The sequence below is a fragment of the Ursus arctos genome, unplaced genomic scaffold, assembly GCF_023065955.2.
Source record: "Ursus arctos isolate Adak ecotype North America unplaced genomic scaffold, UrsArc2.0 scaffold_36, whole genome shotgun sequence".
Lineage (NCBI taxonomy): Eukaryota > Metazoa > Chordata > Mammalia > Carnivora > Ursidae > Ursus > Ursus arctos.
The window spans coordinates 24,625,854-24,748,301 of record NW_026623050.1 but is presented as its reverse complement, the minus strand read 5'-3'; the positions used below and the strand labels follow the sequence as shown (position 1 = coordinate 24,748,301).

Below are 122,448 nucleotides of genomic sequence, written 5' to 3'. Positions count from 1 at the left end.
GTGTTGGTCATGGCACATGAAGTAGCTTGTGTGTGTGTAATTATGAAGTAGAGGTTCCAAAGACAACTGAAATTTTTAGCCTGAGTGCTGCCACTGACTTAAATGAAAATATTAGAGGAAGAATATAGATGGTGTAAAAAGACAAGTAGTTATGTTTTTAACCAAATGTCAGCAGTACAATTAAGGTGATGATGTCCTATGGAATCTGTAAACTGAAAATGTGGGTCTACAAATTAGAGAGAAATAGAAAGGAAGGTTGGGTCCCACATTTGGGCTGATAAACCAGGCAATTGGGGCTAGCATGTCTGGGACCACACTGGCCTTTTCTTTCCTCTACTTCCTTTACTAGGGCCAAGGGACAGGGAGTTTGGTTACATACCAGATTAACTGAGCAAATAAATACATTGAGAATAATGCAAAAGAGGAAGGCAAGACTAAACCCCGTGGTATTGGATTGGAATTGGAAGTATCAGAGTGAATTTGTGGTACTTTATATAGAGAGACGGAGAAACAGACAGCTGTGTGTATGTGTATATATGCATACATATTTCCTAATTCTGCTGATAGGTCCTAGAAGCAGTAACACTCACATAGCAATGAACACACCTAGCACCCAGATCTTGGTTTCTAAATTCCATTCTTCCCTAAAAGAAATCAGTGTTCCTTGGAGATATTATCCCAAGCGGGCAGGGAAAATACAAGATGAACGTGGAACATTGTCTTGCACCAGAAAGTAAGAAAGTGCTCGAAGAGTGACGGATGCATGTTAAAAGAACAAAGGAACTAGCTTAAAGGAGTTCTTAGATCTGGGAAAATTTGAGCATGAAAGAATGATAGTAACATATAATGCTTTAAGTAAAATAGTAATCCACAAGCACGTGTTGGCATAAATGAATAAATAAATGGGGAAGAAGGAAATACTCTGTTCGACAGTGGATTGCCAGCCAATAAACCCAGAGGGAATGATGGACTTAAATCAACTTGCAAACATTATAGAGCTAATTATTTAGCTAAGAATCCTCAAAAGATGCTAAACATGGTGAAAATTTGATGGCAAATAGGAATATTCACATAGTCTTTTTAAAAAAGATTTTATTGATTTATTTGAGAGAGAGAGAGAACACCAGCAGTTGGGAGGGGTAAAAGGAGAAGCAGACTCTCCGTTGAGCAGGAAGCCAGATGCAGGACTCAATCCTAGGATCATGACCTGTGCCAAAGGCAGACACTTAACCAACTGAGCCACCTGGTCGCCCAGGAATATTCACATTGTCTTATTAAAAAATCTCCCTAGAAGATAGTTACTATTGGGTATAACATACTTATTTGTTTACTCAATCTGGAAGAAATCTGGCAGAAACTATCTTAACTGATTAAAATTAGTATCACCAGTAATGAGACAAATCAACAATGTGTGTTTCTTGCTTCTTATACCAAGAAGAGCACATTATTTAGGTGGTATATTACTGTCTGACTCACTCAGTGTTACTCTATTTCATTTTAGAACAACAAAGGACATACGAATTCAGATTAAACAATTTGAAAGATACCACACTTCAAAACTTCTCAAAAGCATTCCACCTGTCAGCCAAAACTTGTCTGGACAAACCTGTTATTCTTCCTGATGTAGCCAAAAAAAAAAAAAAAGCCTTTTCTTTCACACAACTTCGGAGGTCTCATCATCTGCAGGTAATGTTCTCCAATGCCAAGTAAACGTAAGTCATCCACAGTTTTTCGAGTTGGTCTTTCAACAAACCTCTGCCCAACTTAGGCTCCGGAAATAAACTGTAGGGTTTTTTGGTTTAACCTGTACAACGCCAAATAAATAAAGAGGACATTGTGCCCAGAGACAGTCTTACTGCATTGTTCTCCATGAGATAATATTTAAATTTGCTCTTGAAGTTTTCAACCCGAAGTGAGAAATGAGTCCAGAGTAAATGATCAAGTGATTGCAGTCTGTTGAAAGTTAACATTTCTAGGCGACTAAGATATAGAATGTATTTTATGGAGTCTGTGTTTTAACTGTTTAGTCATGGGTCCTAACAATACACAAACAGCAGTTTTGCTAATGTGAAAAATAAATAACGGAACGCATTTTGCAAGTATAAATTCTGCCTTCTGTCCCACGAAAAGTGATGCAGATTATAGTTTCCCGAGTGCCACAACGGGCAACTGTTAAGAAGTCTCTGTCCAATTCCAAAATGCAATCTCCTAGAATTGCACAGTGAGTTCTTTTGAGTTCAGGAAGAGGGTGAGGGAAACTGAAATCACAGTGCATGAGGCTTGAATGTCTCTGTGTATGTGTGCATGGTGAGAAGCTAATGAAGTGGTGGGTCAGTCCCTAATGCAGTTTGGCTTTTTTTAATGCTACACTCCAGTGCCTGAAAACTTTTACTCTTAAGGAGCAAGGACTGTGTAACTTACTAAGTGCCTAAGGCCAAAATGTCATTTTGCATATAAGGGAGTGCTGAGTTTGCTGTCAGCCAAGCCTTCTGCCTCCCAGGAGCCTGTGCTAGAGTTAATTCACATCCAGCAGTTGGGGAAGGTTTTAGAATGTTAAGACTGTCTGCTACAACTTGGAGAGAAATATGAGAAGTTGAGTCTCAGAAGAGGGCAGCCAGATTTGGAGTTTGGTGGCATGGGGTTGGGAAGGGGGTGGGAAGTGGGGAGTACAGATTTGGTCTCAACTCCATTTGCTAAGGCTGTATCTCTCCCCGCTTTGATCTTGGGTCTTTCAGCTGTGAAATCCAGATATTTATACCCTGCCAGTATATTCTATACGTTCTAGTGGCCTCCCAATAAATAATGGATATAAAAGTTCTTTTTAAGCTGCAAGTCCCTGTGTAAATGTGAAGTATGGTCAGATCAAATCAATGAGCAATGTCATCTGAGCTAAAACTTGAAAGGAGTTTGCCAGACTGGAAGGGAAATTTCAAGCTCAGGGACAAAGTATAGTCAGTGTTCAGAGGTACCAACATGCATAGCATTGGTGTGGCTAAGACATGACCAGGGTGATTGACTGAGAGACTGTGGCGTTGTCTTGAGGTGGGAAATGAGGAGAAACTTCTTAATGGGGGGTGGCAGTAGAGATAGGCAACACAGTTAAACTTCTAACATGGAAACTGTAGGCAATATATAATATGTAGGCTAGATTGGGGGGCAGAATGGAAACTAGGGAAGTCTAAAAGCAGGGAGATCAGAGTCTGAAAGCAGGGAGATCAGGGGAGGTTATTTTTCAATCTAAACCGAAGCTTCTAGTGATCCACCTTACTTGACCACCTGTCAACCTCTGTTCTTGCAGTACCAAATAATGCCTACCACATTTGTGAGAATGTGGTCAAGCCCATGAGATGGAAGGTGCTGATTTTAAATCTGCTGGAGTTGAACAAGTCAGAAATGGAGTGATAAGTACTGCAGACCCTCACGCAAGCTGGGGCAGGTCCCTCTCCTCCCTCCACAGCCCAAAGTTAAATGGAGTAAGGGTTCCTTTGCAAAAATTATTCTTTGGAGAATTAACTCTAATTATATCATTTGGAAGTACACTCTAAATCTGGAAAAAAGGTTGGTATCCTCCCAAGTAAGTCGCTTAAAAAAGAATGGTTAACTCTTTAAATGTCCCTTTTACCTAGTTGGTCTCTTTCCCAACCTTTAAAGAAAACTGGACTCTGGGGTATAAAAGGGAAAAATAAAATGAGCCCAGTAGCTGAGCCCGGAAGCCCAAACTGAAACCTAAGTTGCCCTCCCTATAGAGACTTGAGGGTCAGAGTAAGTCATGCCATGAGCTCCTCCTCAGAATATTTTGATGTTTGTGTGATAATTATGTTAATGTTTAAAAGTTTAACATGGATACTACAGCCTTGAATGAGAAAATTGGCTTACCCAGTTAAAACGAAATACGTAGACCAGGATTGCCAGCCCATGTGGGTCTCAGGCCATGCCTCCTGCCCTTCATTCCTTTTCAGTTTGATATCTGAAAAGGGTATGAAGGCTTCTTGTATTTTTTTTCCCCACAATACAAGGCAGGTAATTTTATTATGTACATAACTTACGAACAGACTAATTCGTTAAAAGACTGACAGAAGCAATGTTAATGGTTCTGAGAAAGGATTTCCGTTTATGAAGGAAGAGTAGCTGCTACTCCAGGAGAGTGGCCAGCCCTTGTGAGGAGTGGCGGCAAGGGTCTCTAGATACACTGAGTCCACTAACTGTGTGCCTTTTCTTTTTTTCCTCTTCAGCTGGGTGGGGTCATGTCTACATTTGTACCTGCTATCCAGAATACTCAACAATGCCACTGGCTCTGAAAAGGGACTGATGGTTTCAATCCATTTTGATAGAGACCTACATGATGCCAGTGTCATTCGTGGGAAACTGTAGCCAGCTTGGTTGGCTATTTTCTTGGCCATGGAGTATTGGTTTTTGAAGCTCTTTCTGATGTATAAGCACCTTATCCATAGGTATGTCATTATCGAAGATTCCATTTCAGCCCACTATATTTTTGGATATTTTTTCTTTTTTTTTTTTAGATTATTTATTTATTTATTTATTTGACAGTGAGAGAGAGAGCACACACGAGCACATGCACGAGCAAGGGGAGCAGCAGGCAGAGGGAGAGGGAGAAGCAGGCTCCCTGCTGAGCAGGGAGCCCGACACGGGACTCGATCCCAAGACCCTGGTATCGTGACCTGAACCGAAGGCAGATGCTTAATGACTGAGCCACCCAGGCACCCCTATTTTGGGATACTTTGACCAAAAAAAGTACCTTTAAATTGTATTACATGATTTTGAATATTTGGTATCTTAGGAACTCCAAAAATTTTATTGGACTGATATCCACTTCAGACATCGTATCAAAATGATCAAACTTCCTTAAAACCAGAAAATCAATACTGTTGATTCCATCACATAATGTAACCAAATGAGGTCCTATTCATGACTTCATGTATTTTTAACCCCACTTGAAACGCCTGCTATCCTCTGCCCACTTAGTCATGAGCCTTGGCTCAGAATGACTTTAACTCTTGCTTAGAACTCCTCTCGGTTGACCAAGATTTGCCTTAGGCTCGAGGGAAATAAGTAGAGGAGTTCCAAAAATATTTTCAAATTTTCACATGAGTGACTCTTCCTCTTTACCTGTTTTTATACCAGTATGGTTTGTTTAAAAACAAAACAAAACAAAAACAGTTACCCCTCTACACGGACGCTGTCCACAGATATAGAATACATTGGTGTATGCTTCATTTCCTCTCCTATGGTTTCCCAATGACTTCACATAACTATGAGTAACTGAATGCATTGGCCAAGACAATGTCTTACTTCCTTTCTCTAATGGTCAACTGCCCTTGACAGAATTAGTCATTCTCTTATTGGGTTCCCCTGCACTTTGATTTCATTTCTGATACATTTGTCAAATTATAATTACTTATTTACCTCTACTAGACCTTGAGGTCAGAGTTACCATGTTTTTGCCTATTAGGCATCTGCTGAGCAGTCCTGCCCAGGTGCCTGGCATATGGTGAATACTCAGTGTTTGTTAAATTGAGTGCATTTGTCTTGAGAGTTCCTTGATTTTTTTTTTTTAAGATTTTATTTATTTATTCGACAGAGATAGAGACAGCCAGCGAGAGAGGGAACACAAGCAGGGGGAGTGGGAGAGGAAGGAGCAGGCTCATAGCGGAGGAGCCTGATGTGGGGCTCGATCCAGTAATGCCGGGATCACGCCCTGAGCCGAAGGCAGACGCTTATCCACTGTGCCACCCAGGCGCCCCCTAGAGTTCCTTGATTTTTATAGTTAGCTACTGGCAGCTTTTCCGGAGACATGGGTGATCAAAACCAACTAGGCATTTATCTGTACTACATTAAGCATTTTATCAATTTCATAGAGAAAGATGTGTAAAACATTTGATGAACGAAAACGTTCATGTAATTGTTATTTAAAGAGGTGAGATCGGGGCACTGGGTGTAGTGATACCTCCTGGGAACAATTTCTGAGTTAGGAGTATTGTGAGTTATAGTTCTTGCATTCTCTGACGATCGTAGTAGTTTTTCTTAGATTCCTTCCTTTTGAGCGACAACATAACCTGAATATTAGAATTGTTTTCTTTACCCCACCCTAGTTGCTATAGCTGATGAATCATAGAAACCAGAGAAGGAAAAGACCAGTGAAATCATCTGGTTCATCTCCAAATTAGGGAGTGGAGCCTTGGGATTTGGGGAAGACTAACCTCTCATTTAAAAAGAGAAAAGAAAAAACTGCAACTAGCACTGCTTAGAGCAGCGCACCCATCTGTTCGCCTTGTGCTTCTAACAGCTTCCTGAGCTCTACCCTATTAGAACGCAATCAGGAATTCTTTTCAAGGGCCCCAGGAGCACCAGATGCCGAAGTGTTAAGGAGTTGAACTAAAACGGTACTGCCTGAGTAATAAAGTTGGATTACTTTATTATTTATACTATTACAAACAATCCAGAGATTGTTTTCACGGAGTCTTAAAGAATTTGAAACTCTGTTTTAGCAAGACCCTCTAAATGTAAGAGCTAGCAAAGACTTTACAGATGATCTGGGCCAACGCGTGTAGTCCCCGGATGCAGAAACTAGGGTGGAGATACTGAGAGATTACAGATATGCCTGGTTCAGGAGGATAGCGCTCTCCATCCGTTTCTCTCTGTGTCACAGTCGCTCAGCCCCTCCCTCGTAGCACTCTCCTCTGTTGTCTTCCTCTCCTCTTCCTGCTCTTTTGCGTTGTTGTTTGAAGAAATGGCACAGATGATTTACCATTGGTGGCTGCTCTTCATGTCCAGCAAGCCTGACCCTCAGGTATCACACGTCATTGGGCCACAGAGGGAGGCAGATGTCACCTCAGCCCCACCCGCAGCCTGTCAACCACACTCCTTGCTTCCCTTCTGCTTGCTTCTGCGTTGTTTCAGCCGGAACCTTGGCTTCATCTCCCGTCCAGAGTCTGCTCTTGTCCTTTGGACTTTTGAACGAGTCCAGGTGTCCTTTGCCCCTCCCTTGGTACCTAGCTTAGATCTCCCCCACTTCTTGATGTCATCCCATAGCATCCTGACACATTTGTACCCTATCAGTAGTGAGAGCATCTGCATACAGGTGTCCCCAGTGTAAATCCCCTTATCTAGTTACCTGAGTATATCACAGGCTCACGGTATTGGAAATCTAAATTCCTTCGCAGCATTAGAAATATTAAACAGTTTTCCTGTTATTTTTATTTTGATAATATTCTACACGGATTCATTTACTTTATTTTTTTCCGTTTTATTTTATTTTTATTTAAATTTTGTTAGTTAACATACAGTGCAATGTTGGTTCCTGGAGTAGAATTCAGTGATCCATCACGTACATACAAGGCCCAGAGCTCATCTCAAGAAGTGTCCTCTTTAACCCCATCACCTGTCTAGCCCCTCCCCCACCCGCCACCCTCCATCAACCCTGAGTTTGTTCTCTGTCATTAAGAGTCACTTATGGCTTGTTTCTCCTCTCTCCTTTTTTTCTTTTCCCCCTTCGCATATGTTCATATTTTTTCTGTCTTATATTCCACATATGAATAAGATCATATGGTATTTGTCTTTCTCTGACTTATTTCATTAGTGTAATACACTCTAGCTCCATCCACGTTGTTGCAGATGGCAAGATTTCATTCTTTTCGATGACTAAATAATATTCCGTTGTATGTATATACCACATCGTCTTTATCCATTCACCAGTCAGTGGACATCTGGGCTCCCTCCATAGTTTTGGCTATTGTGGACATTGATGCTATAAACATCGGGGTGCATGTGACCCTTCAAATCTGTATTTTTGTATCCTTTGGGTAAATACCTACTAGTGCAATTGCTGGGTCATTCAGTAGTTCTATTTTTAACTTTCTGAGTAATCTCCAAACTGTTTTCTGGAGCAGCTGCACCAGTTTGCATTCCCACCATCAGTGTAAGAAGATTCCCCTTTCTCCACATCCTCACCCACACCTGTTTGTTTCTTGTGTTGTTAATTTTAGCCATTCTGATAGGTGTGATGGTATCTCATTGTGGTTTTGATTTGTATTTCCCTTATGATGAGTGATGTTGAGCATCTTTTTATGGGTCTGTTAGCCATCTGGATGTCTTCTTTGGAAAAGTGTCTATTCATGTCTTCTGCCCGTTTCTTAATTGGATTATTTGTTTTTTGGGTGTTGAGTTTGGTAAGTTCTTTATAGATTTTGGATACTAATCCTTTATCAGATATGTCATTTGCAAATATCTTCTCCCATTCCATACGTTGCCTTTAGTTTTGTTGATGATTTCCTTTGCTGTGCAGAAGCTTTTGATCTTGGTGAAGTCTCAGTAGTTCATTTTTACTTTTTTGCTTCCCTTGCCTCCAGCGACATGTCTAATAAGTTGCTAAGGCTGAGGTCAATGACAAGTGTTTTTATAAGAGACAGAAGAGGAGAAGGCACAGAAACAGAGAGGAAGGCCACATGATGATGGGAAAAGATCGGAGTGAAGAAGCCACAAGGAACATTGACAGCCACCAAAAGCTGGAAGGGACAAGGTTTGTTTTAGAGCCTCCAGGGAAGTATGGCCTTGCAGATACGTTGATTTCATACGTTTGGCCTCTAGAATTGAAAGAGAATACACTTCTGTTGTTTTAAGTCATGAGGATTGTGGTAATTTCTTATGGCAGCCTTAGGAAACTAACACAGGGTGTGTGAGCATAAACCGCATTTCTGAAAAATGTTTATTATGTATTTATCCTGGATTTATAGTTTGGGTGGGTATGGAATTCTAGTTGCAAAATAGTGACTTTATATTTCTTTCCTGATACATTTATAATTTGGCATTCCTCTATAAATAGGAGCTTCCCTTATCCCATCTTTTGTGTACTTTTTTAAACTACCAGTTTAGACAATTCAGTGTAATGTAATCAGTTCCCATCATTATTCAATGTGATGTTCAGATTATCCCAAATTTTAATCAGGAGAGGCTCCTTTTTAAAAAAAAAAAAAAAGATTTTATTTATTTATTTGACAGAGAGACAGCCAGCAAGAGAGGGAACACAAGCAGGGGGAGTGGGAGAGGAAGAAGCAGGCTCCCAGCAGAGGAGCCTGATGTGGGGCTTGATCCCAGGACCCTGGGATCACGCCCTGAGCCAAATGCAGACACTCAACGACTGAGCCACCCAGGCGCCCCAGGAGAGGCTCCTTCTAATTGGCTTTGTGTCTTTTTGATGAGTTGTTTAGCACAGAGCTCACCATGTATTGTCTCTGCCCCATTTCTGGAGCCAGCCCTTTCTCCTAGGAGAACTATTTCATTTACTGGAAAATGGTATTTAGAAACTAGGATCTGAGTGTTGAGTATAATGCCATTCTTATTTCTTACCCTTCATACCCATGTATGACCTTTTAAAATCTCTGGAATTTTTTAGGAACTTCTCCCTGTTTGCTTCCAGTGTTCTGAAATTTCATGGTGATGTGCCAAACTCAGTTTGTTTGGTTGGTTGGTTCTATTTATTGTGGCTTTTTTAGTCTAAAAACTCATGGCCATCAGTTGTAGAAAATTGTCTTCAGTTATTTCTTGATTATTTTCTCCCCTTAGTTTTGCCTATTTTTTCTTTCTAGAACTCCTATTATTTGGATGTTGGATTTTACAAATAGTTCTTTTTCCTTTTCTGGCCAAGTCTTCAAATACAAGACATTATTATGTAATGATTTTATATAACAAGGCTCAAAGGTATAACAGCTATATGGCTAGAGAGAGTCTAAACCATATAATGTAGAGGACTTGGGGCCAGCCTGAGTCTCACCAAAGCAATGGTGGTGTGTGAAAAATATGGTGTGATGGAAAAAGCAGTGATTTAAAAGGCAGAAAAATAAATCTAGCCTTAGGTCTGCCACTTACTGGTTTAAGGGTTGTGGTAGATTGCACAAGTGGTTGCTAACAATTCCTTCCACCCATGTCAATACATGTCACTTCCTTTATGAAGAGGTGGAATCTATTTCCCCTTCTCTTGAATCTAGGTTAAATGACTGGCTTTGACCAGTGGAATACAGAGGAAGTGTTCTGGGCCTGGCACTTCCACTTTCATTCCTGAAAACTATCAACCACCTTGCTGCAGGGGGGACCTTTTGGATTTCCCAGACTCGATTTGGGTCTCCCCAGCCAATGCTAAATAGACCAGAGATGAGCTGACCCAGTGAACTCTGCCCTTTGCAGAATCATGAACAAATGGTGGTTGTTGTTTTATGCCTCTAAGATTTGGAGGTAGTTTATTTCCTTATAATAGTAACTGAAACAAATTAGTATCCGGATGTGGAATATTGCTGTAACAAAAACCTAAAATATGTGACATTGACCCTACCGCCAGGCAGTAACCAGAGAGTAAACGGTTAGTGGAGGTTGAAAGGGTGGTGAGGAAATTGCAGTAGGAGGTTGGAGAAATGGCAGCCTAGGTTATGTATTGGCAGAATATTTAACATTACCATTGCCGGTGGTAACATGAATGATAGAAAATATGCCCAGTGAACTCTGAATCTAGCCAAGGAAATTTCTAGGCAGAATCCTGAAAATGCCAATGGTCGTCTTTTAGCTGCTTATGATAAAGTATAATAGGAGAAAAATGCACTAAAGAAAGATGTTTGGTTTTCAAGCAGAATTGTTAGCCAGTAAAAGATTTACAAAGTGAGAAATGGCCTCAGGATAAAGATCAAATCACGTGTGGCTACAAAACCTTTTTTTATTTTTAAGATTCCACAGAGGCGCGCCAGGGTGGCTTGGTCCGTTAGGAGTCAGACCCTTGATTTCGGCTGGAATAGTGATCTTATGGGTCCTGAGACCCAGCCCAGCATGTTGGTCTCCATGCTCAGTGGGAAGTCTGCTAGAGATTCTCTCTTTCCCTTTCCCTCTGCCCCTCTCCCCCACTTGTGAACTCTCTCTCTCTCTCCATAAAATCAATAAATAAATCTTAAAAAAAAAAAAAAAAAAAGGATCCCAGGGAGATTTAATGTGGTACTTTGAAGACCATCTCAGGTCTTCTAGGAATCTTAAGTGCATTGTTCTAGCCTGACAAGCACAAAGTAGAGAGGTCTGTTTTTAGAAAGAATAATACATGTGAATTTTGGAGCATGGAGTTAAACCTCATTAAGATTTACAGAAAACCCATAATGTTTTTGAGAAAATTGTATCGGTTATAAATCTTTGGAGTATAGAATGAACCTCAATAAGATTTATAGACAATCCACATAGTTTTAAAGATTATTGTATTTTTTTTTTAATTGTGTTAATGAAAGAATTGCCAGCTTTTTTGGACACAGAAACAGGACAAAATGAAAAGTTTCTGGACCTTTGGGTTTCTACTGGCATGAGGCAGATTGAGAGAGCTACTCAGCTACAAATATGGGCCATTCTTAAGGAAAAGGCGAAATTTCAGACTATGTAGTGAGGAGGCTAGAGGGCGAAGCCCAAAACTGACCAGACAATAGACTGAAGCAAAGATCAGCAAACTACAACCCATAATGCCAATCCAGCCTGTTGCTGTTTTTGTGTGGCCTACAAGCTAAGAGTCCTGGTAGCTACAACTTTTCTTCTTGGAAAGCCACACGATCACCACCCTAGTATAGAGATGAAGAGCTCGCGGATGGGAGACCAAGGGACAGAGAGACCTAGCCTGCCCTCAGACCTTCTAGCAGCCCAGCAGAGGCACTACACAAATGGGTTAAGTCACATTTGATCCTCCAACCCCATTTGAGCTGCCCCACCCAACATCATGTGGAACAGTCAGGCTGTCCCCACTGAATCCTGTCCAGATTGCAAAATCATGAGCAAATAAACGGTTATGTATGTCTTAACCACTAAGTTTTGGTAGTAACTTGTTACATTGCAACAAGTAACTTGAGTGCATTATTTAATCTCTGGACTGGGCAGAAGACTTTATGTGGGTTCCAGCTTCTTCACCTATAAAAATTAAGGATTAGACAAGTTAGTCTGAAAACCTCTCTCTGCTCTGACATTCTATTACTCTGTGAATGATTCTATTATTCTATAATTTTTGTGAGTGCCTATTATTGCTAGCTAGTTACTATTAGCAGTGTACAGATATGGCAGACAAAGTGTGACTAAAATAGAGGCTTTAGAGGACAGTATGCACAGTAGTAGAAATAATCTGAGATCCATTGTAGTAAACATTCTCCCCAGCTATGGGGGGGGGGGAAGAAAGGAAAAAGAGAATCTTTGCACAAAGAGATTAAAAAGTTCTTTTATACTGGCAGAATTAGCCCCACATTCCTCAGATAGCAAACCATGACTTCTAATAGCTTCATTTTTATAACATCAGTGTAAAATCCTGGAAGGAACTTGAAGCAAACTAGCTATTGCACATATCTGTATGTCTGAATTTGCTAGAGTCCCAAGATAAACAAAAAATGTTCTTTTGGAGACTTGGTGGCTTTTATGTATTCCATATGATTTGAATTAAATCTTACCTTCTGTAGAGGACCCACCACACACAAGTAGGAGTAAGGGGCTGTGCATCCTGCCCTTAAGGGAACAGAAGGGAGGCAGAAGCCTGTCTACCATTATAGTCGGCCTGTGTTCCCCATCTGTTCCAAAATGTTCAGACGAGTAGGCAGACAAGCATGATTTCTGCCTGTAAGGCTTTCAGCCTAAATTGAGCTATAAATGCAAACCAGGGGGCTCCTGGCTGGCTCAGTCAGTGGAGCCAGCACCCCTTGATCTCAGGGTTGTGAGTTTGAGCCCATGTTGGGTGTAGACATTACTTAAAAATAAAATCTTTCTAAAAAAATGTAAATCAGAAATTGTATCGAAAGAGTTGGTTAATTTTCTATGTGTCCTTCTGATAAGGGCCCATTGTGTATCATTACAAGTGAAGGAACTGGGTATGAGCTCAGGGCTGAGTGTCCAAAGACCCCTTTTCGTGGCTAGCTGGCTAGGTGACCATGAGCATGGCTACCGATGTCTTTTGGCTTTCCTTTAATTTTATGGTTCCCTGGAGTGAAATGATGCTTAACTAGGGAGTGAAACAGACCTCCAGATGAGTGTAAGGTTAAAACACGTAAGCATCGGGAGTAGGAGAAGAGCTCCCTGAAGTGTGTGAAAGGAAGGAATTCAAGGTGCAGAGAGGCCTTCAGGATTCGTAGCCAAACATTCCTGCTGGTTTGAAGTTTGAGTACAGTATTTGAGCAGTCACACACAAAAACATGTTAGCTTACGTGTTGCCACCGTAGTTCGTAGAAATAGAGAAGGAGAGAAAAGCGAGAAACTGAGCAAAACCGGGTGAAGGGAGCTGGCAAAGAAGCTGCGAAAGAACGGCAGTTAGGAAAGAAGGAAGGGAGGTAACTTCTTTGTCAGAACTCGAGGCTCAACGCCACCGGCCCCACCCAGCCCGGCCGGCCTGCCACGAGGACGCGCAGCGCTGCCAGGCACCCAGGGTGCTGAGCCCGGTTGCAGGAGGCGTGGAGAGAAGCTGAGAGGACCGCGCTCCGGAAAAACGGGCTCCTCCCGGGGTGGGAGGGGGCTGGGATCTTGGAGCCTGGCTTTGGCCTCCCACCGGTTCCTCTCCTCCCAGCCCTGGCTCCGGGCCTGGCTGCGCGCTGCGGGGCCAGGGCGAGCTAGCCTTTGCAGGACAGGACCCGGCGGATCTCCCGCCCCACTCTGCTCCCGGGAACTGCTGGTCAGAGGTTAAGCTAATATGTTTGCAGACGGTAACTGGGAGCTGGAGCTGGAGCTGGAGCTGGATGCCAACAGCTCCTGCTCAGGAGAATCTCGATTTATGTTTCTTGGAACAATTCTTTCTTCCATTGCATTGATGCCTTTAAAAAAGTGACTTAACCAAGCTCCGCGTCTACTAGAGTCTTGCTAATTTATTAACCTAAGCCAGGGCTGAGAACCCGACTTGGCGCTAAAAAAGTAAAAGGAGGAAGAATGGGAGAAACGAGGCCGCTAATGGGCCTCAAGGAAGCCTGGGCAGTGCTTTAATGGAGGGCAGGGCCGTGGGCGCGGGGGCCGCTCCCGCATGGCGCGGCTCGGGAACGTTCCAGGGCGAGGCCGCCCCAGTAGGCGGGCGGGCCGGGGAGGGTGAGTCACCCTGACTCGGGGTGGGAGCGGGCATGGGGGGGCGGGGCGGGGCGGGCCTCCCTTGCACAGTGAGGATGTGGCGGCTATAAAAGCCCCACCCAGGGCAGCCAGCTCTGCTCTACAACTGGGGACGCTCGCAGCTCTCGGCGCCGGGCCCAGGTAAGCGGGGTGCGCCCCGCCCTCCCGCTATGGCCCCGGGGCCGCCGCGCTAGCGGGGCGGGGAGCAGCGGGAAAAGAGGAAGACGGCCTTGCAGAGAGCCTTGGGTCACAGGAACCCGGGAGGCCGTCCAGGGAAGGGGGCTGGTGGGACGGCCCGCACAAGGGGTTCTGGGGGGGGCGGCGCAGTAGCAAGGTGGTCTGGGTAGGAGTGAGGGGGACTGGTTGCGCCCCGGCGTTGGGCTTGCAAGGCAGAGGGAGGGGGTCAGGCATCCCCCCGAAGTGCTCCCAGGAAGCTCGGCGAGGGGCACCGGGGAGGAGAACGGAGGGAGGCCCCACATTCCAGACGCGCCGGGCGCCGTGGTGGGCAGGGCGTGGCTGCCCTGGTAGCCTTGGGTCCCAGGCGGAGCTGTCTTGGGGACATTTCCCTCCACGTTTAACAAAAGCTTAACGGCCATCTAGAAAGTAACCTCTCTCAGTTTTAAATTACTTTATTTGAAAAAAAAAAAAAAGCCCACGCATTTGTGGAACTTGTATCGACCACCTGGAGGGAAGCAGTGGGGGGAGGATGAGAGGTGGGAATTTGTAGTCGCAACCTCTTTCCCCAATAATACAAAACAAAAAAGGGGGAAAAATAAACAAACCTCAGCTCATTGTCCTTTGTCTAGGTTATCTTGTAGGAGAACAACCTCTGATTTGAGTTACCTGGAGAGTTTCCCACTTGGTTGACCATTTTTGCGTCAGGAAGGAAGTGTCCCCCAAGGTTGGGGGAGGGGAGGAAGAGGGTTGTCTTTGGCTGTTACTCCTGGTGATGCGGCGGTGAGTCAGGGACAAGGGTACAGAAAAGGGCGTGGTGCCCCCCCACCCCCGCGCCCCTCCCCGCCGGCTGCTCCTTGCAGCTGTGTGGCGGGTCTCAGCCTCTCGTGCAGAGGGCTGGATTCCATCAACTGGCTGTTGAGAAGGTAGGAGGAGAACATCAATTTCCTTACCTGCGAAAGTGGCTTAAGGATGCCCATTCTTACCTCCACCTACGCAGTTGTTGTGGAAGACTTCAAAAAACATGTTCATTCAAAAATAAATATGTAAAGCACACTGAAAACACTAGGTGCTGTACCAATGTAGATGGTCGCTTTTATGTTAAGATTTGCCCTTTTGAAGCTGTGAGTATTCTGAATCTGTAAAAGAGCAGTGGCCTCCTGGGTGCACACTGGGTCTTCACCTAGAACCTTAAGATTCTAGAGTCCAGGGGCCTGGGCCCTGAGCTCAGGCTGACTCTACTGATGGATTCTGTCCAGAAATATGTGCTACTGTGCTGGTCTGGAGCTTGGTGGTTTGGAATGCAGAATGTACTTTCTCACTGAAACAGTGTTATAAAGGTGTTTAGGTTCCTAGGTTAGCCAAGAAACCCCTACTTAACATGCACTGTATCTAAGTACTATATTGGTAATACATGCTTAATTTGGGGGTGGGGTAAAGGTGGGGAGAAAAGGTGGGAGGATAAGGGATGAGGGTATGTGGGTAGGAAGAATAAATCACTGAAATTCTATTCTGGAACTTTCCTTGGTGGCCCTGATTATTTTAATTGGAAAATTGTATCTTTGCCCCTCCCTCCCACTTTGTTTTTTCCACCTTCCTCATGTGTCCTCAGCATCCCTCTTCCCTGACATATTATAAAAGCCATTAGGCTTATCCATTTCTGCTGCCATCCCTCCTCCTCCCCATTTCAGTGTACTCACAGCCAGCTAAAGACTAGCAAATTGAATCAATATTCATTAAGTTAGGAATGGTTGGTGGTCCTGAAATCCTCAGCAACATAAAAGAGTTGTATTATTTAAAAACCAAGAAAACCTTGTTAACCTGAACAGATCTGTGCTTTATGAAGTTAGAGGCCATGGAATTAAGGAGCCACCTAATTATAACATTCAGGCATTGTGAAGGAGTATTTCAGATGAGGCTAGATTCAGAGCGGCAAACTCCGGAGAGGAGTCCACTGGCCAGTGGTGGTAAGACATTCCTGTTGAGTACTTCTCTCCCCTTCTTCCAAGTCCATCGATTATCTAAGAACTTCAAGGGTTTTTCTTTTTTTTTTTTTTTTTTTCAAAGATTTTACTTATCTATTCGACAGAGATAGAGACAGCCAGCGAGAGAGGGAACACAAGCAGGGGGAGTGGGAGAGGAAGAAGCAGGCTCATAGCGGAGGAGCCTGATGTGGGGCTCGATCCCAGAACGCTGGGACCACGCCCTGAGCCGAAGGCAGACGCCCAACCGCTGTGCCACCCAGGCGCCCCTCAAGGGTTTTTCTGAAAGTATCGCATCTGTAGTGCAAGGGTGTGACCATCAATGTGCATTTCTTTAGTTAACTAAAGATTGGAATTAACTATGATTTGGAGACCTCCTGGATTTTGTAATTTCTCGCAGTGCCAAATGGACTGCCCGTGGCAAATGACCAGGAAATACTGCTTACTCACTGGCTTTGATTTGGTGCTTGTTCTTGGATTGCGTCTCAGAATTTAACATCTTGTGTCTTTGAGCTATTAAGGTACTGTATTGACTGACATTAGGCTGGCTGTCATGGCCATTAGTTTCCTGACTAATTTCTGAGTTAAGTAGTTTTCCTGGCAAGGTAGGTATCCTTCTATAATTGCTATTGATTTTGGGGACTGTAGGCTTTTCCTACACCGTTGGGCCTAGGCTCTTGCACTGACACACTCATGAGCCTTGTGCAGGGCTGTGGGCCTGCCGAGGCATTTTTTGTTAATGGAGAGCAGTCGTGTCACAAGGAGTCTCAGTCTCTACTGGGCTGCTTTGACCATCTATTCATTCCACAATATTTATTAAGCATCTGTCGTGTTCTGTGTACTGACAGATAGAGGTACTGCGTATGCAAGAGTGAACAAAACAGTCTGAAAAAAAGAAACAGAACAAAAACCTGCTCTTTAGACTTCAAGTCTGGTGGGGAGAGAAAAAATAGACCAAGTAAGTGAGTTGTATAGGCAGTAATTGAATTTTGAACTTTACATTATCCCAAATTAATATTTTCGTTCCCCAACTTGGCAGGGGCTCCTTTCCCCTTTAATCTAGCTGTTCCACAGACCTGAGTGTCATATTGAGCCTGCCTTGTGGTAGTGTTTTTTAAAATAATTATGACTTAACCTGCCTTCCGGATTTTATTGTGTGGATTAAATAGAAATGGAATGCTCCTGGTTTTTTTTGCTCATGGGAATCCACCTCCCTCATTTTCCCTGGTGCCACACCCCATTCTAGTTAGAGGCCACATCAGGAAATTCCAGTTCTTTTAAAAAATTCTTTCCACCCCTTCACTGGTATGCTTTTCCTTCTGTTGCCAGAGGCAGTCTACTTTGCTGGGAAGCAGGTCAGCAGTAGGGGTCAGGAGATGCCTAGGCTTGTTGTGGGTGGTTCCAAACTGAGATTACCTCTGAATCTCCCTTCTGGGGTACACCCTGAAGCTTGAAGACATCTGCCCTCAGTCTTGTCAGAGAGAAGTCAGTATATCCAAGTAGTCTGAGTTCTAATCCCTCGTTCGGTGTGGAAAATTCTGAATCAGGGGAGTGGCTGTGAGCTGGAGTCCTTGCTCTTTGTCTCCCTGCCACACCCAGTGTACACACTCACAGCTCAGAGGAAATGGGAGTCCCAAGGCCACTTGCAAGTTCTTCCTCCTTTCTGCTCCTTCCTTGCACTCCAGGTGCCTTAGGAGATGTAGGTTACATTTGCACGTTGTCCAGGGACTTAGCTAGGACCCGGGAGGCCCTGGCCATACAGAGGTGGGGTGCTGGGATGGGAAGGGGCTGTCTATCATGATGAGGAAGAGGCTGCCCCTGAAGTGACCTGCCAGGCTTTGTGAAGATTTGCAAGGAAGCTGGCCGCTTGAGCGTCCAGCTCAGAATGTATGGAACTGGAACTGCATTTAGGATGTTCAGTCTGAGGGAGAGAAAGAAAATGGAGCAAGAGTGCATTGAAAAAGAAGCCGTAAGGATATGGAAAGGCCCCGTGTGTGTAAAGCGTCCATAAATAACGATTGAGCGCCTACTCTTTTGGTAGGCACTGCGCTTAGACGTATAAGGAAACAGAAGTGAATGCGACAGAAACCCTGTGGGCACATAAAATGGAAGACCACCTTTATATACTCATTTTTGATATTTCACAGACAGACTGAGACAGGAGCACAAAGCAGGGAGAGGTGCGGGAGAAAAAGAACAGTATTTTTTGTATCCTGAAGTCTCACAAGGCTGTCAGATCAAGATTGTGTGTTCCCAGACAACCTGGGCCTAGAGGTGGTAGGACTCTGCCGAGTGTATTTAGAGAGGAATCACCAGCCTGGTGTCACTGCAGTGTGTGTGTGCGTACCCGTGCAGGGGGCTGTGTAGGAGATATTGATGGAGAGGTAGGTCAAGTCCAAAGTGTGGAAGATCTTGAAGGCTGAGTTTAGGCTTTTTCTGTGGGCACTGGGTGCCCATTAGAAACACGGTAAGCAGTTGACATTGCTCTGTAGCTGTGAAGGCTTTGATTTCCCAGCCCTGAAGGTGTTCCATGCCAACTGACTTCATTCTTCCTGCCAGTCTCTTTCCACCCACTCCAAACCCATGACCGGGGACGGAGGGAGAACCTCTGGGAACAAGAGGCTGCCACGTAGGTCTGTAGGTAGCAAACAGATACTGATTCAGATCAGGTAGCAAAACGGACACGCCGAAGCAAGTGCTCTTGTGTCTGGCCTGCTCAGTTCGATCACGGCCACTGGGCACAATGCCAGGATTTCTGCAAGATGACTTGGCCCTGTGACTCAGGCATTGATCAAGACCATAAAACCAAGGAGAGAAGGATGTGTTTTCAGGAATGTTCTGTTCACTGAAAAATGCTTTGGGGGGTGAGGAGTAGATGTAGCACAATATGAATTCCATTCCCAACCCCACTCATGCAATTTTTCCTCCCCTTTTGGTTTAAGATTCCAGTCTGGTCCTGGAGACCTGAGCTCTGCGCAGAGAAGGTTTTGGTGGGGAAACCCAGCCCTCCGCCCTGCCACCCACACACATTTTCACTTTAAAAACCCTCGTTTGTATCATCCAGTTCCCCATTGATTCATCATGGTTGCTAGGGCTGTGTTTTGTGGTAACACATCAACACCATGTTGAAACTGTAAGGTGGGTGTGTCCACGAAACTGCTGGGTTGTCCTCAGATTTCAGATTTGGCTGTGCAGACCAGCCCTGTCGCAACATGTTCCTGTTTGTTTGTTTATGTGAATTAATATTTGGGTTTTCTGGAGCTGGTTCTTAATTCATTTCAGTAAAACTTGTTTTTGCTCTTTGCAGAGTACTGACTTTTGGGTTTGCTTTGTCTGTTTCCACTCTTTTTGCAAATTTTGTTTTACTTTCCTTTTTCGGGGAGAAGTTAAATCTCTTTTACTTGTACTATTTTTATTACCGCGTGTTTGAAGTGAAACAGTAAAAGACAAAAAAAAATAGGTAGGGTTTAAAAAAAAGGACAAACCCTTAAGTATCTTTAAGACAGTCCTTATGTTCAACGTAAATGATTGTTTTCCAACAGCTGCACAGATTTCATAAATGTCTAGCTTTGCACTCCAAGGGCTTTTGCAGTCAGGCAGCTAACAGTCTTCATTCGTTAATATTTTCAAGGCCAGAGGAGAAAACTGTTACCTTCATGACTGGGGGTGGGGGGGGGGGGTGCGCTACAAGGAATGAGTGAGGCTGTTCTCACCCTAGTGGTGAATTATTTCAAACCAGTTTGAAGTGGGTGTGGCTCTTTCACTAAGTCTCTCTGTATCTCTCTAGTTCTTTTTCTTTTTTAAGATTTATTTGTTTTTCGAGAGGCGGGGGGAGAAGCAGTCTTCCCGCTGAGCTGGGAGCCAGACGTGGGGCTCAATCCCAAGACCCCGAGATCATGACCTGAGTGGAAGGCAGACGCTTAACCCACTGAACCACTCAGGTGTCCTTCTAGTTATTTTCTTAGAGAAAAAAACCTACCCCGTAAAGAGCTGTTTTAATGGTCTTGTCAGCCAGCCCTTCCCTGGGAATGGAAGGTACTGGTGTGTGCACACACTACTCATCAACAGATTGAATTTGCTGACTTTTTCCCCTTCTTTTTTACAAGCTGAAACCAGTTGGAGATCTGGGTGAGGTCGAAGTGCTGGAAAGAGTGATGCAGACTGCCGTTTTCATGTTCTGTGAGAAGTCTGCCAGGAAGGAGCGGTTGTTCGGCTTTTAACACACTTGCGAATTTTACACTGTGATGAGGCGGCAGTGAGGGTGGAATTGTCACATGGCTCACAGACTTCATTTTATTCTCAAGCACTAGGTAAACTAAGGCAGGGCGCCTGCTTTCAGTGAGAAATTCAGCCTCCAGAGCAAATGTGGTGAACAGATAGGATGAGTATTGGAGAGCAAATCACTTTGGCTTTCTGGCTCTCCCCTATTTCCACAGCCATACTTAAATTTGCACCATTCAGAAAACAATATTTTAGGCCCCCCACAGGGCACTACAGTAGACAAGGCTTGTTTTAAACTTGTCTTCTTCATTCTCCCACCACCCAGGGACAGACATTCTCCTCCATTCCTTCTCCCCAGCCTTTCCCCCATGTTTGCCTGGCTGGAACCTTCCAGGGTAATTGCCCTTCTCAAACCCGCCGGTACCTCACCGTTAATCTCTTAGTTGATCTCACTCATATTACTTTTATCTTTCTGTCTGAGTCTTCATCTTTTGGAATGGAGAACCATTGTGGTAAAGCTGCCAGGGTGAAGACCCAAGAGTGAGACGACCCAGATTCTGGCGCTGCCATGATTCTCATCAGCTGAGTCATCTGGGCTGAGGCCTCAGGTGTCTCACAGGGGCAAGCCGGGAAGAGAGCTGGAGAGGCGGGAGGGGGGGGGGGCGGCGGTGTGTGGAGTCTGCATTTCACCGTTTTGTGTGAAAGCCACGAGTGTGTGCTTGTCAGGGGTTTGTTGAGTGATTATGTGAAGGTTACCAGTGCCTGTAACCTACCATAGCCCTACTGAGACTTTTTTTCCTGCTTTCAAGGGTTATGAGCGGCAAAGCCAACTATTGGTTCCAGAACCTAATCAGTCCTCCACACGGAAGTAGTGAAGAAACAAGGGTCGTATTTTATTTGTAAGGTGAAAATGTGTTTGCCATTAAGCGTGCATGAAATAGGAAATATTTACTGGATACAACACAACACGCACAGAATTATAGCAAGCTTTATGGAGATTCTTTCGTGGTTATTGTGACATTTTTGCTTTTTCTGCAGAATGGTTATAAATAATACAAATATAGATGTTAATTATGCCAAGTGCCGACTTATTTCTAAAAGTTTATTTAGCCCCTGGAGTGTGCAAAGGCCCTCTTAAATTTGTGGGGCCAGGACACTGTGAGGAAGGCGAGGTAAAATACACTCCCTGCTGCTTTGAGTTGGACTGAGGCATTTGCCATCTGAACACCTGGTACATGCGGGAACTCAGTACATTGTGCTCAGCAAAGAAGTCTGGTGGCATCACTTTTGACATTGGAAGGTGGGAGAGAGCATGTGGCATGGCGGCTACAGCCACCCCATGAGCTGAGACCAGAGTAGCGGTGACTTCAGGAATGGGCACAGCCTCCATAACCAAGGAGAGGTGAGGGTAAGGAGATGGGGGAGGAAGCAGGGATCAGGGCCCTGTGGATGAAAGGAGTACAGCGTTTGGGAAGAAGCAAGTAACCTTGGGGCTCAAGTCCAGTTTTTCCGGCGGAGTAGACAGAGGACGCTGAGGCTGGGTTTCTGCGACCATCTTTGACGGCTGGCCTGAGCTGGAATTAGAGAAGGCTATGGAAGGATGAGTTTTGAATTATTTCGACGAGATGATGTGTAGGAATTTAATTAATAGTAGCATGTAGGATTGATGTGATGAAAGAACAGCACGACTGTGGACGATAAAATGGAAAGGAAGATTTGTGGGGCCTTTAAAATCGCTGTTTTCCATCTCTCCTCCGTGTGTTGTGGCTGTGGGAGAAGAATTAACGGGAGTGGAGAGTGTGTATCAGATTGTCTTTGCCTTGTGCAGTAACGAGGGTCCCGTGTGAGACAGGCTTAGGCAGCTTTCTGCAAAGCCAGCGCTTAGGGCTGAAAAGGCAGCTTGAAAGAACCATACGATAAAAACTTGCTGTGCCTTTGTGGTCGAGGTTCCCTGAACATCATTACCCACGTGAGACACCTGATTTAAGAACTAGGTGGACTTTCAATCCACATTTCTTTGTGAGCAGAAACAATTCTGTTTGCAAGTCTGACTTAACTGATCCTCTTTGGGGTTTTGCTTTTGTTTTGGCATTTTTATTTCTGCGATGTTTACAGTGGGGACTTGAATTCTGTAAGGCCGATGACGACAGTTTACCCCTCACTGCAGACCTACTGCAGTTCTGATGAAGCTCAGGGGTTATGGTCAAGGTCAGGATTCTGTAGTTAGTGTCCTAGGGAATTCGTCTCCGCTCTGGTGGCTCTCAGCCTGATGGATACTGACGAGACCCTCCAGAATGTTTCTTGGCCCAAGTAGAAGTCAGAGATTTCTTGCTCTGTCAAGGCAGACTCAAACTTGTCTGTCCTGGCAAGGAATCGCAAACTTAATTTTCGCATGACCTGGCTCCTGCAAAAGTTTTTGGACTAGGATTAGACCATGGCACCTTGGGATCCTCTAGGCCAGAGCTCCCCAACAGAAATAGAGCGTGAGCTGCATATGCAGCTGTAAATTTTCTAGTAGCCACATTAAAAAAGGGGAAAAGAAACAGGTGAAATTAAATTTAAATAGTTTATTTTGTTTAACCCAATAAACCCAATGTATCATAAATACTTAGTCAATATAAAAAATGGAGAGATTTTATATTCTTTTTCTCATGCTGAATCTTCAGAATCCAGTGTGTAGTTTACACTTACAGCACATCTCAGTTTGGACAGGACACTTTCCCAGGGCTCGATAGCCACGGTGGCTGGTAGCTGCTGTATTGGACAGTCCAGTTACCGAGATGCACGGCCCCTCACACCAGAGTGGTATGTTTGCTACAACCGATGAACCGATATCACACATCACTATCATTCAAAGCCCATAGTTCACATTAGGGTTCACTCTTAGTGCTGTACCATGGGTTTTGACAAATGTATAATGGCATGTATCCTCCATTATAGTATCATGCAGAGTAGTTTCATGGCCCTAAAAATCCTCCGTACTCCACCTCTTCATCCCTTCTTCCTTTCCCTGTAATTCCTGGCAACCACTGATCCTTTTACTGTCTCCATGGTCTTGCCTTAACCAGAATGTCCTATAGTTGGAATCATACTGTGTATGTAGTATGGAGCTCTTTAGACTGGCTTCTTTCACATAGTAATATGCATTTAAGATTTCTCCATGTCTGTTCATGGTGTGATAGCTCATTTCTTTTCAGTTCTGAATAATAGTCCTTTGTCTGGATGCACCAGAGTGTATGTATAGAGCAAGACCTTAAAATCAGTATTACATCCCAACCGTGGGACATATTCAGGGAGTCGGGGGGTGTATGAAAACTGTGGGAGTGGGGGTAATTGCAATAGCTTTGATTTTCTTTTTGCCTTGCTTAAAACTATTCTGTGATCATTAAGAAGAGAAAGGGGTGGTCTAGGAGAGAGCTCAGGGTGAAAATCTTGCAGAAATATATCCATAAGCACAAATAAAGGCGAATCTTCTTACATTCCCCCACCTCCACCTGACACAGAGCCTGGAATCTGCTTAGTCCACAGTGTTCCGATAAGTTAGCAAATGTCTGTGTCAGATACTCCCTCCAAGCCAGTTTTATGAAAATATTTAGACCATGCAAACTGTAGGGAGAATAGGAAAGCTGGATTTGCATGGGCATAATTTCCTTGATCAAAGAATATTAAGCAAAGAGACCAAAGCAGGAGTTATTACAATTCAGATGTTGATCCCACTGTTTCAGGTTACAGCTCTGCTCTATTTTCCTTCTTTTGGGGATGCTGTGGCTGAATGACCTATCTTGTCTCAGTTGAGATAAATTTCCTGCTACTTGGGCACTCTTCATTGGCAGAGGTTGGTGTATCAATTCCGAGAACTCTGTGATCACAAAGCTGGAAAGCCAATTCATCAGGCTATACTGTCACTGCCCGATTAAGTGTATTAACTGGAAGATGACTTCATTTCAGCCCTTTTGAATCTTAAATACAAGGGATCAGTCCTTTCTGGAATGAGTTAATGTCAGAAAATCTGTCCATGGTCTTTTTCTTAAACAGTTGCATATCTTCTAAGCATTGCTGAGCTAAGAAACTCATGGATAGTAATAAAGGTTCTATTTAGGAATGGGCCAGTGTGCAAATGCTATTGATTTCAGTCCTAAATAGGGTAAATTACTGGTGAGAAACACAGAAGCAGTGGCTGGTTGGACAAGCTTATCACTTTTTATGAGAAATGGAAGACTCAGTTTTATCCTGTTAGAACAAGTTGCATGAGCCTCGGGGAGCATTTTGTTTTTGTATTCACAAATCAGTCTCCCAGGGTTCTCTTTACACAGAGCACAAGAAATACTCACTACTACTACTTCTTCTTCTTCTCCTCCTCCTCCTCCTCTTCCTCCTCCTTCCTCCTCCTCCTTCTTCTTCTTCTTCCCCTCCTCCCCCCCCCTTCTCCGTCTTCTTCATTTTATATATATTTGAGAGAGAAGGCCTGAGGGGGGAGGGAGAGGCAGGAGCAGACTCCCTGCTGAGCAGGGAGCTCAGTGTGGGACTCAGTCCCAGAACCCCCAGACCATGACCTGAGCCAAAGGCAGGCGCTTAACCTACTGAGTCACCCAGGTGCCCTCACTGGCTACTTCTGTAGTCCATCCGAAACCTAAGGCAAACCATCTCCCAGCTTTGATTTGCCCAATCATAAGATAGGAATTGCATCTATTTGCAAAAATTACTCTAATATCCTCAGATGAAGTGGTCTAAGAAATAGAGGTTAGTATAATGAATCACGGTGCTTCGGGGGAAAGGAAAGCCTCTACATAAATACTTTTTGTTGTACTTTTTTCCCCCAGCTTCCTTCACAATGTCTACTGTTCACGAAATTCTCTGCAAGCTCAGCTTGGAGGGTGATGTAAGTATATCATTTTCACTTTGTGTAATTTTTGCAATTAGACATCTCTCTGGATAACTGTGCTACTCTCTTTCCTTGTACATCTAAGGACAACGAGGACAAATTTAGACAATCATTCCCCGCTCTTTGTTACCCTTTTCTTCCCCATTACTTTTACTGTTCCCCGTAGTTCAATTTGACAGAAATGTTACGGCACTAGAAACTTTTTTGGCATCACGTTAAAACTGGACAGGCATTAGTGACGCTGGGATGGCTGGAGTTTTATCCTGCTATATACTTAGTGTGCCAGTGGTAGTAATGGTCATGATGATACTTGAGTCTTAATGTCATGCCCTGGCATTTCATTATTGATTGGCATAAGCTACAGCCATATCAAAAATAATCCTTGTGTTTTAGACTTCTTACAGTGTCCAAGAAGTTATTCTAGACTAGGACTTATATGTTGTTGTTTTAATTTAACATCTGGGAATTCTTTTCTCCAGAAGAACAAGGATATTTGTGTGCGTGTGTGTGTGTGTGTGTGTGTGTGTTTTTATTTTTTAAAACTAAATAATAAAGTATTCTAATTCATCATGTTTCCTTTTTTTGCTTTGGCTATCAGGGAGCTCAGAATCATCTAATTGTCTTTCACAGGAAATATGAACCTGGAAATTCTGATGCATCTGTTTTGTTTTACAGCTAATATTTTTTTAAACTATATGTGAAATTACAAGTCATTGCAAATACTTTTAGAATCGAGTAAAATATAAATTATGAATATGTAAAATATATAATGCGTAATACCATAAATCTTTCAGGTCATCTTGGCAGAAATGGCTATCACAAAAACTCAGCAGTAATACTGGTTTGTAGGCGTATCTTGCAGATACTTCAAAATTTGCTCTCACTGAAACTGAAATACATCGAAGCACTCAAAAGTCACTTGACAGCAGTTTGGATTAGGTGGGACAGAACCCTCTGTATTATCTCTGGTGCTTGCCATCAAACGTTCAGATAGATCACGTCTGCGCAAACCCAGGTTGTATGGAGTATGGAGCCTGTATATATATATTTTTTAAATTATTTATTTATTTATTTATTCGACAGAGATGGAGACAGCCAGCGAGAGAGGGAACACAAGCAGGGGGAGTGGGAGAGGAAGAAGCAGGCTCGTAGCGGAGGAGCCTGATGTGGGGCTCGATCCCATAATGCCAGGATCACGCCCTGAGCCGAAGGCAGACGCTTAACCGCTGTGCCACCCAGGCGCCCCAAGGAGCCTGTATATTTTTAATCTTTCCTCGTGGAACTTATGCACACTATTGTTGGCAACACTTAAGAGCTGCATGTTGAGGTCCAGACAGGTCTAAGCTAAATAATTTTTTTTCTTAATGGATCTGATCATTAGATTGTTTTTAGTGTCAGATTTCAGAAAAGGGCTTTTCGTGTAGCCTTTGAAGTTACTTAAGGATAATGCATCTCTCTGTGTGGAGAGATGGGAGTGCAGTAGAAAATGTCATATTTTTCCCATATTTTGGAGGAAGAGAAAAATCACTTTTCCTCAATAATTCGATTTTCAGACAAGTGGATTCTATGGGTAATAGGTTCAATTATCCATTTAGTTTTGTTTCTAGAAGTTTTATAAAAGGTATGCAAAACTTTCCCTACTCACTGTTGTTTTTGGAATAAGACGACATAGCACCTAGGAAATGAAGCCGTATGTGATACGGCTCAATGACCAGACTACCTGCCTTTGTAAATAATTGACGGCATTGTTAATAAATAGGGAAATGTTTTTCTTAGATTTCCATCCACATTTTGTAGCCACCATAACAAATACAGTATTTCAGAATAACCCTTTGTCCTTACCTTTTCCTGAATGTATGTTCCGTTTCCATTGGTTTAATCTTACTGGAAAGTTCAGTAAAATTAGATGGAAAATACTTTAATAATCCACTGTGCTTCAGAGTTATCAATGCTAACTGGATTCACTGTTGGGCCAAGATGGTCACAACTGCGTTTTGAAATACTCTGTCCAGGCCTGAACTTAGATTTCTGGCTTGACCTGCGAAACATTTGAGAGGATGTCATCTTAGTTACTTACCTGTATAACTGCGCTCCTAATAAAACCAAATGAAATGGGTGCTGGGATGCCTCATAATGTGTGGCCCGTGGGTGGATAGAGAAGTCAGGGCACCTCAGGCTCTGACTCTTCCCAGAAACTGAACTAAGGCAAAGTCATCACATTACGATGGGCATCATGTACTGGGCGGAGGTGGTGGGGAAGGACGAGTCTTGATGTGGAAGGAGGATGGTTCCACTGACAACCTAAACCACACTGTCCATCTTCTTTTGCCTGCCCTTTGCTTTGGGACTGGGTAGCAGGGAGGAGGAAAGCTGTAAGAGCTCTCAAGGAAGGAGAGGAGTCAACACTTCAGATAGAAGAACTGATGTAGATACGTCCTCACCTCAGTCTGGTGGGAGGGTGGATGGGATGGAAGTGGGTCCATCAGATCAGGCAGGATACTGGGCTTTGAAAAGCATTGGAAAAGGAAGAGGGTATGGTTCAAAGGCAATAAGAAAAGCCATTTTTTTAAAAAGAAAAAATAGGAAGAGTGGTAGGCATAGGGTTAAAAGCTTAGTGTTAAAGACCGCAGAGGAGAGGGCACAGAGGAGACAGCGGAGCAGGAACTTCGAGAACTCAAAGAGGATGTGGGCTGAGAGGCCTGACCACCTTGGTGCCTGGCTTCCCTCACTTATCTGATAGTCTGAAACAAGCAGGCCAGCATTTACATTTGCATTTTAAAGAAGTGTGAGCTCAGCGGTACAGGCCTGGTGGAAATTCAGATGCCTGTAGCAAAAACTTGGCTAAACACACTTGTCATTCAGGCATTTCCACATTTTCAGCTTGTTTCAAATTGTTGCCGGCCCAGTTTAACGCCTTCTCAGATAAATGGTGGTTTCCAGTGCCCAGCTTTGGGTAGTCTGCTTTTGAGCTTGCACCAGAAGTAGGATAAGTGAAAATACAGACGGCATTTTCTTTCTTTTTTTTTTTTTTTTTTCAACAGATAGAGACAGCCAGCGAGAGAGGGAACACAAGCAGGGGGAGTGGGAGAGGAAGAAGCAGGCTCATAGCGGAGGAGCCTGATGTGGGGCTCGATCCCATAAGGCCGGGATCACGCCCTGAGCTGAAGGCAGACACCCAACCGCTGTGCCACCCAGGCGCCCCAACAGACAGCATTTTCTAAACTAGCTGAGCTTTTGAAGAGGAATTCTCATTCGGAACAATGAAGTTTCTTATTCTCTGTGTGATGGCACATTTATACTTACCTAGTTACCTAGTCTACGAATGATTTGAATTGTTTAAAGAAACCATAGAAAAAATCTATTTCAGGGATATTTCAGCAGGGGGATTTTAGACATGTATGATTTGAGTATGTTTGTCTTTTAACCTCAGCACTCCACGCCCCCAAGTGCGTACGGGTCGGTCAAAGCCTACACCAATTTCGATGCTGAGCGTGACGCTCTGAACATTGAAACGGCCATCAAGACCAAAGGTAGGTGACATTTGTCCTCCTCTTGTCAGGCTGACAATGACTGAGGCATTTTATGTTGTCTCATTCTCCCTCAAATCTCCATTTACTGGTCATTTGAAATTGTCCTTGAGCTTTAATGGAGTGGATCTAAACCTTCCCCATCTCACCCCACCCCTCCTTCCCTCCCTCCCTTCATCCTTTCCTTTCTCCCTTTCGTTGGAGAGAAGACTTAAAACCTGAGAAAGTATTTTAACCAAGGAGCCTAGTAACAGGGAAACAGGCCTCAGCTGAGAGGAGGAGGCCTGATGCCCCCTGGATGAGTGTTTTGGGCTCAGCTCTTCACTTTGAGGCCTCAGTGCCTCTTTTATAAGGAAGAAGTTGGTCATGGTGATCCCAAACTGGCCTTTTTTTGTCCTGAATCCCCCTCAATTTCAATACATTTGTTGGAAAAATGCTGGGGAAAGTTGTACTGCTTTGCTTTTAGATCTAATGAACAAAAAAATTCAGACTTTTTTTTTTAAGCCTACTAGTTACACCACTGCTTAGACCTGGAGCTTGAATTAGAAGAGCTGTCAGAATGAGTGTGTTTCCTCAAGTTCTGGGATGAGTAAGAGAGGGCCAGAAGGCATAAGAGCTTCCCTTCGAAATAAAGCGGATAAAGCATTTAATTGGGTGGGGTTGAGTAAGAACTTGTTCAGGTCCTCATTGTGCTGTGTTCTGTGTCTATAAAAGTCAGTGTGCAGATTCCCTGGCTGATGTTAATGAGGCGTGTGTCTCTGGAATTGCCCCATCCCCCCAATCCCTGGGACATTGTGATTATTGTGGTGATGCTTGTGATTCACCACACTCTTTCCCCTTCTGGACAAAGCACTTCCTTTCACTGTGAGGCTAGATTGAGATGCGGACATGACCCAGCAGACAGAGCAGCTGCTGGTTCATACCTCTGGAAGGGCCATAGACGGTTTTCTCTTGGAACTACAGTGTTTTAATTTATTGACACACTTGTACAGTTCACATACAGGTCACCGACAGACTGGGAACCTCCACCAGGATGACCCGGGAACCCAAAATGAGGAACCCCAAATTTATGTCTGCATTATTTACTGATTGTGTCCCTTTTCACTCTCAGAATTGTTTTGTTTTCCTAAAACCCTTGGAGAAACTGGGGACGTTGTTTCCAGAGATAGGATGGAAAGGAGAAAGATCCTTTAGGTCCTGTGGCTCTGACAGGACACAAGGATTTGCATCATCGGCCTAAAGCAGCCCTGTGTTTCCTGGGGACACTGGATACCTCCCAGAATGATTGCTGGACAGTGGAGGGAGAATAAGGAAGCATCCAAATGAGACCTTTCAAAAGCCTTTTTTTGATGCTTTTAAATGACCATACTCGTCAAAGGCCAGGTTGGGAAGTCAGGAAGTCACTAATCAGAAAAAGAGCCTGAACCGTGCAGGCTTATCTCACCCCAGATCTTTCTCTTCGGTGGAGCTGGGGTGTAGCGGGTGAGAGATTGTGCAGTCACGGCTCTTCCCGTCTTGGCTGTGCCACTCATTTACTAGCTCTCTGACCCTGGAAAAACACTTCCTTAAGCTTCAGTTTCCACCTACAAAGCAGGGCTAATCAAAGTTCCACCTCACACAGTTGGGCAGTATGGAGTGGTGGGTGCCTGCCGTATAGACAGTGCTCAGAATGTGTTATCTCAACACACACACACTTGCGGGCACACGTGCGTGTACAGGCGCATGATCCACTTTCCTAAAACTCACCCCGTCTCACTATTTGGGTGTGCCTACATTCCTGGGGTTTCCCAACACACCCCTGCAGAAACACACTTGACTCGCCTAACAGTTAACTCATCTGACAAAGATGGTGCCTTTTACAAGCTTGAGACAAAGGCTGCTTTTATCCTTGCATGAGAAAGCTTTTGAGCTCCCTGGAATGTAAAGATTGCGCAAATGAGCTCGGTCACAGCTGAAACTCCCGGGGTAATAAAAATACCTTCAGGCCCTTTCTGAGTTAGTCTGAAAATACTGTAGTTTCTAAACAGGAACGTCTGGAGGGCTAAGATTTGGATTCCTGCATTCCTGTTTGGTCAAAAGCAGCTGACATCACCATGATCCTGGTTGCCATGATTTATTGAGTGCTCCTTATGGGAAAAGGCATTGCACCAGGCACTTTGGGAATGTTCTTCTCAGGTGGACTTCAGGTTCACCCCGACGTAGTGTTCTATCCTCTCCGATTTCTGGGTGACTCACTGTAGGATTAACATGCTCCAGGTCTCTTGGCCTTGGTTCAAAGTGGGGTTTGAACAACTTTGTCCAGCCCCAGGCCTGTGTTCTTAAACACCCCAGTGTTGTGCCACCCACCTGTTGAGGACTGGACTTTTTGTTCCTTTGCCGTAAGTTATTTTAGACGTGAAAAACCTTTTGCACTTGTGATTCTGTTGATATCAGATACATGTCATATTTGTGGCCCAGCTTTAGGTCCCCTGTCTTCTCTTCAGATTTAATGCCTAGTGACTTCCACTTAGGAACACTTCCTTATTTTTGGTGCCTAGTAATTGTAGAGAGTAACTGAATTTTTTGCGTTTTAATTCTGTTAGTCTTATAAAATAATTTCTGGATTGTCAGTATGTTTGGGAGCCTTAAATCCTTCTAGGAAGCTATTGAGAAGAAAGAAAATGATATTTGTATAGAGCTCAGTGTACCAAAGACGTTAATATCAGCGTTGGTTTTGGTAGCGAAAAACCCAGCTAGTTGGGGAATGACTTACTAGATTATGATAACTCTCTCTGTGTTACATCGAGTATCTGTAGAATGTGAAATATGAAAAATAAAATTTATGAACAATTTTTATTGAGATGGAGTTAACATACATACTATTCACCTATATAAAATGTGCAATTCAATTTTTTAGTGTGTTCACCGAGTTATGCAACTCTCACAGTTTTAGAATGCTCATTTTAACATGCATTTACCTTAACATTGTCAGTTGCAGAACTGGTTCTTTTCCTTTCTTGTGCTTTCAGTGTGTTCTGTGTTTTCCAAATTTTCTGTGATGACGTGTATCAACTTCACAAATGGAAGGCAATAAACTTAATTACAAACAAAAATGAAGTCAGTCGCTGGGAAAGTAATATCCCTTTGTCCCTTTCCTCTTCCTCTTGAGATTTGTAGATAACTCACACCACTTTTAAAAATGAGCTGATTAATATTTTAGCTTCCCATTTAAAACGCCTTCTACCTTCCGTGTAATTAAGAAGCTTGTGCCCACACCTTCACCCCACTCCGGCCTCAGGCCCTTTACGGAAGAACACAGGGCTCCCTAATTGCTGTTTCCTTGACATCAAGGAAAACAAAGGGTACATCTCGAATGCTGATAGAAACAAAGGCCAAAGACCAGAAAAGATGACTATGTGGGCCTCCCCCTCCTAGATAGAGTCGCCCAGGACACGTGCAAGCACGTGCCCCGTATAGAGCTTTCTGGTCATTACCTGCTTTGTTCCACTGACCACGGACTTCCCTTTGGCCTGAGTGCTCTCAGGAAGGAGAGCTGGGAGCAAGTCTGGAGGGTCCTTCCGTTGCTGTGAAATAAAGGATGGTAAACCGGAGCAGGCCTGGCCGGGGCGGGCAGGGGTGGGGATTAGAAGGAGGGGCAGAACTGGGTGAGATCTGGACCTGTCATGAGGACCGGAAGCAGATATGACTCCTTCTTCCCCTCAGCCGTATCCTCTGTCACCTGGGCTGCATGGCTTCTGTCCTCTTCGTGGGTCTCCTTGCTTCATCCATTGCAGATTCTCTCTCTAGCTTCATCTCTAGGCTATCTGGAGCCTTTACTCTGACAGGAGTGTGCAGCCCCCATCTGGTGGGAGTGTTAGCCCACTGCTAACACCGAGCGGTTCCCCCTCACCTCTCAGAGTGAGCCCCGTACACAGCCTCTTCTCCGCGCTTTCTCTGAGAAGGAGGCAGAATCGATTATTCCTTGGTCTGTGTCTCGGATACTTCACACAAGTCGTTTACAGCTCTTGTCACACTGTGTTGTAGTTTTTTATGTACAGATTTCTTTCTCCCCCCAGAATGTGAGTTCCTTTATTTCATGAAACTTCTTTAATCTTATTTACACAGCCCCTGAGACTGTGTGAAAGAGTAAATATTTAACCTATATTTAAATGGTAGTCACATGTACGCAGATCCCAGACCCCACAAGGTGAGTGCAGAGAAGGGGGACACGGGGCTGGTGAGATGAGGCAGCGGAGGGACAGCTCCAGAATCTGGGCAGAAGCCAGAAAGGAGAACAGTCCCCTGGTGAGCTTTGATCTGTTTTCACAAAATGAATTTAACTCACACTCAGAAGTCGCCTTTGTTTTTGGTTTGAAGGGATCTCAGTATTTCTTGAGTATGTTACCTAACCCGAATGCAGGGCGGTTTTGTGTATGCTCTGGCTTGAGGTAGACTGTGCAATTACTTACCTTAATTTATGTCTAGTTAGAAACTGAATAAAGCCGTGCAAAAGTAGTAATATTGCTTAATTAACAAGAGGTTTCTGAGACTTAAATCTGTAGGAGTCTCTTGGTCTAGATTGGCCTTGGGTTAAATATATACTGTGGAGTGTACAACACAGCTGTGAATGGTTTACCATATGGGTCCAAATAACTAGAAAGGAAAGTCAGCTAAATTAGAAAAGGATGAATCCAGACTACATAAAATAGATTGTAATTAGAAGCAGCACAACCCCAGAGTTAGTGTAAGTGCCAATAGACTGGTACAGCTTTGGTCTCTCTCTCTCTCTAGAAGGGGAGGGAAATGAGTTGCCCTATTATTATTGCCAGTTTTGATTTTAGCAGTATTTGTGTTCTCCGGAAGGGATGCAAAAGCGGGTGATTTTTTTTCCCCCTTCTCATAAGCACGAGTAGAGAGAAGCATAACTGCAGCAAGTTTTTGCACTTATTTTTTTCTTATACTTTTAAAATGGAACCATGTTTTCCAGCACGGCCAAAAATATGAACGTCCCATGCCGATGGAAAGCAGGCCAGGACGTGTATTTTTGGTTTCACCTGCACACCTGGAGGAATATTCATTCAGCTGAGACAGCAGTTAGGAATATATTCTCCTGAAGATGCCAGGAGGCAGACTGGCTCTGAAAGGTGGCTTCTCTCCTAACTGGAGGGGTCGGAGGGGAGGGCCCAGACTCAGGGACAGTGTAATTGTAAGAAAGGTCCCTGTGGCTCACACAGCCCAGGCCTTCCCATCCTCCTGGACGGGAACAGGAGGAGGGGAACCTTCTCTTCACTGAGGCCTTTCCCTTTGTGATCAAGTTTACTTTCGACCGAGTTCTCGTCTTACAGCACTGCTGGGAACAAAGAGGGACCAGTGCTGAGTCACGGCCACCTTTACTCCGAGCACAGATTCTCTGATTTTCTTCAAAATGATCTTTGCCTACATGGGTATATAGATGCCAAACCTGCGCCAAGAAGCCTAGAAGACATGAGTGAGGGAGTCCCTGGTGCCCTTCTAATGGTAGGCATTAGCTTTTATTGCCTGCCTCTCGGCTCCTTCTTCTTCTTTTTTTTGTAGAAACTGTTACCTCTTTCCCCTGAGGAAATCCGACTCTCGCTGCCACCCAGGGACACTGGGTGTAGTAACCAGACTCTTTTCTGGTGTCAGCAGTGCGATGGCAGTGGATATTAACTTCTTCACTATCAGTGGAGTTAAGGGTGGGGGTGCTGGTTCCCTGCATCTGTTCAGATTTTAAAATTTTCTGTCTCATGAGGCTAACGGAGTAGCAGGGCACAATGGGGCTCGCGTTTTGCATGTCAGCCTGCATTTACAATTTGGTTTGGTTTGAATTTTGGATGCTGGCCTACTTTGTGTTTTCCTGCTGGTCCTATGGAATATTTCAGAACTGTAATTATGCATGGAAGGCAGACAGGGTTCTAGATGATTGACGTATACAACCGAGTTGCCAGATAGAGGGCACCGAAATCCCTTCTAAGGGACTCAACAGAGGTGAGATCAGAGCCGAATGGAAGCAGAAGAAATTTGATTTTGGGCCCAAATGTTCTTAGGCACTTAGCTAAACCACACTTCGCATGAGCCAGGACTACACCCGCTCTCTGCCTGTCTTGGGAGTGGTGCTGGGCTCCCCAGCCCCCCACCCCCACCCCATGCAGTGTTTGTTTTCCCTCTCATCTCTCAGGCACCTGCCACAGGTTATCCTGAAACCAGACTAGAATCTAATGTGTGCTAATGGCATAAGTGTACCCCTACCCCCATTGCCCTCTATTTTCATTGACCCAAAACCAAATACAAACAAGAGCGAGGCCTGCAACAGAGAAGCTGAGTGTGGAGAAGGTAGTAGACACGTTCTGGGTCATTAACTCAGTCCATCCTTTCTGCATCCCCCTAAATGTTCTCATGATCTGTTTTACGGAGTGAGAAACTGAGGCACAGAGAAGTAACTAATGTGCCCAGACAGTACAGTTCTGAGCCCCACATAATTTCTGAAGCACGTGTCCCTGCCACTGATCTGCATGCCTCCCCTTTACGTCTGTCCCCCATGTGAATGTCCAGCTCCTGGTGGGACCCTCTGGACACAGAGTGCTCACAGCTGCTGAGTGATCCCAAGGAGTGACTGACTGCAAGAGCAGGAATCCCAGGCCAGGCAGCACTGTGGCTGATGGTGGGAAGGATACTTTGGACAACTGTGTGTGTGTGTGTGTGCTTCTCTGTTCCTGAAGTCACTTCGAGTAGACAGATGGCTTGTTGGCATATTAGCCTTGTTGGGAGGGGCTGCCCTTGTCTCACCATGTTATTAATGACTATCCCTGGAAGAGAGTTTCTAGCTCTTTTTGTTGAAAAAACCTCAGTTGGGATATCTCTTCAGTGGCCATGCACTGTTAGTGGGTGGCAAATCATTATCTATAGATTATTAAATGTGCATATGTTTATATGTACTAAATAGTAAGTAAGTCCAGTTCTATAGATGTATGGACATGTTACTGTCCCAAATCCTTTTTAGGAACTATTTGGAAGAGTGTGGTATGAAGAAGTATCAAAGTATAATTTCTATAATTTCAGAAAGGTACCAACATGACTCCTAGAGATATGGGATGGACACATGTCAAACATTTATTTAACTCAAAGGAGATAACACTAGTTCAGAGGGACATTTGAAAGACTGGGTGTTAATAGGCACTGAGGGAAGTGTTGGGATAAGATTGCTGGGCTGGACACAAGACCGTTAATGTCCTACAGGGCACTGAAGCCATAACCTTTGGACCATAATCTCCGAGTTAACGTGTAACCGCACAGAGCTCATGCCCGACAGTAGGGAGTAGCGAGGTGAGTGAGAACACACCCTGGAGAGGCGGTCTTGGATGGCCCTGTTAGCCACGCTGGGAGGCCCTGCTAGCCACACCACGCTGTCTTCCTCTGACCTTATTTTTAGATTTTGGATACGTTTCTGTAACAGGAAGCGGGTTAGCCCAGTGCAGTGAGCCTGGGTCTTGAATCCTGGTTGGAGTCCCAGCTCTGCAAGTGACTTGCTTGTGTGACCTTGGGCATGTCCCTGCCTTCTATGGGCATTTGTTTCCTTGTGGGTAAAATGGGGATGACAGTAACACCCACCTCTTACAGATGTGGTGAAAATTACATGGTAGAGTTGTGTGAAGCACTGAGTAAATGCCTGGCACATAGTAGGTATTCAAGCGAGTGGCTGACGCTATTATAATAGACAAGATAGGTCCACATGTCCACACCCATGGATCTCCTCTCTCTGTGGACTGCCGCTGACCTTCGTGCTGCAGAGACGATTTCTTCTGAGGTTTGATACTCATAGCCCCAGTAATCTAAGCTGAGGCATTTTCCCATCATCTAGATCAGGAATCTTTTTTTTTTTTTTTTGACCAGTCAGCCACACCCTGAGGGCCTCCTGAGCCTTCATCAAACAAAATGAAATCCATTTTCTTTGTGCAGTCAGTGTGTCTTGGCAGGCGTGAGTCAGCATCCTGTTCAGAATGGCCTCTTGGTTCCTTGCCATGGACAATCAAGACACATTTTCCATGGAATGCCAGATGTGGAGCTGACTTGGGGTTTCCACCCGCAGAGAGGAGGAGGAAACTCCAGGAGGCTGATTTTATGATTTTGGAGTTGACCATTACTTCAGACTGCAAGTGTTCTTTATGTTTGAAAAATACGTAGATGGTTTAAGGGCCCCATGACCCCAGAGTTTTCTGCCTGAGCCCTGCTGTCAGCGGCGCCTCCCTGTGGTATCGCTTGGCAGAAGTGTTGCAGTTCCGTGAGCTCCTCCGGTGTTCTTTCTTACCTGGGTTATTTGGACAAAGGTTAGCATTTCTTTCCCTGAAATTGTAGTCGACCCTGCACCTCACAGGAGCAGTTGGTCGAAGTGACTTGAAAGTCTTCTCCCGAAGCAGCATGCTGACTGCCATTCAGAACAGCGACTGACCTCTCGGAGGCCCCAGCCTAAGAGTGTTGTTGGAAACATTTTTGTAGGTAGCTGATGAGATTCGCTGGCCATTTTCATGAAAGGAAGGAATGCTTATGACATTTTCTGTGTTGTTTCCCATCAGGAGCCAAATAAATTTGTGTCTTCATTCCTTCCCAATCTTGAACATTTCAACTTCTATCAGTTTTGAAAAGAAATTAAAAAAATCTGCCTGGAACACAGAATTTGCTGTGTTCTCACCCATTCTGTAGGATCCCCTGCCCGCGTCACTGTTTCCCTTTGTGAGCCTTTGCGTAGATTACTTTGACTTTCCACACGAAGCACACTAGGAATGGGATGGGAAAAAATATTATTCAGGTTTGTTGCTTTTTTCTTTATGCTCTTGCCCTGCCCGCCCAGTTCCTTTTAGCCCCTCGGGCCCCTTCTGCCCAGCAGAAGCTTCCTTCTGCACCGAACAAAAGAGATCTGAATGTGTAAATCCAGAGGGGCAGAGCCTCATCTCCCGGGCATCTGCACCTGTGTTAAATTCATTAAATTTAAAGCTTTCCCGGTGTCCTGGCACTTGCTGTGCGCTGTTGACGATGATTGTGCTGACATAGGTGGCTGAGCGCTCAGTCGTCATCCTTCTAGCCTCGTCCTGGGCAGACGTGGTGAGTAACCGGATGACCCTTGAAGCTTCAACCTGTGCTGGGCTGTTTTCCACAGGAATAAACTGCCTCACCAATGATGATAGCAGGTTGAGAGGAAGCAGCAGTGTTCTGAAGATAAGATGTTAAATCCCACTGGCAGAAATGTGTATTCTGGTGTTCCGACACAGGACATGCTTTAAGTGGCTTTGACTAGGCAATTGATCCCGAGCTCCATGATTTCACCCCCCTCCCCCCGCCCCTTTCGAGTTCAATTTGAAACTTGCAGACAATGGTCTGGGAGAAACAGCTTCTGTAGGTGGGGTTCTTAGAAGGGGGAGGGGCATCCACTTGCAGAAACAGCTCCGTTTCTCTGTAGTTGCTGGCGTTAGCATTTGTGTAATGGATCAGATTGTTCCCTTGTAAGGGTCCCAGCATGTTGGATGCTGCCGCTCAGCAGGCTATTGGCTTGGTAAATAATTTAGGTAAAATACGTTTAGATTCCTTCGGACTGTCATAGTTGCTGCCACCTACGCGAGATTCAGGTTAACCACTCGGGCTCTTTATGGGGATTTCCAATAATTGGATTGAATTCTGACTCTGTTGGCTGGACGCTTAGCTGCTGTGAACAGAAAGGCAAAAGGCTGTTTTACTAAGAGCGTGGGACCACGCTGCAGTTAGTGCAGTGAACTCGTCAGGTGTTTTTTCTTATCTGGTTTATTTGGACAAAGGTAAGCATTTCTGTTCCTGAAATTGTAGCCGACCCTGCACCTCCCAGAAGCAGTTGGTAGCAAGAGACTAAAAGTCTTCTACGTCAGCAGATTTCCAAAGATCTTTGCGTTCCTCATGCTTATCCATCTCTATTGGTGATTCTTCAGTGCAGAATGAGGTTGAAATGCTACTTCTTTGGTCCAAAGTTCTAAGGAGCCTTTAATCAGTAGAGCTGAGGTGTGGCCCAAGGGACTGTGTGTTTAATAAGTGCTTCATGTGATTCTAATTCAGGTGGGCTTGCGATCACATTTTGACACAAACATAAACTTTGTGTTTGTTTCCAAGGGAGAATTATTTTTATGGGTCAGTGTTGTTGGTATGTGTTCAGGTCAGCAGCTCCAAAATTGCTTTCAGAAGAGTTGAGATTTGAGGATATGATTGATTTTGTTGTTTTCTGGCATTTTCAGATTTGAGGAAGAAAGTTTTTTTTGTTTTTTTTAAAGATGTTATTTACGTATTTGTGGGAGGGAGAGAGAGAGACAGACAGACAGAGAGAAAACATGACCCCGGGGAGGGGCAGAGGGAGAGAGAGAAGCAGACTTCCCGCTAAGCAGGGAGCCCTGACAGGGGGCTCAATCCCAGGACCCTGAGATCGTGACCTGAGCTGAAGGCAGATGCTTAACTGACTGAGCCACCCAGTAGCCCCTTGAGGAAGAAAGTTAAGTGTAAACCAAAAACACATTTATGAGCAATGGTTTTTCCTAACATGAAGTTAGAGCCATAGAATATTGAAAGAGAGAGAGAGAACACATGTGTGGGTGGGCTTGCAGGATTGTATCTGTTAGTGTTCCGTGGAAGCAGAACTGGAGGTCATTGTTCAAGTGCAAATGTAGAAACAGACCCAAACGGGCCGATGTTTACACATGCGGTAGTTGCAATCTTTCTGAACTTCCGCTTCTCCATCTGTGAACTAGGAAGACAATGAATACCTATCCTTACTGGGTAATTTTGAAGAATAATAAGGTAGTCTGTGTTAGGATGTTTCAGAAACCAAGGAGAATTGTATAGATGTTGTAATTATTATGCATATTCTGTTTTATTCTAATTAAAATATTTAGAACCGTGCCGGGATTCTCTCGAGGTGAAGTCACTAGTTGATTCTAGACCAATGACTGCATGTCATTCAGTGTGTGTAAAGAACTCTTTTTATGGCTTTAAGGTGAACTTTGAAAGTATGATCAAAAGAAAGAAAACCTTACGGTGTCCGTAATCCTACCACTCACATGATCACTATTAAAATGTTGGTATAGTCTTCTAGATATTTTCTTTACATTTTACAAAAATTGGGTTATACTGTATATACTGCTTTGCCACCTGTTTTTTCTTTACTTAACAGTATATTATACATTTTTCCATGTCAATTAATATTTTATGCCGTCATTTTAAATGGCTATAGTATCCTATTACATGGACAGAAGAACGTTTACTTAATCAGCCTCTTATTGGACATAGGGGCTTTTTTTTCCTTTAATTTTTTGATTCTATATATAATGCTGAAAGAAGCATCTTTGCAACTGAATCTCATGTATAGGAATTGTATTTCTCTGTCGACATTGGTGCTCTAAAAATTAGAGCTAAAGTTGTAGGTGCTGCACTTACGTGATTAACGTACGGGTTTGAACTCACTCTGAAATGAGTATATAAACACAGAAATAAATGTTACTTATTTTTATACCCAGAAAATCTAACTTTGTGCATTTTGATGTAACATGCTTGTGAGTTGAGGGTACCTTCTTTGTCAATTTGCTCATTGCCTCTGCCTCAGAGCATTACAGTTCTGACATTTCTGTTGCTTTTGGGACTCTCCTGATTTCCTTTAAGCTAGGCTGTTTGCCATTCACATGTGACCTTGTGGGCTTAGCTCCTCTCACTCTCACCCAAGAGTTACCTATCCAGTTATGGCGAAGACTCTTCCTTTTATTGAACAAAGTTGATAACCGGTTAGGAGGGAGACCTTTTACTTTCTGAATTCTTAAAATCAGGCTTTCTTTAGTTAAGCGGCATTTTAGGAGTATTTCTGATATAAAATTGGAAACTTTCAGATACAAGAAGGCATTGCTTATCTTTGTAAATACACATGTTCCAATTAAAATAGGTACTAAAATATTTTGGTGGCACTTCAAAACTCCCAATTTAGATTTAATTTAGATTAAAACACTTACTCTTTTTAATAAAGTTATAAAATTGATTATTAAAATTGCCTATTGAAGATTAAAAGCAGTGGAACATTTATTTTCCTTAAAAAACAATTTAGTCTTCAATAAGTATGATTGTATTAATCAATTATGCTATTAAAATACTACTGCCATATTAAATCTGACTCATTTGTCATGACAGTTTCTATAATTATAGAAATTATACCTAGCTGCTTATATAGCCGTAATCCTGCAATAAATATAAATAATTGTCTCTATTAATTCAGTTCACAGTTACTGTCTATTAAATCCCCAGTTAAATGGCAATTTGGGGACCTTCATTTAAAGTCCTCCTAAATCTTTGTTGTTCCATCTGACTGCCAAAGCCCCACAAACACACCTCCTACGGTTGATTCCAGAAACCAATTTATGAGTAAAATAGTTTTTTTAAATGCCGGTATTCAAAAGGTCAATTTAGGCTTGAGGTTTGCAGCTGTCAGGATAAAAATTGGGTAAACGCGTTTGGTAGAGGGCACTGACAACACTCGATGTCCTGGCATTGCAGTTTGGAAAACAGTGTATAAATTTCAATTTGAAAAACTACTTAAAAACCTCAGTGTGAGCCCAAAGGACTAGAGCACATGGGTGATAACTACTCCCAACTTGTATTTCTCTAGGTGTGGATGAGGTCACCATTGTCAACATTTTGACCAACCGCAGCAATGAACAGAGACAAGATATTGCCTTCGCCTACCAGAGAAGAACCAAAAAGGTACAAGCAGTTTCAGGGGTGGAGGGCATTCCTTGTTGAATTTCATTTCCTTAGCTATTGCTTTTTCTCTTAATGGATTCTGGCTCATCGTGGCAAGAGCCTTCTAGAACTCTTGGGTATCCTTGTAAGAGTCATCACTCACACACTTATGATCCCTGGAGTGCTTGGAGTTCATCCATAAAGACCATGCCCTCCTCCATCCAGAGGATGTGGAGGGAGCACGGCTGGGAACAGAAAGTTAGAGGGGACTAGGGAACATCAACAACAGCATGTATCATTTCTAGAATGCTTGCTTTGTGCCAGGCATGTAGTTCTTTACATGTAGCAACTTATTTCATGTTTATGACTTCTGCTAGCTCTTGATAAGATGTTTCTAATTTAATCTTAGGACACTAGCCTTTAGTTAGTATTGATCCTGATAGGCTCTCCTCACTCTTAAAAAATATATATACTTGAATTCTTAAGAGCTTTGCTGCAAATGGGCTTAGTAGTTCATTTGGTCTACTAGGCTATCTTCAACATGCCATGCTCCCGCTATTTAAAGAGTCTTTGTGCGCTTTTTCCCTTACTTGTGCACTAGTGGTTAAGGAACAACCCAGCATTTGTTCATCCTTTATTTTGTTGCAGTGTTAGGAAATTTTATTTTTAAGGACGGGATGCTTTATTTTTAACTTCTTGCTATTAAAAGCTTTTGATTTATTCTTGGACAGTGCAGTAAGCGTGGCTTCCTGCAGCTTCTGTTTGACTTAACGGCTTTCACTCGTAGCCACAGTGGAGGTGAGCTGGAAGGATTCTGGAAAAGACATTTCTTTTCTTGGGGTTGACATGACCACTGGGGTTCTGAGAGTTGCGGGTCAAGCCCTGCTCTGGCTCCCACCCCCACCTACTCAAACAGTTGGAAAGGACATAAATAGGGAAGAATCTGGCTTCTATCATCTTGCGTGCATTAAAATTCTTTTTCCAACTAGACTTACATAATCTTTTGTAGTGAGGCATAGAGGGGAATATTTTATTTCTACAGTTTCTAAAAGGATCTGGGACCTGGTAGGGCTGAGTTCCGGTTGGAGCAGAAGGTTCACTTCTTTGGATAGTGTGCCTCTAGTTGCTCCTTCATTTGTCACTTACAGAGTGGGGTGTTGGAACACACTTGGGTGTGTACACATAAGTGTACACAGAAACAGAGAAGCCTGGATCTTGATTTCAAATTAGATAGATGGAGAACAGAGCCCTCACATACTCTGTTGGATGGAAGATATTACCAGAATCATGATAGGGTTCATTGACCACACAGGCTTTGTGTGTGTTGGGGACAGCTTACTGTCCTACTGATTCTTCTTCTTCTTCTTTTTTTTTTTAAGAGAGGGAGAGAGTGGGGGGAGGGGCAAAGAGAGAGGGAGAGGGAAAGAGAGAATCTTAAGCAGGCTCCATGCCTAGCACAGAGCCTGACATGGGACACAGTCTCACGACCCTGAGATCATGACCAGAGCCGAAGTCAAGAGTCGGATGCTCAGCCGACTGAGCCACCCAGGTGCCCCTGTCCTACTGATTCTTGATGTCTCTCAATCTTGGGCTAAGGAAAATTGTCATCATGTATAGAAAGATACATAATTACTTGAGATCATTTCTGAGGATTTTGGAAGCAGAACATTAGTGTTTTGAATGAGTTGTTTGCATAATCAAGGAGAAAGCCCTGTATTAGAGAGTATGTTGGGGTATGGACTGAGGCTGCCTCTTTCATGAGCCTTGAACAGCATAGGCAAAGCTAATAGAAGTGGAGAGGAGCTGAGGAAGAGGATTGGTCTTTGTTTTTTTCACCTTCAAGCAGATGCCAAATTTCTCCATATAAAGAATGGTAATGTTTTATTTATCAAACATTTCTGGGGTTTCTGTTACATGCAAAGCCCTGTACTAGACATTATGAGAAGCAGGAAGTTGAACGCTGATAGGAGTTTATAATAGAAGTGGAAGATGTCAGTACGTACTCAGATGAGATTTGAGGTTTGAACAGAGAATGGGTAGAGGGGTGTCAAGGGTAGGCTAAGTTTGGAATTACCTAACCTCAAATTTCCAAATTGGAAAACTGGTGCTATAATTGGAAGGTGTTGCTTTTCAAGTCCTTTTCTAAGTGTGTGTGTGTTACTAGGACACTGGGAATCAGAAGAGAGTAGGTGGTGGAAGGGCTGGGCCAGGTGTTGTCCAAGATCCATCCGAGTTCTCACCACCTAGGAATGATCTGAGAAGATTCTCCCCGAAGCAGACTGCACATCACCCCCTGGCACCTGCACATACTTCTAGGAGCTAACCATTATACATGCCATGACATGCTGCAGGCAAGCAGGAGAGAAAGAAAGAAGGGAGAGAATAGGAGGGAAGAAGTGAAAAGAAAGGAAAATAATTGCAGCGGGAGAGTTCAGGCATCACTTAGTGCTCATGATGTGCAGGGAGTTTAATCGCCAGTTTCAGTGGCTGTAAAAAGACACATTGAATTGGGGTATTTGTCTGCATACATGGGTGCTGACTCAGACCACTGACTTAAAAATCAATGTCGTGACAGTAGAAACTTTAAAAAATAGTACAGAGCAGGGAAGCCAAGGCGTGAATGGGGGGGGACCTTCAGGCTCCCATCACTGTCAACTCTGTCCCGATTTGATATGGACAAATAGATGTTCTCTCAGTCTTAGATGAAGTGTTCTGTATAGGAAACTTCGTGATCCCACTTCTACCCATGGTGGGTCTTCTGGTTCCTCCGGAGACTTTTAGGAATCACCTCCGGCACAGCTGCACCAACGTCTTTTACTCTAACCACCTCCTTCTTAGCAGAGGCCTTGCCCTTGGAAAGTGCCCTATCTTCCATGAGTGCTTATCACTTGCAAGTGTGTTATAAAGCGCCCTCAACACTCCTAGCTTTCTGAGGAATTGCATTCTGCCCTGGTTTCTTTGTAACGACTGGGAGAAGATGGCTCTGTCAGCCTGGATGTTAAGGGATTTTGTCAGCAAAGTCTGATCTTGTGGTTTGTGACATCGGTGTCTGTTGAAGGGAATGCAGTGGAGACAGCTGGGTCTGCGATCCCAGAGTGGTCAAGGAATCACAGTCCGTTTTCCAAACACATCCCACTTTTGTTTTATTCACCAGTTTTAAAGGGAATATTGGTTACCAACCACGTTTCCCATATTCTTGCCTGTTTTTCTGAAGGAACTTGCATCAGCACTGAAGTCAGCCTTGTCCGGCCACCTGGAGACCGTGATTTTGGGCCTATTGAAAACACCTGCTCAGTATGATGCTTCTGAGCTGAAAGCCTCCATGAAGGTAAACATGTGTGGGATGCAATCTCTGTCAAATCCGCCATTAATATTTGTGAATTACAGCTCTCTGGGTATAATTAGGTGATTTTCAGTTTTGTTGAATTCTCATTTGGAACCATTTTTTTTTCTAATGAACTGAAGCTATAAGTCTCAGGATTTGTACCAAAAATATTTCAATTACTCTTTTTAAGACTGTAAAGAAATTTCATGATGCTGGGAAGTCAGTTACCCAGCTGCTACTGCTTGGCACCTGGGCAATTGGAATACCATTTGGAAAAACTACTTCCTTGATTACACTTCCTCCTTAAAAAAAGATTTGTTATGATATTAAGGCAAAAGTAAAACTCATAGCTTTTGTCAAGTGAAGCTTGCAAATTCTGCTCATATTCTCTTGGGTGTTTCTTCTTCTGACTTTCTCCTGTCAGTCCCACTGTATAATTCAAATTCAGGCAAATCAGGGCATTACAGTACATATATATAATGGGTGGTTTCAGATTGTGATTGGTACCTGTGTTTTGTTCTAAGTATTATAGCACAGGTTATCTCTTTTGTTTGTTTTTTGTTTTTGCAAACTTATTTGGAATTTTAGATTACATTACATAGTAGAAATTCCAGGTTAGAAACTCCCTGAATTCTATGTGTACCTAAAACATCAAGTATTATATAAATGTGATAGATGCATAAGCATAAATGTATTTTACAGCAAAACATAACCCCTTTTATATAGTATGTGCCTGAAATACTTTGAATAATCTGATACTGCCCTCTGCTGATAAAACTGGGTAAAGCCTCCAGTGTAAGGGGGAAAGCTATGATTCTCTTTTTTTATTCGAAGTCCAAGTGCATTTTCTGCGATGCTCCTGTTTCTGAATTATGAAGAGACCAAGCTGTAAGCCTGTCACCAGAGCTGATGTCACGGTTCATGTCATCTCTCCCCAGAGAGCACCTCGGGAGTGAGGCAGCTCCGCACACCAGGCATTTCCATTGCCCAGGACTTGATAGCTCAGGGCTGCCGCAGGATTTGTTGGGGAATCTCCTTCAGTTCTCCAGCCTAGCCCAAGCTGTGCTCAGTTCATTTGAGTGGACTGACTCTGAGTTTCCTAAGTAGGCTATATTGCAGAGAAGGTAAAATGACGAATGATGAAAATTTCAGCAACATTTAATGATCCTGCTTGATAAAAAGGACACTCCTGAAAACCAAATCTTGGGTTTTTTGGAGTCCTGGGTGAGTCAGCCTGTCCTAGGTTTCTTCTGGCCATCATCACTTCAGATCAGTTTATTTTACTTTCGTCAAAAATCTATTTAGTTGTGATGGGTGCGATTTTACTAGTATCTATTACTAGGTATTAGTGACTTGAAATGGACCTCCTCGAGCTGTCATTCTCCACTGTAATCTCTGTAACTGGGGCTAATGAAAGGTGCTTTGAGTACTAAATCTTTGACCTTGTGCCAGCTCTTCCATTAGCTATCACACTTGAGTACCCTTCTGAAATCCATAAAGCTTGAAGTGACATTAACTGAACTGCGGTTTTTGAAAAAAAATCTGTTTTGACTTCGGGCAATACCAGTGGCAGTATTGGCCATATGTTTCAGTAGAAGTTGCCCTTGTGATAGGAATTGTGGACAATCTGTGGGAAGCCTGGGCCAAGTTTTGGAAATTGTCAAGGTCACCTCTGAATACAGAGATAAAAATACTGTTAGAATCCTCAGATGTTAACACCGGTATATCAGCAGTGGAACAAAACATCTTCTGTTGCCACAGGTGTTTTACATCTCAGCAGGGTCAGGATGCAGCATTTCTTCCAATGCATGAGTTATTTTTAGACTAAATTTCTATCATCTCAAGATTGAAAACCTCCCCCTAAAATATTTGAAGACACTGAGTGGTCACTCTGTAACGTGTGTTAGAATGTTGTGTAGACCTTTTGCTCACATAGGAAGAAAGCTTGGCTGTGCTGGAACCTCTACGTATCGTGGTCAAAAACTCTGGAAGAAGAGGCATTGGCTCATAGATTAGATTAAGAATAAAATTCAAAATTAACCATTGACCCGAAGTTTCGCTTATATTATACAAACCACTTTTCAGGGGCGTATAAACTCTAATAAGTCTAATTAATAGCTGACACACTTTTCATGTGGATAAGTAAGTTTCTTATTGTATTAACACCTTATAATTGATTTACATTTTAAACAGTTGTAATTCTACTTAGTTCAAAGTGGTATTTCCATATTCGGAAAGACAAGTATTAGAGAATCCTGATTATTAAATCTTGACTTTGATCATGAAGCCAGCTTTGAAATACATGTTTCAGTGGGTCCTTTCAAGCTATCTGGCACGTTCAAAAGTGTATGTATTAAATTTGAATATATCACCCATCAAATTCTTATTCCTTAATAAAGTGTTGGTGTCTAGGTTTATTTGGCACTTCATTATTTCCTTTTGCTTCCCTAAAATGCCCGAAGAGTGCATAGTAATCAAGCAAAAATGGAAGTACAAGAATGAAATTTTTAACATTAACCCGATTTTACATTTCAAAGAGGTGAAGCTAAAAATTTTATCTTATCTGTACCTTTCCCTGGTAAAAGGCTTATTCCAGTCCAATGATGCTGGCTGCAAAGGACAACAAACTCTCTATATTCCTTTATTTAAATTACTGAGCAGAATTATTTAATAAAGAAACTTTTCCCATCTATTAAAATAATTTGAAAAATAAAGAAAAATAGGAAGAAGAAAAAGTTACTCATTTTGTAAACCCATCACCAAAAGGCAACTCTGTTGATACGGTTGAGCTCAGATACACCACTTATCCCATCTCTTATTCTGGTGAAGCGTTTTTTAAAGAAATAGAAAGTAACATTACTTTGTGCTGAGGAATATGGTACAGATCCCCCCAGTAGGAATGTAGAAAGGAGCTTGCTAACTGACCCAATCCAGGTTTGCAGTTTACTTGATTGAGATCAGAGATGTAGGCTAATGGCCAAGAGGACTTTCTCTGCTGATGTCTCTTGCCTGGTTCCCAGGGGCTGGGGACTGATGAGGACTCCCTCATTGAGATCATCTGCTCAAGGACCAACCAAGAGCTTCAGGAAATTAACAGAGTCTACAAAGAAAGTGAGTAGCCCTAGCTCTTTGATGCAGCTTCTCAGCCCAATTTCTGTAACATCATCATGGTTCCCTGGACTACTGTTGGGGGCAGGATGCCCAGATTACCTATGCAGAAGTGCTGTCTGGGCCATCCAGGTGTTTGCCATGGTCCAAGCCCCTCTTCTCCACCTTTTTGTGGCCTGTTTTGGTAATTGCATTCCACTAGGACTTTTATAAAAGGATAGGCAGGAGGGAAATGATGGAAAACAATTTTTTTTTTAAAGGGTCCGATGGGAGGAGTAGAAAGCATTGTACATGGATTTAATGTATTGGGTGCTTTCCAGTCTCTACTTAAGAAGTTCCCAACTCTGGATTGTGGATAATTATTGCAAGAGGCATGTGAATCCGTGTGCACCGAGCACTATAGGAGGCTGGGGGTAGAATCAATGATGCAGCTTACATGTGTATCTGTTACTAGGTTTCAATGTCGAAGCTATTTTGAATAATAAAATACACGTTCATTCAGAAGCACTCTTTAATTCTTACTAGTTTTTGCCATCGTGCATTTTCTCATTTAGTGGCTAGCAAAGCACAATTGGGGTGTGTGTGTGTGTGTGTGTGTGTATGTATGTAGCCTTCCAAATTTTTTCATGTTCAAAGTGAGTTTTCATAGTCAAGAAGTTTGGGAAACAGTATTTTAGCTACAAAAGAGGTCACTGATCAAAGGTGGGCTTGAGGATGCCTGGTTTGATCCAGCCCTGTCCATCTCCTGTCACTGATAATAACATTTGGCTCTGATTTTATGAGGCTAAAAATCATAAAATAAATCATGGACCATCTGCCCTCATTTGGGTGGATACATCCATGCTGCCACAGCTGTTTCTGCTTCAGAGGCTTAGTGGGGTGGGGGCAGTTGCAGTGGGTGGGTGGCTGGCTGCACAGGCAGGAAGTATAAAACCAGATGTGTTGTTTTCCAAGTGTACAAGACTGATCTGGAGAAGGACATCGTTTCTGACACATCTGGTGACTTCCGCAAGCTGATGGTTGCCCTTGCAAAGGTTGGTTTCCGGTTTGTTTATTTCTTTGTCCTTGTTTCCTCCCGGGGCAAGTCCCATACCTCATTTTATGCCTGGGAGCAAGTTAACTCGATCCTCTGTGCCTGCCTCAGAAATTCCAGCTGCATTTCTGACAGGGGGTTTGCACTGTCACTGCAGAGTTGTCATTTTTGTATAATAGGATTTCTTATCCTGGGAAACCGCATGGTCAAGTGGACTTTGGGGCCAGAGGAGGAATAGGCAGCTCTCAAGTCCTGGCCTGGCTTATGTGCCAGCCCTCACCACATGACTTGGGGAAGGTCACTTTGCCTCTATGGCCACACAGGACCTGGTGGGAAGTAACCCTCTTGTTTTTCTTTCATTCTTTCTGCTCTCACTTCTCAGGAGAGGGTTTGCCCAGGTAGTCCTCTGCTGGAGAGGAGGTCTTTGTTTGTTCTGAGTCCGAATCCTGACCAGTGTGCAATTTAAGGCCTATGTGAAAGGGGAGGGAAGAGAAATTATTTTCTCCAGGAGCCTTAATGACAAATGATTGATTGGTATGCTGCCTCCTGCCCACTCACATCTCCGTTACTGTAACAACTCCTTCCAGCCCTCCCCGCCAGCTCCTCACCCTGCGTCCCACCAACCACCCATCTTTCTGGAGTCCACTTTCACTAATTCACTCCCTTGATCAAAACCCATTTCTGCTACATCAAGTCCAGACTCTAACTGCCCCTAGACCCTGCCCCTCCCTCACTTCATCTTCCTTCGAGGATTCCTTCCTGCCTGCCTTCCATTCTCTCTGCACAGCACCTCGCTGACCTGTGGCGTGCTCAGCCTCTCCCTGTGCTGGTCCTCCCGTGGGGAATGGCTTCCTCCTCCTCCTCTTTACTAGCCTCACTGACCCAGGCCTCAGCGTTCGCCTCATCCCTACCCTGTTGTCCGCAGACTTTGCTGACCATACTGACAGATGGCTCCCTTCTTCTGCATTTTATGTCTTCATAAGCCATGGATCACGGTGTTGTTTTACCTTTTGTTCCATGCTTATGTTTCCATCTGGGTGGTAAGCTCTCTGAGGGAAGGAACTGAATATCATTGGCGCTTTTTCTGAAGGCAGAGGGAATTCTAGAAAGTGCTTGTCCCAGGAGGGCATTGATGGTGGTGAAGCACAACCCCCCCCTTCACTGCCTCAGTTATTTTACCAAACCTTGGTCTTATCTAGACTTCAAAGTGAAGAACACTTTTAAGTGTGTGTGTGTTCCAGAAACCAAATAATGGTTTATGTGAGTTGGAGAGAAATTAAAATTTTCAACATCAAAATGCACAGAGAAACCTGTTTGATGTTCTTACTTTTGCTTTCCTCTGTAGGGTAGAAGAGCAGAGGACGGCTCTGTCATTGATTATGAACTGATTGACCAAGATGCCCGGGTAAGTGCCAAGCTTCTGGCTTGAGTTTCTGTTTTCTAGCAAGTCTCTAGATGGTCTGTACAGTAGTTCTCGGTCCTGTGTAACAACGTACCTCCAAAATTAGTGGCTTAAAACAACCACACTTACATCTCTGTTTCTGTGGAGAGTGGCTTAGCTGGGTGCTTCTAGCTCAGGACCTCTCATGGGGCTGGGGGCAAAATACTGACCAGGGCTGCATCATCTGAGAGCCTGACAGTGTCAGGAGGATCTGCTTTCAAGATCACCCGGCCACGGGACTGTGGGCAGGAGCCCTGGTATTTCTCCACCTGGGTCTCTCTGAGGGTTTGCTTGAGTGTCCTCGGAACATGGCAGCTGGCTTTCCTCAGAGTGAGGAAAAGATGTAAAAGAGAAAGCAAGGAGGAAGCCAAATGCTTGTTATCACCTAATCTCGGAAGTCGCAATGTCACTTCTTTTTTTTTTTTTTAAGATTTTATTTATTTATCTGACAGAGAGAGAGGGAGAGAGAGCACAAGCAAGAGGAGTGGCAGGCAAAGGGGGAGGGAGAAGCAGGCTCCCCACTGAGCTGGGAGCCCAAGGTGGGGCTCGATCTCAGGACCCTGGGATCATGGCCTGAGCCAAAGGCAGGCTCTTAACCGACTGAGCCACCCAGGTGCCTCTCACAGTGTCACTTCCATCATACTCTTCATTAGAAGCGAGTCCCTATGTGTTGCCTATGATCAGTTCCAAAGGAAGCAGGTGCCACTTTTGGAAGGGAGGAATGTCAAAGAATTTGTGGGCTCATTTCGCTTCCTGGGCTTAGTAGTTATTGTAAGATATTCCCTCTTGAGGCTGTTGTTAATATGGAATCAGCAGCTGATTGGCATATGCTTATTTAGGCTTTGCTTGTATGGAAGTACCAGGTTGTGTAGGGTGTGATCAGGCTGTGTGCACTGGTGTGCATTTGCTAAAGTAAACAGCATGGCTGAGTGGAAGAAGACGCAACATGCCCTTCGTGGTGAGGGAGAGGGGAGAGTAGCAGAGACCCTTCTTTTCCAGTTGAATAGCACTTTTGCCGGTTCTAGTCCCATAATCACCAAGAACTGTTTGTTAACCTGATTCAGATCGCTATGAACTGCGTGCCTTTCCCAGACAGTCGACAACTATCTCAAAGCATTTTATAAGAGCTACAGAATGAAATTAATTTAAATTCATTTTAGTTTTAAAATTCCGTATGTTTCGGGGCACCTGGGTGGCTCAGTTGGTTAAGCGTCTGACTCTTGGTTTCAGCTCAGGTCATGATCTCAGGTTGTGAGATCAGCCCCATGAGTTGGGCTCCGTGCTCGGCATGGAGTCTTGCTTGAGATTCTCTCTCCTCCCTCTCCTTCTGCTCCTCCCTGCTTTCCCTCTCTCTCTCTCTCTCTCAGTAAATAAGTAAAATCTTTAAAAAATAAAATAAAGTAAAATTCAGTATGTTTTCACACAGCACTTTTAGCAGGAGGTGGAGAAGCGTTTTAAAAAAAGTAATAGAAGTTAGGGTTTACAACTCCTAGATAGTGGGTGGCCACTGAATGAGTATCTTATCCTTGTATAAGTCTTCCTCCCTCCCTCCCTACCATTCTTAGCATTACTTATAGCCCCTAAATTTTCCAGACGCTAAAAACGAGACTTCCTGAGTCTCTAAGAAATGTGCGTATGGTACCTGATCTGAGCTGTCTTCAGCAGACAACCTTTAGCTTATTTGCTGTCAAAAGTACCAAAGGAAGGAGGGCTGGATGTGCTAATGAACATTTGCTTGTCCTGTTTAAGAATAGAAGCTCTTGGCTCTTCCTTTGGCATTCGAGGGGAGTACACACCTCACAAACAGTCCAGTCTCATGCTGTGTTTGTGCCTAAGGAAGACTGCTCTCGATTAAGACTCTTGACTTAAATACAACACTTTTGCCTGTGTCTTCAGCGCAATCATCCTTTCTCATCTGGCATTTTCAGTGTATGGGTTTTGAGTGTTTTGCATGACATTTTGTATGACCTTCCCCCGGATCGGGTAGTCAACTTTCTTGCTGGTCGTGCTTGTAGGATCTCTATGACGCTGGAGTGAAGAGGAAAGGAACTGATGTGCCCAAGTGGATCAGCATCATGACCGAGCGGAGTGTGTGTCACCTCCAGAAAGGTGGGTTCTATACTGAAGAGGTCTTAGAGCCTAGGGATGGTCCTCTCAGCCAGGCTTGCTGGTTATCTGTGTGGGGGCACGGGTCTGCCAGAATAAGTTCACTCTCTTTTATCCATTTTCCATCACCAAATCCATTTGCCCTTCTCTTCCATTTTGGATCCTTCCTCTTCCTAAATATTTTCCACATTTGATGCTTTAGCTTGCTGCCCCCCCCCCATCCAGGATCATTTTATCTTGCCATATTTGTTGAAGTAATGGACTTGCCTGGGTGTTAGATGCTGTTTCTCATTGCTTTCAAATAGAATAGGTTCCTCTCAGAGTTAAAGATGGTCAAAATACGTGGCCCAGGCAGTGCCATTCAGAGCAGGTGCCCGGTACAGCTCACCCAAGCCAGCCGGTGCCGTGTCAGCTCTGGTCCGCCATGATGGCCCCTAACTCTCTAAGATGCTCTGGTCATCCTCAGTTGTTTAGTTATTTTTACCATGGTGCCTAACCATGTGAGTGATCATTGATAGCTTTGATTAGCGGCTCTGTTATAGTAATTACTTTTTGCTTTTCCTTAGTATTTGAAAGGTACAAGAGCTACAGCCCTTATGATATGCTGGAGAGCATCAAGAAGGAGGTCAAAGGAGACCTGGAAAATGCTTTCCTGAACCTGGGTGAGCAAGTTTGCCCCTCCACCCCCCGGCCCATCCCTAGTGGACATCAGCTTTCAGGAAACTGTGCCATAGAGGAAGTGACAAGTGGCCATCCTGTTCATTCAAGTGTGTTTGGGACATGTGGTTCCTTTACCTGATTTGGGTAGTTGTATAATCTTCACTGTATAAATTTAAGATATGAAACTGAGGAGGGCTTAAAACTGGTAGAGTGAGGAATTGCCCAGGAAGAATAAGATGACAAGAAAAAGGGCTCTGTTGGGGAAACTCACATATCCACTTGGATTTCTGCGGCCCTTAAGGTCCCCTGTTTAAACTCAGTGGAGCTGAGTTTCAGAGGATCCCCAGTTTTCCCTTAGTTTTTCCCATTTTGCAGCCCATTCCTGTTACTTTAGGTCATCCTGTTTGTGCACTGGGGTTGGGGCCTCACCCCTCACTGGTGAGGAGAGGAAAGCTGACCCCTTTTCTTCTCTTCACAGTCCAGTGCATTCAGAACAAGCCGCTGTATTTTGCTGACCGACTGTACGACTCCATGAAGGTAAGGGCAGTCAGCTGAGAGGTCCATGTCTGCACACTAGGCTTTTCTTCCCTCGTTGCCCCAAACCAGGTCTCCTTGACTAGTGGATGGCGGAAGGGCCCCCACGGTCTAGGCGCAGGAGTGTACTGCTCAGCCGTGGTTGTATTTGACAGGTGAGAAGACAAGTCGGTCTTCTCTCGCTCTCCCCAACTACTTGCACATGCGTTTGTGTGCAGGTGGAAAATTACCAAACGGTAATTGTGTCTGATTCCTGCTTGGATTTCTCGGGGATTGCCTTCCATTACCCCAGAGTAAAGACAGACAAGGAAAGGAGAGATTACCAAGCAACCACTGTGCAGTAGACATGGTGTTACTTACTTCATCTGAAATCATTACCAAAAAGCCCATGTGGCTTGTGTTATTTTCTTTATAGATCGGAAGACTGGAGCTCAGGAAGCTCCAACTAGCCTGATGTTACATAGCCACATTGGAGCTTGGGTCTGTCTGACTCCGAAGGCAGCCCTGCAACTCTCTCTTGAATGGACTGTCTCTTCCCACGATCCCATTCCATTTTCTAGGCCTCAAGTGTGCCTTGTGCTTTCTGGCTTCCTGGCCCTTGTTCCTGTATCACCCCTTGTCCATTCCATCTCCCTCGGGTTCTGTGTCAGATAGAACCTGTTCCTCGATGCCTCTGGTCTGAGACTCTGAAAGTAAACTCGGTGGTCTTTACTGTTCATACCATTCAAAATGGCACAGACCACAGTGAACACATGGCAGCATGTCTTCTTTAAGCCCGGAGAGCCAGGAACTATTTGTTACATATGTAAACACACACGCTTCTGAAACTGAGCCGTGCTGTGTTAGTGCTCGTGCAAGTTTGTTGAGTGCGCAAAGTGGGGCTTTGTGCTGATTTCATCCCGGCATGTTTGAAATTCCAAGATGCTCATTTTTCTTTCTTCTTTTTTTAACTTTATTTTTTATTTTTAATTTTTTTGAGAGAGGGAGCTAGGAAGGGGCAGAAGGAGAGGGAGAGAGAATCTCATGTAGGCTCCATGCCCAGTGCGGAGCCTGACACAGGGCTCAGTCTCACAGCCCTGAGATCATGACCTTAGTCGAAATCAAGAGTCAGACGCTCGACCGTCTGAGCCAATCAGGTGCTCCAATATGATCATTTTTCTTAGAGGAGCAGTTTCATTGTTACCTTTGCAGTTTCTTAGAGGGCAGCATCAAAAACTCAGATGAGTTCCATGTGTAAGAAAACTTACTAGATTAACATTGCCAGTGAATTGTAACTTGGAACATCACCTTGACTTTCAGGGCAAGGGGACTCGGGATAAAGTCCTGATTAGAATCATGGTCTCTCGCAGTGAAGTGGACATGTTGAAAATTAGGTCTGAGTTCAAGAGAAAGTACGGCAAGTCCCTGTACTACTATATCCAGGTAAGCCCTGTGGTGATGTGTTGGCCCTGCCTGGCCATCCAGACGGCCCTGGGTCCCCGGGCCGGGGGTGTGTCAGAATGATGACAATATGGGTGGTTGTCTAATTCACTGGGGGAGAGATGCTAGTCAGCAGATACCAGGGGTTTATTTTGAAAGTGCCATTTATGATTTATCCTAGAATCGTATAGACAGGCAAATATTTTATACTTCCCAAATCTGTTATTCTATAGTGATAATTGGTGTTCATGACAATGATCCTGCAAGACTTCTGACATCCTGAGGAGCCTGAGTTCAATTAAATTTTACATTTTATTATGCGGTTGAGCCTTGAACAACACAGGTTTGAACTGCACTGATTGATTTATCGATTTTTTTCAATAAATACAGTGTAGTACTGTAAATGTATTTTCCTTCTGATTTTAATAATATTTTTTTAATCCCACTTACTTTATTGTAAGGATATAGTGTATAATACACATACCATACAAAATATGTGTTAATCGACTGTTTATGTTGTTGGTATGGCTACTAGTAGTGAAGTTTTTGGGGCGTCAGAAGTTATACGGGGATTTTTGTCGGGGTGGAACAGTGGTGGGGGTTGGCACCCCTCAGCCCTCCGTTGTTAAAAGGGTCAACTATTTCCATTTTTTCAAAGTCCTCTGTGATAGGCCTGGCAATGTTTAGTTACTCAGAACTTCGATCTCTCCCGCCAATTTAGTCTCTGTTTTGGAGAGACGGAGCCTCCGTATGCAAGGAGGGGCTGCTCACAGTGGCCTCCGCCTGGGTTTATCAGACAGACATTGCAGCCCCCCCTTTCTAAAAGACACTGAAATTTTCAAAGACATGTCAGTAGTTACCAAGGATGAACTTTGAGGTGGGTTCAGTATACCCATGTTTATTAGGGCACATGTTTCCTCACTTCACTAGCTTATTCCTGCTAGGAATAAGAATCTTGGAAACAGCATCACGAGACAGGAAAGGCCCTCGTCTTCTCTGGAAGCATGAGGGCCGGCGAGAAAAGTGGTGGTGCTTGCAGGACCTCACTGCAGGAAGAGCAGGCCGGCTTGTGTGGGTCTGATTCCTCGCTGTGTGGCTCCCCAGTACCTCACATTCTCTCTGCCCTTGTGGTCATGTCACTCGAAGGTCTCCCGGGCCAGACTCCCCGAGGGCCTGCTGATGATCACTTGGGTCTTTGTGTCTGGGCAGGTCCCGCAGAGCCTTCTCTTTGCTGCTACTGGGGGAGGCTCTGTGTGCGTTGAGCCTGCTTCTACGCTCTTGCAGAGTTTGGGTCTTTGTTCGGATACTGAATTTCTTCTTTCTCCTTGGCCATTTGTAGCAAGACACGAAGGGCGACTACCAGAAAGCGCTGCTGTACCTGTGTGGTGGGGATGACTGAGGCCCACGACGGATGAGCACCCAGGAATGGTGCTCCTTTGTTTCCAGCTAACAGTTCTAGAAAATAGCTTGTGACTAACAGTCCCCTTGTGGCCGTCCCTGCGAGGATGGCGTTGGCATCGCCCCCTCCCCGTCCTTATTGCAGTTGCCTGAGCGTCGCCTGCCTCTCACGTGTAGTCTCTCCTTTTAGCCGAAGCAATGAACATTCCAAGGACTTGGAAGTGAAATCGATGATGTGAAACACTTTGCCCTTGTATACGGTGTCATAAACAGATGAATAAACTGAATTTTTACTTTATAAACAAGTACTTTGTTGACCTTGCTTTTGACTTAATTGTTTAAAAATCAAACATGCGTAAAAAGAATAAAAAAAAAAAAATCAGACATGCGTAAGGGCTGTATTGTTCAGCTGGTAAAGCTGTTCCCTGGAGGACTAAAGCTCTAGAACTCAGCTGTCTGATATGGTAGCCACTATCCAGATGTGGCTATTTACATTTAAATCAATGTAAATGAAATAAAATTAAAAATTCAGTTCCTCAGTGACACTCTCCACATTGCAAATGCTCGATACCCACATGCGGTTAGCAGCCAGTGTATTGGACAGCACAGGCACAGAACTTTACATTATACCAGAAAGTTCTCTTGCACAGCTCTTCAAGCCTAGGGAGTGATAGTACCTATGGGGGAAAACTCCCACCTGCTCGTCTTTCTACAGGTAAGTTTGGTGAAAAACAGCATCAGTGGTGGCCTCAATCTAGGAAGAGGAGTGGGGTGGCATGGTGGGCTCCAGCAAATATTGCAAATTTATCTATACGCCATTAGCCTTCGAGAAATAAATAATGTTCTGCCCCAACTTTACGGACACACCTGCCAGTGAGTCAGGCTACAGGATTCTTGTAAGGAGGTGTAACAAAAGTGGATTGAGGGCACAGAGAAGAAAGTGATTGCTTTTGGGAGGATTGAGAAAGATGACCCAGAGGAGAAAGCATTTTTGCTGTGTCTGAAAATCTAAGGTGAAGTTTTTACAACAGGGAGGAAGCTCTCCACCAGATTTTTCTGCTTCTGAAAATGGAATAGGTGATTCACACTACTGGCACTATAGGCACCAAAACCATATACAGAAAGAATTATGTCTCCCACACGTCCCAGCCAGCGAGGGGCTGTTCCTAGGATTGCCTGGTTTCTGGTCCATCTTTTCATGGATAGACTGTAATAGACATGATGTGTATTACTGTATCACTGTTCGTAATGTAACGATGCCGTCCATAGGCTGCTAGCCCAGGACATTGGACGGCTTGCTTACACATGTCCTTCTCCTGAGCAGGGTGTAGGGCTGGAGGCAGAGGGAGTTGATGACCATCCTCAAACCCTTCTACTGTATTTCCTCCTGGTCAGAGGATGCTGTGTTAACTGCTCATTCCTGAACCCAGCTGACGTACGGCACACTCAGTAGTCTGCAGGGAGTAAGCAGGTAATGGAAATTAATGTGTAAAATGGCTGTTGGACAGAACGGGGACTGGGGGTGTGGGGCTGGAGAAATGAAGACCGCCTGTCCCACTTGAAGCATTCAAATTCAATTAAAATGACACTATGTTGACCAAACAAAATATATCCGTGAGCTGAATGATTTGCCATTTTGACCTCTGGCAAACTTTCGGTAGAAACTCAGATGGTGCATGGCTCTTGAGAGGCCCATGTTGTGCCTGTAAGTCCACTAAGCTATTGTTTAAAAAGTCTGTTAGGCAAAAATACTGTTTTCTCAAATGTATCCTCCTATGCATATTCGAACTGACACTCAAATCCCAAAATATGCTTTTCTGTGTGCTTGGGACAGAGTTCAAGGAACTGCATAAGAAGCAGGGTCTTTATGTTTAACCCTAAATTACAGTATTGAACTCAAAATTGATAGGGCTGGGTAGAGGCTGTCTGGAGTAGTGTTTCGAATCAGGAAGTATTTGGGCTTTGTTTCTTCCCATCATAAAGTGTTTTTCAGGCTGCAAAGGGAAAGGTGGTAGGAGAAGGCAAAGCTGTACAGCTAGAATGTGGGGAGGCTTCTGCTCCCACCACGCCTAGGGCACCCTGGCCACTGGTCTGGCTGGTTGGACCCTCCAGCAGGCATGAGGGAAAATCCAAAAGGCAGACTGGCACCAGAAGGGCTCCGGGAGAATGGTTCAAATGCTGCCCGCTGTCTCCTGTATGGAGCAGTGATTGTCTCATGTTATCCAAAACGACAGAAAGGGCACTTAGACTTTGGTCTCCTATTCTGAATTCCAGTCTGTCCTCAGTGAAGCTGTCCAAACCATTTCTTGAAATAAATAACCATCTGGAGATTTGAATAGTCTCCCAAACAATTTTACTTTGTAAAGAGAAGGAAAAGGGCACCGGGCAGGCTTTAACGTTTTGTCAGCTGATAATAAGAATTTTGATTTTATTCTTTGAGGAATTAAAGGCAATGCATGTAGTGTGCCATAGAAACTCATTGAACTATGACTGTGAACAATAGGACGATTTTTTTCCCCCCGACCTGTGTGGTCGGACTGGGCAGGGCTGACATACTGTACAACTCCAGATGGCACTCTTCACATTGTAGCCTATGTGAGTGGTATCTCCCTTTCATTTGTGCAGTGCACAACCTGAGTGTCCATATATGTATGACAGCACTATATGGTGACCCTAGGCGTGTGTGAGATGGCATATTAGATCTTTTGTCACAGAGCTGGCTTCCAGATTAAAGACTCATATTACTTGGAAACAGTTGGCTAAATCTCTGAAGGCCTCGATTTTTCCATAGACTCTTGATCTTTGATTTGTTTTACTTGGCTGTACACAAATGGCTATGCATATGAATCTTCCCAGCATGTGAAGTTCCTCTAGTGTAAATTATTAGTAAAGATAGCTAAAGCAGGGAAAACCTGCTCACAACGTGGCTACATTTAGCAAGAAAAATGATTTGAGGACAGAACTCTTTTAAATCAATTTTTAGTCTTTAAATGACTCCAATCTCCGGCCTCTCCCCATGTTTTGACAAACGGCTTTGGCTTCTTATCCACATCAGTTTATTTGACCTCCTTTTTCCATCAACTACCAGAATGAAAACTCTGCTACGAGAGAGAGAAGGAGCAATTTTAAACATCCCTTAGCAATGAGGCAGAACATGCTATAGCCATCAAGTTCTAGTTGTTCATTCTATTTATTGAAAAAAGCCTGTAGCCTGATTTCTTTTATGCGAGTACATTTGAGCAAGCAAAGTTTATAGAGATGACTTATCTCATTACATTAGAAGAGTGATTTGCTATCTCAGCATCTATAAGCAATTTTAACAGACATTTCTGGATGAAGAAAAGCTTTTGTAAATATATGCGAAAGACACGATTTCATCAAGCATTAAATTGGAGGTGCCCTGGAAAAATATTACATTTGTGCATTCAATTAGCTTGATTGTGGCTGAATTTTGTCCACTGAAGGCAGCATTTCTGCAGAAAAACAGAAGCATTCCCTACGTCAGCAGGTTTCCTAAAACAGAAAAGCACACTTTCCCCCTTTGCAAGTCTTCTTTTGCATTTGTGCTGTTCCCAGCTATGCGTCCCTAATCAGGCTGCTCAGTCTTGTTCTCCACAGTAGAGCGCAAGGGGAGAGTAAACGAGAAGCCACTTTATTTAGGTGAAATCCAAACCCAACAATTCCAACCGTAAATAGCCGGTGCCGGGTCTAAGAGCGCGGCAAGCTCTGGGCAAAAATGTCAAGATGGACTTAAGTTCTCCAAACTTCTCTTCCTGGTCTTTGCAGGGCCTTTCCCTCCTTCAGGGTCGGTGAGATGCTGTTTAAGCTTTGGTATGGCTGTTAACCCATGTCCCTTTCCTGGACTTAAGTTTATAGGGTCAGCCTTATCTTGGAATGAAAGTTTTGTTTGCCTATTACAGGAATGAGAAGCAGTTGAGTACAAGAGGGCTTTCTTGGACTCCTAAATTCACAGTGAAGAAATGAGCCAAGTATTTAGAATGATCACCAGCCCTCTGCACTTCTCCTCCTTGCTGATCTGTAGTTGAACAATCTGCTTTCCATTAAGAAGAAATAAACCAGGGGAGCCTTGGTGGCTCAGTTGGTTAAACGTCTGCCTTCGGCACAGGTCATGATCCTGGAGTTCTGGGATCAAGCCCCGCATGGAGCCCCGCATGGAGCCCCACATTGGGCTCCCTGCTCAGTGGGGAGTCTGCCGATCCCTCTCCTTCTGCCCCCCCCCAACTCATGCTTTCTTTCTCATTCACTCTCTCTCTCTAATGAATAAATGTTAAAAAAAAAAAAAAAAGGAAGAAGTAAGAGAATAAGAAAAGACATAGTATGTCAATGGAACCTGGCTGTGGGGTGGCTGTTATTTTTAAACAACAGGTGACAACAAAATGGAACTTTCCTAGCTATAATCCATTATAGCCCACGGCTATTATACTTGCAAGCACATTTCTAAATATTAATTTAAGAATTAGGAAGGAGTTTGGATCAGGAATTGAGAAATGTTTCTAACAAGTTTTAGGTTTTTATGTCAGAGAGTTTGCCAGATTTCAAATTTTACCATGGATTCTTGAGTTTGGGAGAACCAACTTGGTCTTAATGGATCACCTTGGTTCTTTTCTTAAAGGTTTTATTAATTTATTTGACAGAGAGAGAGAGCGTGAGCTCAAGCAGGGAGAGCGGAAGAGGGAGAAGCGGGCTCCCCGCTGAGTAGGGAGTCCAATGAAGGTCTTGATCCCAGGACCCTGGGATCATGACCTGAGCTGAAGGCAGACACTTAACCAACTTAGCCACGCAGGCTCCCTGATTACCTTGGTTCTAATAGATATGAACTCATATATGACTAGAAAGATTTTTTAAAAAGATTTTTTATTTATTTTTAGAGAGAGAGCACGCACAAGCATGAGTGAACAGGGGAGGAGCAAAGGGAGAGGGAGAGGGAGAGAATCCCAAGTGGACTCCACGCTGAGTGTGGAGCCCGACCCAGGGCTCAATCTCATGACCACGAGATCATGACCTGAGCTGAAACCAAGAGTTGGACAATTAACCAACTGAGCCACCCAGATGCCCCATGACTAGAAAGATTTTTAAAGTCTAGAGTTGAGCAGATAATATGGGACTTTAGTCGCTGACTCATTCATTGACTTACTAATTTAGTCAGCAGATATACCTACCATGTGCTGGTGACTGAACTGAACACTGGAGATTTATAGAAGAACATGACCATGTAGAATGAAAAGGCTGAGATTGAGGAAGGCAAGGTGATGTTCTTGGGGGTCCATAGTAGCTGATCCTCCCCCAGGATGAAACATCTGGAAGGTTTCTGGGAGAGACAATCCTCAAAGCAGGATTTATTTGGGGGGTGATGGTGGTGGTAGTGGTTGTGTGTGTATGTGTGTGGTTTTTGATGTACAATAATTGTAGAAAGCTGGAAAATAAAGCATAAAGAAGAAAATCAACTTTAACCACAACCAATCATTGGTAACATTTTGGCAGAATGAGCTGTTTGAGAATTAGCTTTTCTTTCCTTGGCAGTAAGCACATCAGGAAGGAAAGAAAGGCAATTTTTCCTCCTCCTCAAGAGGAAGTGCTGGGCTTTAAGCAGTCAAAGTCAGGCTTTCTTTGCTGAAAGAGTTAAGTGGCTTTTGATTTTTCAAAGTCTAGTTCAAGAGATTGTAGGCCCGGATTGTTCTGGGTGATGGTTCCAGGTGAAAGGAAGAAGCAAGTATCCTATCGCTGGGACAGCTGGCTCTCCAGAGACTGAGCGGGACAGTGTTCAGGTGATAGGGATGGTGTCTGGCCCCCACACAGTGCATGAGAGTGTCCAAAGCTCTGACGGGGGACCAAAAACTGCCCACAACAGTATTGGTTATCTTGGGAATGGCTCGGTGACTGCGTGTGGTGAATAGGGAATGAGTACCTGCCCAATGTTAAAATGTTTTTTTCCAATCTTGACCTGATTTTATCCACATCTTTCCTCAATTACCAGAACAGCTCAAGTCCCATGGTGAATTGCTGGAAGGGAATCTTTTTTATGTTTTATTTCTGACTTCTCTCTCTCTCTCTTTCCCTCCTTCTCCCTTCCTCCCTCCCTCCCTTCCTGCTTTCCTTCATTTTATGATCTACAAAATATATCCCACATAAATCATAGTATTATTCCTGACACCTCAGAGCTCTATAATTTAGATCCAACTTTGTGTTTTGCAGAGCCTAAGCTAGCTAAAATTTTGTAAATCAGTAAAGAAAACAGGATCCTATTAGAGTCATAAAGCGAGAGAAGAAAAATGAAGGATGTGCTCTGGATATCATATTTCAGGTTGCTAGAAAAACAAAGAAACAACAGAAAGTGATTTCAGAGCATAGATTAAAAAAAGGAAGATGTAGAATCAAAACTTTTCAGCTTATCAGTGGGATAACTGCCAGTTCTTTTAATATGAAGTTTCCATGTAGTTACTCTTGGCCTCTAATATTGATAAATACAGAGTCAGATAAGGTAGGTCAGTCTTGTTCCCAGCCTCCAAACCCCACATGGAAATTCAGGCCTGGCTAATCCCTGGTTTCAGACCTATGCTGGCCTGAGCATGACATATTTAACCAGTTGTGTCTCCTGCTGCTCCTGGGAATCTGGTGGCCTCCGTACTGCTCTGGGAAGGAGTAAGCTATTCCTGGGGCTCATGCTCTGTCCCCAGCACTGTGCCTGGCTTTGATAATCCTGGCCCAGTAGGGGCTGAGATTGTTATAATTTGTCTTCTGCCCCAGTTAACTGACCTCATCTCCCAGCTACCCTAAGCCCTGGGTTTACATGATCCTTCTCCCTATATCCTGGAACCATTCCTTCCAATCCTAGTCCTACTTTGCTCAGTTCCTTGATGAATGTCCACATAATAAGGACAGCCATTCTTGAAGGATGAGCTCTGCCCAGCAATTGGAATAGCCCCTTTATCTGAGCACTACTGTTTCCATTGTCACCGTTAACTATTTGCCTCTATGTAGAACATATTCCATGGTCCTTTGCTTGCTTTGCCTTGCTATCAATAACCAGCCAAGCAATGATAAATTCAGAGATGCCAACACAATTTGTTTGGCACAAAAAACATGCTACGTAAGTTCAGAGATCAGATCATTACCTTTTCCTCTCTCCTCTCATCCTCCACCTGCTGCTCTGCCAGAAACTCCTCCCTTAACATTAGTCTTTGCACTAAGACATTGTCTCCATGCAACCGTATTAATTGGGAGGGGTGGTTCTAATTAATACCTTAGCATGCTTTATAGCCATTTATCATTTCTTTGAAAGAGAATGTCGCTCTTAAACAACGAGGATGTGGGCTGTGAGGGGTTTTTTTTTTTTCTTTTCCTTTAATTTTGCACTATAAACAACGACAACCAGTAATATCCTGCTTTTCTTCACATTAGTATGGATTTTAGGTAATTATTACTTTTTCCCCTGTAGAACTAACTAACCTATGGGCAAAAAAAGAAGTAGTATCACATTGTAAATCCCAGAAGTCAACAGCTTGAAGACAATCCCCAGGGGCAGGGAAGAAATCAAGTGTCATGAGAGACGAGACAAGCATATATATATGGAAAGCCAGGTAGGGGAGCGACTATTTCAATGCCACTCACCCAGACAATAGGTACCCTTTTTCTCCTGGCACCCTCTGTCACCACCTTAAAGGGGTCATTTTTGGTCTATGGTCTGAAGAACTCTTTTCAACTGACACAAGAGTTGCTTTGAGGAGAGATGCAATGAGAAAGTATGAATAATAATCAAAATCCAAACTCAGGGAAGAACACACAGTGAAAAGGAAACCCAGAAATGTCAACGTTTTGTTACTTGAACCAACTGTTTCCACTGGACCCAAGAGGGAGTCTGAAAAACATCTGAGAGTTCAAATCAGCATATATCTCATGTCCCTACAAACCCTAGAGGGTTACTTTGCTGACTTGATGGTGATCAGCTTCTGCCCTGAAGCAACAGAGACAGGTACCAACACTGCCAAAGTTAAAAAAAAAAAAAAAAAGGAAATTGTATTTCCTTAGAAATGAATTGGCTTTGAAACTGCCTTTTTTCCTGGCCTAGCAAGCGCTTTCTCCCACATTGCTGCAGGTTTTATTGGCTTACACTTGAAATGAAAAAGGGAACTTTGAGGTGTGAGGACTGGGCAGTCCTGAGAGGGCAGGGGGTCTGGAAGTACAGTAGTCAGCACAGGCTGTGCTCTCATAATGGTTTGGCCTTCCTTGTATCCCAAGAACCTATCCCTGAGGTCAGTCTGAAGTCCTTTGCAAGCCTGGTGACAACTCACTATCCCAGTGGAGCTGCATGATAGAGTGAGCTCTTCAGTGCTGCACAGATATGAAATGTCCATGAATGTAAAGAACAAAATCACAGTTGTGCTGGGCTATTTCCCCCATCCCAGTTTTAGCAGGATGTGGCTGTGGCCATGGGGCTCCCAGGAGCTCTGAGACCATCCAGTTGGTGGGCACTGTCACCAGCACTTAAATAGGGAATGTGCAGTAGGAACCGTGCACGTTAGGGCTCAGTGTCAGCATCTGCCAGTGGGCTGTAAATGAAGAGCTGGTTGACTCCTCTTGGCTGGAGGGAGCCTGTCGGGTGGGCGCGGAAGGCAGCATCTCACATTCAGACTGCAGGAGGGGCTGGCCCGTGAAGCCAAAGTTGGGCTAGATCGTCATGAGGTAAGCCGCACAGATGGTAGTTGAACGGAAGATCCAGCCTCACAGTGGACCAGGATCCCGCCTCCCGTTTCACCAACACGGTTGGTGAAGTCCAGTGCTTCCTAAAAGAGGGAGCTAAGTCAGCCACGTGGCTGGGCCTTGGATGTTCACCGCGAGACATTCAGCAGGGCGGTGACGTGCAGGTGGGCGAGCAACTGGCGCCTGGATACGCCATAGGCACTTCCAAGGTAGAAGACAGTAAACTTTTCAGCTGGCCGCCCTGGTCATCAGCCGGTCACAGCTGATGCCCAGCACCGGTTTTGCGCACCGGCTGCTGAGCGTTCTCTCCTGAAATGGCTTTTACACCCACGCAACACTCAGGACATTCGGAGGAGGAAGTCTCACAAGCCCCTTTGGGGAGGTACGCCCGTGAGCCAGCGGCCGATGGGGAGCTGAGCAGGGTCCGGCAGAGCGTCTTCGCGTAGCGTCGAGCCGCCACGCAGCCGCCGTCCTGCAGACGCCCCGTAGGGAGCACGTAGTGCGCAGACTCCGCGCCGCCAGCCGCCATCATGCCAAGGGGAGGTTGGCTGGGAGCGAGAGGCAAACGTTTCGGGGCCGCTGGGGCCAGCTGGGCCGCTGTCGAGCGCCACGAGGGGCTCGGGTGCCCGCAGCCGGAGTGCCGGCTGGGAGGCACAGGAGGGCGAGCCACGGGGCCGCAGGCGCCCACCGGGTCTTCCCCGCCCCGCACGTCGCTGCCCGTCGCTGCTCTGGAAGTCAGGCCGGGAGTCTTGAATGAGGTACGAGCGTAACCAAACGTGCAGCTCAACTTCAAACTAAACCGAAGTAAGACATTTAACTGGAAGGGCCATTTGAGAGGGGTCATTAATATACTTCTGGTGTATTCTGTAATGGACTCCAGCTTAGATATCCCAGGTTTGAGGGCTCCTCCTCGGAGATAAGTACATCACCCCCCGCCCCCTTCAAGAATCCAGGTGTGAGGGTGCACAGTGCCTGGAGGCAGCAAGTCCCTGGTGAGGCGGCCGTGGGGCAGTTAGGATGATTGGCTCATCCCCAGCATGGGTCTGCTTCCCTTGAACCCCATTGTGAGCCTGGGAGTTCACGTAAGCTGAATTCTTTCCCGGGAGTTTCCCCACTGTGCCCGATGGGTCTGCCCCCTTGGGAGTACTACTATTTACCTCATAGGGTTGTGATGATTAAATGAGGTAATTCGGGTAATGTCCCTAGCATAGTCCTTGGTATAGTGGAAGTATTTAATCAAATAAACCAATTTCATATATAATCAGGTCAATGATATATAAATAAGTAATACCGTACAATATTATTAGAGAGTTGTCCCTCAGAGACCCAGGAGAGACTTTCCACTGTATAGTATTTGCACAGGGCAGTGGACTATAGTTTCAGGGGTCGCATGTGGCTTGTCCTCCTTCTGTGGCCTGTTTCCATTTGGGAATTTAGTTTCCATGGTTCTCTTGACTTTTTCTCTTGTCATATAGTTACCTTGGGATGTGCCTCCTAGTTCATTCCTTCCTGTTTGTAAACACATCACAAGACCTGACTATACAAGCCCATCTGGGAAATGCAGTTTGGATCTTAATATGGATGTTCTTGAATTTATTTTATACCTAACATCATTCATATTGTTGGCAGTGAGACAGGATCCCTCCCCAACTTTTTTTTTTCCTTCACGTTTCCATCAACTTTGGACCATATCAAGTTGGTGAATATATGTAAGCTGATAATAAGTAGGAAACGTTTCGTGATGGCCATTCTCTCCTGTTCGTGAAAATCGTTTAACCTGATGACCTAACACAGATCAGTTTTTTTTTTTAATTTTAATTCTAGTATAGTTAGCATACAGTTTTATGTTAGTATCAGGTGTACAATGTAGTGCTCCACAATCCTATATTACTCATTGCTCATCAAGATAAGTGTACTCTTAATCCCTTTCACCTGTGTTATCCATTTCACATCCGTCTCCCCTCTGGCAGCCACCAGTTTGTTCTCAAGAGTTAAGAGCCTGTTTTTTGGTTTGTCTCTTTTTTCTTTGTCCGTTTGTTTTGTTTCTTAAATTGAGTGAAATATGAGTGAAATCATATGGTAGTTGTCTTTCCTCTAACTTATTTCATGTACCATTATACCCTCTGGATCCATCTATGTTGTTCCAAATGGGAAGATTGCATTCATTTTTATGGGTGAATAATATTCTATTGTGTGTACGTATGTGTGTGTGTGTGTGTGTGTGTGTGTACATAAATATATGCCACATCTTCTTTATCCATTCATCTCTGGAGGGATAGTTAGGTTGCTTCCATATCTTGGCTATTGTAAATAATGCTGCAATAAACATAGGGGTACATTTATCTTTTTGAATTAGTGTTTTGTATTCTTTGGGTAAATACCCAGTAGTGAAATTACTGGATCATATGGTAATGTTATTTTTTAATTTTTTGAGGAACCTCCATGCGGTCTTCCACAGTGGCTGCACCAATTTGCAGTCCCATCAACAGTGCAATTTGGTTCCTCTTTCTCCACATCCTTGCCAAGACTTGTTCCTTGTGTTTTTCATTTTAGCCATTCTGACAGGTGTGAGTTGATACCTCATTTTGGTTTGAATTTGTATTTTCCTTATGATGAGTGATGTTGAGCATCTTTTCATGTATCTGCTTGCCATCTGTATATCTTTGGAAAAATGTCTGTTCATGTCTTCCACCCAGTTTTGATTGGAGTGTGTGTGTGTGTGTGTGCGTGTGTGTGTTGAATTGTAGCAGTTCTTTATATATTTTGGATAATAACCCTTTATTGGATATGTCATTTGCAAATACCTTCTCTCATTTAGTAGTCTTCTAGTTTTGTTGATTGTTCTTTTGCTGTGCAGAAGCTTTTAATTTTGATGTAGTCCCAGCAGTGTATTTTTGCTTTTTTTTCCCTTTCCTCAGGAGGCATCTAGAAAAATGTTGCTAAGGCCGATATCAGAGAAATTACCGCCTGTGCTCTTTCCTAGGATTTTTATGGTTTCAGATTTCACATTTAGGTCTTTAACGCATTTTAAGTTTATTTTCGTGTATGGTGTAAGAAAGTGGTCCAATTTCATTCTTTTGCATGTTGCTGTCCAGTTTTCCCAACACCATTTGTTGAGAGACAGTCTTTTTTCCCATTGCATACTTTTGCCTCCTTTGTCAAAGATCAGATCAGTTCCTTTAGGGAGAGGAGTTAAGGGCTTACTTTCTGGAACCATGTGACGATGATGGCAATTAAATAATGGTAGTGAAAGCTGTAGGAAATATCAGGCTGCCTAGGTTCTGGGGATTTTTGGTCCCACAAGATCAAAATACATGGAAAAGGCCAGGAAGCCATCAGAGTGTGTTTTCTATTCTGCATGGGCATGTTAAACCAGCATGGTGAGTCTTAATTTTAGGAGGTACCTCTCAGGCTTGTTCTTGTGGCCAAGTCCCTATGAGTCACTTTTGGGGTCATCACAGAGTAATGATCCATCTTGCGTGTGATATATAATCCAGGAGCAGTTTTCTTGATAGAAAATTCTATAATCATATGTGTACAGGTTCCATGCCTCAAAAATGTATACATAAATTATTTCTAGGAAATGACGTCTACAGTGATGGTCCTTCTTGTACCTGTCCTCACCTCCTTTCCTGGAGCTGGCTTTTACTGAGGCTAGGTTGTGGAAGGAGGCCTGTGGAGGACTTCTCTGTTAGCTCAGTAACATATAAGAAGGTTTGCTAGTGGGAGTTAACCTTTTCTGAACATAGAGTTTTATTGCTTTTTAGTCCTCTCCATTTCCTCCATTCTCTGGACTTGTACATGTAGCAGAGGATACTTGTTCTGCAAGGTGAAGAGAAGGGAGAGCCGGCACCTTTTTCAGGGTGTCTGCATAGAGCTGGGGACTAAAAATCCATTTGTATGAGCCCATGAGTGAGACTGAGGAAATTAGTCAAGAAACCCCCAAATCTCTCTCACCAGAAAGGCTTTCTATTAGTTAGAATATACTGCTTGAACATGGAGTAAATTGCTGTTTGAATATTTTTTTCTGGAATTGATGTTAGTGTTTGATAGGTTAAGATTAAAAATTTATTGTCTCATCCACAGTAAAGGACATGATGTAGAGATTTTGTATGTTCTGAGTTTTTTAATGTAAATCTGTTTATTTACCAGGACCTTTGTTTTGTCAGTCAATCCAAGGTAGCTACTAATAAGACAGTATTTTCTTGAACTTATTCTTTGCCAGGCACTGTGTTAAGTGCTTGATATAGATTATGACATTTAATGTTTATGGCATGCCTAAGAAGTAGGTTAGCACGGGTCCATTTGACTGAGAGAGCTGAGGTTCAGAGAGGTTAAGCAACTTTCTCAAAGTTGTACAGCTAGTGAGAGGCAGAGCCCAGATCTCTTATTTTAACATCTTTGTTGGTAATCAGCTCATTCTACTGCCTCTGCACCAGAATTTTAATAAAAATGGAAGAAAAGTCTATCCATTCATTGTGTGTGTGTGTGTGTGTGTGTGAATTGGGAAAAGACTCAACCTTTTTTAAACTTAAACTTTTGATTTTAGAATAGTTTTAGATTTATAAAATTATTGTGAAAATAGTGGAGTATCTATATTCTCTATACCCAGTTTCTCTTTTTATCAACATCTTACATTAGAATGATATATATGTCATAATAAATAAACCAACATTGATACATTATTATTAACTAAAGCCCATGGCTTATTCAGATTTCCTTAGTTTTCCCCTTATGTCCTTTTTCTGCTCCAGGTTCCCATCTAGGATATCACACTACATTTAGTAGTCCTGTGGCAGTTTTTCAGACTTTTTTTGTTTTTGGTTACCTTGACAGTTTTGAGGATTACTTGTCAGAAATATTGTAGAATGTCCCTCAGCTGGAACTTGTCTGATGTTTTTCTCATGATTAGGTTGGGGTAATATGTTTTTGGAGGAAGACCGCAGAGGCAAAATGCTATTTTGATCATCTTATATCAGGGTCATCCTATCAACAAGACTTATCCCTGTTGGTGTTAAAGTTGATCATCTAGCTAAGGTAGTGTTTGTCAGGTTTCTCCCCTGTAAAGTTATTCTTTTCTCCTGTTTCCATGCTGTTCTCTTAAAGAGTTGGGGGTTATGCACCACCTCTTTGAGGATAGAGTATCTACACAAGTAATTTGGAATTTGTCACAGTGGATTTGTCTCTTTTCCTTATTTATTTATTCCTATTATTATATAGTCATTAATTTATGTCAGTATGGACTCGTGGATATTTATTTCATACTTTATTATTTCGTAATCCAACATGGCTTTATTTTATTGCTCAAATTGTTTTAGCTTTGGCTACTGAGAGGTCTTTCAGCTGGCTCCTGTGATATATCAAGTTCGAATTTTTTTGGAGCACTTTCTTACTCTCTGGCACTACAAGATGCTTCAGGATCATCTCGTATATTTCCTTCTCCAGTCCTTGAATCTGCCATTTCTCCAACCAGCCCTGGTTTCCTTCATTGGAGAATTAATATTAGAAACCAAGATATGGGCATTAAGTGTGCTCATTGCTGTTGGGATGTCATTGCTTCTACGTCCTCTCAGCTGAAAGAGCAAGGAGATATATGTGTGTATACTAACTTGTGTATATACACATCTATATATTTTCTGTATGTAACCATCTGTATTTACATTAAACTAAACATGAACTCATATTAGTATCTCCAACTCTAATTTATTGCTACATGGATCATTCTAACTTCTTCCCCTTGTTTATCTGTAAATTCTCACTACCAACAGTGAGAAATCTGGTTCCTGCCATTTACCATTCATTTACTTAATTGTTCAATTCTGGTATAGTTATAGCAACATCTGAATTTTTAATCCAAATCTCCAAGGAAAACAGCATTATCAACTGGAGTACAGTGCTGTGCGCAGTTCCTTTTTACTTTGGTGTTATAGAGTCTGCTTATTTCCAAAGTTTCTTGAGTCAGTACCACTTACTCCCACCCCCTTCAGTGAGGTTCACACATTTGTAACGTAGTTGAGTGGTTTGTCACATTTTGTATTTCGTTCTGGGATCCTCTGTCCTCCTGAGTAGTTTTTTTTCTGATTATCATCTATCTTGTTTACAGTAACACAGAGAGTAGTTTGAACACTCCCAGAATTCACTGCACTTCATCTCCTCAGTCAACTTCACCTTCCTAACTCCTGGCAACCACTGATCTGTTTACTAGCTTTACAGTTTTGCCTTTCCAGAATGTCATATAATTAGAATCCTACAGTAGGTATCTTTTTCAGGCTCTTCTTTCATTTAGCATTAAGCATTTAAGAATTACCCATGTCTTTTCGTGGCTTGATGGCTGTTTCTTTTTATCACTGGGTAGTACTCCATTGTCTGGATGAACCACAGTTTGTTTATCCGTTTACTTTTTAAAAAGAACATGTTGGTTGCTTCCAATCTGTGCAGATTCTTGTGGGGATATAAGTTGCAGCTCATTTGGATAAATACCTAGGAGTAAAATTGCTGAGTCGTATGGTGAGACTGTGTTTAATTTTGTAGGAAACAGCCAAACTGACTGTCAAAATGGGTGCATTATTTGGTATTCCCATCAACAATGAATGTTTTTGTAGCTCTGTATCTTCGCCAGCATTTGGTGGTGTCGGTTTTTTGGATATAGTCATCGTAATAGTTTTGTAGTAGTATCTTGTTTTTACTTGCGGTTCCCTAATGACAAATGATGTTGAGCCCATTTTCTATGATTGTTTGCCATCTGTATATATATCTTCTTTGGTGAAGTGTCTGTTCATATCTTTGCCTGATTTTTATTTGGCCTTTTTTTGTTTAAAAAAATTGTTGGCTTTTAGGGTTCTTTTATATTTTGGATATATTGCAGTATTTGGATATACTGCAAATATTTTCTTTCAGTCCATCTTCTCATTTTCTTTCCAGTCTTCCAGGCTTGTCTTTTCATTTTCTTAACAGTGTCTTTCACAGAGCAGAAGTTTTAATTTTAATAAAGTCCAACTTATCAATTTTTTCTTTCATAGACTGCGCTGTTGATGTTGTATTTAAAGACTAATTACCAGACCCAAGGTCATGTAGATTTTATCTTATGTTTTCTTCAAGAAGTTTTCATATTTTTTCCATTTCACTTTTAGGCCTATGATCCATTCGGAGTTAATTTTTGTGCAAGGTGTAATGTCTGTGTCCAGGTTCATCTTTTTTGTATATGGACATTCAGTTGTTCTAGCACCATTTGTTGGAAAGCCAACATTTTTTTTTATTATTATTAGGAAAGTATTTCTGTCTAGTTTGGGGAACTAGAGTGCTGTGGAAGCAGGCTTTGAAAGCTCTGGCCCAGTCACTGAAGTCTTCTTGTAACCTCCATATGCTGTTTTCTTTCCCCCATCTTCCTGTCAAATCAGATGCTGTCTGCTGCCTACTGAAGATAACTACAAAGACTTTGCTATTTCAATGCACAAGAGAGGGATTGCTGTCTGTGTGTGTCAGAGGCAGTAAAGTCCCTTTGGGAGAGGAGTTTGTAGAGGAAGAGGCAGTAGTTGGAGAGCCTCTATTTTATCCTTGAAAATAGAAAACTCTTAAGATGGATAGGATTTAATTAACATACTTTTGAGACAAACATCTCTTAGGAAAAATATAGAATTATGCAGTACGTACATACATCTGCATGTGTGTGAGTGCACACACATGCACACACACACACACACATGCGTGCACACAGCCTTTCTTCCAAAGGAAGAGCACCATCAATACCCTTTTCCAGGTCTTGGGAAGAGCCAGACAGAAGCTCTATCATCACACGCCTCATCCTCAGGGAAGTGGGGAGCAGACTTTCTTAACTGTGATGTATGTTACAACATTAAATATGATAGTATGTGAAATTAGCTGCATACTTCACAATCCCGTTTATTTAGAGATTGTGTGAAAATCAGACATACATTTATTATTTTGCTTGTGATGAATTAAAAATGAAGAAGAGTGCCATCTTGTGGGCATCTCTGTTACTACCACAATCACATGAGACTTGGTGGAAGTCCATCAACTCTAGAGAACCAATCTGTGTAAGAACACATCTGTATGTAATGTATCAGCTGAGGGCAACTGATTAAAGACCTCTCTTTTTATTTTTTACCTCTATTGAATCATTCTATGGACTTTTATTTTCATAAATGACTAAAAGGTACTTCCTAATAACCTATAAAGTCAGTATGGAGGGGTACTAACATCGACATTTATAATAAAAAATGGCATATTATCAGTTCCTTTACATACTCTAATTCTATTTTGTGTAAGATGTTTGGCTGACAAGCCTCCTAGTACATGAACCCACATGGAAAGGGGATTTCAGAAATTTCCAGGGAGGATGTTTTGTATTCAGCATTATATTGAGTTTGGTTGTGGTTGTCAACTGATGCTAGTCTTGTCTTAGAGAGTATGGTTGTTATTTATTTATCAGTATGAGAAAAGAACCAGGACAGACCACTTAGTAACAAGACAGAAGTTTTAGTAGCAATTCAGGGACCACTGAGTCAAATGGTGAACTCCAGGCCAAGATAGGGAATTGGATGCTGGGAAGCTCTTTGGCAAGATGGAGCCAAGAAGAACAGGTCATGCTGCTTATTGCTGAGAGACCCCCTTCTAATTCCAGGTTTACTGTTTTTTGCCATGAGACCTTGGCAAATCCCTACACCTCACAGGGAGTTTTTTAATCTGTGAAATGACAACTTTGAAATATATATTCCCCAGGATCTCTTCAAGGCATGAAATTTGATGTATCAAAGAGAAGGCTTCGTTTCATTCAAACCCAGGTTTCCTGGTTAAGGATGGGATTTATCACAAAGATATTTATTTATTTATTTATTTATTAATGGGAGACACTTTATTTTTTTTTATTTTAATGTTTTTTTATGTTAGTCACCATACAGTACATTCCTGGTTTCTGAAGTAAAGTTCGATGATTCATTAGTTGTGTATAACACCCAGTGCACCATGCAATACGTGCCCTCCGTACTACCCATCACCAGCCTATCCCATTCCCCCACCCCCTCCCCTCTGAAGCCCTCAGTTTGTTTCTCAGAGTCCATAGTCTCTCATGCTTCAGTCCCCCTTCTGATATTTATTTTTAGTGAAGCTTCTAAGGAGAGCATTCTGAAGCCATGGAAATGGTTTATATTTTACATAGTAACAAATTACATAAACACTCAAATATAATTACTCCTTCAGTATTGTTCTCCTCACTTTGAATTCCTAGAGCCCTTATGTGATGAGGTATCAGAGAAAAGCCACACTCACTTCAAGTACTAAGGCCGCTGGGCCCTTGCTGCACTGGAGATATATTCTCCTTGCAGATGCGTGTACTTGACATCACAGCATTTTAAGACATCTCAGGCAGTGATGGGTGACATTATCCACCTAGCCTGCAGCTACTCTATCAACCTCATGCTGTCAGTATCTGGCAGTGGTGTTGATTCTAGGGAAAGAAACCATCCTTTCCATGGCCAGCTGAGGGACATTTGGGATGGGTGTCATTTCATGAAGTCTTTCTGTGTTCACCAGTCACTAAGGAACATTGCTTTGCATTTGTGTTTAACTGTGTGTGTATATTTTAAGAGTTCTCATAATTTAAGAACTCTCATTCATTCCTGTTTGCTTAAGTGAATGCACTTTAAAGTTTTCTGGGGCAAGAGGAGGGTCCAAAATCCAACAAGATACTAGAAAGTTCAACCCTACATTGCATCTTATCTTCATCAAAATTATGCTGCTGTGGATTGCTAAATGTGCCCTTTTAAAAAAATGTGGAACAGAAATCATGCTGATGGCATTTTCCCACAAGAGAGCGCTCTAACAAAACATCTCACAGCTCAGAAATCTACATCGGCCTCCTCAAACATTTACGTGCTACAATTTCTGGCTAGTCTTGAAACATAAAGCTAGTGTTGCAAATATTGTTTCAAACTTTATGAAAAGAGGGTTTTTTTAAAGAGTGTTGAGAGCTTGGAAAGTGAACCGTTAGCATAAGTTAAACTACTTTGTTTAGCTGGAGAGGCTTTACCATTCGTCCATCAGTTTCCAAGAAGGGTTGCCCCCTTGGAAAAAAAAGTTTAAAAACCTTTACTGTCTTTAACAACAGACCAAACAACACAAATTCAAAAACACTTTAGGAACATTTTCATTTCCAAACTAGATCTTTTTTGGATTATCTTACTAAGAATTTGGTAGATATATGATTGAAATAAAAACAACAACAACAAAAAACAACCAAACAAATCCATTCTCCAATCTAGATACAACTATCAGAGAAAGTGCTGTTACCTCTCTTGGAATATAGATAGTAGAGAAAGTAGGGGAAAGGCTATGTGATAGTCTTTGAAGTAAATTAAAGCACCTGGACTGCATTTTCCTAGTGGACAGATAATACTTGAGGGCATCATTGCCAACATTGAATATCCTTTACATTTGAACAATCTTTCCTGTTAATAAAATAATTAGAAAAATTAATGGGCATGTGTGCTATTATTAACATGGCTTTGCTTAAAGGAGATTCAGGTGGTTATTCACTGATGTTACGAGATTCTCCCTCCCCCCCTCCTCAGATGACATGTTTATACTTAAGCAGCACTTCTAAAGTTTAATAGAGATGAAGAGATTTCATTTAATTAGGTAGAGTGACTTGTTTATGTTCAGGTTATACATTTACGAGTTCTAATGAAAACAGAAAATACCTATTGAGCAGCTTTTGATGTTCCACTTGTTTAAGGATAATTGTAAACCCAGCTCAATGGGACAGCATCTCAGTCAATCCAGTGATTGGAGAGTAGAGCATAAGGAGTGAAGTCGAGGTAAAATAATTGCACAAATCGCACGTCAATCAATGTTCAAAGGATTTTTTTCCCTCCCAAATCAAAGCTCTTCCATCTTACATTTGATTGGAATGTTGAAACTAGGTTACAGGAATAAAAGTTAAGGATGTAATAAGATTCTTTTCTTTCTTAAAAAAATCCCTCACCATTTATATAAAACTTTTCTCTATCTTTATTTGAATTTTTACTTTTTATGTTCTGTGTAGCCTATTTTATTTGCTAATTAGATAACTAAACCATGATACTGTCAAACGATTTTTTCCACATTCATAAATCCTTTCTGAAAATAACTTAATTTTTTCTTAAACTCTGACCTAAGGTAAAAAATCCAAATATTTGTGTGCCTCAGATGTACTGCAAAAAGGCCACCTAAATTAATGAGGTTTCTTGAATTGGTGTATAGAAATGCATTACAAAGCTTAAGAAGTCCAAGAGATTTCTCGTGATTTTTAAAGCAATATTAATGATCTATGGAATAAGAAATTGAGCTTTGTGTTATTACTATAGGATTAGTCTTTATTTCCTGAAAGCTGGTCTATTTATGGGTATATAGGATGAAATTAAAGTCTGAGAAGATTAATTTTTTTCTTTAAGTTCTGTAGAAGGTCTATTTCCTATCACTTCTTGTAAGTTTCCCTTTCAATTGTAGTTGCAGTCTGCATTTGGAGTGAGTCCAGGAAGCTTGAATAATAATGTAATCCCTGGTGGAGCCTCTCTTAGGGAAGGGAGTGGGATCAATGAAATGCTGTGCACAGGTTCCTGACAGTATATTCATCTTGCTATTATTGTGGCTGATGGATTGTAGCAAGGCGACTCCTAGGACTTGCGTTTGCCATCTTTAGTGTACGTTATATTTCAATGTGAAAAACAAAACCCCAGCATACAAAAGAAATAAAGCCATCCCTAATTGAAAAGTGGTACCTTAAAAATTCTCCTTGAAAGAAAGATACTAGTCTTGTTGCAGGGAGCATGGAGAGTAGAGAACAGAAGATGAAAGAGCAAAAGAAAAGAAACCATTGCCCTTTGCTTAGCCTGCTGACCACATTGAAGGCTCTCGTACATTTTAGTAGTTGCACATCCATTTTCTCTTTCTTCTGTGTGCTTGTCTAATTTATTTTCATAAGAAAACTCTGCTCCTCTTGTCTGGAGCCAGCATTAAGTAGCTGAAATCTTGAATGGTGTGGGTTTAAGATCAAACAGGACCTAATAAGGTGGGATTTGTTTTCTTATTGATCTTTTTGTTGCTTGGGTCCTGCCAACAAGCTGCAAAGTGACGGGGAGGTATTAGGGCGGTAGCTCTTCAGAGAAATGTGTTCTGGCCAGGGCTTCACCTTGAAATAGGAGGGCAAGAGACTTAAAATAGCTCATAACAAGGGGTTCAGGGCTTGCAGAATGGAAGTGGGTTCAGGGGAATGTCCAGGAGCATGAATGTTAAAAGTGAAAGATGCTAGCTAATTTATTTTTGTTTATTGTATTTTAGGTTCTGGGAAGTTGGCTGATGTCCTTGATTAGAGTTGATCAACATGCCTAATTCAGGCCTAATTTAAGAAACAAAGCCTCCCGACTTTGTGGGAGACACTGGGAAGTAGGACAGGATACAATTCATGTAAGAAAAAAGCAAAGGAGTTTGGTATCTTTTTTTTAAAAGTTCACTTAGGAGTCAAAAAGACACAAAAACAAAACTAAGGAATTATTTAAAGGAAGCTAAAGGAAATTAAAGTGAGCAAAAAAAAATTTAGTGAACAAATTAAACACCCTGCTACCAAATGGAAAGAAGGAGGAGAAGGTTGTTTTGGGGGGGGCGGGGGAAGGGTACTGTTATTAAAAATAAATCATTTGGCCCAGTCTTTCAGAAATAGAGAATTGAGTTAAACACCCATTTTTGTGGTCTTACTTGGTAGCTTAGTTGAACCAGCAGGCATTAAAATCTGTCTCCTGTTAGGGTAGATAATACATAGTTGATGTTCCTATAGGACTAGAAGCACAACACTTTCATATTATTGGCAAAGAAGAAACTGTGTCTATAGATTCTACCTTATTTTAGATAACCACTTCAGTCAGCTTGGGCATCAAGGATCGTGTTCTGCTTCCGCCCACCTTTCAGTGTTGCTGAAAAGCGAGAGGGAAAAACACAACGGAAGGGAGTAGCCATTACAAGTGAAATATTATTGAGGACAGTGGAACTCCTCAAGAGCTGGCGTCTGGAGGCTCTTTGGTAAGGTATTTACAGATGCAGTATTTCTGTCAACCTCCTCCCTTATTCCATTCTTTGTTCCTTAGCCTTAGGTTCTTGTTAAATCTATTCTTTTTGGGAAGAGAAGATAATGTATGTGGTTATGACCAGGCGCTACCAGGAGAAACGTCAGTTGGAGAAGATTGTCCCCTTTCCAGGGATGCTTTTTTTCCTTGGGGTGCAGCAGTGAGTGTCACTAGCTGCTTGAATATCACCTCTTTGCTTGGCCTCACTTCTAAGTGCAGTCCTTTGGCATGACAGGAAGAAGATATTCAAAATTATCCCAGTGAGAAGGAATATAGGATTCACCTAGTTATATTTGGGCAGAGGAGAACTTCCTTCGATATTGAAGATGGGAAGGAACTTAAAGGCCAGCTACTCCAAGCTTTTCATTTCTCAGATTGGTAAACTGAGGCCCTTTGAAGCTCAATGAATTGTTCAAGACAATGTAAGGAGTTGGTGGTAGAAATAATTTTACTCCCGCAGGGCACTTTTGAGGAGGAAGCTTCTGGGGAAACAGAGGCATCATTCTGGGACTGGAGGGTCCTCGAGATAAGAGAATTATGTTCCTTGCTCCTCGGAGTGTAGTTAATGGACCAGGAGCATTGGCACCACCTGGGGCTTGTTAGAAATGCAGCATCTCAGTCTCTTTTAGACCTATGGAATTAGAATCTGCATTTCAACAAGATCTACAGGTAATTTCTTTCTTTGCATGGTAGAGGTTGAGAAACACTGATGCCCCAAACACCTACTAAAGTGATTGTGCAGTTCCAAGCAGCCTAATTATAGCAAGTGTTATAATGACTTCTAAAATACACTGTCGTAAGCAGCATTTTTAGCTGAGGTGAGTACATTAAAAATTAAAAATACAAAGAATAAAAAAGTGATGCTGTACAGTGAAGGTGAAGATGGGGGGAAATGCTTGTATTAAATGGTACAACTTTTTCTGGTGGGCAATTCGGTAATAGGTATCAAGGTCTTTTAAAAATGTGCATACCTGGGTGGCTCAGTCAGTTAAGCATTTGACTCTTGATTTCAGCTCAGGTCATGATCTCAGGGTCCTGGAATTGAGCCCCAGGTGAGGCTCTGCACTCAGCCAGGAGTCTGCCTGAGGATTTCTCTCTTTCCCTCAGCCCCTCCTCCCTGCTCACACGCTCTCTCTCTCAAATAATGAGTCTTTTAAAAAATGTGCATACCCATTTGATCCAACAATTCTACTTTCTAGGAAGTTATTCTGGAGAAATAATTCTGGACTAGTTTGAAAAGATGTGTGAATAAGAATGTCATAATGTTTATGATAACTTAAAAAATTAAAAGCAGCCTAATATCTAATAGTAGAGAATATTTAAGGAAATAATGAAACCTATAGTGAAATACTATATAGTCACTTAAAATGATAAATCAGAGTTGCATTTAATACTCCAGAAATACGTTTATATATATTTGTTGATAAGTAAAAAACTCAGGTTACCATACTCTGTATAAAATGGTCTCATATCTTGTTTAGAAATAGATGTATTAATTTAAAATCCAGAAGACCATGAAGCTTGAATGTTAGCAGTAATTACTTCAGATGGTATTATTATAGGTTATATGTTTCTTTTTGCTTATCTTCATTTTATGGTTTTTTTTTACAATTAATGTATATTAATTAGCTAATCAAAGGTGATAATATAGTTATTATTTTGGAAGAACTTTTTTTCTTTAAATGTTGAACATTAAAAAAATAAAATGTTGAATATTTTTGGGCACCTGGGTGGCTCAGTCAGGCATCCATCTCTTGATTTCCGCTCAGGTCATGATCCTGGGGTCGTGAGATTGAGCCCAACATTGGACTCTGTACTCAGTGTGGAGTCTGCTGGAGATTGTCTCCCTCTCTTTCTGCCCCCTCCCTGCTCTCGCATGTGTTCTCTCTCTCTTTCAAATAAATAAAATCTCTTTAAAAAATGTTGAATATTTCACTTCCCAAGCTACATTCCTAAAAGAAAAAACGTTTTAAGATCTTGTGTGCAATTTTTTCACTATACTGACTACATTATATTGAAAATTTCTATTAAACATCTTTCTCCTCTAAGATTGTGAACACCTTGATGACAGAGACTGAGTCTCTAGCATCCTTGTATCTAGGGCCTAGCATGGAGCTTGGCACGCAGCATGCAGTTAACAAGTGTTTTAAATGAATGAATGACTGTCTAAAGACTTTTTTCTTCACAAGTGGCTTAAAGTTCTTAGCACACTGGAATTGACTGCTATTGCATGTAGGTAATGTGCCTGATGAGATAGCTATGGAGGGCAAAGTTCTGCCTGACCTGTTGGTTTAGCTGCAATTTCTACTCCGGTAATAAATTGTACTGTGTGGTATGGGCTAGGGCTGAACGTGTGAGGTGGTCAGGCTATAGAGGCCTCTAAAGGCTCAGAGGAAATGTCTAGGAGTAACCACCCTCTGCTCCAGTGGGGAATCCTAGGATATTGTGCCCAAGCAGAACTTCACAGGCAGTGGAAACAGGGTTTCCAGGTCCTAGTTTGTTTCATTATACTAGTTATAACTTAAGGTCTTATCTCATTAGGCAGCAGAGTTTTGAGAGGTTTGAACTATTGCTAACTAGTGCTCCCTTTGTTCCAGCATTATGCTAAAAAGCACTAACATAATATAATAATAAATATTATTGTAAAAAAAAGCATTTGTAAACATTCTTTGATCTAATCTTATGCTTCTTTATGAAGGAGGTACCCATTCTACAGAGCAAGAGACTGAAACTGAAAAAGGTTGAGCTACTTGCCCCAAGTTCAGACATGAAGAGTTAGAGCTGGAATCCACACATGGGACCCTGAACCCAGAGCCCAGCCCTCCTGCTGTGTTATAAAGAAGCTGGAGAAATGGGATTTTCTCCTTCTCTAACACACTTTAGTGTGACTCTGCCTGTGGACATGTCCATGGGACTTTTAGAATTTCCCCAGTTCTCTCTGTTAAACAGATTCTTTTTGAGAATGGGTCTCCACATTCTGTAGTTATGTATCTTCTCTCTTGCTCTTGGTTCCCAGTGAGGTTACCAGAAAACCTATTTCATAGCTTAAAAAAAAGGAGAAGAAAAATATTTTTAATAAAGTAATTCATGTTAGTTAGAAATAGTCAAAGTTCAAGAAGGCAGTTTGCATAATTTATTTAAAGGTAAACCCTAGCTTTAATTTGACTTATAATTTAATTATGAATTAATTTTAATTCATGAAGTCCTGAGAAAATTCATGGAAGGTTCACTGAATGTATGTGTCTTGTTTCTTGAGATATTCTAGTTTCCATATTAGAAAATGTTAACAGTATTAAAAAAATACGTTCTTATCTGTAAAATTGGGGAAACATTTCTGGTATTGAGTAGTATAGTAATGAAATACGAATATTTGTTTAGAAATCTTTTTGTCTGCTTTCTGCCACTAGCCTGTGAGCTTCATAGGAGCAGGAGGGTCACATCGGTCTTGCTTGTCACTGTATGTGCCTAGCACATAATAGCGTGTTATAGCATATAAATGAACAAGAATAATAGTGAATACTTGTTGAGCCCTTACTGTGGTTCAGGTAGTGTTGTAAGTGCTTAATACTAACTCATGTAATGGAACTTTTGACAAATATTGATCGTATGACTTTTATGTAAACAAAAAGGAAATTTGAGTTTATATATCTGGGAACTATTTAGTGTTGTGGAGGTTTGGGAGACTTTATCACAAGGTGAACTGCAAGACAGTGGACTTAAAGTGATTCAGCAGAATGTAGCTTTTCTTTCTCATACTTGAGTAATATTTAAGTTTTCATGTTTTTACATTCCTTTTTATTTGCTGTTTTACTATTCCCAAAGCAAATTTTCAAGAAATGAGAGAAAAGGCTAGACACAGACTACTTAAAGAAATAGAATGCCAATACCATTAAAATTGGGCTTTAATTTTAATGAAGTCTTTGACTAGCAGCTGTGAACGGCAGTGGTGGGAGGGGAGGATTGTCCTTCCAGAAAGTTTCAAGCTGACACCTATGTTGCTCCTGCAGTAACCTCCACTTAATTTATTTTCATTTACTGCAAAAATTGATGAGAACATAACCTTTGTAAGGTTTTTATGTTTTATTGGCCATAAAAGATAAAATAGGGAGTAAAAGGAAGTAAAATACTATTTTGTTAGGTTCGTGGATGGATTTATGCTTTAACTAACTGATAGAATAATCAGAGGGTCATAAAGATCAGAGTCTCTGCCTCCTATCTCTTCTCTTTTTATGTGTGCATTCAACAAGCTTCTCTTTGTGGCTGTCAGGCTCTTGGGAGCTCACCCAAACACCAGGCCCCCTTTGTCTAAGGGCATTAATTTAGCTGTTTAGGTGAAGAATATCATGGAGGCTCATGTTGCAGACATTAAGCAATTGGGGTAAGTCTCAATGAATCAGATACTTGACATGTGCAAATGGGATGTTTGTTCACAAGGGACTCTAGATTGCATTGTGTCTTAAATGAACAGGCAAAAACAAAGCATGCGAATTAAAGTGAATTTTGCAGGAAACACAAAGAGATCCGGATCTTTGGGAATTGTTGATTGTGGTAGAGGAATGAATGCCCAACCCCATCCATTTCCTAACAAACTTTCCCTTGCCTAAACAAAACAAAACAAGCAAAAGATATCAAACAAATTTCAAAGTGATTCTATTTGGTTATCTAAGCTGGTCATTCCCAAACTTTAGCCCACACATCAGAATCACCTGGGTTTAAACCCAGATTTCTGGGTGCCACCCTGAGTTTCTGATTCAGTAGGTCTGGAGTGGGGCTTAAGAATTTGCATTTCTAACAAGCTCCCAGGTGATGCTGATACTGCTGGGCTAGGGACACAGTTTAAGAACCACCGTTTTAGGCACTCTGTTGTTCATGGCATAGCTGGGTAGATGTGCTTCAAGAAGCTGTAAGAAGCCAAGGAAGATATCCTCTCACCTCGGAAGAGGGTGTCCAGGTGAGTCTGTTGGGGTAGGTGAGTGTTTCATCTGCAAGCAAGCCAGGGCCTGTCCTGAGGATAAATAACTGCTTTAATTTTTAGACTAATTAATTAGTTAATTAATCAATCTAAGGTTGGGGTGAGGAATAAAATATGCAAGTTAATATCTTTTCTTTAGTGTTTTTTGTTTTGTCTTATTTTATTTTGGAGGATTTGCTTCTAAAGTAATATACTTGCTTGGAGCTTCTTGAGGGTGCCGATCTGTTTTATTGCTGTGTCCTGGATGCCAAGCACAGTGCCATGCACCAGAACTGCTATATAATTTGTAAGACTCAGTGCAAAATGAAAGTGTAGGGCTCTTTGTTCAAAAGTTAAGAATTTGAAGACGGTGACAGCAGGACATTAATCCCAGTTCACTTCAATTGTGAATCCCATTAATCCCTTCTAAGTGCAGGGCCCTGTGTGGCAGCATAGATTGAACACCCATGAAGCTGGTCCTGCTTGTCACCTAGTAGATACTCCACAGGAGCAAGCAAAGGGTCCTCACCAAAGGGTCTTGACTAGATTGACCAAGAAGGGATTTCGAAGGACTTCCTGGTTTGATTCCTCCCCTCTGCCCTTTTCTTGTGGAGGCATGTGCTATCATTTTATGTAGCCTTTGTAGTTATCCTGGTGCCTTTTCACCTGTTACTCCATTGATAGCAGCTCCGTGAGGTAAGTATTATGATCCCATTAAAGATGCTCAGCTGTGACAGTGATTTAGACCAGTTTTCTTAAGTCTGGTACTGTAAAACAATTTTTTTCTTCTGCCACATTTGCCTCTCAGAGACATTTAGCTATTTGTCTTGAAAACACACAGCCAGTGACAGTTGAACAGGAATTTGAACCCAATCTTCTAAATCTTGGTTAAGCATTCTACTATTTACCCCTGGAGAAGGCAAGTTTTGGAAAGTTCATTGATTCTATTTATTGATATCTTTGAGCTTTGAAGCTTTAGCATTGAGTCCAGGAACTAGTTGACTCCTGGTCTGTCCCCATGTGCTATTTAGTTCTGAGAATAGATGGCTCCTTGGATACACCGTATTATCAGGAGAGTCTGGCCCTTTAAGTTGCTACTGCTGATTTGGAAGACTTTTGAGTTCATCCTCCAACTCTCAGTGTTCTTCGGCATTGCTACCTATTGTTTAGATTAAATAAAAATATTTCCTGGTATACTGTAATTCTCCTCCGCCCCCACTGTCCTGATTTACTTCTGTGCACCTAATGCTCATTTCCCTGTTCTCCATGGGTGTGAAACTCTACCTCCCAGGGTATGAAACCTGGTGGTTATGGCTGCCATGCCCATGGACTGTCTGAGTTTGAGTCATGCTTCTTACTTGCTGTGTGATGTTGGCCATGTTTTTTATTTAACCTTCTTTGAGCTTATTTCCTGATCTGTAAAACAGGAATAATACAATAGGAGAGGTTTGATGGGATGATTAAAAGGCATAACTTAATGCTTTGGTAATAGCTGTACTGTGTTGAGGGATGACCCCCCACACATACCTAGGCAGTGGATCAAATTTATTTGGTTTATTCTCTGATGCTTGTTTCACACTTTCCTTGCCCCCTAGAAGGGGACTGTTGGAATGTTGCCTCATGGTACATCTGCACTGTAGAACATTGAAGATTTCAAACCAAAACTAAACAAACAGATAAAAACAATGGAGGGGTAGTACTGTCACAGTTGGCAGAGCAGTAAATGTTTTGAAGTGGACTTTGAGGGGGGGTTGGGGAATGCCATGTTAAAAATATTTACACCTCTTAGGTGCCCACGTATTCCAACTGTGTGGAAATGAATATGTGTATGAGTATGTGTAAGCAAGTGTGTAAAGCACTTAAGAACTTCATTATTAGAATTTCCCTTCCTCCAAGTTTCTCAGTCTTTCTGCACTCCATTTTTGGAATGCATTTTGGATAAATTGAAACATATGGGGCTCAGGGAAAATAATTTTACTTCAATACACTCACTATAGCTGCTCATCGTCATGGTTCTTTTTATCAGTTGCCGGTGTTTAGAGTGTATGCAAATGTTTACCAAGATCTTGATACGTTTTCTACACCCAAAACTATTTATACAGAAAAAATGTTAAAGTAAACATCAAGGAGTGAAATGAAGATAGGTCTAATTCCAACTGCGTTGTCCTGATGACAGTGGGGGGAATGGAGGCTCTGTATCTTTGAGCTGTATGTACCCTTTCAGCACCTGCTTGCTTAATCCCTTTTGACCTACCCATACCTATGCAGCAGCCAGTGGTGCAGCCCTTCTTTCTTTCCATGCATTCTCTTACCAAAAAAAGAACCCAGGGGCATGGGGAGCCATTCAGAGTCCTTGTATTAGGGATGAGATGCTTTTGATTTTCACAGAACAGTTTTTTTGGAGGATGGGGTTGAGTGAATGGATAACAGCTGGGTTGCAAACATAAGTTGATATTACCCATCAAAGCTTGACTGAATGATTTACTCACTCCAAGTGCCTAGAGAATTCTTTACATTTTTGCATTTATTAAACGCACATGAAATCAGGACCATAATTTGGTCTATATAATTTTACAACTTTATGGAAAAAAAACCACATTGTTAGTACCCAGCGAGAAACCCACCTCTCTCTTGGTGTTGATGAGATGTGTGCCATCCCTCTATGATTTGCTGCCCCACTCTCTGGTTGACCCAGGTGACCAAAGATGACATAGACACTTAAAACCAGAGGTAGTCTAAGAACTCCATATTGATATGAAATTCTCTCTCTTTCCTCACTGTCCATAAAGAGACCAGCCAGTGGTTTCTCCGTGAATTTTCCTTCTCTCTACTTGCGTGTAGGCTAATGAGCATCAGATGGCTGCTTTCACAGAACTTCAGTGACAAGTGAGCCATTAGATACTAACTTGGACTCATCATCTCTCTCCTTTTATTTCCCCTCAGTGGAAGAAAACCCCTCCCCATCAGTATCCCTGTTCTTCCCTGTGAATTTCTTCTTTCTTAAATCCTGATCTAAACCAGATTCTAGAGGGTCATCCTAGATTCTCTCCCATTTCCTCACCTCAGCATCCAACAGTTCACTAAATATCGTTGGTCGTACCTCATCTCTCTCCAGAATCCCTCTCTCCCTGTCCCTACCTTCCTTGCCTTTATGGAGTCTCCTGCCTCCTGTCCCTCTCCAGTCTCACTTGGGACTGTCAGTGCTGCCCTAAACTCCTGGAATGAGCAGAGCAGTGCTATGATGCATAAACTTCATCACTTCTCAGAATTGAGTCCAAACTCCTCTTCTAGCAAGGAATAAAATATTTTTATTGATCCTCCTTTGCCTACCTCTCTAGTGTATCCATTGGCCTCTCAAAAGCCGCTGGAATGCGTTACTTTATTTTCCCAAATGGGGCATATTCCCTTAACTTTTTGGGCCTTTTTTGTGAGTTCTTTCCCGATGCTCTGTCTGGATAACTATTCTCAGCTCAAAGGTCACCTCCTCCTTGAAGTCTTACCTGACTGCTCAGCAGAGTTGACTCTTTTCTCCTTTTGACTTGTATAAAAATGTTAAAGCACTGGTAATACTATATTGTACACAGTTTTTAACAGGGTTTTTTTTTTTTTTTACTTTCATCAGAGTACCTTTTAAACGTATTTTTTGAACTGTAGCATACATACAAGAATGTGTTAAATATATATGTGCAGTTTAAAGAACAACCACTACAAAATCAAACACTTACATATCTATCACCCAGGCCTTAGATATAGGACTTCGACAATCCCCAGAAATCCTCTTTGTTTCCCTCTCTGGTCTCCTCTGCTTCTCCCACCCACTATAGGATCATTAGTCTGAATTTCATTTTAATTATTAACTTGTTTTTCTTTGTAGTTTTTAAAAATAAGCCACCTGAGAGAGAGAGAGAGCGAGCGAGCATGTGTGTGTTTGTGTGTGTGTGTATTCCTGGGCAACATATTATTTAATTGGGTCTGTTTTTGAACTTTATATAAATGGAATTGTTCTATTTGTATCCATTTATGACTCTTTTCATTATTATGTTTATGAGATTTATTCGATTATGTGTTGTCATGATTCATTCATTTTTTTCATGGTTGTAAAAATTCCATTTTATAGATACGTCCTATTTACTGAATTTATTGTTGATGACTTCTAGGTTTTGCAATTATGAACACGGCTCCTGTGAAGATTTTGCCCGTGTTTTTTGGCACGGATGTAAGACTGACATTATATATATATTCATTCCAGCCACGTGTATGTTCGTGTGTGTGTGTGTATGGCTGGAAGTAGGACATCTGTGTAGAATATATATACAGATTCACCTTTACCAGATACTTTCAAACATTTGCCAAAGCAGTTGTATCAGGGACTCTTTTTTATTTTGTTTTCCCTAGTACCTAGGACAGTGAATGGCCATAGTTGCTCAGTACATACTCACTGAGTGAAAACAGAATGATATGGTAGGTGTTATGTCATAGCCGTTATGTATGAATAGCTCTGGGAAATAAAGTCAAAGCACCTTTTTCTGATAGGAAAGCACCTACCTGATAGAGTAGGCCTGTTAGTTTGGTATAGAATGATACCTTTTAATAATGATATAGATAGGAGTTATATAATTGTAAGGTCTCATACCACTTTTAAAAGGATTCTTAGACGATGCAGGTGAAATTATGACTGTAGCAGGCAGGAACTTCAGAGCAGAATGGATCCCAACTACAGTTAATAATCTTTCCCCAAATGACTGAGGAGCTGAATCTTAGAAATTAACCTGTCTTGGAATATGGGTCTTTTTCCAGCGCATCTTCTGGAGCTTGGAGTGTATAGATCCTTGACAGAGAAGATCAGTGCCGCTAGAATGGGTGTAGAGTCCACATATTTATGCTACACATATTAATGCTACACAGGTAAAGACACAGATGGACTTTCTGTGTAGCCAAACACTGCTAAGCCATTAACATGCAGGTCATAAATTGGACAACGCATGAATTTAACTGTGTTCCTTGAAATACCTCTCCATAAAACAATATTTTAGGGATCCCTTCTCTTATCCAAACCTTATTTAATAAATTGGTTCTTTTTGGGGCACCTGGGTGGCTCAGTCGGTTAAGGGTCCGACTCTTTTTTTTTTTTTTTTAAAGATTTTATTTATTTAGTTGACAGAGCGAGACAGCCAGCGAGAGAGGGAACACAAGCAGGGGGAGTGGGAGAGGAAGAAGCAGGCTCATAGCAGAGGAGCCTGATGTGGGGCTCGATCCCGCAACGCCGGGATCACGCCCTGAGCCGAAGGCAGACGCCCAACCGTTGTGCCACCCAGGTGCCCCAAGGGTCCGACTCTTGATTTCATTTCAGGTCATAATCTCAGGGTTATGAGATTGAGCCCTGTGTCTGGTTCCATGCTGGGTGTGGAGCCTGTTTAAGATTCTCTCCCTCTCCCCTGCCCTCCCTTTTTCCTCCTCCTCCTCTTTTCTTCTTCTTCTTCTTCTTCTTCTTCTTCTTCTTCTTCTTCTTCTTTTTCTTTTCTTCTTCTTCTTCTTCTTTTTCTTCTTATTTTTAAAGATTTTATTTATTTGAGACAGAGAGAGAGCGAGCGCACAAACAGGGGGAGAGGGAGAGGGAGAAGCAGACTCCCTGCTGAGCAAGGAGCCCAACGTGGGACTCAATCCAAGGACCCTGGGATCATGACCTGAGCCAAAGGCAGACGCCTAATTGACTGAGCCACCCAGGCGCCCCCCACCTTCTCTTAAAAAAAAAAATTGGTTCTTTTGAAAAAAAAAAATCTTGATATTTAAAAATAATTTCAGGTTTAAGAAAGAGTTTCAAAGATGGGGAGTTCCTGTATACTCTTCACTCAGCTTCTGTTGATATTAACAATATCTTACATAACCATGATACACTTACCAAAACTAAAAAATTAACATTGATGCAATACTAGTAACTAAATTACAGACTTTATTCTGATATCACTGGTTTTTCCACTAATGTTCTTTTCCTATCCAGCACACAATTAAGGATACCATTTGTATATAGTTGTCCTGTCCCTTCCAATCTGTGACAGTTTCTCAGTCTTTCCTTGTTTTTCATGATATTGGCCCTTTTGAAGAGTACTAGTGAGGTTTTTTGTAGAATGTCCCTCAGTTTGGGTTTGTCTCATATTTTCTCATGATTAGACTGGATAGTGGATTTTGGGGAAGAACACAGAGATGAAGGTATCCTTAGAACATCAAGTGAGGGGTAGATGCTATTAGCATGACTTACCATTAGTGATGCTAATAATTTATTTAAGGAGGTGTCTGCCAGGTTTCTCCCCTGTAAAGTTACAACTTTCCTTTTCCATATTCTAATCAGTAGACGCAAATCACTAAGTCCAGCCCACACTCAAGGAGAGGAGAATTAAACTCTACTTCCTGGGGCACCTGGGTGGCTCAGTCAGTTAAGTGTCTGCCCTCAGCCAGGTCATGATTCCAGGGTCCTGGGATGGAGCCCTGCTTCTCCCTTTCCCTCTGCCCCTCCCCCTGCTTGTGCTCTCTCACTCTCCTTATCTCTGTCAAATAAGTAAAATCTTAAAAAAAAAAACAAAAAACCCTCTACTTCCTAGAGTGAGGAGTATCAGAGAATCTGTGGATATACATTAATGCCACCACAATGATTAATAAATATTTTGAAGGATACTTTGAGGCTATGCAAATATCCCTTTCCTCCAAATTGGCTCATTTATCTAAGGCAGAAAATAGAACATTCAAAATCTCAAGAACAGAAATCAAAAGAAAATTTTGACAATAAAAGTTCATTTATTTGAGGGAGAGAGAGCGCATGTACATGTGAGCAGGTGGTGGGGGAAGAGGGGGCTAGAGAGAGAGGGAGAGAGAGAATCTTAAGCAGACTCCCCCTGAGCATGGAGCCTGATGCAGGGCTTGATCTCAAGACTCTGAGATCATGACCTGAGCTGAAACCAGGAGTTGGATGCTTAACTGACTGAACCACCCAGGCACCCCAAAAGTTGCCTTATTGATTGATTGATTGATTGATTGCTCAATGGGTAATAACCAACTAACTCACTGTTTTTTCAAGCCTGTGCTGAAAAGGTTTCTCCTGGCTTAAAAGTTGAGCAGTTGAAATCCATGTAATAGGATGAGTGGATCAAAAAAAGATTCCTTTATATCCAAATTCTGTGGATTACCTCTAGAGAATTTTACCTCCCCTTATTTAATTGGCATTGATGGCATCCATTCCTAACTTTGTCTATTTTGAGATATTGAGACTTGGAGTTTATTTTTTAATAGAAATATTAGGTAGCAAGCATGCATAATTTCTTTAGACAGAGCAAAAGGTAAATATTTCATTTTCCTGTATCTGTCTCTTGTTACAACGTGTATAAATTATCATTTTGGATAAGATTCTGCAGGCCTTGTGGTGCCAGGCCATAGGAACACTGGTGACAATTAATCAAGCCTATATATTTTTTTCTAAGTGAAGAAAATGGCCAAGAATACCCCCAACATTACAACTTTCCCAAGGGTTTCCTGGCACAAAGGGAAACTTCATATTATTAGCTTGTGAGTCTAGACCAACTCTTCATCTTAATGCTGAGGAAAAGTTCTACTAAAATCTCTTAAATATTTGCCTAAATTTCCTAGAAAATCATTATGTAAATTTTAGAAAATTACTTTAAAAAAATTATGGGTTATATATTTTGTGTCTAAGCCAGAGGTTTCTAGCATGGGGTGTCTAAATTCTTCATCAGTTTGGGTTCTTATTTGCTAGCTTCAGAAACTAACTCTGCTTCTTTTAAACCAGAAAGGAATCTATTAAAACGGTATTGGATAAGGACCAAGAAGAGGTTTGGAGCTGGCTATTCAGCCAGAACTGTACCTCCTGTGAGGCTACAGAGCTGATCAATGAGAACACTGCTGCTGACACTCTGACCCTACAGATCCTTGGCCATCCCTAGTTCTTTGGGTCACTAAGCTTCCAATTCTGGGTCTAGGTCAGATGTATCTTATTAGCAAGGTTTGACCTATTTCTGTATCGTAGTTGCAAAGGAATCTGGAAAGGTGGCCATCTCCTGTGGTGGAGTATGCTCCGACTCACCAAGTATGGAGTTTCCCAAGCATAGTAAGAAGACTCAGATACTGGCAGCCAAAATGAATGACCACTGTTTACCATAGACCCTCATGGATGGAGCCCCTTAAGCTGTGAATTTCCTCTGATTCTCAAATAATTCTAAAGATTTAGAGAACCACTGCTTTAAATGCTCTACAATAAATTTGTATTACATCATAATGTAAGAAAGGAAACCATAAAAAACTTATTATTTTCCTAAACTATGTGCTGACTTTTTTCATACGATTACTGTTAACGCTGTCTCAATTTTTTTCCTTCTTTAGACTATAGTGTGAATATCTTTTTGGCTTTTCTGGTATTTGCTTCAGATTTTTTTTTTTTTAAAGGAGACAGAAGTTTATTGAATATACCACAAGGGAGTGGTGGGCAGGACAGCAAAGAAGAGAGTATCTGCCACAAGGCAATGATGGGGGGCTGTAGTTAAAGGGGGGAAGGTGAAGAGGTATGGGAATATGGAATTTTCCCTTTTTGGTACCTGTGCTAGGTGTAAGTAACCCATTGGTGAGCTAGGGTTTATGAATATTTTGAGGTGGGTCACCTAATGGGCATGTTTGTTTTCAACCAGAGGGTTGGGGGTCATTGTGGGCCCTTCTACCTTACTCAGGTTTCCATTGTTCAAGTAGGTTGCCTAAAAGTGGCCTCTGCATTGCCCCCTAAACAAAATTTTTTAAATCCACCATCTTGCTGATGGTGGAAGGTCTCATCTTCTGTAATTGCTTCATGCTGAATGAGGGGCATAAAGATGTCCCTACCTGTGGGTCAGCACTGGTCAGTTGGGAATTTAATAGGAGTTATGGAAAGCTGAGGCAGCTGTGTCTAGAGTTGATAACATACGGGACTCTCCTTGAGCAGGGACGATCATCTGTTGGCTTGAAGTTATGGCAGTGGAGTCTCTACTCCAGGCGGAGAGGCATAGAAGAAAACAGCAAAACATGATTAGAATGACAAGAAGAAAAAGAAGGCCACATAAGAGTCCTTTGATAGTTGACTAATCCTCCTCCTGCCCAGTAAAAGAAAGGGAGTGGTCTTTTAGAGCGTGAGCTTGAGTGTTTCTATCAGTTAGAAATCCAGAAATATTTTTGTGGTAATCTGGAATGGATATCCAGCATTCTGTTTTCATGCTAGCACATGTTCCACCTTGTAGAGCAGTTAAACCATCTAATGTCATTCTCTTTTGTAAAACTGATTTACACATTTGTGTTACTTCAGTATTTAATAGGGAAATGCTATTTTGAGTGTCATTTAGGGCTTTGTGAACTTATTAAGATCTTCCATGTGCCAAGCGACATCCTCCAGTCCTAAAGAGGGAATAAAGATGTATTCTAGGTGGTCATACCAATGAAACATGGATCATGTCCACTGTTGTTTTAAATTTGGAAGTTTGGCTGTGTTGGTAATGATTTTAATAATGTGTTCATGCATCCAGGCAAAACCCAGAGTATAGTGGCCTATCCATCCTGGGGGAAGCCATAGGCACATAACCACATAGTCATTGGGTCCCGCATAGCCCTCAGGTCACATTAGGAGCCAGCCATCTAATTCTGAGCCTGCTTGTCCGGTCACAATCATTTGTGAACATTTTTCTAATGACAGCCATCCTAACTGCCATATGCTGTTTGCCCATGTTTTGTAAGTATGGTTTCTTTGTTCCCAGCATAGAATTGCCTTTTGACTTAACTGTCTGATTGTGGGGGTAAGCCATAAATATTCATCCCAGATTTGATATATTCTATCCGGTGTATACTGAGAAGTTGGGTTTTATAACTTAGACATCTTCTGGTTCCCATTTTTTGTGGGTGAGTGAATTCAGTCAGAACCTTAATGGTTTGAGAGTATGAAATAGTCTGATTGTGACATGGGAGATTCCAGGTGACGTTGACCATAGGCCAGAGAGTAACATTTCATTTTTATAGACCTATCACAAAATATAGTACTATTTGTGTCATAGGTCAATCTTATATAAGACATATAAGGAATGCCAATCTGTGCCCTGAAATGGGGAGACCCACCAAGGCAGACCAGATATGCTGGATACAGGCAGAATTACACATATCCAGCACACTGTTTGATTTTGAAGTTCAGCCTAATGCTGTGCCCATTGTGAGAAGGGATTATCAGTATAACTTGGGGAAAACAGAATGAAAAAGAAAGGTACACCATCGTTGCTTGAAGAGAAGTTTGAGGTCTTTCACAGATTCATAAGGGTAAGGAGGAACTTTTAGCTGGCATACTGGGTTCCACTCAGAAGCCTAGGGACATGGTTGCCCATGTTCCATGGGAACAAAGGAAAAGGGAAAGGAGCCAAAAGAAATAAGGTGGTTGAGAGTTAGCAGGCATCAGGAAAGGGTCCCAGTCGAGTCTAATGTGTGCATATTCGTCCTGGACAAGCTGCTGCTGCCCATTGCACCACATATTGGGAACAGACCTTGGGGGTTGGAGTGAGAAAGCAGAAGAAAGGGGTCCTCTACCCTCACAGGTGTGGACAGTCCAACTTGTTCACTCTCAGACCTTCAGACCACACCAGGAGCTTCCCTGGTCAGAGATCTTCAGTTGTCTGGGGTGTACTAAGATCAGACTGCCAAAGGTGCAGAAGAAGAGAGGAGAGGAAGGGGAGGACCCCTCCTAAGGGCAAAAGGGGAAATCCCTCACCCTTTCGGGCAAAGGTGGTCTGGCTGCTCCCCCTGTGGCTTTAGATTCTCATGGAGGAGTAGCGTCAGCAGAGATTGTCAGTTCCCCAAAAAGTACTAGAGTCTGTGCACTGAAGGAAAGTCCCAAGAAAGAAATTCCTGGAGAATCTGGGGAGAGCCCTAGACTGGAAAGGCTCCCAGTACGGACCATCAAATGTGGTGCCTCCTGATCAGATATGGGTTACCAAATGTGTGGTGACCTGATTGGGTGCAAGCCGGCACACAGGGTGTAAAAGAATTCACCCAAGGCAGAACATAGGAAATAGAAGTTTATTGAATACAATGCAGGGGAGTGGCAGGCAGGGCAGTGAAGTGGAGATGGTCTGCCTGTTTCAGATTTTATTTTTCCCCAGAAAAACTGGATGATCTTTTCCTTTAAGAATTTGGTATTCTAAGTTTATTTTTCCTTCCTTTTCATTAGCAGACTTAGCAGATCTGAGAAACCTCAATCTTAAGTCAACAGTGGTGAAAACATTTAACATCCTGCAAACATTTATGGAGTACATATTATGTGCCAGGCACTCTTCTAGGTCCTTGGGATTAATCAGTGAACAAAACCAAGATCACTTTTCTTGTGAAGTTACCATTCTGGCAAGAGTAGTCAATAAATCATTCCAGATTTGTACCTCAAAACCTCCAGTGGGCAGGAATTGGGGATACCAAATATTTCTTGAGTGGCAGTGGATGTGGGGTGAAACATGAGGATTGGTCAGAAGTCTAAGAAGCAATTAGACTGGCATTGTTCAAGAACTTTCTGCAGTGGTAAAGATATTGTGTATCTCCATTGTGCCATACAATAGCCATTAGCCACATGTAGTTATTGAGTACTTGAAATGTGGCTAGTAGAACCGAAGAACTGAATTTCAAATTTTACTTAAATTTAGATTAAGTTTACATAACTTCAGTAGCTAGTGGCTCCTGCACTGGACAGTACAGGGTTAAGTCCTTTGTTTCCTCTCCAACTTGAAACAGCAAGTTGTTCTCCTCCAATGCAACAGGAAGTTGAAGTTTACTCTTTGAACTAAGGGACATTATGAACATAGAGTGTGGGGATACTATACTGAAAAGAGGGGGATTACCTGAATTTCAGACCTTGGTTTTCTTCTTCAACTTGACTTTCCAAAAGCTGGCATCCATCTTCTACTTCCGGGCATGAGATTAGGAACTCAGTGTTCAATCTGATTAGTCGAAGAGAAGAGATCTAAATATGTTAACATTGGGGGCTTCCCAGTGAAATAACCCAGTCAGGTCATTGAGGGTAAGACTCGGAATTGACAACTCAACCCATACATTCAGAGTTTCTATCAGCTTTTTAGTTCTGTAGCTGGGAGCAGATGGTTAAGGATCACCAGACATCTGAGGATGACTTCCCTCTGAAATGGAAGACAGATACTTAAACCAAAAAAAAAAATTTTTTTTGAAGAAATTGAGACAATTCAGGGAGAAGAACAAATAGGTCAGACAAGATGGTTTTTTAATTCATAGGACAAGAATAGAATGCTATAATAACAATCAGAGGAATAAAAACTAGAGAGGTCTTGGAAAAATGACACTACAAGCTCAAAATTACAAGGTTTAGAGAACAAGTTGTAGGAATCTTCTAGGAACTAGAATAAGAAGGCAAAGATATGTGAAATAGGGGACAAAGCGGTGAGAAAATTAGATCAGACTAGCAAGTCTAACATGTGAATAATAGAAATTCCTGAAATTGTTGGGGGTGCCTGAGTGGCTCAGTTGGTTAAGCATCTGCCTTTGGCTCAGGTCATCATCCCGGGGCCCTGAGATCGAGCCACTCGTCAGGATTCCTGCTCAGCAGGGAGTCTATTTCCCCCTCTCCCTCTGCCCCTCTGCCTGCTTATGCTCACCTGCTCTCTCTCAAATAAATAAAATCTTAAAAAAAATTGAGAATTAAGTAAATGAAAATGAGATTATCAGATAAAAATTCAAGAATGTTTCCTAGACTTGAAGGACATGTGCTTTCATAGTGAAAAGAACCAAGTGCCCACCAAAATGGATGAAAATAGAACTGTACCAAGGTACATCATGATAATATTTCTGAGCACTGGGGACAAAAAGAAGGCCCTAAAACTTCCAGAGAGCAGGGGAACAGTTATATACAAACAATCAAAGATCCAAATCACTTGGAACTTTGCATGTGCTCCCAATCTAGCATTCTATACCTAGTCAAAATAGCTACGAAGTTTATGGGTTGAACAAATGACATTTTTCAGACCTGTGAGGCCTCTAACAATTTACCCCCACACCCCCCCAGCTTTTTCTCATAAAGCAACTGGAAGTGTTCTGTCAGAACGAAAAAGTAAACACCTGATGATGAAGATAAAAATTTTAAGAAAAGGTGAATTAAATTTAAGAGAGAGATGAAGACAATTTTCAATATGATGGTGAAGGGAGATTCCTGGATGAATCTATGCAGCAGACCAAGAGGACAACCAGAAGATTGGAGCGAGTTAGAAAGTTCAGGAAGAGATCATTCTAAAAGATAAAATCCATAGTGTCTGAATGTATTGAAAGGAAAGCTAGGTAATTAGGAGAGTCTGAAGATGAGGTAGTGAGAGCTCATAAAAGACACTAAGAAAACTAAGCAAAACAAAGAAAAATGGGTATTAACTCTAGAGAGAAGAGTCTTATAAGAAAGAAGAAAATTGTGGTATACTTTATAGCGTAGTAGTAAATAGTGTTCACATAATCCCGATGATGTAAAATTGAATAACAATCAGACCAAAATTATGATAAAAATATGTTGGGTGCATAGAGGATGGGAAAGCATGCCCTCATGTGGTATGTATGAGTTGGGGTAGAAAGAAAGCAAAATACCAATATTCTTTTTTATTTTATTTTTGATTGAAGTATAGTTAACCTGTTAGTTTCAGGTATACAACATTGTGATCTGACAGTCATATACGTTACAAAATGCTCACCACAATAGGTGTAGTTGCCATCTGTCACCATACAAAGCTATTGCGATATTATTGACTGTGTTCTCTTTGCTGTACTTTTAATCTCTGTGACTTATTTATAACTGAAAATTTGTACTGCTTAATCTCCTTCACCTACTTTACCCATCCATCTGCCCCTCTTCCTTCTGGCAACCATTCGTTCTCTATGTTTATGAGTGTGTTTTTCTTTTATTATTATTATTTTTTTTAATTTTGTTTTTTAGATTCCACATATAAGTGAAATCACATGGTATTTGCCTTTCTTTGACTTATGTAGCATGATACCCTCTAGGTCCATCCATGTTGTTGCAAATGGTAATATTTCATTTTTATGACTTACTCATATTGCATTTTGTATTTATACCACATCTTCTTTATCCACTCATCTGTGGATGGACAGTTAGGTTGCTTCCATATCAGGGTTATTGTAAGTAATGCTGCAATAAACATAGAGCTGCATGTATCTTTCAAATTAGTGTTTTCATTTTCCTTGGGTAAAGATCCAGAAGTGGAATTGCTGGATCATAAGATAGTTCTATTAATTGATTGATTGATTGTAAGAGGTGCAGAGGGAGAGAGAGAATCTTAAGCAGGGTTCTCTGTCTCATAACCCATGAGATCATGACCTGAGCTGAAACCAAGAGTTGGAGACCCAACTGACTGAGCCACCCAGGCACCCCAAGAACTGCTTGTCTTTTTATACTTTTTGCACATATATATAATTTTGATTAAGATAAAAACAAACAACAACCATCAAAAAAATTAGGGATGAGGTGTCCTTAGCTCAGATGGCAAATTTTTCAACATCTGACAAGTTGTTTGGAGGAAGACTAAAAATACTTTCAGGAGTCATATTGTTTTTCCTTTTTTAAGGCTGTAGAAGTCAACTTGCTTGATGCTGCAAATATCTGAAATGATAAAAATTGATATCCCTTTGCATAGCTTTTTTTCTTTTCCCAGCTAAAGCAACTTAAAGGATGAGTTGGCCAAGGCCTTGCCTTCTCCTGGTAACATCACACCTTATCTTTGGAAAATGGCTTTATTTCCACCTTAGCCGGGACTGGTGGGTGCTTAGTGGTTCTCTTTGATGAGCAGATGAACAAGCCTGAGCTAATCATTGTTCATTCTCCCTCTGGTCGCACCACTGGCCCAGGAATGGGAACATAACTCATGTTAGGTCAATCAGGATCCCTTCCTTTTATAACAGAAGTGATGGAGAAGAGCGGGTTTTTTGTTGTTGTTGTTGTTTGTTTGTTTGGTGGTTTGTTTTTTTTTTAAAGTCTTGTCCATGTGGTTATAGGGATATAAGCTTGAACTGCCTGTAGCTACATTTCTAATGTGTGGAGTTAGTTGTTCAAATAAATTGAAGCAGATATGTGGGCAGATGGAGAGATAAGGACTGTTGGGGTGTGGGGAGAGAAAGAGAAGTGGGAAAATGAGGAGGAGGTGGGGAAGACCTCTGAGTGTTTGCATCTAGCCGACCCTAAGTCTAGCTCCATCCCTGTCCTTTTCATTGTTGGAGCTCAGAAGCCAACAAATTAATCTCTTGGCAACCAAAGAGTCCAGACCGTTATGAGTAGCCAGCATGTTTTATATCATTAGGGTCAAAAGGGTTTTCCATGTTCAAGAAATAGAGCATACAACATGACCATTATCCTCTGCTTAATTCTTTTTTTTTTTTTTTAACAATTGGGATTATATCATTAAAAGGGAAGGACTCTCCAGTGGGATTGAGAGGTATCTGATGGTTTGACATTTGACATACAGAATTGCTTTGTTTCAATCCTAACAATAAGAAATCTTTAGTTTTTGCAATTTGTACGGAGATAAATTTGATTTATTTCAAAATGCTATGTTGCACATTTTATGTTGAATCAGAAAGTTTACTTAAAGAGTTAAAAACCATATTTAAGAGTTTAATAATCTTCGGGACACTGTGTTAGGTTGGCATTTTGGAGAAATAACAGAATAAGTATAATGTATGATCCATGCTCTCATGTTGCTTCAAATCAGTGAAAGATGATGTAGATTTGTGAAATATTTAAGTATTACATCATAAGAATTACAGGCACTAACCCAAAAGAAAGGAGCCATTCTCTTGATGCAACTTCTAGCCAGTTTAGTCTAGAACTTGCTTGTAAATCTCTCCATTATATAGACTGGTCATCTTTTCCCCTCTTTCCTTGAACCCAGGCATGGGGCAAAGAATGTTGGCTGTGAATGAGAAAAGAGCGGCAATTCTGCTTTTTTAGGTTAGGTTGTAAATAAATACCCTCGGTATAAACGTGGACGCCGAAGAACTCCTTTGCTTTGTTAGGAAGGAAGTGAAAAGCTCAGCTGTTCTGTGGGCCAGAAATGCTGAGCCGGCAGCTTCCTTAGCAGAAGGAAAGAAACTGCTTCGCAATGGCTCCGTTCCTCCAGGGTTGCCCTGTTCTCTTCAGATGCTTCCCCTGTTCCTACAGGAAGACATCGCCCAAAGGAGGAGGGGATGGCAAGGTGCCAGCTGTAAATAATGAATAGCACCCTCATTTACATTCTTTTTTAGTGGTGCCTGTTTGCACACAGCATTGCAGGAACCTGGAGCCTGAGGAAATATGACTTGGAGCTTGCTTGGGCTCCCTCCCTTCGGTGTGCCTAGCTCAGGAAAAGGCAGAACTCTGCCCGTCAGACCATCTGGCTCTCTTGAATGTGCTTATTAGTAACAGTGTAGGTGGGTCTATTAGCCTGGGACAGCATCTCTGAGACAGATGCTGAGTTTATGTGTAAAATATGGCTTCCAGCCAAAGCACTAATCATGATCGCCTCTGAAGTGGTTCCAATCGTCTGAATGAGGCACTCCGGCTCTTATGTTGTTTGTACAAGCTGGTAGTTAGAGGTGTTGTGTACAAGATATTTGTAGTCATAATTTCTCCAAACAGGTTAAGGCAAACATTATGAGAATCAGCATATTAATGTGCTGTGTTTCAAATTAGAATTATAAACACACTTTCCTCATTGGAGGCCTAATCTGCTAGGAAGAAGCCAGATGTTTAATGATGAAACCATTATTTAGGAAGACCGATCAAAGTAAAACAAATTGTTGTTAAGTGGAGGGAAACCTGCTTTATGCAAGGGAACTCAGAAAAACTGCTTTGAGAGGCTTCTTGATTGTGTTGAATTTCCATACCCCTCTTATTGCGGCTCAAGAGCAAGAGTTTATTTTAGAAACATCACTTAGCAAATAGGAATTCTGCCCTCCTAGGACAGACTACAGGCCAAGACAGTGCATTTCGTGATGAAGACGTGGTAACTGGTGTGCTGCGGTAGTAGTTTGGAGAAAATTTGATCTCAGAGGGTTTTTGTAGTTAACTTTTGATATTAACTCCCTCTTCCAGTTGTTTCTGAGGTTAGAGTCAGGAAGCAGTGTTTGATGGTGCTTGACATGTGTCTTCCATTTACTTTTGAGGCACTTTATGTGCAGCTGGCTCCCACATTCTTATTGTTCAGATATAAAAATTCCATTAGTCCCTTCTTATCTTTAAGGGGATGTAATCCCACTCCCTTTGTATCTGTCTGTGAATATATCTTTCTTTCCTCTTCTCTCTCCTTCCTCTTTCCCCTCCATATTCAATTCTACTTTCTCATATTCCCTTCCTTCCCTTTTTTCTCCCTTTCTTGTAGGAAACACATCTTAGGGAATATATCCAAATGTTTGTGAAGAGCACACCAAAAAACAGGAAGAAGCACAAAGATGGACATTGGAGATGGTTTTCTAAAATTTAATGACATACGTTCTGTTGTAAATATTCAAGATACTGCCACTACTGTTTTTGAGTTCTGATTTATTCATTTCTCCAAAGTTTTCTTTGCTGTGGGTAGGTTTTTGTACTGTCCCAAGTCTGTTCAGAGTATACCAAGCTGTTTCCTAGTAGATTAACTGAGGCCATTTTGACATGCACGCATTTTTAGTCATTACAACAATGAGAGGAATAGCATCTTGAAGTGATTAGAAACCCTGGGACTTTGGAGGCTTCCCTTCTCCTGGATTCTAGAATCTGGGAGCTGTCAAGTCCTGAGTGGATCCAGAGAGGGCAGCACCTCCCCTGAAATTTTTCCACAAAACTTGGAGGATGCACATTCCCCAAGGGCTCATTTGCCCCGTAACCTTTGCCATTGTAAGGGACCAGAAAGAAGTCATCCCATAGAGATGAGAATTGGTTGTTATTAAAGATATCTTGATTTCTATTATTGCTATCTCATTTTCCCTGAAATAATTTTGATTTTTCCTCCTAATTTGTTCATGTTCCTCTGTTTCATTCATTCAAGAGCGCCTGTTAGCCTTTACTTGTTTGTGTCTTCTTTTTTATTCCAGCAAGTCCTAGAAGGGACTTAAAGTAAAATCTAACTCAATCACCCATCTTCTACTTGAATTTTTCTCAACAACATCCTCTAGGGTTTTTTAGCACACGATTGGTTATATCCAGTGGTAGGACACTTGAATTCTTCCAATCCAGTGTATTTCACATCTAGGTTATTCTAATTTTTAAAATATTCTTTTTAGTGTTGGCTTTAAATCGTTTCTTGGTAACTACAACTCATTAATATCAGGATTATTGTGACAAAATAAATGAGGTAATAAGTATAATGTACTTAGCATAGCATTTGCACATAGAAAGAACACAATAAAAGATAACTGGTTTTATTTTTGCTACTATTGATTCTTGTTCTGCTCCTTGGAGTTTATAACACAAACCAGTTCCTCCACATGGAATCCCTTTGCATATTTGAAAACAACTATTGTCACTTCTTGACCCCTAGCTCCCTTTCCCATATTTTAAGCTAAATATTCCCATTAAACTGAATGATTCCTCACATGACTGGGCTCGAGTTTCTTGCCACTTGCCTTGAACAAGTTATAGCTTCTTGTTCTAGGCATAGCTTCTAGAAGTGAAAGCAATATTCATGTAAGGGGTGGTTGTGGGATGGGTTCTGCAGAGTATAGTAGCTGTAAATGAGCCCTAAGTCACATTACCTTTTCTGGCAGTTATATTAAGTTGACGATTGGATTATTTTTAACCACATCTCTTAAGTTTTTCTTTTTCGATAGGATAAACCTATACATCTACAATTACTTTTTACATCTGCAATTTTTTTCAACTAAAAGTAAAAACCCTTCTGTTTATCATAGCTAAGTACCATCTTATTAAATACCTGTAGCTCATTATTCTAGTTCTCAAAGACCTTGTTTGGCTTCATCCACATTGCACTTTGCTATTGGATCCACAGAAACAGCTTTCTTTGCTTATGGTTTAAGTTTATTTGGGGAAACCCTGAACTTCTGCAAGATGATGTTTTAACTTGGGCTGCTATAACAAAAATACCTTAGACTAGATGGCTTATAAACAATAGAAATTTATTTCTCGTAGTTCTTGAGGATAGAAATCCCAAGATCTAGGTGCCAGCATGGTTGGGTTTTGGTGAAGTCTTCTTCTAGGTTGCAGATTGCTGACTTGTCATTCTCTTCTCACATGATGGAGAGCAGAGAGGGAAACAAGCCCTCTCATGACTCTTACAAGGGCACTGATCCCATTCATAAAGTCTTTACTCTCATGACCTCATCTAATCATAGTTACTTCCCAAAGGCCTCACATCCTAATACCATCACGTGGGAGGGTAGAGTTTTAACATATGAATTTTGGGAGACACAGACATTGAGTTCACAACAGATGAGGAGACCGATAGAACATTTACTAGAAAGGAGAAAGAAGAGTCTGCGTGAGGAGGGTGCCTGAGTGGTTCAGTTGGTTAAGTGTCTGACTCTTGGTTTTCTGCTCAGGTCGTGATCCCAGGGTCATGAGGTAGAGCCCCACATTGGGCTCTGTGCTGGGTGTGGAACCTGCTTAAGATTTTCTCTCTCCTTCTCCTTCTGCTCCTCCCCACTCCCTCTCTAAAAAAAAAAAAAAAAAAGTCTGAGTGAGCAGAGTTGTTCATAGTGGCAGAGTTATTCTAAATTCAATTAGAGTGAAATGGGAACAGAGAAATAGGTAAACACAACAGACTCAGTGACCATGAGCATGAATTTGGAGACATCATGAAAATTTGAAAATAACCTAGTTTCTTTCGTGGAATGTAGTCATAAGCATGGTATGTATGTATGTGTGTATATGTATGTATGTATTTATTTGAGAGCATGTGCGCACGAGCAAGTGTGTGTGGGGGGGGAGTGGGGAGGGGCAGAGGCAGAGAGAAAGGGAGAGAGGGAATCCTAAGTAGACTCCCTGCTGTGTGCAGAGCCCAGTGCAGGGCTTGATCCTATGACCCTGATATCATGACCTGAACCAAAATTGAGCTGGGTACTTAACTGACTGAGCCACTTAGGTGCCCCGAAAACTTGGAGTTTAAATGGCCATCCAGTAGTTATAAAAAAACCTCATCATTCTCCCTGGAGGGGTTGTTATTGGAATAAAATGGGATCATATGGGAAAGGGCTTAACACAAAGCTAGAAACTTAGTAGGGAATCCATAAAAGTGGGTTTAGGGGACATCTGTCCTCCTTGGGTACTTCTGCATCTTGACTTTGGTTTTTGTCTTTTTCTCTTTGGTAATTTTCTCTTAGGTGATTGCATCCAACCCATTAGCTCTTTTTACTCCTCACATTTTCCATCTCTAGTCTATCATTTTTTTTCCTTTTGTTTTTCACTCACCACCTCCATCTCTAGTCTGTCATTTTGTGAATAAACCCATGTTTGTGCACTCCTTATTCTTCATGATTTTATAGCCTTTGATTATTCCCCCTTTCCCTCCCCATCTTTCCAGGCTGGCCTTTCAATTTTTAGTCCACCAAATACCCCATCCTGTTCCTCATTCCAGTGCCTTTCCCAGGACTTACTCTAACTCTCTGCCTTATTTGAAGAAGGACTTCTTGTTGGGTTTGGCAGATGTTTCTCTAGTCCACCTGTGCATCTTCCCTGGCTTCCTAGTAGTTTGAGACTTTGTTTCTCCATCTGTTCAGTGGGAAATGAAAGCCAATAATATCACAAGAGGAGGTAGTAATATTTGAGTGAATTGATGAATACAAATGGCCTAATGCAGAGTGAGGCATGGAGGAGTCACTCAGAGATGTCATGGTTAAAACCATCATGTTCTTAATTAAATTTCCTTTTAAAATTTGACTTAGAAGCAATTAGTATGAAATAGGTAGGCTTCCCTTAAACTCACACTGTAGATTTCCACTGAGGAACACAAGAATAATTTTTCTGTTAACAGGTTGACTCAGTTTAGCTTCATGGTAACATGCTTTTGCTGCTTGTGTGGAAAATCGTGAGGGAGAAAGCCCTGATGAAGTCATTCACTCTGTCCTGCTCTCTAAACCATGAAACCATTACTTTGGAAGTTGACAGCTGGAAGCAGGACTTATGGATTCCATGAGCTCTACGGGAGCATACCTCTAAAACATGTTGACCTTTATGTCACCTGTGACTTTTTCTACCATTAACAAGAGTGATGATGATAAGTTCCATTTTTGAACCGCTTACTGTGTGCCAGGTACTGTACTAGGTCCTGGTATCAAAAGGATAAATAAGACAGTTATAGATTAGAGATAGTCTACATAGAACTCCTACCCCAATATCTGGGAGGTTTTCAATAAATATTTGAAGGAAAAGAATAGTGATGCTCAGAGAGTTCAGTTGACCTTCAAGAAGGTCTTTTGGATTCTTGAAAAAATAATACCTTTTTATAAGGCTCAAAATTCACCTCCATACCAAATTTAGCTCCTGCGAGAAGGATATACTCTTGAGATTCTATTGCATTTGGGGCCTATTCAGTTCAAAGAAGCTTACATGAGCCTGACTGCGTCCTTCCTCATTAGTCCCTTCAAACTCCTTGATGGCCCACACTGTTCCACGGAGCATATCTCTAGACTAAAGCTGGCAAAGTGTGTTAGAGAAAAGAGATAGCTAAGGCAGTAGGGCTTTTAGTTCCTCTGGATAATTTTTCTAAGTATAAGTGCCAGCCACCACTTAGGAAGACTATGCTTTTATCCTTTAGTTTCTTTTTTCTCCAGTTATTGGCTTTTAATAAGTAGATCTTAATTGTTTTTTTTTTTTAAAGATTTTATTTATTTATTTGACAGAGATAGAGACAGCCAGTGAGAGAGGGAACACAAGCAGGGGGAGTGGGAGAGGAAGAAGCAGGCTCATAGTGGAGGAGCCTGATGTGGGGCTCGATCCCAGATTGCCGGGATCACGTCCTGAGCCGAAGGCAGACGCTTAACCGCTGTGCCACCCAGGCGCCTCCAAGTAGATCTTAATTGTCAAACAAATTAAGCTGTTTTTAAATTGCTTTGAAAGGGTTGTCATTGACAAACCAGTTTTGAGGTAGGTCTGTCTTTGTTGGAATACAATAGTACTACTGCTGTAGTCATGCTGTGTGTGTGTTGTATGTGAAGTGCGGTGTATTTGGTAAACATTCTTGATTAGCTTAATTGATGCTTACACAGTTCTTTGTGGCTTTAATTTCAGTTTTAAATGATATCTGGTACATTAACTCTTTCTGCCTCTTATATCCATTTGTTAAATTACCTATTTTACTACACCTGAAGGCCTCTAGGTCCTAAGGAAGTTAATGCCCCCATTGAAAGCGAACAACTTTATTCGTGAGCCTTCCACATTAGAAGGATCATCCCCAATGTTTCTGAATTACTTAAGGATGTGAAAAATATCTTTATTTTCTATTTGATGACACTTCTAGGTAATGTGAGGAATTATAGAATAATACCTTAGCTTGGAGAGGATTTTACTCCAAAATAAAATCAAGTCAGATTCTCAGCTGTTGCCTGTTAAGTGCCAGTTTGACATTTGAAATGATCTGAACTTCATGATTTGGAGAACCCCACAACCAGCAACTATAACTTTCATCCACTCAAAACCCATTTGGCCATGACTGATAAAGGAGCTCATTTTGTTTGGGAGGATTGAATTGGAGCAATTGGGAATGAAAACATAAGACCTAATGATGGAGTATCTGCTGTACAGCTTCAAGGTCCAAATTTATGTTCACTTTAAAATAAACACTCTTGTGCCTCTTTTTCCTAGGAAATTTAGGATGGAATAAAAGTAAACTAATATAGAGAAATGGTAGAAGTAGACTTAAAGTATTCTTTTGGTCTTAGGAAGTCACATTGTATATTGGCCAACCATAGGGTGCTGAGCTGGGTCCTGGCTCTGTCCTCCATGGCAGTATGACCTTAGGCAAGTTGTTCAACACTTTTTGGACTTAGTCTCCTCAATTATACAAAGAAGCTGGAAAAAGTACCTTTCTCAGAATGCCGATATGACGAGTAAGTGGGCTTCCCTGTGTAATAGGTTAACATGCAGAAAGCACTGGTTGGGGCTTGCTCTTAGGAAAACCTAGTTGGGAAGTAGATTACTGTGAAGCTTGTGGAACTTAAATGTCAGGACTCCTCACTTGCACACACACTTTTTAAATAAACATTTTCTTTTGTACCTAATTTTGTGTTTATTATTATTACGTTTTCTTAAACAGAGCCTCCCAAACTGCATGATTCCATAAAGCCTGGATTTTCCCTTGTCAAGCCTTCTTCATGAGTTTGGTCCATTATTCCTTCTGCTTGGGTACAGACTCCAGAATTCATTAATTAAAGAATGCTTTTAGTGACTAAAAATAAGACACTATTTCTTAAAGCATTTGCATGATATGTGTTACGGAGAGCTCTCTCAGGTAGGACTTATCCAGAGGGAGAGGAATTCATTTGCCTCACATATGTTAAACAGTGGATTTATTTCTGCTAAGGAATGCAAGGGTGTAGAAGCTTTCCTGGTGAAATGTACTGATTTGTAGACTAATCTACTGTTGAATGTCTCTTGGTGTTCGAACAGTAAACCCAAAATAAGGTACATAGTCCTTTTTGAATGCCTCTGATCAGAACCTTGGTTCATGAACATTTTATTGTATTTGCTTAAGTTGGTGTGTTTGTTTTTTGCAGTCATGGTTGTCTCTCTGTCGGACTTAGAAAGCTACGTGTCATCCTTAAGGATAAGAGAGGTATGGGCCATTCTAACTAGGATGAAAGGGAAAAATGTTCTGACAGAGGTGTCCAGAGGTTGTGGGTAAAAGTAGGAGAGACATAGTATGCAAGCAGAACGTGACTATTTCTTCCCAAAGTATGCGGACTTTTCTTGGAGGAAAGAGCAATTGGGGCATTTAATGAGGCATTAACTAAGAGAAGCTTTTTATTGAAAGTACAGCTCATGCCAAAGGAGGTATTCTGATTAAGGACATATACACTCATTCACAGATTGAGAGAGGTTAAGGGAGTGGAGGCTGAGAGAGATATACCCTGAAAGATTGAGCAGTTTGAAATGGAGATGAAAAAAAAAAAAAAAAAAAAGAGTGCTTTCTCTCAGATGAAAGCAACCAAAGCTGAGGTTGATTTTGAAAGAAAAGGAAAATAAAACAGATTGCAGTTGGTTCAGAGACTAATTTTGCTAAGCTGAAAAAGCAGAGAAGTAGTTCTGTTTCTGATTGCCATCAGAAAAGGAGAGGAGGAGCTCAGTGAGAGATGCACAGGGGACAGAACCACCGGTGGGTGACCTTCTACAGGTGGCCCAAGTGGCTGAGGCAGCTTGCCTTTGGAACGGCCTAAAGCAGGACTTGACTAGGGTGTGTGTGTGTGTGTGTGTGTGTGTGTGTGTGTGTGTGTGTGTATAGGGAGGTTATTGATGCTGGACTCGCCAAGGCTGACAAGGCTATGAGCCTGTGTAAAAGAAAGACATATTCAAGATAATGGATTACATTAATTGAGAATTCAAGAAGTGTTCTAATGCTTTGTGGTTTCTTCTTTTGAGTGATTCATATTATTTATTAGTTACTTAGTGTTATTGGTTTATTAACCCACGGTATGTTTACATTTTATTGGCAACAGTAAATATTGTTAACTCTTATTTTTTTTAATTGGTGCATACAGTTTGCATTTGTCCTATAATGTTAATGTTTTCTGCTAAAGTTACACTTAGAATTGCTTGGTAATAGTGAACTCTGAGAGATAGTGAGGTAAAACTCTTAGTTGGGAAAAAATCTTGATTATTTTATTGATATTGGAGGTGATGGTGAATGGATGCTACTGGCTTTTTGCTGATGATGGTGTAAAATCAATTAAGGTTTGGCTCCATTTTCAGTTCCATAATTATTTGCTGAGTGCATCCAGTGATGGGCTGGAGTGGCTTTTACAACCTCCAAGAACTGACTTATATGCATCTCCTACCAACACTGCTTTCCGTGACATCATCTTGGCTGCTTGAAATTTGCCACAGTGGGAGTATTTACACCATGGAAACTGGCAATCACTATGAATCAGAGTTTTCCCCACCCCTGGAGAGCTGGTTGTTAAATGTTTTCCAGCACATGCACATCCCTTTTGCAGGGCATTGGGCACTCTAGGGGATTTAAAATGTGAGTGAGATGACATCCCAGTCCTTAAGAATGTTACAGTTCGTTAGAAGGAATTGAGGATGATGACAATAAGTAAATACTGATCACTCACTATACCATTAGAACTTCACAGGTATTAGTCTATTTAATCATTAAAAAAATGGGGGGGGGGTGTTGAGCAAATCAATCCCATCAATTTACTATGGAAAGCAGTGTTTTATCCTAAATGGTGTGTGTTTGCAATGTTAAAATTGCCCCTCTTTTCACTCCTTCACCAGTTCTATCCTAGTATTTTGTGAACAAGCTCATGTTTATGCTGTCTGTATTCTTTATGACTTTAAAGTGTTTGATCATTCCCCTCTCATTCTCCATCTTCTCATACTATAGTTCTCAAGATCTTTAGTTCACCAGGCTCCCTGTCCTCTCCCACATCCCGGACTTCCTTCTCAGTACTTTTTCTAGCTCTCTGCTTTCATATGTGTATATGTATGTATGTATATATGTTTTTATTTTAATTCCAGGTAGTTAACATACAGTGTTATATTAGTTTCAGGTATATGATGTAGTGATTCAACACTTCCATACCTTACCCGGTGCCTGTCACAACAAGTGCCATCCTTAATCCCCATCACCTATTTAACCTGTCCCCTCACCTACCTCCCCTCTGGTAACCCTCAATTTTTTCTCTGTAGTTAAGAGTCTGTTTCTTAGTTTACCTCTCTCTCTCTCTTATTTTTTCCACTTTGCTTATTTGTTTTGCTTCTTAAATTCTACACAGGAGTGAAAGAAATCATATGGTATTTCTCTTTCTCTGACTGACATATTTCACTTAGCAATATACTCTCTAGCTCCATCCATGTCATTGCAAACGGCAAGATTTCATTCTTTTTTCTGGCTGAATAATATTCTGTTTTGTATATATACTACATCCTCTTTATCCATTCATCATTCGATGGACACTTGGGCTGCTTCCATATCTTAGTTGTTGTAAATAATGCTGCTATAAACAGGGATGCATGTATCCCTTTGAATTAGTGTTCTTGTCTTTGGGTAAATACCCAGTAGTGTGATTGCTGGATCGTAAGTTGTCCTATTTTTAACTTTTTTTAGGAACCTCCATACTCTTTTCCATAGTGGCTATACACGTTTGCATTCCCACCAACAGTGCACGAGTATTCGTTTTTCTCCACATCCTTGCCAACACCTGTTATTTCTTGTGTTTTTGATTTTAGCCATTCTGAATGTGGGAGGTGCTAGCTCATTGTAGTTTTGATATGCACTTCCCTGATGATGAGTGATGTTGAGCATCTTTTCATGTGTCAGTTGGCTGTTTGAATATCTTCTTTAGAGAAATGTCTGTTCATAAACTCTGCCTGTTTTCTAATTGGGTTATTTGGTTTTTTGGGTGTTGAGTTTTATAAATTCTTTATGTATTTTGGATACTAACCCTTTATTAGATATGTCATTTGCAAATATCTTCTCCCATTCTGAAGGTTGTCTTTTAGTCTTGTTGATTGTTTCCTTTGCTGTGCAGAAGCTTTTTATTTTGATGTTGTCTTAATAGTTTATTTTTGCTTTTGTTAGGGAAACATGTTGCTTCAGAAGACATATCTAGAAAGAAATTGCTATGGCTGATGTCAAAGAAGTTCCTGCCTGTGTTCTCTTTTAGGATTTTTATGGTTTCAGGTCTCACGTTTAGGTTTTTAATCCATTTTCAATTTATTTTTGTGTCTGATGTAAGAAAGTGGTCAAGTTTCATTCTTTTGCATATTGCTGTCCGGTTTTCCCAACACCATTTGTGGAAGACTTTTTTCCACTGGATATTCTTTCCTGCTTTGTCAAAGACTAAATCCTATAATTGTGGATTTATTTCTGGATTTTCTATTGTGTTTCAGTGATCTATGTATCTGTTTCTGGCCCAGTATCATACTGTTTTGATTGCTACAGCTTTGTAATATAACTTGAAGTCCAGAATTGTGATGCCTCCAGCTTTGCTTTTGTTTTTCAAGATTGCTTTGGCTGTTCAGGGTCTTTTGTGGTTCCATACAAATTTTAGGATTGTTTGTTGTAGTGCTGTGAAAAATGCTATTGGTATTTTGATAGGGATTGCATTAAATGTGTAGTTCGCCTTGGATTGTATAGAATTTAACAATATTTTTTCTACTAACCCATGAGCATGAAGTGTCTTTCCATTTCTTTGTGTTGTCTTCTATTTCATTCATCAATGTTTTATAGTTTTCAGAGTGCAAGTCTTTCACCTCTTTGGTTAAGTTTATTGCTAGGTATCTTATTTTGGGGGCACAATTGTAAATGGGATTATCTTCTTAATATCTCTTTTTGCTGCTTCATTATTGGTATATAGAAATGAAACAGATTTCTATACATTGATTTTGGATCCTGCAACTTCAGTTCTAGCAGTTTTTTGGTGGATTCTTTTGGGTTTTCTATATAGAGTAACATGTCATCTGCAAATAGTGCAAGTTTTACCTCTTCTTTACCAATTTGGATGCCTTTTATTTCTTTTCATTGTCTGATTGCTGTGGCTAGGACTTTCAGTACTGTGTTGCACAAAAGTGGTGAGAGTGGACATCCTTGTCTTTTTCCTGACCTTAGGAGAAGGGCTGTCAGTTTTTCCCCATTAATGGTGATGTTTGCTCTGGGGTTTTCATATATGGGCTTTATTATGTTGAGGTATATTCCCTCTAAACTTTGTTGAGGCTTTTTCTGTGTCTATTGACATGGCCATATGGTTCTTATCCTTTTGCTTATTGATGTGGTATATCACATTGATTTTGTGAATATCGAACCACGCTTGCATCCTGGGAATAAATCCTATTTGATTGTGGTGAATGATTTTTCTTAATGTGTTGTTGGATTCAGTTTGCTAGTGTTTTGTTGAGATTTTTTGCATCTGTGTTCATCAGAGATATTGGTCTGTAGTTCTCTTTTTTAGTGGTGTCTTTATCTGGTTTTGGTGTCAGGGTAATGTGACCTCAGTTCCCTTCCTTTTCTATTTTCTGGCATAGTTTAAGAAGAATAGGTACTAACTATTTCTTAAATGTTTAGTAGAATTTGCCTGTAAACCCGTCTGGTCCTGGACTTTTGTTTGTTGGGAGTTTTTTTTATTACTGATTCAATTTCTTTGCTGGTTATTAGTCTGTTCAAATTTTCTGTTTCTTCCTATTTCAGTTTTGGTAGTTTATATGTTTCTTGGAATTTATCCATTTCTTCTAGGTTGTCCAATTTGTTGGCATATAGTTTTTTCATAATATTCTCTTATGATTGTTTGTATTTCTGTGGTGTTGGTTGTTATTTCTCCTCTCTCGTTTGTGATTTTATTTGAGTCCTTTCTCTCTCTCTTTTTTTTTTCTTGGTAAGTCTGAGCTCTCTGCCTTTCTAGAAGGAATTCTTTTTGGGATCGGTTAGTGACACCGTAGTTACTCTGCTCATTTTGAGATTGATGTTTTGAGGTGCTAACATGACATTCATATCTTTCCTTATTCATAAAGCATCTTTAATGCCTCTCTCAAGATGGAAGGGCAGGAAGTGTTAATGGTCATCATATCTTTGGCAAAAAGATTTTCAGAAAAAGCCTTTACAAATGATTCACATTCTTATCGCATTCAAAGTCCTACATCAGAGAAAGGGCTTTGGGGAAATGATTTTCACCCAGGCTGTCTAGTTGGAAAGGGTCGACAAAATCAGTACATGTCTAGCCTTTACTTTGAAACGTGGCTGAACAAGCCACTAGGAGGAGTTCTTTGCGTGTGTAAATCTGCCTTCTTCCTCGACTGTTTGCTCGAGGTTCAGACAAAACCAGGATTGGAGATGGAACTGCTGCTTCAAGCCTTCATATTATTCAATAGACCAAGAAATTTACAAGTAGGGTATTTTATTCATCTGAGGTAGAAATATAGCTTCTAGGAATGGATCAGGATTCTAGCCAAGAAAACTTAAAACCTCAACTTGATCCACCAACCTTCTTGGTCAGAAAGGAAGTGTGGTCAGCAAGCAGGTGTTTGGTTTGAACTGAGAAAGGAAGAGCCTGGCCTTTGCTTTAGAATATTTAGTGATAGCTAATTCTTTTCTTTCAAGCTTCCTCCTCAATTAGTGTAAATATGTTAATGGGATATGATTTCCCTAATAGACAACACTGATAGTAACAGGGGTGGGACTGAACCTAATGGTTTCTGTAACATGTTTAATTTCTGATGTTGCTGTTAAATGTTGAGGAAAATTAGTCACATTTAGAACCATCTGTTTCCAAAACTGTTTAAAGTGTGGATTGCCTCCTGACTAGCCATTTTATGGCTTATGATAATAGTTGTGGGATGAAATGATTGTTTTTATTCCCTTTCTTTGTTTTCTGTTATGAATACGCACACATTTTTCTTCTAGGGAACTGGCATTCAAAATGTCAAAGGGCATCCTTCAGGTGTCTTGGTCATCATGGATGTAAAAAGGAATCTAAATTCTTACTTTCCTCTTCTATCCCAGTATAACTTATCTTCACTTTGTTTGTTTATTTTTTTTAAGTAGGCTCTATGCGCAACATCGGCCCTGAGATCAAGAGCTGTATGTTCTCCCGACTAAGCCAGCTCAGTGCCCCACCTTGTCTTTAATTTAGATACAGTTATAGATTGAAAACCACAGTTATGAAGTGTGTTAAATCTCTAATAGTGGTAAATACTGTGTGGTCGATAAATGATTGAAGAAGGGATTTGGAGGATTTTAATGGGTGATGCCTTAGACATTTTATTTTCTGGGTTGTTGCTTTTGAGGTACTGGGAAGAGGTGGGGACATGGAGAGAGTGCCTTAAATGTATGTATGCCTTTCACAAGAAGGAAAAAACAAGTTATTTGGTTAAATAACTGTTGGTTATTTTGGTTAAATAACAGTTAAAGCTGGCAACCAAATAATTTGGTCAATGTTTCCTCCTCCTCCTCCTCCTCCTTCTCCTTCTTCTTCTTCTTCTTCTATCTTCTCTTTCTACAGAGTGGCCATGAAACTTATATATGACTGTGCATACCTTTTAATGAACAGGTCAGAGTTCTGGCAAGCCCACCTGGAGTACTTGTTAGGATATTTAAAATGTTCACATAATGTGTTTCTTTAAGAAAAAAAAATGTCTACCATTTTAGGTTGCGGGTGGTACTTTATTTTTGAGTGATCACTGAGAACTTCATACAGTTTCCTAACCTTGGATTACTCTCTGACATGTCCGTATAGAAAAATCAGACTCAAATCCTTTTTCTATCTCAAGTGGGTATGGATATTCAAACCTGTCCCAACAGTGAGGCAGTTGACAAGTCTGCTCTACAGCACTCATACAATGGAGGAAGATTTACCTACTTTACTTGCTAACCTATATCTGCATAGGGAATACGGTTTCTATTTGATAACATCAGACAAGTTTAAAAAAAACCTTTTTGGAAAAAGATGTTTTAAGAGAAAAAAAAAAGGAGGAAAGAGAGGGAGAGATTTGAAACCAAAAATCAGTTCTTTATTGTGACTATATTGAAAATTTTGTTTTCCCACAAATTAAGAATTAAAATAACCCAAATGTGAAATGAATTGAAAAAATAAAAACCGTGTTACAGGCTGATCCTAACTTCCAGGTGTGTAACAGAACAAAACATTACAGATATGCCAAACTAATTGTGCAGTAGAAGTAAAATAACCCTCCCTGTATGTTGCCAAGAGTGGCAATAGCTGGGATACTGGCTTGAGGTTAGATGTTGCAGGAAGCTTTGGATGCTCATTTAGTGGGTTAATTCTGAGGGTAGAACAGTTCTTCTCTTACCACCTTTGTTAGTTGGTAAGGGAAGAATTGGTTATCTTCTGAAACCATTTGTTTGATCTGTTGAATAGGGGTGAGGGAGAGCTAAAATTTTCGCCTTTTAAAAATTATGAGATTTAGCTAATTGGTGGAGAAATTATCTTTTTAATATCCAGGTGGGCAAGCACTCATATTGATTTCTATAAAATGAATTTTGAAATAGGTTTCTGACAATTTGTTCATTACTCCTGCATGACAGTAATTTCTAAATGACATTTTGCTCCTATTAGGACAAGAATTGATTGCAAAATTTTTAAATAGTAGCTTTTTATGGTACAGTTTACAGAACAAATGTGAAAGGAAACACCTTAATTAGGCACCTGTGAAATAAAATGGCCCACACTTACACTATGCGGAATCCTCAATGAAAGTTCAGCAGAGAGAATTTTTGATTGCTGTAGTTGAGTGTAACAGCAGAGCCAGATCACCAGCTGCCTGTGGAATCTGTAATAAAACAGGCAGGAGCTGCTTCAAAGAGAATTGATGCCATTACCTTCACCTATATTCTGTTGGCATTCTCTGAATTACCTCCTGACCCTCTCTCTCTTCACCTTTCTCCTGTGCATAGCCCTTGTATAACAAATAGTCATTTATTCATGCCTTTATGTATAAGGACTTTTGCTTGGAATTGTAACAGTATCTTTTCCAGCTAAAAAAAAATGAATGTGGATATGAGGAAAGGAGAAAGGAAATCAGGAACTAAATGTTTTTCTTCCCCTGTAATTTCTGTTTTATACAAGGAGAATTTACAGTGTAGGAAGGAATATGAAAATATTACATATTTTTTGCTACTTTTCTCTGACAGGCAAGTCATTTGCTGCAGGTGACTAGAGGTGTAGAGATTATTTGATTAGAAGCAGCTGATAATATGAACATGAATGATTAGGACAGTTAGTGACCAAAAGAATTCATTTTCCCACCATGAAAAAGTTAGGTAAGAAAGATCTTTGACATTATCTTGTGTTACTAAAATACATTATCATTCTTGCTTGGTATTTATCATTTATTTTTTCATTCATTTATTCACTCTATAAATATTTATTTTGCCCCTACTAAGGGCCAGCTCTGTATGTGGCACTGGAGGTAGAGTAATAAATCAGTCAGACATGGAGCTTACAGATATTGAAAATTACTTTAATAATGAATTATAATGGTGATGGAATTTTGAGGGAGAAGTACAGGGTGCTGTGTGAATCTGTTACAGATAAGGATGATCAAATTTAGTCTGGAGGGGCACCTGGGTGGCTCAGTCAGTTAAGCATCTGCCTTTGGCTCGGGTTATGATCCTGTGGTCCTGGGATGGAGCTCCATGTTGGGCTCCCTGCTCATTGGGGAGCCTGCTTCTTCCTCTCCCTCTGCCCCTCCCTGTGCCCATGCTTGCTCGTGCTCACACAGGCGCGCGCTCTCTCTCTCAAATAAAATCTTTTAAGAAAAAGATTATAGTCTTTTATATATATATAAAATCCTCCAAATCCCTTCTTCAATCATTTATCGACCACACAGTATTTACCACTATTAGAGATTTAACACACAAAAATGTAACATTTTTGTATATCTTTACATGAAAACATTTACAAAAATGCATACTGTTTTCCTAATCAATATTACATTTCGTGGCTTGTATATATTGATTTATATATGGTTGGTTCAGTATTTTAACTACTATGTAATATTTCGTATTTTAACTACTATGTAATATTTCACTGAATGAATATAATTCAGTTTAGTGATACTCTTATTGATGAATCTTGAGGCTGTTTCTGATTTTTAATTATAAGGAATAGTTGCTTCAAGAATACCCTTATACAGATATTTTTTGGTCACATGCAAGAGAGCTAATGGGGCAGAACTAATATTTGAAGAGTTACTAATTTACGATTTCCAGATCAGCCAAAATTCAAGAGGTTTATGGACCTCAGAGCCCAGGTTGATAGAATAGACATCATTTGGAACATTTTTAGTATCATGGCCATTGAACAAGAGCTCTGGAAGGCTTCACACAGTTGAATGCTCTCGCCTAAAAGTAATACTCGGCACTTCCTCTCAGAACTATTAGGTAGACCTAGTCATATGACCTCGCTCAACCACAAAGCGAAGTATAATCCTAGTCTAGCATGTGCCAGGAGAGGAGAGAGAGGATATTTGGTAATCAACATTAATCATTACCATAAGCTCAAGCCATATCTCTATTAAAACCACCAAATCCAAAAGCAAACAGTTTAATTTCTATTTGACATATCTTGTCAGGATTGATAATAACCGCAAATAAGTGACATTTATTTATTAAGTACCTGCCGTAATCCCAACTCTGGGCTTTCTTCTCCCTATTTAATTAAATGTTCTCAGCAATCCTAGGAGGAAGGTAGTAGTATTCTTCCCGCTTTGCAAATGAGGAAACTGCTCTCATAAATGAGAAAGAATGCTCAATGAATAACTAGGTCGTAGAGCTAAGAGTGCTTGGTTGTAAACTTCAGATCCATCTTGGACTCTTCCCTCTAAGTAGTCTGCCTGAGTGAGTCCTCAAAGCCTCTGCTTTGGTCACCTTCTTGTCTAATGGAACCAGCAATGAAGGCCTTCCTCTGCCTTTCCTCTCTGTTTAAAGCCACTAGACTACTCTCCAGACCAGAGTTTAGCAACATTACGCTCCCACAGTAAGCATTCAAAGCACCTCAGCTTTCTAGTCCAGAGATGAAACAGCTGTTCTCTCCAAATGGCTTATACTGAAATGTAAATGAACAAGGACGTTAAAAAAAAGAAAAAGAAAAAGAAAATAGATTTAAGTTCTTGCCTTTTAAAATTTTTATCATTTCCCATCCAAGCTTACTGTTTTTGTTTAATCTTGCCATTCCTTTTCTTCTTCCTTGTATGCTCTTTTTCTTAGGGATATGCAAACTTTATTAGTCAGCTCCTCTTTCAAGCTCTGTATGCTTTTGTGTTTGAGAATTGGGAATCAGGTACTTTTACTGTTAGCCTCAGGGTGGATCTGAGCAGGAGGAAGCTTTATGAATAATCAAGGTTGACATCTCCAACGTTGTTCCTTCATTATAAATATTGTTAAAGGAGCTGTGACCACCATGGGCTCCCACTGAACAGAGTGTGCAGGGGGAGGCAGAGACAGCCTTTGATTTCAGCTCTTTTCTGGTTATCACTTCACTGATGACCCTGGAGTTGACAGGTCTCTTACATTTGGCTGGCTGTCTTTTTTTTTTTTCCCAGAAAGTTTCTCTTCAATTAGCATAAGTGTTTGGTCTGCAGGAAGCTGCCTGGGTTCATCTCACCAACTCCAAAGGCTAAGAACCATAGTTAATATTAGTGCTTGTGAGTTGCCTTAGCCTGAATCCCTAATGAATGCTGAGCTGCTTTGTGACTTTAACCATTTTAGTTCCATTTGGATTATTATACCATCATGATCTTTTTTAGGAGGAAAACAAATTATAGTGCCCAAGGTCTTTGACCCTTCTCCCTACCTCCTGAGAAAGCTTAGGCTCCACAAATGTCTGAAAAGACACAAGTATTCAATCCATATCTCTACTAAGGTGCTCTCTCCCACTGGTGCCCTGTTAATGCCCAGTTATTATATGTCTGTATTAATAATATATATGTGTACATATATATATAATTAGCCATCCATGTTTTAGATTATTCATGTTGTCTTGACAGTGTGTTCATTTTCAAAATGGAGATGTGTGAACTTGAATTTATATCACACAAGTAAAACTTTGTAAATTTCCTCCCCAGCTCCATTACCTTCTATCCACTCCCAGTAGATTCACCAAAGAGTATTTATAGAACCTATTATATACTAAGAAATGATACGGACTTCGCCTCCTGTCTCAGTAGCCTTGTGAGGAAGGTGATATTGCTGTTCTGATTTCCTTGGAAGATTCAGACACCTTGACTTAGGGAGTGATGGGACTTGCTCAAAATTATACAATGAGGCATGGTTTGAAGCAGGGCCTCTACTTCAAAGCCTCTACTCTTCTCCTACTTCAGGTTTATTAGTAATATTTGCCATTCATTCATTCTGCCAACATTATTGAAATTTGTTTATGTCAGGCACCAGGGATTACTAAGACAACTAAAGCAGAGTTCTTAGGAGCTCAAATTCTGGTGAGGGAGAAAGCTCAGTTAACTGGCAGTAAGGGATACTAAATTACTGAGATATTTAACAGTGCAGGGGTTGAAATAGGGAACTCTGAGGGCATGGAAGAGAGCTGTTTCAACTTATTCTCAGGTCCTCAGGAAAGCCTTCTCGGAGGTAGTGGGAACGAGTGTGAAGCAGTTCTCAGTAAAAAGTTGATGACCTTTCTTGGGTGGTGGCGAGAACAGAGAGTGTGCCATGAAGCCCTTGGGCACATTGTGAGAGTACAGGGTGGTAGGACCCTGCCTTCCTATCCTCAAATGCCACAGTCCCCCCCTCTATTACATGCAAATCTTTGCATCTAATCATGTTGTTGCCAAGTCCCACTGCTGGTACTTTGTGTCTCAGCTGAATAAGCTGAAGAAGTCTTAAGGGGAAATTATCTACTGTGGACAGGTGTTCAAGAAATCCTCCTTGTGGGTGAATAACTTTGGCACTTGACTGCGCTATGACCCCCCCGCCCAGCAGCACCCACAGCACTTACCAGGAGTACCGGGACCTGACAGCTCCAAGCACTGTCACGTAGTGTTGCCAAGACATGGGTGCCTGGCACCGTGCCCAGGCCCACTTGATCCAGATCCTGAAGGTGGAGGAGATTTCAGCCAGCCAGTGCTGCTGACTGACTGGCAGTCGAACAGTTTGATGATTCCAAGATCAAGTTCCCACTGCCCCACCAGGTCTTATATCACCAGCACAAGCCACGCTTCACCACCAGGAGACCCAACACCTTCTTTTAGTGCAGAGCCTCCCTGTCCTCAGGTCTGCCCAAATAAACTTCTTGGGGAAAACCAAAAAAAAAAAAAAAAATGCTGAGAGCTGCTCTTATGTAGAGGGAAGGCAGAGGAAGATATGCCTTTCTTTTCAAGGCCCTTTTAAAACACTTCAAATACTTTTGAGTAAGCCCCCCAGAAAGTTTGATGTATGTATGTACATATGTTGCTTGGGATTCAAAAAGCCACATTCCCATATGTAAAAATGCAGTCTTGTTTTGTAGGATGTGGGCATAGGGAAGACCACAGGAATAGCAGGTTTGAAGAGGAAATTCATGAGTTCAGTTTTGGATGTGTTGAATTGAGATGTTTGTAGGAAGTTCAGGTGAAGGTACACAAGCATTTGGCTGAGGAGGGGTCATCGCAGTTCAAGAAAGAAACCAGACTGGAGATGTAAATTTAGGAATTGTCATCATTCCGGAAGGCAGTGAAATCAGCATGCAAGCGGAGAGATGAGAAGGCCAAAGTTTGAATCCTGAAAAATATCAGTGATTAAAGGACAAGCAGAGAGAAGTTACTCTCAAAGGGGATTAAGAAGGAGTCCCCAAAGAGGAAGGAAGAAAATAAAGGGAGTGTGTTGTCAGAAAACCCTAGGGAACAGAACATTTCAAGAGGGAGGGCTTAATACGTCTAACATTGGTGTCAGGCATATAATTTTCGCTGACACATTCCATTGGATTTGGCATCAGGGAAGCACTGATAGCCTTTCTGAGAGCAATTTCAGTGGTGTGTGTGTCAGACTATCAACTGTAGGAGTGGGGGAGTGAATAGAAGGGTAGGATTGAAGATCACCTTTTATGAGTTGGCCTTTGAACAATGGCAGAGCACTTTTTCTGTTGGTTTCTCTGAAGAAAAGGAGAGTTGTAGGAGAGTGGCTGGAGAGGGATGCAGTGTTGAGGGAGGAGATTTTAAGGTGGGAGAAGGCATTAGGATGCTGATTTGGTGTATCTGGCATTAGGGAGGAGGCAACCAGTTGAGCAAGTCTCCAAGGTGGGGGTGGGGTGGTGGAGTCCAGGGCAGAGGTGGATTAGCCTAAGCAAGAGAAGGAATCCTCTTCCTTTTTCACAGGGAGGACTGAAGAATGACTCAAGACTAGGGTGGATAGTAGGAATCAAGACCCCAGGATAATTTTCTGAGTGTTAACCATGTGCCAGCACTGTGCCGTTCATATACGTGAAGGAACTGTTGTAATCCCCATTCTACAAGTGGGGAAAGGGAGGCTCAAAGAAGTACAGTTAATGTCCCAAAGCCACAGCTGGGATTTACAGGCAGTTTAGCTCCAGAGCCTGCTCTCTGACTACGTGATCTACTATACAAGGGAGACAGGGCTAGTGGCTCAGGCAAGAATTAGGAAGCAAAAACAAACAAACAAAAAAACCCCAACAACCAAGCTTCAGGAAGTAGTGTCAGTAGGTCTGACTTGGGTTTCCTTTATTGCCCTGGTTTGTCCCTCCCCAAGCTGGCTATCTCTTCCTACTCAATGAAAATTCACTATGGTCTTTGGAGGTCAAATAATGTCTATATTTTGAAGGTGTGAATATTTAACCCGTCTTCATCCACTATCTATATTCATCATCTCAGAGTGATTTTGTATAGTAGTCAATGTTTTTCAAACTAGAATTTCCATAAAAATTTTAGGGGTTCTCTGCTTTTTCTATAGGAATTTACATTTTTTGTTTTTGAGAAAATCTTACAAAATATTAATATAAATATACTTTGAGTTGCTGAGATGACCATTTTGTGATTAGCTCTTGTCCCACATCTTCAGAACCCATATTGCATTTTGTATTTATGTTTGGGTTGGCACCAAGAATCCACGTATGTTTCTTGATTTGGGCACATGAGAAAAGATCAGAAGCTTAAGATGTAAATAATATATCCATACCAAGTGAAAGGCAAATGGCCTTACTTAGCAAATATTTTGTACTTGGTGCTATGGAGAAAACAGATGCAGGAAGAATCTAGAATATCAGTCATGCTTTCGGGAGATCACATTCTATTTGAGAAAATTAGACTGTCATAAATGAAACCATTTGATATGTTTTTAGGGCAAAAGTGGGTGAGGTAAAAATGTGGCAAAAATATGAAGGAAAAAAAAAGAAAAAAATTTTTCTGCCTCAGAGCCCAGCTTAGCACTGCTAGCCCTGATCAACATGAATGGCCCATTATGGCCATACAACAGTGTTCTGATTCCTTGCCCATACTGGGGAGCTGGAGAGTCAAGGCACTATAGCCATTCTTCACCCTGTTCTTCCTTGCCCTTCATTATCCAGTGGGGTGGCAAATGCTGCTAGCTTGAACCCCTTTGGAAAAAGATAGAAAACTGTCTTCCGCTGAGAAGTATTTACTAAATATGCATTAAAGCTCTAGCTGTTGTGAATGCAAAAAAAAAATTCATATGTTTTCTTGTTAAGTGTGCCTTAGTGAACACATTCCTTTCCCATGACCATACCCAATGCTGGAGTACACAGGAAACAAAAATGAACAGAATTATTTAAGGGAGGTAGGGCAAGAAGAATGATATCTTGCCCCATCAGCAGAGATTTTAGAAAGAAAGAATTTAATGAAAGAATTTAAAGAATTTCTTTAGAAAGAAAAAAAGTGGCTTAGTCTTGAAGACAAATGATACATTCTATTCCATTCAAAATCCACTACCTACTTCATCACCAAATTGAATATTGATACCAGTATGTCAGTTGAGCATGTAGGAGTAGACTAGAGGGTGATTGGGTCTGTAGTCCCAGCTATATTCTTATTTCAGAAGAGGTGAAGAGAAGAAGGTGATAACTGAAACTCAAGTAGTGGGGGAAAAGAGTAAAGAGCATCAGTTGGGCTACTAAGAACAGTCATGCTATCTTGTCTTCTTATGTGCCTGACGGATGTCTCTGAATCTAACCAGAACAGCAACTCCTCCTCCCTTAGAGGGATCAGGGCTGGTAAGTTGGGCAGAGGAGAGTTTGGTGGGAAAAAGGGGCTGCAGAGTCCCCGTCTCTGATGAATCTGAGGGGGCACCAACATGTATGTGTTGTCATTATAGGATCAAAGGGTATGTTAGAGTTAGCACCAGTGCAAGATTCTTCGTAGTGCAGATTG

General features: G+C 41.7%; 1 protein-coding gene and 1 pseudogene across 6 annotated transcripts; both read left to right on the top strand.

Annotated features, from left to right (window-relative positions):
- Window positions 1–13,647: 13,647 nt before the first annotated feature.
- On the top strand, window positions 13,648–56,929 carry ANXA2 (annexin A2). 6 transcript variants are annotated; one of them, XM_026518604.4, is made up of 13 exons: window positions 14,137–14,232; window positions 25,289–25,347; window positions 28,781–28,880; window positions 41,530–41,624; window positions 44,818–44,931; window positions 47,949–48,039; window positions 48,991–49,070; window positions 50,415–50,474; window positions 52,526–52,619; window positions 53,183–53,278; window positions 53,755–53,813; window positions 55,110–55,232; window positions 56,569–56,929. In XM_026518604.4, exons 2-13 carry the CDS (start codon window positions 25,300–25,302, stop codon window positions 56,626–56,628), a joined length of 1,020 nt encoding a protein of 339 aa, XP_026374389.1. In that variant the 5' UTR covers window positions 14,137–14,232; window positions 25,289–25,299; the 3' UTR covers window positions 56,629–56,929. The 6 variants fall into 6 exon arrangements, with proteins under 6 accessions (XP_057162220.1, XP_057162216.1, XP_026374389.1 ...); XM_048219774.2 differs by lacking the exon at window positions 14,137–14,232 and adding an exon at window positions 20,535–20,557; XM_057306237.1 differs by lacking the exon at window positions 14,137–14,232 and adding an exon at window positions 13,648–13,669 and having other exon boundaries at window positions 55,110–56,929.
- Window positions 56,930–118,783: 61,854 nt separating this feature from the next.
- On the top strand, window positions 118,784–119,322 carry LOC123002067 (60S ribosomal protein L18a-like; annotated as a pseudogene).
- Window positions 119,323–122,448: the final 3,126 nt, after the last annotated feature.

What these genes read in the sequence shown, in the direction of transcription:
- ANXA2 (XM_057306237.1), top strand. Translation starts at nt 25,300, where the DNA reads ATGTCTACTGTTCACGAAATTCTCTGCAAGCTCAGCTTGGAGGGTGAT. An exon ending in AGCTGAAAGCCTCCATGAAG is followed by an intron (nt 44,932 to 47,948) that starts GTAAACATGTGT and finishes CCTGGTTCCCAG; the next exon opens with GGGCTGGGGACTGATGAGGA. An exon ending in GACTGTACGACTCCATGAAG is followed by an intron (nt 53,814 to 55,109) that starts GTAAGGGCAGTC and finishes CTTGACTTTCAG; the next exon opens with GGCAAGGGGACTCGGGATAA.